Source organism: Megascapheus bottae, unplaced genomic scaffold (genome assembly GCF_031878675.1).
Source record: "Megascapheus bottae isolate mThoBot1 unplaced genomic scaffold, mThoBot2.hap1 HAP1_SCAFFOLD_103, whole genome shotgun sequence".
NCBI classification, from domain to species: Eukaryota; Metazoa; Chordata; class Mammalia; order Rodentia; family Geomyidae; genus Megascapheus; species Megascapheus bottae.
The window spans coordinates 221,245-337,496 of NW_028327323.1; the positions used below are offsets into that span (position 1 = coordinate 221,245).

Genomic DNA, 116,252 nt, shown 5'->3' on the forward strand with positions numbered 1-116,252 from the left:
AAGTGATGTTAGGGAGGAGGGCTGATGACCAATTCTGGCTACTTTCTGCCGAGAGGAGGAAGAATACCAGCCTAACTTTTTTCTAGCTATTTTGGAACTATAATCTCAAAGATATTTCAGTCTAGGATGGTCTTGACCCTCTGGATCTAAGTCTCCTGAGTAGCTCCTCCTGATTAGCTTGGGTTACTGATGTGAACTGCAGATGCTTGATTGGTGATTGTGTTTTCCGAGTTTCTGGTAAGGAAACAGTGTTTCTAGTCAAAAAGGCAAGGTCTCTCCTCCTCCTCCTCCTCCTCCTCCTCCTCCTCCTCCTCTTTCTTTGCCAGTACAGGGACGTGAATTTGGGGCTGAGCACTTTCCCTGGACTCCTCTATCACTTCAGCATAGCTCCACTTCTGGCTTTCTCTGTGATTAACTGGAGTTAAGAGACTCAGAGACTTTCCTGTCTGGGCTAGCTTCAGAACCTCAATCCTCAGATCTCAGCCTCTTGTATAGCCAGGATTATAGGCGTGATCCACCAGTGTCCAGCTTCACTTCTACTTCTAAGCACTTTATTCAAGCACAGACATTTAATGTGTGTGTGTGTGTATGTGTGTGTGTGTGTGTGTGTGTGTGTGTGTGTGTGTACACACTTTTCTTCTCAATGACCACTTTGGAGTGTCTGGGTTTCTTTTCTACTTTATTATTTCAGCTTCATATCCCTTGTTTGAACACTAGGAGGAGAAGGGGTGTTGTATTTGATAGACAATAACCAATGCTTCCTGGCTAAATTCCCCTCTGTCTTTCTGAATGAATGAATATGAATGATAACTATGACCATGGATTATAACCTGTGCAAGGTTGAATCAGTAACACCCCTACCCCACACAATATGCCTGTTGTATGGCTTGTATGCTTTTTCCAAGAAATAGTCATTCTCTGCTTTGCAGAGTGTAGAAAAGCATAGCTTGGCTACATCTTACCAATCCTAAAGGAAAAACAAATACATACATGAGCCAGAAAGTGTTTGGGTATCTACTCTTGGGAGACAGTGTGTGGCCCACACATTTTCCACCAGCTGCCTCTCTCAGGATCCTCAGAGAAGAGTTCAAAATGAAGCTCAGAGAGTCTGAAATAGTATATGACAATGAAGAGGACACAGGAAGCTTAGAATTGAGTCACCAACAAGGTGACCTCTACACATTTTTCTGGGCCCTTGAAACAAAATGTGAATGTGAGTGAAGGTATATCATCACTGAAAACGTCATGGGGAAATCCGTTTATCTCCCCTATTTCCAGTTTTCTAAAGGAAACCCTTAGGATATTATTCTGCAAGATGTAGATAATGGGTTTCAAGTAATTTAAAGAATCAAGGAACTAAAGCCTTTTGTTAAGTTGCACACCTGTATTCCAGCGTTCAGGAGTTGGAGGCAGAGGGACTTTCAATTCAAAATCAATCTAAGCTATACAATGAGACTCTGCCTCAAAAATATTATAAAGAAACAAAAATAATTAAGCAATTAAGAAATTATAGTAGGGGTCAGGAATTTGGCCTAGTGGTAGAGTGCTTGCCTAGCATGTATGATGACCTGGGTTTGATTTCTCAGTACCACATACGAAATAAAAAAAAAGAAAAGCCAGAAGTGGTGCTGAGGTTCAAGCAGTAGAGCTCTAGCCTTGAGAAAGTCCAAGGACAGTGCTCATGCCCTGAGCTCAAGCCCAGGACTGGAAAACACACACACACACACACACACACACACACACACACACACACACACACACACACATTCCAGTGTGAGCTCCTAGAGTTTTCTTGGTCCCAATCCTTTATTTTCCCACTTTTATCATTTACTAAGTTTAATTTCACTGGTCTTACTTATGGCATGTCAAGGGTCACTTGGATCCAGCACCATTATCTGTTCTACAGAGAGCCATTGTGTCTCAGTAAGCAGTGCTCCTTTTCTTAGAACTGAGGTCTATCATACAACTTCTCTACAAAGTAGGTACTTCATACATCCGATGTAGAATCATGTGGAATCTTTTCTTTGGAAGAAACATCAAATACCAAAGGCTTGAGTTGTAGACTTTTCCAGGTTCCTATCTTTCAATTGCCTGGATCATTTTTTTTTCTTTTGCTGGGGGGGTGGGAGGGGAAGCAATCATAAGACTTGAAAACACTTAAAGATTGATTTTTCCACCACTTTGAAGCAGGTTCTTGCTATGTAGCTCGGGCTGGCCTGGGACCCAGGGTTGTCCATTTCAACTTCCTGAGTGTATTTCTGGGATTACAGATGTGTGTAGCTACATTTGGCTTTGGAATATTGGCTTTAAAACTTACATAGAACATTAGCAACCTGTTATGGAAGATAAAGACCAAGAATATAAACTGCTAGCAATGACTCTAGATTAGAGACTAATTCTACTGACTAGCCACCAAAAAATACAGCACTAATACTCAGATATTCAAAAAAAAAGATTCAGAGGAAATAGTAAGCGTGTTTAGAGACTTTAGAAAGCTTTAGTGAAGTGAACAAGACCCAAAGAAATATAGATTCCATGGTTTCCTTCCAAGATATGGAAAAATGGGGTTTTTCTTAGTCTTTGTATTTTTCAGTGTACTATGTGAAGTTCTTTCTTTTTTTCAGTTTGTTTTTTTTTGGTTTATCCCCTGTTATCACTATATTTCATTTTGGTACCTTGTGTTATCTGAATTGGGGAAGGTTAGGGGAAACAACAAAATGGTGAGACAAAGGATAAAGGGCAAACAATGGGACAGAGATAATCACAAGACAATGTGTTTCAAATTAACTTTACTGCTTGGGAGGGTTTGGGGGGTAGAGAAAGTAGGGGAAAACACAGGAGGGGGTAACAATGTTACCGAAGAAATGTGTTCCAGAAGAAATGTTTTCATTATTTTACGTATGTAACTGAAACCCTTCTGTACATCACTTTGACAATAAAATTAAAAAAGAGAAAGTATTAGCCAAATAGACTATAGAAGTACAGACAGAAAAATGATTTACTCTTAAAATATGAATTGTATCCTTTGACTGTATGCCAGAAGAAATTGTCCAAGTTACTTGGAAACAGACTTGGAATTCAATCAACATTCAAAACTAATGGCAAACCAGTTTAGCTTCAGATAGAATAATGCACCAAGTGTGTTGAACATAAACAGGAAGAAATTTGCTCAGGAATTAGGAAAGCTTTCCTAAATGGCTGTGTAGTTCCAATCACATGATATGAACATTATGAGAGACCCATGTGGTTGTGAGAAAAGTAGACACAATGACACAGAGCACTTTTATTCACAAATCATGAGGGTGTTAGTTTGCATTTATTGACTTTGAGGTGGATACAGTTGAATGCTTATGGAAACAATGCTTGCATTTAGAATAAAGAAAGGTAAGAACTGATTTTTTTTACTTGATTGGGCAAGTATAGGATGACAAAAGAAACACTGATATATAATGAAATCACAAGGAGCAAGATCTGAGCCAAATTAGCTCTACTTGTTTAGAAATCTTTCTATGTATGTGCTTATGTATCTGTGTATGTGTGTGTATCTGTCTTTCTTTTTGTTTGTCATTCTAGTAGATGTCATCTATCAGTCATCTATCTACCAGTACCTTCTTTTGTCTGTCTCTGTGTACATATACACAATATATATATATATACACACATATTTTACACATATGTGTGTATCTGCATATGCACGATATGCATATATATGTATGCATATATACCTATGTGTATATACATATATATACACTATATTTGTAATGTTTAAATTTATATGTACACATGGCCAAAAGAAATAGTTCTTTCTTTTCTCAAATAGCACTAATCTCATTGAAGTTATCATGACCAGTGGATACAGATATGTTTAGCCAGTTGTGGTACAATGACATTTTGGTTCTAAGTGGCACAGATAGAAACTTCATTTTCCACCTCCTTCCTTTTTGTCATTTCTCCTTTTTGTATACACTTTTCTCCTTTAATGATAAACAGTTCATATTCTGCCACTGTAATGCTGGAAAAAAATCACTGATATTCAACACTCAGTTTACATTTTTTTTTACAAGCAAGTCTACTCAGTAGATTCTCCTGAAGTTCCTTGCAAGTCATGACTCAGGAGATATAAGCTGAAGATGGATCCGTACAGTGCAGTGGGTGACACCTCAACCAGATTTCAAAGGAATTTGTTTGTTCAGTTACCTCCTGTTGGAAGAATAGTAACTGTCATTCATTTTCATGGTCATCATTGATGTGAGTGGGCTGCTGACCCCAAGCATAGCCTCAGCTTGGTATATCCAACTGGTGAGGAGGGAAATAGGAACAGACACCCGCAGGGTCAAGTTGGCATTCAGGCATATGGTGTAGAACAGCAGTGAGGAGAGGCTTAGCTACAGGAGCCAGAGGTGTGCTGCCTTTTGGTGTCTGGAAAGGTAGAGCTTTCCTCTGTGGGATGAATGAAAATGTACCAGTGTTTGCTAAGGAGTGGTTAGGGACTGAGGAATCTTTTTTTGCAGAGACTATCATGGGGTTAGGAACCTGACAATCCTTTTAGTCGAAGGGGTCTCTTAACCTTAAGAGAGTAGAGTTTAGTGTTCCTAAAATATGGAAGTTACTTATCTCTGAGTCAAAACAGGGTCCTGTATATTTGTAACCCAGGCCAGCACGTGGTACTTATCTTCCATGTATGACAGTACCAATTTTAAAAAAAAAGTGATTTTGTTTACTAATCACAGTGAAACCTCTCTTGAAAAATTCCTTGTTTTTAATAATTACTTCCTTGAGTTCCTTTAAATTCCTGCCCTCCTGGACTGAACTCTAAATTGTGTTGAGAGACCAGGAGGAAGTGATCTTCATCTGTTGTGTGTTCTGTTATCAGTTCGGGGCTTGTGTGGCATGCTAAATAGAAGCTAAGAGACATTTTTCTGTGTTAATAGAAGAGACATCTCTGTAGAACTCATGAGACATGGAGGAGTTGTTATGGCATCACCAAATTACAGAAGGGTCACAAGGACAGTGAAGCTGGACAATCAAGTTGTATGTTCCATCAAGTTGGCCTCATTAAAATATCTTGCAGCATTGGGTCCCACTGAAGGACCTTTCCAAATGGTTGGTTATAGGGAGATTTTAAGCACAATTAGGAATAGTAGAGGATGCTAATCTCTACTTGTTTTCATTTAGTAGCTACTAGTAAATATCCAGTAGTTGTTTTATCTGAAGCAGTACTTGTCTAGGTGAGGCTGAAGACACATCTCTTTTACAGGTACCTTGAATTTTTATCCATTGAGGGTTCTGGCTCCAGGTGAGATCATGGGAATCACCTGTAGTTTCTCTAGTCTAATTCCTTGATCTCCAATCTGCACCTAAATTTTCAAGCCATGGACTACAGGTGAAGCAGCCGGGAGGGGAGGGACGGGGGAGGGTGGGGGGAAGAGAGGGAGAGAGAGAGAGAGAGAGAGAGAGAGAGAGAGAGAGAGAGAGAGAGAGAGAGAGAGAGAGAGAGAGAGAGAGAGAGAGAAAGTAACTCACCCATACTGCCCATACTTTAGCATTAAAGACTGAAAGAACATAGGGAAGGATGCTTCTAAAGCAACCCAAATCTGTGAGGCCAGAAGCAAGATAATCTATATCTTCCTTCCAAGTGGAAGCTAGGGTACTTGGCACCTGGTGACAAGGCAGTTTCCAGGGAACAGCAGATAACACACACACACACACACACACACACACACACACACACACACACACGCACGCACCTCAGTTTTGCTAGTTGTGCCTGGATAAGAGGCTATTCTTAGAGGGAGGGATCTTGTTCCTGAAATCCCAAGTCCAGCGGTTCATTTCCATCTCTTAGTGAATCTCCACCAGTACAGGTTAGACTCACTTCACACTTGCTTTTGTGTTAGTTTTTGTGTTCATTTCCTCTTAGTTTTTGACTAGAGGTGAGATTTGGGGATAAGAGAGAGTCATTTTAGAAGTCAATCACCAGATTTGGGGGATTGTTGCAGAAATGGTGGGACAAAGAGTGAGTCAAGCCAACAGTGATACTCACTAGACACTATGTTTGAAATAAACTTTACAGTTTGGGGGTTTGTTGTGGGGGGGGGGGAGTGGGAGAAAATGAGGGAGAGGGTAACATTGTTCAAAGAGAAATATAATCATTACTTTACTTACATAACTGTAACCTTCTGTATGTCAACTTTAAAATAAAGATTAAATTTAAAAAAAAAATCATGAACCTTGCACTGTGTGTGTATGTGTGTGTATTACCTGTGCATGTATGCACATGTAATACTTACTTTGGGCTTCCTTCCAGGAATCATCAGATATAAAAGCCATGTTTGGGTTTGTATTCTCACGCCAAGCACAGATGAGATGTTGGGAGTCAGGCTCCTTTGAGGAAGATGAAGACTACCTCAGAGTGCTCTGTTTTCATCAGAGCACCCTCCACAGAAACTTCCTCCCACCCCATAAATTCTATGATCCCTTCCCTGCTCTCAGATGATCAAACCACAGACAGATATCCCTCCACTTCCCCCCCCCACCTCCCCCATCACGCACCCTGCAGAATGAGTAGCACAGCAGGTGAAGAGGGATATGGAACACTTTTTAATGTCAAGTCAGAGAACAACCCCTCCCTCCCCTACCCCAATCCCACTTTCCCTCATCACATCCAGGGCCCCTCCCCGAGGCCTCTCTGCTCCCCAGACTTGGAGAGGACAAAAGAAAAAAAAAGAGATTTACCTAAAAACTGCATTTTTCTTCTCTTTCATACACACTCACACAAAGGTGGGAAATTAAATAAAATCAACTGAGAGGATTCAATTCTTCAGTGGTCACAAAGGCATCAGGGATTCCCGTGGTGGGCTAAAGTAAGTGGTTACTGGCGGTTTAGTTGGTTTGATTGCTTGCTGTCTGTGAATGCCCCAGGCCAGATGGAGAAGGGAAGCCAGAAGGCTTTGGCTTCAGAGAGCCACACCTGGAAAGATGCTGCCCCTGATTATTCATTGTTGATGGGTTTTTTTTGTTGTTGTTTTTTTTTCTCTTCACTTTGTATAAATGTCTCTGACATGTAAAGAACCCAGGAAAATAAAATTTTTAAAAAGGCAGGAGCTGATTACACAATTACCAGTGAACTCTATCATCTTGTAGAAGATCAACACACAGCTAACGCCATATACAGCATGCAGTAATGTCTGAGAAAGGACCCTGCTGAGAAACAAAATGGCTAGAACTCTAACAAAAAAATATATGTATATATATATATATATATACTGTATAATATATGCCCTCAAAAGAAGCATAGCCAACAAACCCAAGACACAGTGCAGATCAATTTCCCTTTTCTAAAGAGTATGGGGATAGCATAGAACTGCCTGTGTGAAAATGATGTCAGAATTAGGGGGAATTGGTCACACTGATGCAATGATATCTAAACTGGGCGTGTAATGGATTCTTTGTTTGTTGTCTGTTTTCTGGTTGTTTTTCTTGTTGTTGTTGTTGTTTGGTGAGTCTGCCAAGTCCTCACCAGGATCTGCCAGTTTTTAACCTCGTTGAGAAGTACATTGTTCTTTTTCTGTTCTTAATGTTTTCGTTCCTATGTATATATATATAATTTTTTGCTTTCGTTTTTGTCTTATTTTTTTGCACTAAGTTCTTGACTCACACGAGAAAATACAATTGATAAAATTAATAATGAATCAGAATCCCTTATCATTGTGATGTCCATGTCATAAAATGAAAAAAAAAATAAAAGATAAAAGTTTAACCATATCTTTTTGTGACTCTTATTTATGGGATTGTTGTGGCTGCCAGGCTGTCTTTTTTGTATTTGTTTTGTTTTTCCTTTTTTAAATTTTTTTGTATTTCATGACACTTGCCCTGGTGACCGTCTATACCAAAGGACCCTCCTCAGTGCATAAGGGACCACATGTTTCACTCTGTATTGGTTTGTGTCCTAAGGAAGGATGGAATTTGAGATGATGACTTCTGAGTGGTCCACGGGGTTGGGGGTGGGGGCACTTAGTGGGCAGGATGGCTGAGCCCTTGCCCACCCTCGTGACAGAGAAGTCACTTACTGCTGCTTGTGGGTGGGTCCAAGCCGGGTGCATACTCTTCCCATTTGGGAAAAGAAAGAAAACTCAGTGGTACCTAAAATATCTGCAAGGCGATTTTCAATTTCCATTTGCTGTTTGTTTGTTTGTTTTTTAACTTTTGTGGTTTTGTTTTGTTTTGTTTTCTTCCCCCAAAGTATTCTTTGTTCCCCTCCCTCAAATTTCTCTCCCATGAGCGGTGATCCTCCAGAATTTCATTTGATTCTGACTCGTTGCTGTCGTGTGGCCGTGCTGCTGCGATGTTGGAGGTGCGGTGGTGGCAGCTCTACCCAGAGGGGAAGGGGCGGTCACATCAAAATTTGAGAAGCAGGTGTAAGAGCAGAAGCGGGAGGAGCCAAACACCGCTTGCCCTCCGAGATGTCCCATTGCTAACCTCGCTGACTGCACCCGGGCCTGTGGAGAGAACACATGGATGATGAGCTGCTGCCTGTGGAATGGTTCAAGCATTTTCTAATGGCCTGGTCTGGTGACATCAGGCTTGCCTCTGACAAGACATCCCTTACACAGAGCATGTGGTGCTGCAGTTCTCCTGCTCCATGCATATGCACTGTGCCCATGGAGAGACCTCAGTTGCAAACAGAGAACAGGAGGCTTGGGTTCAAATGTCCTGGTGACCTTTATGTAACATGCTTGGGCTCTGGTTCAGGGTCAAAGTTCAAGAAAGGACTTATTCAATAAAGTTCAACAGAGTTCAATAAAGCATGCCCCTTGCGTTGTGTGCCTCAACCTCTGCCCCTCTGAGCTCTCTCTGCCTTGGATATTCTCTGAACTCTCCAACTGCTCAGCCTGCTATTCAGGGAAGGAGTTGTTGGGGGCGTTATGATCTATTTGCAAGCTGATGCTGTTACTCTGTCAAACACAGAGGCCATCCTGTCAATTACTCTATCCCAGGGCAGGCCCTTGGTTCTACCTGAAACACTTGGCCTCTTCCCTGTCTGGACAAGGTAATAGCAGATGCTCAGAACTAGCCCATATCAGGTACACAGGGGATCAAGTAAGGGGACAGAGCCTGTCTGCTCAGGGATGTGATTATATCTAGGAATGGACATGGGCTGAGTACAGATCCTGCCTCACTGTGAGTCTGTAGGGGAGAGAACACAGAGGAAAAATGGTCCTACAGAGTACAAACCCATGTGACCTGTGTAAATACTCTTTGACATTGAGCTAAATACAGGAAGTGAGAGAACTGCATGATTATAGAAGCTTCCCTATTCTTAAACCCCATAGGTTCTATTAGCCCTTATGGTTATTAAAATGTATTGGTAAATGCTGAACCAAACCTAGGTATGACTGTCTAGATGGATTTGATACCAAAACAACAGGGCGCTTTCTCCATTGAACCTATTCTGTTGGCGATTGCTGCACTGAATTTAGTGAAGCTGATGATTCCATTCTAAGTCCTCGTGGGGAGGGAAACAAGGAACAGAGTCAGAGCCTGTTTTCCTGTTTGGGAGGCTCATTCATGGAGTCACTTCTGGTTAAATCAGATCAAAAAATAAAACCATGTTTCTTCATTCCCCATAGGATGACACTGTGGATTCCTGGGACTTAGCCCTTGGGGGTAAATCTTTAAGTATTGGGGCAGTGGCTAAATATGATTCCCCAAATCTTAGGCCTGCATGATGTCTGTCTCACAGAATTCTCAAGGTCGAACTGCTTGGCAGAATGAGTTCCATGTAAGACCCCAGGGAATGTTGTCCTGCTCAGTGCCCTGCAGGAAAACGTGCTACACTAGATAATACAAAGCTGTTAGCATCCATAGGGACACAGGTAACAAAGGAGTATGCTTAAAAGTCCTGAGGATTTACATTTCAACTGCCTTTCACTTGAGATTAGTCACTAATGGGTTGTATCACCTACAATTTAATCTTTACACTTCTATACAAATCACCATTCAGAACTCCACTCACCCAGAATTTGGCTTGACCTCAAAGAGGCATGCTAATTCCTTGCACCCTCCAGAGCGACAGATTGCTTCTGTCCCCTGTGTGCTGCTCCAAGGTCTTCCCAGCAAGTCTCTTCCAGTGCCAAGGCAGAGGACTGAAGACACAAGACTCCTATCTGAGTGCCTGTGTCCCAACAAGTCTTTGTGAGAGCCAGGTTCCGCAACTTCCCCACACAAAGCTAGAGATCATAGTCTATTCTCTCAATCTCTCTCTCTCTCTCTCTCTCTCTCTCTCTCTCTCTCTCTCTCTCTCTCTCTCTCTCTCTCTCTCTCTCTCTCTCTCTCTCTCTCTTTGCCAGTTCTGAGCCTCAGCACCACTTCTGGCTTTTTTTCTATGTATGTGGGACCGAGAAATTGAACCCCAGTCTTTGTTCATGAGGGGCAAGCACTACCCCTAGGCCAAACTCCTGGCTCATAATCTATTGTATCTTGTACACACTGCTCAGAACTGTTCTCAATGTATCCTTCACAAGTGGTGCTTGTGCTCCTAGCAGGGCAAATATCTGAGGACACACAGATCCTTCCCTCACCACCCCTACTCCCTGCCTCCCTCCTCTTCTGAACACTGGCCCAGTAAGGGTTTGCTGAGTTCCTATCTAAAGAAAGGGATGAATGCCTTGTTTCTAGACTGAGACTCTCCATCCCAGGTGGTAGCTATGCATTGGCAAATGGCCCTCCCTAGCATGTCATAATGGAGAAGAACTAAGCTGGCAAAGCACTCCCAATGGAACATCACAATGGCCTTGTGGCTGTCAGCTCATACTTGTTCACATAGCTAAACCCCTCTGAGGCTTTTGTAGGTCTACTCCCTGTTGGAAAGGATCACAGGGAGTCTGCAGGCACAGACGCTAACTGTCGTGGGAGAAAACTCTCCTTCCAGAACATGAAAAGAAATCCACAATTGTCTGGGAATATGGACTTCCTTATTGATACACTGTCTAGGAAAAGCTCCTGAAATTTCCATTGCTTCTGCTGAGACCTAGGAGAAGCTAGCATTCACTGGGTATAGAATAATGCTCTCTTGTCTTCACCTCCATCCACCTATGGACCCCCCTCACCTCCCCACTGTCCATTCTGCACATCTAGAAAACCTGGCCTGGGCAGAGCTGGACAGATGAAGCAAGATCAGAGACAATTTTGAGGTAGAGACCCCAGCTTCTTCAGTCCTGCATACACACCCAGAGAAGACAAATAAGCAATGTCATGTCTTCCCATTTACAGAGCTTACCTATTCACAAGATGAGTTGTCACCCGGTGCCTTATTCAACATATTGCCACACATATTCCAGGGTGATAAGTCTATAATACCACATTCTTAACACTGCAAACATGAGCCCTGTAGCAGGACGAGAAGTACCTTCCGGTACTAGAAGTCCTTGGTGGCAGAGCATGCATCCCATCATGCTGTCTGGCTGCTATTGCGATCCTTCATGCCCTCCTTTTGCCATGTCCCCTGGGTGTCCCTTGTCCTGTGCAGAGAGCCCCCAAATCAGCACCCTCTATCTGTATTCACTTTTTTTCTCACCCTCCCATTTTCATCTGATTAATTCTCATTGCCTGTTCCAGTTTCTTTTCAAGTCTTCAATAACTTCTTCCAGGTAGAGTTTCTTGGTTTTCTCAGGCTGGGTCTTTGGATACCTTATGTAATCCTATTGTTAATATGCTCACCACCATGAATTCTAATTCTGTGTGTGTGTGTGTGTGTGTGTGTGTGTGTGTGTGTGTGTGTTATGTATTTTCTTCTTGGAGCTATCATCTTCTTAAGGTTTCATTAGCCATGACAGGTATCCAATCAATATTTATTGATGTTTGTTGATAAGGAGAAACCACTGATTCATAAAATCATGTGTATTACACTTGACGAAATAAAAAAGTCAAAGCAAGTAAGAAATAAAAGAGCCAGGAGCAGTGGCACACACCTGTAACCCTAGCTACTAAGGAGGCTGAGATCTGAGGAGCTCAGTTTAAAGCCAGCCCAAGAACTAAAGACTATGAAACTCTTATCTCCAGCTATCCACTAGAAAACCAGAAGTGCACTGTGGCTCTAGGGGTAGCATGGTAGCCTTGAGCTGAAGAGCTCAGAGGTAGGGCAGCAGCCTTGGACAGTGTCAAGGCCCAGTGTTCAAGCTCCATGACCACCACCAACAACAATAAAAGAAATAAAGGAAAAAATTGACTTCCTCTTAACTCTGTTCAATGGAAGTCATAAAATGGCTGGCGCTAAGTAAATATCTGCACAGAATCCAATCCATGAGAACTAGGAAGTCAGGCATAATGTCACAGTTGGGGAAATGAACCTATCACAGTGCCCAAGGGCACTGTGAAAACAAGGGTGGCCAGCTCCTACTCAATAAATGGAAACTAAATACCAAAGTGCTCAAGAAGCTTGCCCAGGATCCCTTGGCTTCTTTCTCCAAAGCGTTTCTCCCTAGCATAGAGGTGCTTCTTTATGAGCTCGTGCATCACTATGAGAGAGAAAAGGCTCAACCAATGGATCATGCAGCTGCCCTTCCTTACAGTCTATGAGACACAGGATACACTATGAGATCCAGGCAGGCTAAGAGGAAGGCCCCCGTGGAGCCAGAGTGACAGCATGGCTCATCTTCCTGGGAACACAGCCGCACAGATGAAGCCACGGTTCTTCACCCAGCTTCCTCTCTACACTGGATGCCTTTATTTTCTCTGTCTCATTAGAGAGCTGTGAAGGCTCAAAGAGACTAATTACCAGGACAGTTAGGGTCCCAGAGAACTGTGATGAGTGTCAATTATCCATTGGAAACATCTGGCAGGAATGAAAGCCTCAAATAAGACACATTTTATTCCTGGTCAAGTGACTCACCCAAGAACCTCCCCCTTCCTCCAACCTCCCATCCCATCCATTGCTTTCCTTCCAGCTCCCAGTTCTATATATAGAGAAAGGTGGTGGGGGGAGAAGGGGCAAGCAAAGGGCACATGCAAGGCCAGTGTCTACAATGATCATCGCATTAGAGCATCTCTATATGCAAGAAGAGAGACAGCCCTGGTGAGGAGAAGCCCAGAGCCCAAGCAATTCTAGGCACTGGCAGGTGCTCATTAGTGCCACTAGCAGAGATGAGTTAGACGTGGCACAAGTAGAAGCTCTCCAGGGAGGATTTGATGTCCTCAGAAGAAGGGTTAATCTAAATAATCCTTGAGATGCTCAAAGTCCAGTAGAGAGAGGTCCCTTTAGGTTGCTTCTTAGAAACAGCTTAGGAAAGGGAGGCTTCTTATGCCCATAACCCCATGGCAGCAACTACCTGAAAAAAACAAATGTACCAACCTTTCCAAGGAGTCATGGCTGTAGTTTTCACTTCTAAAAGAAATTAAGAACAAGCCACTGTTAAAGTAGAAAACAGTCAGGATTGCACACTTTGCAATCAGATGGGTTGAGGAAATGAATGAGCTCCAGCCCTAAGACCTCCTCCAGGCCTCTTATGCCTACTTCTGGTCGTCCTGACCAAAGCATACAACTTATAGTGAATGTCTTCAGTCTTCTGTGGCAGCTATAATAAACTGGAGGCCAAGCCATGGTGTGAACAATAAAGATTACCACAAACTGAAGCAGAGCTAAAATATCCACCTAGCATCAGTAGGCGTTGTTCTAGACCTTTGGAGCTCAAGGTATTGAGAAAAATGTCTATTTGTAAACCAAGCTTTCTTTCTGTGGTCACCAGAGTATCCTTGAATTCATTGAAGTCTGAAGACTTCAAGTATTAAGTTGGCTGCTAGAGCTGGACTTGGATGCCAATGCCCATGTAAGGCCAAAATGGCAAGTGTGACTTACCATTTTAGAAACACTGGTGAGTTCATTCTGCCTTTTCCCATTTCCTACTGGCACACCCCATCCATATGCCCAGATGTTAGCTCTTCTTTTTACTAGAGTGTGAAAAAAATGTCTATTTCAACAGCTTTAAACACTAAGGAAAAAAAAACCCAGAGCCTCTATCTTTTCTGTGGATGACAGGGGTCTTGTCTGGCCTGAGGTTGTGATATCTACCTTGCATTGCCCTCTTTTGACAAAGGCCACTGGAGTTGCTCTCTGAGAAGTGGTATTCAAATATTTTTTTCATTGAAGTAGTATCATGGGGAATCCATGATCTCTGTATATATAAATTCCTTGAATATAGGAAGTTAATTTAGATAAAAATGTTCTATATCTAGAATCAGAGAAATACAAATGTTCCTGTACGTCCAAACACTACATCTGTACTTTAAAGCCTTTCACAATGTGATATCCTCTTGATTTAGGTGGACACAAACAATGTTGAGAGATCAGTGTAAGGTTATTAAGATATAGGCAATGGTCAAGCCAAGATGTAAAACCAATATGGTAGACAATAGCCCATGGTAATGGTACCATGTAATTAATGTGTTTTGGTGAGCAAGGACAGCCAAGAAGTTAAGAAGGAGTAGATTTATGAATCTTCCTGTGTCCACATGTAGGGCTAATGGAAAGAGAAAGACAGAGACTTGAAGCAATGAGGCATTCATACAATGTTTGTCCCCAAACACGAAGTCCAAGTGTAAAGCATTTGAAGGGAAGGTCCTATGGCAATAAGGGTGTTAATTCATAAAGACAGAAGGAAGGTTCCAATTGCACTAGGGACTCAGAAAAAAAGGTAGAAGTTTATGGCACAAGTCGCTGCTTCTAGGTATTAGAAGAACTTTCTATATAGCAAAAAATCTGAAAACAGCTGCATCTTGATTGTTCCCATTTAGCTTTTCCTCATCTCCAATGCATACTACTTGAAAACATCCACAAAAGCAAAGAACAATTTGACACTGTCTTTGTGACTTTTCCTAGAACCTATCCTTGAGCTTTTCCAAGTAACAGTGTTTCAGCTTTTCTAAGGAACAAAGAGTTTTATTGGCCTTCACTTATCACATGAGAGAGACAAATGAAGGCAAGATGTTCCTCCTATACATTCTAAACCTTCAAGTTGCATGCCAGTCCTTTCTCTTTGCTCTGGTATAGAAGAGATGTAAGCATGCTGACATCATCCTGTCATTGGCTATTGTATCCAGAAGAACAAAACTTCTGTGAGCACCCAAAGCCAGTAGTAGCCAGAAGCTCAAATCTTTAAGTGACATCTTGGTGGACAAGAAAGGAAAATCCTAAAAAAATTAACTATTTTTTCTTTGCTAATAAGGACCTTGACTGAAATTTAACTGATCTGGTAGTGATATATTAACAATAAGCCAGAGTAGAGAAACAAAGGTCAGGAGAAACAAAAAAATAATGAGAGGATCATAAAAAAGAAAGGGGGAAGGGGGAAAGGAAATAAGAGGAATGGGGAAAAAAGAAGGAAAAGAAGGCCAGGCATGGTGGCTCATGCCTGTAATCCTAGCTACACAGGAGGCTGAGATCTGAAGATCATGGTTCAAAGCCAGCCTGGGCACTACAAAGCTGTGAATCTCTTGTCTCAAATTAATCACTAGAAAACCAGAAGTGGGGCTGTGGCCCAAGGGTAGGGCAGTTGCCTTGAGCTGAAGAGGTCAGGGACAGTGCCCAGGCCCAGAGTTTATGACCACCACCATACATACAAAAAAAAAAGAGGAGGAAAAAAGGGAAGGAGAAATGATGTATGGAAGGAAGGAAAGAAGGAAGGAAGGATGGAAGGAGGGAAGGATATAGAGAAGAAAGAATAAAGGAAGAGGAGAGAAAGGAAGGAAGGAAAAAAAGAAAAAGGGAGGAAGGAGAAATGACGGAAGGAAGAAGAGAGGAAGAAAGGAAAGAAGGAAAATAAGGAAAGCGAATGGGAAGGAGAAAGGATAGGGTGGGATAAAAAAAAATAAAAAGCAATGGGAAAAAAAGGTAAAAGAATCCTACATACAACATCCTAAGTCTAAACTCAGCCAGTCTTTGTCAGGCAAGACAGAAGCCATCATGCTTTAAGCAAAAACAATACTCCTAGCTAAATCCAGGCAATCCAGTCAGCTGGGGCTGCTATTAAATTATAATAGGCAAAGGAGCACTGAGTAAGGAATACTATTCTACTCTCATAGAAAGAGAGTAGAGATATTTCTTTGCATCTTCTCTTAGTTTGGCACATATGTACTTGCTGTAGAAATGCAAACTCTGGATGACTTGATGACTGGCCTAATGAACTATTTTTAATCCTCTGTCGGAAAGAATGGATCATCTTTTCAGCTGCAGTTGTTTCAGTCTGATGTGCAGAGTCTACTTTAGCTCTCTAGTCTTTAATAAACTGGTTTGATGGTCACTGTGAAGCTCACAGGCATTAATCAGCCAACAGTCCCTCGGTTGCTGCTGATAGCATCAAACCTAACTTAATGCCTAGAAGATAAAAGACAAAGGATCACTGAATGGGAAATAAGCAGTTTTGGAGCTATAAAGCTGGCAGTGTGGGCAATACACACACTTGTCGGTGTGGAAGTTTCTTGAGAGATGGTGGCACAGCATTGAGTTCTCATTTATCACTGCATGTGTCCAGTGTTTCCAAATATTAATATGGGAAGGTGGCATGCAATCTGTTGTGTTTGCAATAGAGAAGCAGAGAAATACTACTTCAAGGATGGCAACAAATGCTGAGAATGAACAAAATGCTCTTATCAAAATCCTTCTACTCCATCTCGATATTATGGAGAAAATAGCTTTGAACTTCTCTTAAAGCCAAAGGTTTCCTGTCAGTACAAAGGAAGCCACACATTCATATGAATCTTCCTTGTGTTTCTGAGCTGAAGATGAACTTTCTATGGAAGTACTGCCTAAGAAAATAGGTAGCTAGGAAAGTACGGGGGGCGGGGAAACATAGGTGAAGAAAGTGCTCAATCTGTCGCCTCTAAACTCTCAGTTGTAAGGACAAGTCCAGCAGACTATCCTGCAGACTGTATGCACCCAACTACAGAGCCTTCCAGGTGTCTACAACTTCTGTTCTGACCCATATTCTACACACAAAAGGGTGAAGGGTTGGATATACCCAGAAGATCAGAATGGAAAGTTGAAGGAGAAGTCCTTTCACCAAAGTTCCCAAATCACATAAAGGGCAGTAAGGTATTCCCAGCTCTTTCTGAGCAGGTGGAGCCTTGTAGTTCCATCTCAGGCTCACTATTCTATGTTTGCTTTTATTCATACTTGATTTTGCTGCTCACAGCTTTGATGTGGGATGACACTCCTTCAGGTGAGCATGCCTGTTTCAAACCACTAACTGAACTGAGTATAGTTTTGTATGACTGTAATCACAACACTCAGAAGGCTGAGATCGGAAGTTGTCAAGTTCCAGTTTGGCCTGGGCTATATATATAGTAAGACTGCTCAAAAGATCTAAACAAGCAAACAGATGGACAAACAAAAACATAAAATCTACTGCCTGTGTTTCAAATATTCCCTTTTTTGTTTTTGAGAATAAAGTCCTAAGTGGTGAGAATTGGCTTAATCTCTACTGAAAGTCCCTTCATACCAAAACATGTGTCCTAACTTCAGTTGCTAACATCTCTCTAGTCATTTGTGTTAATATTTTCCTGGCATCATTATTTTAGCTCTGTGAACATGTCTGACAGTGGGGGGGGGATCAGAAAACCTAAGTTAAGTCATTAGTTGAACCTCTAATGCACATTAGGAAAAGGGTGGGAGGGGTACATCAGGGAGTTAATCGTGGAATTGAGGGGAGGGGAAACAAAACATAAAGCAAGGGGGGATACTGACCTTGCAACAAAGTTGAGCTTGTAGGCTCATTTAGTTCTAAATCAGGTGAGGGACATACAGGAGAGAAAAATGAAAACAAACACATATATTATATACAGTTGCTATATATTTGTCATATATAGTTTGTATACCGTCACTTACAAGTATTTCTGGAGGCATGGATAAATAAAGGAAGACAAACACACACAAAAAAAACCCAACATGGCAGGACGAAGTGAAATGAGAGTAACAGGGAAATGATTTACTCTACACAGTTAAGTGAGATGGCTGGGAAGGGAGGGAGCAAGCCACTACTCTGTATGTCTTCCATTGTGGATGGATTCACTATGAGTTTTCCTTGTGCTGGATGGAGTCACTGGTGTGGCATAAAAGGAACATTTCACCCTTTCCAGGGGAGATTTGGCCCCCATATCCTCATCCTCCTTATAGCAATTTGGGAAACGAAGTGTAGAAATGTCTGATTTCATGGTAATCATGATCATTGATGATGATACTCATGACTTAATGATCAGAAGGAAAGAGCAATATCTCTCTGGAATCACTCTGATTCAGGAATATGAGAGCTGAGGTCTCAAGTTCTGTGGTCCCAGAGTCCTATTTGTTTGTGATTAGAAGGACCATCCCACCACTCCTTAGTTTATGTCTTCCAAACGTTTCTGACCATGGAAAATCACTATGCTGAATTCTTCACTTTTCAATGCCTCACGGGAAGAAAATGCAATACATGTACAAGTTGTTGACAAGATGATAATTTAGTTGGCTTTCTAGAATGTTATTGGAGACTAAACTTCACCATGAATGTCTATTAATGTGTAGTCATATAAAGTAAATCCTGTTGTTCAACCTACCCAAGACTCTTTGGTGGCTCTTAATGGAAAATAACATGAAATTCCCCACCCCCCAAAAAAATCCCACTATATTTGGAAAAAGACCTCAAAAATGATGGTGAGATTCAATAATAAGCTTAGGAGGGGCAATACTGTCTAGAACTAGACTTTGTCTAGCTAAAAGGCTAGGAATATTGGCCTTAAAAATTAATGGGGTTTCAATAGTTCCATGGAAGGATCGAAGTACACTTTTGAGCTCCCCATAACAGAGGCCACAAAAAGGAACTGGTTTCTGTTTTCAAACCACATTTGAAAAATGCTTTGAGCTTGCATCTCCTTAGAGACAAACAAGTTACAGCTCTGAGACTTCCTGCACTATAGGACATCCATGCTATCTTTGACCCAGTCTTGCTTATCTCATCTGCAAAGGTACCCAATGTTTTACAATGCACTTGGTAGAGTCTTGGACTCCATAAAACAGGCATGTGCCAAAGCACATGCACAGGGTGAATATTTTCCAACCAAGAAACATGGGGGCATGGAAGGGGAATCAGTTATAATTGCCACGTGTTGTTCTGTTAAAAAGAGGATATTTATGACACACGCTCCGTTGCTTTTCTTGTCATAAAGGCCAGTTATTTCACTCTTAAAATATCTGCTGCCTCACCCCATTCTCATCTTGAGATGACTTAAAGAGAAGAAGCTAGGGAATTAGACAAGTAGTGATAAAGTCGATGGCAAAACCATTTCACGCCTCCAAATCAGAGAAGAGAGCTCAAAGCAGGAGGAAGACTTTACAAAACTATGGCCCCTATTGTCCCTGTAGATTGTATGTGGTTTGAAGCTGAAGGGAAAGTGCTGTGAGTGCCTTGCCTTGCAAGGAAAGCAAGGATGGGCCCATTCTTTGCAAATATGGATCCTCTGTACTTACAGACAGGCACCTGCAAAAAACCCAAAACTGTCTGACAAATGAGAGGAGCACTTGTAACTATTCTTGTGTGTGAAATGCCAGAGAGATCAATCACTCTCATCACAGCTCTGCCCATTTTGAGCTACAGACTCGAGGGTCAAGGGCACCTTCTCCTTCCCAGCTTTCAGATAAAGCTGGGCTTTATTTCATGTGCTGAATAGAAGAAAGCCGGGAGGATGTGATTTGGAAGAAGAGATGGAATGATGGAGTATAAACTATTACCTGGAGTATTTGGCAGGAGAGAAGGAGAGGGCGCATTTATGGCTACAGGATTATCTGGGTGTTCTCTTACAATAACAAGAATTTAGGTTCATTTCTGTTATCTGCTAAATTTCTTGCCTTTCTTTCCCCATTGCATTCTATCGGCTTTCTTACCAGGGGCCTTTGGGGGAAAAGGATCTGAAAAATTCCAAGCTCACTGAACTTGGTATGCTAAGCAGAAATTTGCTCAAAAGGTAACCCGGAATGGGGCCTGTGGGGAGAATTTGCATCCATTAAGGATTAAAGCCACTGCCAGACACAAGGAGTCTTGCCTGGCTGCAGACAGACAGAAGTCTGTCTGGTCACATGCTGTGGTCTAGGGAAAGATTGTTGCTTTCTTCCGACACCAGAGTTGTTGCCATATATGAAAGGAAGACAATATTCCTTGTACGTGCTAGTAGTACATCAATAATGCGTTTAAGGAAGCAATCCATGAATGACTATGTGGCCTCTTTCAAGATGGTAGTGTGGATGGACAAATGTCTTAACCAGCAAGATAACATCCAGTGACACAAATGGGAAACTGGGAAAATGCTTATTTGCTAGATTGTGTTTCTTTATCCCACTGAAATAAAGAATTTTAAGGAGCCTCCAGATTTATAACTCTGCTTTTACGACTATAACCCTATTTCTCTTGTATCCCAAAGGCTGGAAGAAGTTTCAGAAAGGGGACAAGTTACACTAAGCCAGAGAACAAAGTACTAAATTGTTAGTGCTTTCCTCTGGACTCTTTGTAATTTCACCCAATTATAATTCCTAAGTCAGTTTAGGAGATATCACCAACGAGGGGGGGAAAAGGTCAATTTTAGCATCCCTAAGTTATCCTTGTCTCTTGTGTCAGATTATTTTTTTATTATGTAATGAAATTAATATTTACTTATCTTTTCAGGTCCTAATGTCTACTTTCATATATTCACAAAATTTCCTTTTGTCTGTGAATGTGTGTGTGTATCTCTCTTTGGCTCCTTTACTCACTTATGATACTTTCTCCTCCTTCCAGCCTCTCCTCTTAGCTCCTCCCTTCTGGCCACCCTTCTTTATTACACAGCCTCTCAGAGCCCAGCTCAGGGCACATTCTCACCAAATAGTGTGATGCTGGCATTGGTGTGTCCCAATTTGTTGGAAGCCACACATGTATAGTTCCCGTAGTCATGTTCAGAGACATTGAAAAAGATGAGTTTTGAGAGGAAAGGTCTGTTTTCCACTTTGACGCCTTTCTTTCCTTCAATCAGTCTGAGAAAAACAAGAAACAAAGCAAAAGGAGAAAAAAGGAGATGGTCAATTTTTCTAATTCATCAGGCCTCATCAGGTTCATTTATTGCTACCATATATTTATACTGGATAACATGTCACTGTATTTCTCTCTCACTCTCCCTCTCTTCCCCCTTCTCTTCTCTCTGTCTCTCTGTCTCTGTCTCTCTATCTCTGTCTCTCTGTCTCTCTGTCTCTCTGTCTCTCTCTCTCTCTCTCTCTCTCTCTCTCTCTCTCTCACACACACACACACACACACACACACACACACACACAGTCCTGTCAAAGATCCCTTACCTTCCTAAACTAACATTTAAATTCTTAGAAGGGAGGTATGTCATTGTATCCTTGCATTGTAAAGCTGACAGGCATATCACAACAAATATAGCATGCCAGTTGTGTGACATTCAGAATAATACCATTCATGCAAGAAGAGCTGCTCAAAAGTGTTGACTTATGAGGCTCCTGACAGTGGTAATGAAGATGGTGATATGATGATGATGACGACAACGATGATGGTGATGATGATGATGATGATGATGATGATGATGTCTAGTGAACATTTTGTCATGAAAGAAAAAAGAGACCTGATTTTTTTTGTGTGTGTGTGTGTCTGTGTGCAAGTACTGGAGGTTAATTCAAGGCCTTAGCGCTGTCATTTAGCTGTTTTGCTCAAGGCTGGTACTCTATCATTTGAGCCAAACTACCTCACTTCTGGCCTTTTGGTGATTAATTGGAGTTAAGAAGCTTATGGACTTTTCTGCTCTGGTTGGTTTTGAACTTTCTTTCTCAACTATCAGCCTCCTGAGTAGCTAGGATTAGATATATGAGCCATTATTACATATAATGATAATGAATATGACATGCAAGCGTACATCTAATGTGCCAGTGTATGGAGGTGTGATTGTATAAAATGTGTCTGGACAATGGACATGGGTTAAAGCAAATGTGACCGGGAGGTGCCTGCAGTGCTTGTAAATCAGCAATGTTACTATCTGTCCCTGGATCATAGTATACAGAGAAGACAGCTATTTTGCATTGTTGGGAGGTTTACATTTAAGAGATTACAGAAAGATGTTATCCACATTTCCTGCTAAGACTCATGCCTACATCAGAAAAAGAAAGGCAGGTTCTGGCTAGAGTTTCCATCTAACATTTGTCTCTCTAAGGAAATCATCAGGTTGATTAGAAGGATTTGACTTGCTTCTCATGATACAGCTTTTCTTCTCCCCTGAAGCTCAGGGCAATGAACTGGTCTGAGTCTACCATCATCAGTGCAATGTTTCCCTTGTGCAAGTCTTGTGGACACTTCTGTGGATCCAGTGGTACCACATATCCCCCACCCCTTCCCAAATGGTTAGTAGCTACTGATTCTCTAGGGGGCACTGTACAAGGCAGGGTCCCAGTGACTGCACCAAGAGGCCTCTGGGATCTAGTTATGGGGATTGAGGTGATTTACCCTTTGGACAGCATTCCTGGGGTGGGGTGGAAGGCTTCACATCAGAATGAAGCTGTGAATTAGATTTTGGCTCCATAGTGGGAAGTCTTACTTGAAGCAGGTCCATACTTGACAGCTCTGAAATATCCTTAGCTAAACATAGTGTAAGGTGGTCAGCCACACTTTGCCGCATTTTGCAGCTCCTGGGGCGATTCATGATCCCCTTCTCACACATTCACATAACCTCCATCCTGTATTGCCACCCAGCTTCACTTTCTTAATGAAGCTGTAGACTTTTCAATGGCTACTGTCCCTGTTGGGTGGGTGTCCATTACTGTTACTCTGCACAGAATTTTACTTCCTCTCTCTTTGACTGATAATAAACCACAGGACTAGGCAGTTGAGTGCTTGTAGTATAAAGTCAAATGTGTCTATCCACCCTTTAAGAGAACCTCTGGCCCCCATCACTATGACTGATTCTGGAAGTTTGCCCCATCTCACAACAAGCAGGATAGGGGTGAGAGCTGTCATTCTAGGGTAGCGCCAGATGTGATATACCTCACTGGGAATTACCCAGTGAAGCTTGCCTGGCAGGCAGCCCAGGTGGTAGAGATATGACTGGCTGTGACAAGAGCACCACTGTGGTCACAGAGGCAGTGGTGTTCTTGTCATGGTGGGAGGAGAAAATATTCCATTCACTGAAGAACACTAAAACAAAACAGTATGAGTAGTCAATGGTAAGTGGAGTGAAATCAATGGAAAGGGAGCCAGGCCCCAGTAGCTCACACCTATAAGACTAGCTACTCAGAGATCTGAGGATTGAAGTTCGAAGCCAGCCTGGGTACTTTTGTCTCCAATTAAGAGCACCCCCCCACACACACACACATCACATCACATACATACACTGCTACAAGTGGAACTGTGGCTCAAGCTGTGGAACTAGCCTTGAATGAAAAAACTAAGGGACATGGACCAGGCCCTGACTATAAGCTTCCAGGGCTAGCAAGTGCATGTGCACTGGTACACATATACACATCAATGGCAACGGAGGAACAATCAGAGAAAATCAAAGATGAGGAAAGGAAGAGGCCAGATCCAGGGTCATACCCAAGGCCAGACTACCAAGCCCTGTCTTCCTGGAGAAATAAGGGTGAAAATCACAGCTCTTCCTAGCCTTGGGGCTTCTGTGGCAAGAGGACATCTCTCTGTTTGTTATAACAATGAGAATTTTTGTTCAACTTACTTTCCTGTGTTTTGAGATCTTGCCTTTGGTCTCTATGTTTGTTCCTACTTTTCCCTCCGTTAAATGTCTCGATAATGGGAACACAGTTGGTTAATTTTCATTTAGCACTAGATCATTGTAGCTCTGTAATTTTTTCTGCTGTGGAAACTTGAAGCTTCAGTCTTTCTTTAGTATAATAATGAAAGTGGAGTGAGATAATACATTTCTGTGTTGTTGAAAGATGGACAAAAGCCAACTCTACTTCTCCTTTGTTTTTCTCCATTTCTGCCTCTGCTCTTCCTTCCATACAATGGGCAAGGAAAGTATACCATCATTTTTGCTAGAGGCTAAATATAAGTCCTTAGAAATGAAAATTCTGCTGGTTGCCAGTGGCATGTCTATAATTCTAGCTATTTGAAGATCACATTTTAAAGCTAGTGCAGGCAGACCAATCCTCAAGACTCTTACCTCCAATTAACCAGAAAAATGCTCAAGTGATAGGGTGCTAGTCAAGAACAAAAATAGATCCTAGCCAGAGCTAAAAAGCCCTGCATCTGAGTCCTAGTACCAGCACAATTCTTTTCACTGTAAAGGGTTATAAGAATGCAGCAGATTTTAGGATTAAGTGATTTACTTCTAAACAAAATTTAACTATTGACTCAAAACATGTCATTGCTTTTGATGTTTAAGTGGCCAGTTAGCACAAGAAAAGCAAGATGCACTGAAGCTTGTCCATAAAGAATGGGGAACAGTTTCTCAAACTGGACTAGAATTTCCCCTACTGGTCATGTCAGATTATTTTCTGTTGTCTTCTCTCCTCAGTTTCCAAGTCTCTAACTCCAGCAACACTAGTTCCATTTCTATTAAAGTATTCTGAACATAGACTGCACTTGCACATTTATTTGTTGTTCATACACCTTAAAATAGCTTTTTGATAACAGTAATTGCCAAGTTGTCTGGCTGTACAGAGCCACTGACCCTTAAACTGACATGCCATTTGATAACTTCTCTAAATGACCATCTGTAGTGACTCACAACAAATGTTCCCATGATGACTGCAACAATGGAAAGGAAAGGGACGGTCCTGAGTCTTTTTTTTTTTCTTACAGAGAAAGAACAACATGAACACAAGGAGAGGGCTCACAGGGTCATACAAAGCTACTCATAGAGCCTGGAATGGAAATGGGAGAACATTCTAGGAGCAGCTAATGTGGGAGCCACTTCTTAGACCTAGGAATGTGTTAAAAAAATAAATAAAAAACAGCGTCAGCTAAAATGCATTATTTTTGTTGGCTTAGAAAAAAATTTTTTTTACAGATCTTACAGCACTGCTTTTGGTTCTGAATTTGTCAGTTTGGATTTCCTGGAAAATATGTTCCTGATTGTTGAGTGATGGTTCTGCATAGTAACATTAAAAATGGAGCTGAATTTTAAAACAATGAAGACATTTGCACACTCATGGTCAGTACTGCACTATTCACTATAGCCAAATTATACAAACAACCCAGATGCCCTATAATGGATAAGGGTGAATAATACATACACACGTATATCAGGGGAAGAGAATCCAGTCACAATATTTAGTGAACATATATGAAAATAAAATCAGGTCACTTGAAAGAATGGATAAGGTTAGTGGAGTTGGGAACGAAAAATACAAGTTATAATATTGGTCAAGATGCATTGTACTCATAAACTAATGAGATGAAATTAAACCCCTAGTAGAAATAATTAATGAGAATATAAAAATATATATCTATCTACCTATCTACCTACCTACCTACTTATTTACCTATCTAATAGATATATGAGGAAACAGAAATCTAGATGAAGTTTATTGTTTAAAAATATTTATATACGGGGTGGGAGTTTGGCCTAGTGGTTAAAGTGCTTGCCTAGCATGCATGAAGACCCAGGTTCGATTACTCGGTACCACATACATACAAAAAAAGCCGGAAGTGGTGCTGAGGCTCAAGTGGTAGAGCTCTAGCCTTGAGAGAGTCCAAGGACAATGCTCAGGCCCTGAGCTCAAGCCCAGGACTGGCAAAAATATATATATATATATATATATTTATATACGATTTCCTATCAGACTGAACTTCAGAAGAGGGCTTCATTTTCAACATTGTGGCCTGCAATCAGCACCCTGGGAAAAGTTTCTACTTCTGGAATGGAGTATAGAGAGCAAAGGAGAATAAAGAACTTTACCTTTTGTCATCCTTGAACCACTGAAATTCTGCTGAGGGAACAGCCGAGGCTTCACACTGCAGTGTTCCCTTCTGTCCCACTGGGACACCAGTGCCCTTAGCTTCTGAAATGTAGGGTGGATCTGCAGAGAGAAGATGATCTGAGGCTGACACCCATGAGTCTTAAAAGAAGAATATTCATTTGTGGATTTCATTTCTTTCTCTCTGCTTCTGCTTATTTGCCCTGTCAAATGGCCATAGGTATTGTGCTAGAGAGTAAAAACATTTTCAGTGTTGCTCTAAAGAAAAGCATTTATTGCTTCTATTTGCTGTACTGAGATGTAATGACCAACTATTTGGGCATATTTTCTATTTGAGGTCTTCTCTCTCTCTCTCTTTCTGTGTGTGTGTGTGTGTGTGTGTGTGTGTGTGTGTGTGTGTGTGTGTGTGTCTGTGTCTGTGTCTGTGTCTGTGTCTGTGTGTACCAATAGTAGGACTTGAACTCAGGGTCATACATTCTTGTTCAGCTACTTCTGCTTCAGTTGTAATGGTACTCTAATAATTGAACCACACCTTCACCTCTGGACTTTTGTTGGTGAGCTGGTAATAATCTCATAGACATTTTCTGCCTGGGTTAACATCGAACCATGATCCTCAGATCTCAGCCTTCTAAGAAGCTAGGATTACAGGCATTGGCCATTAGTGCCTGGCTCTGTTTAAATTTTTTAGACTTGCATAACTGGATGCCAATTTATCTAGCTTACATCCCATGGTTTGACAGTCATCACCTTTAAATCAGCCTTGTAGAGTTTTGCACATGAGGGTTTCGGGGGTTTTTTGCCAGTGTATTATCCAAAACTAAGCTACAGAAATATAATTTATAGGCATTACCTAAAGAATATACAGACCAGTCATTCTTGTAAGTATGCTAAACATATCCTTCCATCAAACAAACCAAAGTTGGCCTACATAGTTGGTGTGGTTTCATGTAACATCTTCACCAAAACAGTGTTGGCATTCCAACAGTTTGCACTAAGATGTATTTAAAAATAGCCACAGTAGGCTCACACCTGTAATCCTAGCTACTCCAGAGGCTGAATATGATAATTTTGGTTTAAGGCTCGCTTGGACAGTCTGTGAAACTATCAGAAACTGGAGGTGGAACTGTGGCTCGAAGTGGTAACGGGCTGGACTTGCGTGAAAGAGCTCAGGAACAGCACCCAGGTCCTGAGTTCAAGCCCCATGACTGACAAAACAACAACAACAAAAAGAAATAGCCAGGCTGGGAGTCTGGCCTAGTGGTAGAGTGCTTATCTAGCATGCAGGAAATCCTAGGTTTGATTCCTAATACCACACACAGAGAAAATAAAAGCCGGAAATGGTGTTGTGGCTCAAGTGGTACAGCAGTAGCCTTGAGCTTTCTGAAGGCAAGTGCTCAGGCCCTGAGTTCAAACCCCAGGACTGGCAGAAAAAAAAAAACAACGATAACAACTATAACCACCAAACCAATAGCCATAATAACCTCTTACTGTCCTGCTAATTTCAGGAATTCATACCACAATGTCTTGACTGTCTCTTAAAAAGCTCCTTTTGTGGCTACTCCAAAGATAATTTTCTATATAGTTTCAGCACCAGGAAGAGCAATATTTCTCAAGAATTAAATTTGGTTTTATTTTATGGACAACATAAATCTCAAAACAAATGATATTTCCTCTCCTTGATTTAGCAGTCAAAACTAAATTCTGGATGTGACCTCAACATCTTTGTGATATATATTTCATGTACTGATTTTCCCAAGCTCTTGCTCTCTTTGCTTAGTTTATTTTTCCTTTGCTTACTTTTTTCTATGTATTATGATTATTATGATTTTCTTTATACAGTTGTGTGAAGAGGTTTCAATTTAACATGCCTGTTTATGAGTATAATCCATTTTGATCACAGTCACCTGTTCTAGTACATTTTTTTAACTTTCAAAGTTTGTTGGGGGGGGCAGTTACAGGAGTTTAAAATTAGGACCTCATGTTTGCTATGTAGGTATTTTACCACTTGAGCCAGAACTCCAACCCTTTGGATAAAACCTTTTACATTTCTGTACACATTGTGAGAAGTATACAAGTTTAATAAATTAAAAACATGGCGGCATTGTTATACCTATTTCCTTATTCTTTCAAGTGTTTCATATTACCTAGTTTCAAATTGGAACAGAAGGCAAAATTCTAATCCATGAGTCTTTATCTATTTAAAACACATTCCCCTGTTCCTGTTTTGCCCAAGTTTTGAAAAGGATGTGCTTTTGATTGCTGGCCAAATATTTAAGGGCCTAGTCTATCCTAAGCAGAAGAAATCCCCAGACATCAGTAGGTTAGCTATCTATATGTATATAAAAGTTATGTATGTATAGCATATCTCTAGAAAACCTACAACTATGAAAGGACGAGAGGAAATGACAATATCATATATCCACATGTCTAGTCTTTCTTTCAACACTCTAGCACATGGTTTTGTCCCACTATGGAGATATCTGACGGTGGAATTAGAAGTTTCTTCATGCATTATATGAGTAAGTATGGGAAAAGTTTGTATTTGATGCTGTATTTACATAAATTTAATGTTGAAGACCATTTACCATCCTTTGGTGATATTAATATTAAACTAGTCACATTTGGTATTGACTTGTGTTCAGCTACTTTATTTGTTTGAGGCAAGGACCTTGTTATATAATCCAAATTGACCCTTGAACTAACAATCCTTCTGACCTGGCCTCCCAAGTATTGGCATGCACCAACATATACAAGTTTCAAGTCCTTAAAAATGTAATGCTGGGACACCTTACAGTATCAAAAATTTGACTCTAGACTTCCTGCTCTTAAAAGCAGAGTACAGGCTGGGCCCCAGTGACTCTCTCCTGTCATGCTTGCTATTCTGGAGGCTAAGATCTGAAGACCTCAGTTTGAAGGCAGTCTGGGTGGTAAAATCCATGAGACTCTTATCTCCAGTTAACCACCAGGAAACCAGAAGTGGAGCTGTGGTTCAGATTGGTAGAGGGCTCACTTAAGAGCAAAAAAGCTCAAAGACAGTGCCCAGGCCCTAAATTCAAGCTCCAAGATAGACAGACAGAAAACCAAACCAAACCAAATAGTAGAGTACCGAAGAATGACTTTACATTATGTTTTCTCCAAGTCAGCCCTTCCTAAACAGCTTCTTCCTAATGACATCGGGCCAGCCGCATAGGCATGCAGGATGGGGACTGGAGAGACCACTTACAGTTTACGGTGACCTTTACTCTCCGTACCACTGGGGCAGCCACATCATTGGAGGCACTGCACTCGTAGTCCCCTGACTGCTCCCGGATGATGCCCTGAATTTCCAAGTATTCATCTTCACTCACAAAGCCAACAGCTGCAAGAGAAAACCAACGGTGTAAATTCAGAAAGCAAAATATACAATGCTTGCCTCTGCAGAGAACTGCACCCATGGTCAATTCGTTCTTAGGAACTTAATGAATTCTCTGTCCCCATTTCCCTCACTCCTTCTCCTTTTTCCTTGGGCACACAATGGACCTGATGCACTGTCTGTGCTCTTCAATGAATTCAGAGAAGTGCTCGGATGATTCCCTCATTGTCAATAAGCAATTTGGGCATTTACATTTGAACTTACCTAAGCAGTCCAGACTTGAGACCTCAGTTAAGCCCTTTAAATCTGATTTTCAAGTTCCATTTACAGTGAGTTGTGAATAGAGAACACATACACACATACACACTATATATACATATATATACATATATATATATATATATATATATATGGCATGCTGACTGCATCCCTGAGCAGGAATCAGTTGGAAATGCCACACTAGCAGACACACACACACACACACACACACACACACACACACACACACACACATGCACCTCAATGTCATTGGAGACACTAAACAAATACAGTTTTGCTTTAAGATTAGATAGACAATTGGATAAGCACAAATCAATTTTTTTAACTGTAATCTGATAATGTTCTTGGCTACAGGATCCTAAAGACAAACCAACATTGGGATTCCACAATTGAAGCTTCATCACCAGCATCAGAAGTCAGAGACCAGCTGCAAGTCTTATATCATCACTTAACAATAACAATACTCAATTTCTCCAGCATGTACAATCGATCATGAGATACTTCTGCAGACCGGATTCTACACCTAAGGTATGGAGTATAACCATAAGCCACAGTGATAGAAAAAATATTTAAGCCTAGAAGGCAGGTTTCAAATTTCTCTCTCCTGGACATAGATTCCTTGCCAACATAACACAATGTAACATAACATAGTATAAGGATGAAAATAACCTCTTACTTTCTGGAATTATCTCCTCTTCTTTGTCAAATAAGGATAGCTAGAACAAGATCTTAAACAGAAATGTATTTGAAGAAAAAGAAAAGAATTGTTCCTGGGGTAACAAATCTAAGCTGAGACTACCTCCAGCAACTGAAAATATTTCTCAGGCATAATGTATTTAATAATTTCAATTCCTCACATAAAAATTGAGAATAACACAAAAAGATATTCAATATACATCACACCTGTTGGTGTAGTTCTTCATCCTATAATTTTATTGGAGGTAAAGTTTAGAGTAGATCAAAACCACATTCGAATGGACAGTCCCAGATGAAGAACCAAAGAATAACTCTTTTCAAGTCACCAAACACCCCTGAACTCCCGCAATCCTTCTGACCAAGAGTATGAAACTGATGACTATAAAAAACTGATATAATAAAAAACATGAAATATGTTGTATATGTTATTAGGTATCATTTCCATGACATTGTGAATATCACTTTTGTGAAATAATAATAGTAACAACAAAAAGCTAGAACAGCAATAAGAAAGAACTGTTTTATAGAGAAGGATCACTTCCCATCTACTCTGTTACCACAGGTTTATGGTATTGTCCACCAACAAGCCACCCAATAAGCATTTACTCTATCTCTACAACATATAGAACCTGTGTCAGGTCAGTACAGAAAATCTCCTTCCTCTATTGCCTCCAGAGAATTAAAGAAAACAGTCGTTATCTATTATAACAATCAAATAGATTAAATGCACAGGGAGAAGTAGGTATACTCTAATAGCTAGAATACCGAATCAAAATATCTAATCCCTTGGAAAGAAGACCATCAGAAAGATCCCATGAGATGTATAGCTCTAACTTGTAAGAAGCTTCTATTTCAAAGGATTTTTGTTAATATTGTTTCATATGCACTTCCAGAGAAAAATATCATTCTAGGTTGGAGAAAGGGTGAAAGAAGCTAACAGAGGTTTACGTGAGACTTTGTAATTCCTTTTACATGGCCGTTGTTTATTTGCTATAAACCCAAGCCTACATTTGTCAGATCTTGCTATGCTAGAATGGTATAATTACTGTGCAAAGCATCTCAGAGACCAGTGTCACACTTAATATTCCCATTAATTTTAAATGGTAGTCCTTGGTACATATGTGAGGCAATTGGTGTCATATTTTAATTAGGCTTGCCCAACACCATCTGAAATTAATAATAGCTTGAATTACCAGTGTAATTTATAAATTAACAGTGCTGCAGCATTAGGAAATAAATTAGTTCTGGACAGCTGTTTCTGGATGGAGCATCAGTGTCATAGCAGTGATTGGTAAGACCGTAGGTCTCCATAGGCTCTGTGGCACATCACCAAAGTAGAGAAATGAAAAGACATAGGGTTCTATTGGTCTCTCTTTCTTCTCCAGAACAAGTTCATGCATTTCGTCATTCTACCATCCAAGGATGCACTGTGGTCATCAGTGGTGAGCTCGCTCTGTAGATATTCAAAAGGAGAAGCAACTTGGGAGCTAGAGTCACCAGCTAAAATGCAAGCACATAGGTGTGCTCATAATTCACCAAATGGAAAACTCACCCAAGTTTCCTTCAGGGACACCAGTGAATGAATTCACTGGTAATGTAACCGAATTTTTGCCAAGGAATCTGTGAGGAAAGGAATATGAGTTTCTGTTGAACTAGATTTCTACTACCAGAAGGAGGGGATTTACATTCATGACCCTATGCAAAACATCAATGTGGCTGGATTCTCTACTACATCCCTTTAGGGCAAATGTACAATTATAAAGAAACCACAGTGACTTCATCACGCACCACATTCTGGTTACAATGGTTACTGAAGGGAAGAGTAATATGTGTAAATGACTAAATTGCTCTGTGATTTTTCAGTTGTAAATGTTGTTATTCTTGCCTATCTCTTAGCACACAGCTTTCTTCTACTAAAAGCATACATAAAGAAAGCAGAAATTAATAGGATACACAAGGAAATGTAAACTTTGAACCATCAGAATGAACTTCCTCTCAGTACCACTTACAATAAACATCTTGCCAACATCATTAATCTCAAATCTGAAGGGCTTGTGGTGTGTGTGTGTGTGTGTGTGTGTGTGTGTGTGTGTGTGTGTGTGTGTGTGTGTTGTTACTAAGGCTTGAAATCAGGTCCTGGACACTGAGCTTTCAGCTTTTTCACTCAAGGCTTGCTCTGTAACGCTTGAGCCACAGCTCCACTTCCAGCTTTTGGATGATTACTTGGAGAGAAGTGTCAGACTTTCCTTTTCTAGTTGGCCTCAAACTGCAATTCATAGATCTCAGCTTCTTTAGTTGCAAGAAATACAGTCATGAGTCACTGGATCCCAGCTAGAAATAGGGAAGTTTTAGAGTTAACAAATCAAGGACAGGTTTCATCTTACCACATCTGTGCTCTTCCTATGAAACGATCGACAGTTTATCATCAGGATGAAGAACTTACAAAGAGTATTGGGAGGGGAGGAAACAGCTGACCTGATTATACTTTAGAAATTGCTCCAGGATTCTTATTAAGAGACACAAGTAGAGAAAAGGCATAGCACTTGATAAAGCTCAATGAAAAGAAACTCTTCACGGTCAATGGCTCCTCATTTATAAGTCTGCTTTTTCTTCTTAAAAGGAAACACGTCTTTGGGTGAAAATGACACTCATCTTCCTAAAATATCACCTCCTCTTTCTTCATGTTACACCTCTTCATTCACCATAAGCAGCTCTTCTTTTTTCTTTTTTTTTGTAACATCAAGCACAGAATCCATCCCCTTATTATCAAAATCCTCTATAAATGATCCCCAATATGCATCCCAAGTTCATTTAACACCAGTGCTGTGAAGAAAGCAACAGGTCATTACTTTAAAGAGCCAAAATTTGAGACCCTATAATCTTGTCTCATGAAAGAGGAGTTACCTTAACTCTTCACACCATGCATTTCTTTATCTGCAGAACTCAGATTAATATCCTGTGATTGTAGTGTTGTCACTGACAAGAGACAGATAGGGAGAGGCAGTTGGTAGGTTTTCAGATGGTGTCGGTCAATTCAATTACAGTGATGGTAGCCACAGATACTGTAAAGTGGCTCATAAGCTCTGCTGTTTTAATGATGTTCCTCATAATGATTTTGATTCCATTTCACAAGTTGTTCTTATCTACCACAGTATCTTTCTCTAAGAAAATTAGAATTATGTTTCACTATTTTTCCCCTATTGTTGAGGGGGAGGGTTAGTGGGGCTTGAACTCAGGACCTGAGTGCTGTAGCTAAGTCTTTTTGTCAGACTGCTTCTCAGTCACAGTGCCACCTATAGCTTTTTTTTTTTTCTGTGAGTCATGGGGCTTGAACTCAACCTGGGCACTGTCCCTGAGCTCTTCAACTATAGGCTAATGCCCCATTAATTGGAGATAAGAGTCTTTTATTCTTTTGTGAACCTTGATTCTCAGATCTCAGCCTCCTGAGTAGCTAGGATTACAGGCCTGAAGCACCACCCTTAGCTCCACTTATAGTTTTTAGATGATTAATGACAGATAAGAGTTTCATGGATTTTCCTGTCTGAGCTGGCTTTGAACCTTGATTCTCTAATCTGACTCCTGAATATCTAAAATTATAAATGTGAACCAGAGGTGCCTGGCTACATATTATCTTTAAAATCACAAAAGTACTAAAGTGAAGAGCATAATATTAAGAAACATTAATGGTTATAATTCTGACTTCATAGTTGGTACATTAAGCTATGTAAACACACAACATCAGTGCTTGTTTAAGGTTTTCATTACTGGAGGAATGATACGCTGGTATCTACTCACTCAGAATCTCTAGTGATGAGGAATTTTTGTGATCTTACCAGGAAATTCTTGTGTGTAGTCAAGTTTAGGGTCTAGTGATTTAGCTCAATCTTATTTTACTTGTGGGAATTAAAGCTTAGGAGAGCAGACTCTGGTCATAGATTTCTTAAAAGATTGACTCTGAATAGGTTACATTCACTTTTACAAAGTAAAGAGGCAGTGTTGCTCACTAGCTGTCATATGGCTCTACATTTCAGTTAATGTCACTTCTGATGACCATCTTGAGCATGTTATTCATTTCTGGCTGAAACAATATCCTTTTTGGCATGTGTTGATGGTTAATGACTGTAATCCTAGCTACTCAGGAGGCTGACATGAGAGGGTCATGGTTCAAAGCCAGAGCCAGGGCAGGAAAGTCCATAAGGCTCATATCTCCAAGAAACTTCCAGAACAAGCCAAGTAGAGCTGTGAATCCTGTGGTAGAGCACACTAGCTTTGAGTGAGAAAGCTCAGGGACAACACCCAGGCCCCGAGTTCAAACCCAGGACTGTCCTTGGGCTTCATCCAGGCTAGATCTCTACCACTTGAGCCTCAGAACCATTTCCAGCTTTTTCTATGTATGTGGAACCAAGGACTCAAACCTGGGTCTTAGTGCATGATAGGCAAGCACTTTACTACTAGGCCAAACTCCAGGCCCCCCTATTATTTTAACAGGCAATATCTGTATTTTTTGTGATGGTAAGAATTGAGCCCAGGATCTTGTACATGCTAGGCCAGCACTCTATCCTTGATCTATATCCCCAGAAAGACTTTCTTTAAATGTGTGATTAAAATCAAAGATTTACTGAATATCACAGTTTGTTTTTAATCTTGGGGACAATTATTTCCTCAGGGGAATGAAATTTTCATTTAAAAATGTAGATCAATGAGAATGTATGATTTATCTAACAGACATTGATTTTATGGCCAACTTTTCAAGAGCATGGGACTATTTTGTGAATGGAAGATGACGAACAAAACAATGAAATGAAACAAGCTGTTCATGTGATCACATCTGCCCCCCGAGCCTTATAGGAGTCCCTTATTGTCCATAGTGTTTAGCTCAGTGGCTTATGAGCAAAGGATGAAATAAACCAAGTTTCTGAGCTCATAGATGGGACATTGAAAATTTTTATCACTGAAAATAATAATAGCCCCAATGATCATTTTTATCATACCCAAGAATAAACTTGTCAGTAAAACAGCTGTAGCTATTAAAGAGGTTGCAGATGTCTCTTTGCTTAATATTTTTCTGGCATATATACCAGCTGACATAAAAATCGATGGACCTCAGAAATTGAAAAATAAAATATGCAACATAGAATCCCAGAATCTGAAAGTTGGTAGAATATTGTGTGTGCGCACGCACGCAGTGTGTGATGTATGTGTATGACCTTTTATATTGCTTAGGCCTAGCACTCTAGCACTTCAACCACAGCTCCAGTTCTGGCTTTTTCTTGGGGTGGATGGTAATTAATTGGAAATTAGATTTTTATGGGTTTTCTTGGACTCTCCTGCCCAGGTTGTTTCTGATCCATATCCCCAAATCTCAGCCTCCTGAGTAGCTAGGGTTACTGGTATGAGCCACTGGCATCCAGGGGCTTTCATAAAAAATATGCTTTCATTGTAAAGGTAAAGCACAGAGTTAAATAAATGAGGTAACAAGTACATTTCTTTCAGAACAGCTACCTCTTCCCTCATATTCTCCCAGTTCCTTCCCTCGTGATTCCCTTGTCCTCAAGTTATATAGTTCATTTTCAACATAATGTCTAGCAAGTATCACTGTTGCATTAGTTCACTCTTTTTTTGCATTTGTATTTTATTTTATTATCGGGATAATGTGTAGAGGGACAACAGTTACATTCGTCAGGTAATAGATACATTGCTTCTCGAACCTTGATACCTCTTCTCATGTTTTTGTCCCACTTTCTCTCTCCCTACCCCCCATCATCTTTTTTTCTCCCCTCCCTTCCCTATTTCAAATAAACATATATACAATATACCAGGTAATAAAGTCAGATACAATAACCACACAAGATTAACAATAAAGGGAAAATGAGAAAAAATAACTTCACATAGTACATTAAGAACATTAATCACAAACATAAACCTCTTGTTTCCATAACGTAGGGTTCATTTCATTTAGTCTCATCCTGTTGGTCATAGGGCTTGAACTCTGGAACTGAGCACTTGTCCTTGAGCTCTACAGCTCAAGGCTAGTGCTCTACCTCTTGAAGCCACAGCACCATTTCTGGTTTTCTGGTAGTTAATTAGAGATAAAAAGTCTCCTAGATTTCCATGCCTGGGCCTAACTTTGAACTGTGATCCTCAGATCTCAGTCTATGGAGTAGCTAGGATTGCAGGCTAGTTTACTGTTTGTCACACCATTTCTGTGCTTCCCCTTACCCTCCTCAAAACAGATAAACTTTAATAAGACAAAACATACAGAAATCAATGGTGACAAAAAGTAAAATAATAGCAACAAATAAAAGCCTGTCTTCCTTTTTTAAGATTTAATTCAACTACTGTGTTAAGCAGTAACAGTCTATAACTAGACCAACACTGAAGCCATTGAGTCAGTCTCTGTATCTGCCTCTGATTTCCAGTCAGTTTGTATCCAGAAGAGTTTCAGGCACATGGTTTTCCAGATCAGATCAGATGGTTGCCCTTTTGCCTAGGGGATAACTGATGAGCATGTATCCTTCGGTATTTAAAATGGAGGAAGCATATGCTGGGATATGAGTGATAGAACAATGAGTAGAGGCATAATTATGGATTGCCTCAGGAGCCTGAGGTACTGTTTTGTGCTATAATGAAGAAAGAAATTAGAGTAAGAAACTAGAGACATTTGTACAAAAGGCTTTAGGGATGAAGAATATTGTAGGGATTTAGAATGAATGTCTGTCTGTGCACAGGGGAAGCCGTACTGCCAAGGGCTGGCACAGTGCTATAAGAAGATGACACAGATTTTGCCTGGTGCGGTTAAAGATGGGTCATGTCAGTCATGTGACCCACAGAACAATCACAAAACTTTTCCAACCCAAGAGTTAACAGACCCTAGAAAGAAAGAGTGCACATTTTCTCTCACATGTGACTGTTAGATGGAAATTCTGAACATAGCACACCATCTATAGGGTCATATGCACATCTACAAATACATAACTAAAGTACGGCATTTTCAGGAGAGGCTTGTAATAGTGTAACCCTTTCAATCAATTAACTTGTCCTTTAACAAAAGGAATGCCAGGAGATTCACACATGTGTTGCCAGATGGGGAACTATTCAAGGGCAGGAATGGGGGAGGCAGAAACATGGAACTCCTTTGAATAACTTATGATTTAATAAAATGACACCAGGAATCTGGAATATGTATTACCAGGAGGGCGAAGAGGGGGGGCAAATGAATGGAGAGAAGAAGGGAGCTCAAATGTAGTCATAATAGTCAATGCATATGTGAAAATGGAACTAAGACCTTAGGGGATGGGTGGGAGAACAATGAGAGTGATAACAGCAATTGAGATGCATGGTACTCATAACTTAATGCACTGAATTTGAACCTCTTTGTACAGCTATGGAGAGATGATTTTAACAATTTCTAGATAACTATCAATGGTAACATGTGTTTCTGCAACCTTCTACTGATGTTGAATTATCTACACATAACAGCTTCAGACGGTCTGACATGAGTCTGGAACAAAATGACTGAAGAGACTCTAAGTCCATATTCCTTGGCTGTATGTGATATTGTCACGCGTTCTCAATCTTACCCCTTTAGCCCGTGAAGTGAACTAGCTGACAGCTCACTTCTCCATGTGCCTGATTCTGTGCGAATTGACCACAGCATCACATCATCTCACACAGTTGCTGTGAGTCTCAAATGAGCAAACACATGTACACTTCTTCAGACACAACACCCCTCAAGAAATGCCAGCTATCGGGACTATCCATTTTACAGCACTGATCTAAGTTTAAGCACATTTCACTATTCATAAGATTTCGAGCAAGGAAATCTCAACCCAGAAATGAAAAGATAATGAGATCTTCACTTTGCTGGTAGCAAAGAATGTAATAATAATAAACTTTACAGAAGGATTCATCATATATCCTTTAATTACAAATTTCTACTGCTTTCCCTTAAAATGGCATTTGAGTTACAAGAATTATAATTTCTCCGGATCATTTCTTCTTAAAAGAGTAAATATAGTTGTGTAACATAAGAACTGCTTAGGATTCAAGAAACGGTCCTAACTTCACAAATAAGAATATAAGGTTACAGGGCCTGGAGTTTGGCCTAGTGGTAGAGTGCTAGCCTAGCATGTATGAAGACCCTGGTTCGATTCCTCAGCACTACATACATAGAAAAAAGCCAGAAGTGGTGTTGTGGATAAAGTGGTAGAGCTCTAACCTTGAGAAAACCCAAGGACAGTGCTCAGGCCCAGAGCCTAAGCCCAGGACTGACAAAAAAAAGAATATAAGGTTATACATGTTAAACATGCAAACTCATGGTTGCACACACATGCATATCCATCTGTCTATTTGTGTATGTGTGTACACAAATTTACTTTAAATACAAATAGCTGGGCTGGTAGAAAAAGAGAACTTCTGTCCTAATTTTAAAAAGATTTTTCATAGAAAATGTTCTGCAAAACCCAAACCTACTTTCCCCTATCGTAAACTGAAGTATCAGCTGATGAGATGATTACATTTCCCATCAATCACAGGGGTCATCTTTGAGAAATGAGGCAGGCTGAATTGTACTAAGTGATGGGCTTCCATTCTTCACATGGAGTCTTTCTGAAACAGGTTATTGTTGGTTATCTGTGAGCCAGGATGTAATATAATAGAATGTGCATGTAGAAATGTCTCTGAATGATTTCCCTCATGCCACTCTGAGTTTTCTATTTCCTTTGGAGTTCTCTTATGCCCAGGATTTCTCTTATCTCTCATTATTTACACAATACCCTTTCTTATTGGCTGTGTAGAAATTGGTGTCCATGCATCTTTTCCCAGCATTCTGGAAACTGAAGCAGGAAGATTACAAATTCAAGACTACCATGGACTACAAAGTGAGACCCTGTCTCCAAAGAATAAAAGAATTAGTGGTGAATGAATTCTCCATATTTTCAGAACTTGTTGTGTTTTTTTTATCACATCCTGCAACAGGATCACACTGTCAAAAATTGATCAGAATTCACTAGAACCTATGTCTAAGATACAAACGCAAACAAGTAATCTCCAAATGAACCAAATCAGCATGACTTTATCATAAAGCAAGAAACATAATTAGATAAAAAATAAACTGATGATAATAAAAATAAGATTATATAAACTGATGATATATCTCTATATATTTGTATAGATATAGATATTACACACTTAGAATATTCCTTGGTGTACATTAAACAAAACTTACATGGTAGGAACTGAATATATGCATTTTATGTTTGAATAAGCATACATATATAAATATAATGTTTTATAGCTAAAAAGAAAAAAGGAAAGAATGCTCCCTTAATTATTTTTGATCAGGAAATATTCTGGCAATATTTACTACCTTCATAAAGAAAAGCTACTACAGTCATGAGATACTGTACTCCCTGTGAATTTCCTGGGCCAATGTCTTTTCTAATGGCAAGGCTCTGGTTTTTATTGGCCACTTGGGTCTGGGGGCTTGGTGCTTTACTGCTGGGGGCCTTTACAGGAGTGCCAGGGGCTCAGTTATGCACGAGGGCCTTCTATTATGAGTGATGATCTGAAAGTCAGAGAGCTCACAGCTGGATATTTGGAGTTCACAGCTTGATGTCTGGAACTCGGATATTTGCAGTTGTGCAGCTGATGGCTGCTAAAATAAAATAAATAAATAAAATCATCCTTTGATTTGTAAACTCAGCTAATTTGCTCTGAAAGACATTGATAGGGGATAAATATAGAAGCCCATGGTGTCACATTACCTCAGACTCCTGGCATTTACTTCCTCTTCTTTGGATGATCTAGAGATATAAGCCAATTTTGAGTGACAAGGGATGTGAAGAATTGAATTGTGTGCTCATATTAATTTAAGGAAGATGCTCTGTTTACTTAAGATGCTCCTCAAGGGTGAGTACTCCCCTGTCCAGGTGGTGAATGTGCTCAGGTGAACTCCACATCCAGTACCTACCCTGACTCCCAGACCACAGGGAATTACATGACTTAGGAAGACAATGTGTAGAGCACCTATTCCTTATCTGATCATTGTAGAGTTGTAACTTGAGGGGCATGTGGGGGGGCGGGTATTCCCTCAGAGTCAATTCTACAGCTTATCACAAAGAGATACAAGATTCATACACACCTTGTTAGGGTCCTTTAGATCGTGCCCCAGTGGTGATCCAGGACCAAACCACACCACTTCAGGACAAAGAAAGTCCTCAAGGATGTGGGCCACAGAGGGAGAAGAATGTAACCTCAGTGTTAAGTCACAGCCATATGTATGCTTTGTGAAGTCTCAGCCTTATGCATAATTCCTTGAATAGTTTGTGGAGGGTGGCAAGACATTTATAAACCATCCTTTAGATAGATAGACTTGTATACCTGGGGAATGTTCATTCATATCAAGAGAGAAAGACATGGATTATGTAAAACTCTCTCCATGCCCAAGGAGTCCCATGCCAATGATCCAGGGCCATTTTATACATGGAGAGGAGGGAAATGTGTCTGGTCTCCTTTCCTACTCTCAGAAGTAGAATTGAATACAAACTGTACTGAAGAGTCCCATTTATTGATTACCATTCCAAGCAGAATCTCCATGACATTGGACCTCTTGGGAAGGCAGAAAGAGCAAAGCTGGGATTAGGTCAAATGTACATTTAAGAAGGTCAAATGGATACAGTGCAGTAAAATTCTGAGAGAAGCGGGACCCTATAATGTCTTATCTATATTTGAGATAGAAATACCACCCATCGGGGCCAGGAGTTTGGCCTAGTGGTAGAGTGCTTGCCTAGCATGCACAAAGACCCGGGTTCGATTCCTCGGTACCACATACATAGAAAAAAGCTGGAAGTGGTGCTGAGGCTCAAGTGGTAGAGCTCTAGCCTTGAGAAAGTCCAAGGACAGTGCTCAGGCCCTGAGCTCAAGCCCAGGACTTGCAAAAAAAAAATACCACCCATGCATTTCTGGATGAGGACAATACATACCAGCCTATGTGCATCCAAGAAAAGATGGAGAAAGCATACAGAAGTATACATAGACAAGCAGGAGGGGTATAGAAGTATGGGCATCTAAATCCAGAAAGAAACACATACATGACAATTGATCAAAACATCTTGTATTTGTAAACTGCTGTGTTAAATGGACTCCATTGTACATCTACCTAAAGATAAAATTAATAGTACTTCAGGCCAAATTGTACCATTTTAAACCTGTGCATGACACAGTTCACCAGCTGCCAATCCCTTACTTCTCTGTTCTTAGTTCCATTGGACACAGGTGGAATTCTAACCACATGAGCACATGAGATATACTTTTTTTTTAAAGGAAGCGTGTATGGAAAAGAAACTCTGATTTACTTTTATGAGATATACTATTAATGTCCCACTTGTATATCTCTTTATTCACAAAAATTCTATATGGATGCATACACATCTGGGTCACAGATAGAAAGCAACACATTCAAAACAAAAAAAGCACAATGGGGAATGATGGTATACACCTATAATCCTAGCTCTTCACAAGACTAAGATCTTGAAGATTAAAGTTCTAATGTATTCCATGCACAAGACCACAAGACCCCATCTCCAATTATTCATCAAACAGAGTTATGGATTTAAGTGGTAGAATGCAGATGAGTAAGCTCAAGGGCCCGAGTTCAAACCATAGTAACTGTAAAACCAAGCCACATCAAAACAAAGCAAAACAACAGAACAAAAAACAATGAGACTTATAGTTAAAACAACAACAACAACAAAACCAAGGTAACCATGATGATCTTTCTGAACACTGATTGTGGCTATTTGGCTATTTTTCTTAAAAAATTAAGTACCCTTTAGTACATTGCTATCTCTCCATTCCCTCACTGTGAAACACTGCTATTCTTCTAATACTCATAGTCTGGGTTTAAGAATTATGCAAGACAGTTTCTGAAATGTGCAAATTATACAAAAAGATATGTGCAAATATTTGGCTCATGGAAGATAACTAATGCTAGGGGAAAAACACCTGTGGAGGTTTTAATTAAGACATTTCATGAGATCCACTATTCTCCTTCCTCCATCTCCAATCCTCCCTTGGAAATTCTGTCGTTGCATTGCAAGTTAGAAGCCTACATTTCTTAATTTCCACTGTCTTATCTCAGTAAGGGCTGCTATAATCTGGGTCTATAACAGCTTGAAAAACTCTTATGTATGGTCTTTAAATACTACAGGCCAGATCCATTCTCCTGCTGACAAATTTGCTTTTTTTTTCCACCTCCCAGTTTCTGCTGATCTCTGCTGGTGGTGGCTGTCAATATTCTCCTAACATGAAATGAAGCATCACCTCTGATGTCTGTCTTCTCCTTACTCTTCACCTTCAAATAACATATTCTTTATCCTGACCACCCCCCCTTAACCTTCCCATTGCACTTTTTTCCTTACCACTGTTAACTGTCTGGATTCAAGCTCTTATGATCTACTGTGGACTACTACAATAGCCTCTTCTTTGTGCTCCATTTCTCTGCTTTAGTTATTTCTTTTTATTGACCAAACAATTGCCAAATATAAAAACCAGTCTCCCCATGGCATAAATCCTCCCTCCATTTTATATTCCTCTTGGGTGGATATGCTGCATCAAAGATCCAGATCCACTCGTGGGGAATAGGCTTCCTTCAATACCAAATCCAGCCTTCCCATAAACCCCAGGTGCACAAGCAACAATCTTAAAATACTGGGTTGATTATTTATCTGTGACCCCGAAGCTTTTCCTCATTTGTCTGAAATTTGATATCAACATTTTCCCATTAAAATATATACACAGTCTTCAGAATTATGTGCAGTTAGGTGCTAGTGGTCATGCCTATAATCCTAGTTACTTAGGAGGCTCACATCTGAGGAATGAGGTTTAAAGATAGCTGAGATAGACAAATCTAAGAGACATTGATCTTCATTTAAGCAGCAAAAAGCCATATGTGGAGGCATGTGTCAACCCATGTGAGTGTTTGAAGCACTGAGACAATCTGAAAACTGGGACACCTGTCTTGATCATCAAGCTCACCTAACTGTTCTTTGCACATTTGTTTTCTTGGTTTTTAATGTGTTAGTCACACAAAATTGCTGTGGACTACATTCAAAAATGGAAGTGATGATTCATGTAATTGTAATCACTCTGTATATCACTTTTACAATAACAATAAATTTAAAAAATAAAAATTTAAAAGTCGCTACTGGTCATTCTCACCTATAATCCTAGCTACTCAAGAGGCCGAGTTCTAAAGATCACATCTCAAAGCCAGCCTAAGAGGGATAGACTTTGAGACACTGTTCTCTACTCAGAAAAAATGGGAATTGGCACTATAGCTCATGACACTAGTCTTGAGCAGAAAGGAAGCTCAGGGACAGAGCACAGGACCAGAAAACAAAAACAAATGGCAAGGACGACAGAAAAAGAAGTGAATCTTTTTTATCCTATATATACAATGTTTACATCTGTGGTTAGCCCAGAGATGGCATCAAATGATTTTAAAGGGACAAACTGAATGGGTGAACAATGAATGAGCCAACTATGATTTTAAGAGCTAATGAAATTGCGATAATTGAGTATTTAGAACCTTCTTTGCTCACTCTTAATAAAACAGCAGGCATCTACTTTTTAAGATTTTTTTCATTCCTTGTATGTGCTTATGTACGTGTGTGTGCGTCTGTGTCTGTGTGTAATTAAGGTCTGGACACATGAAAAGAACTCTCAAAGTCTCCTGAGGTTAAATACTTTTACTCCGCATTTCCCAATGGTGTTTAAATAAAGCCTTCATCAAGCTAGGCCTGGAGTGATTAAGAAATTAAAAAAAAAATAGCAGGTTTGGCTAGCTCCACAAATATCCTTAGCTGAAAGCTCTTGTGGCTCATGTCCCTGCTTCCCCCGGATGAGTTAGAATGCCATGTGTCCTAATCAGAAATGTCTCAGAGAGTTTCCATATGTCATCAACTGCCCTCCATCCAATTGAATGTTTCCTGACCAGGATCATCTTGGTGATTCAGCTCTGTCTACACGTAATTAGTAAGGGAACGATTACAGGGGGGAGGGGAATGTGATTAGGCTCATCACCTTCCTGAGACAAAAGTTTTTCTAACATGAAATAGACCGCTACAGAAGGGATAGCCTCAGCCAGGAATGCACACATTACACATGCTGTGAAATGTAGCACTGTGCAAGAAATTATGGCTGGAGGGGGGAGGCGTTCATAAGAGAATGGGGAAATACCTAACTGGGTCAAATAAGGCAATGTCATCCTGGAAGATCATTTTCACGCTGAGCACATCCAACACTTACCAAAATATGTTTGTACCTGACTTGTGCAGAGACCAAGGACATCTGAGCTTCCAGGTATGTATTCCCATGACTTTCCTGTCCTTCCTTGCTTCTTAGGATCCAGGAGCTGAGTCTGTGCTGTGTTTTCCATTTTCTTCATTCTTAATCACTCTATTTAATTTTCATTAATGTCCATTTCTCATATATATATATATATATTCAAACTCAGTAACTCTGCCTTTCCCACAATTCTAAGAGATGATATTAAGGACACATTTATTTGATTAGCACCCAAGGAGTGAACAAACAATTTTTACTAATGGATTTGAAGTTATTTTTTTTAATTTCAGTTAGCTTAGTTTAGCTTTGTTTTCTTTATTTACTCTGTCCTAACTTTCAGCCTCAGGAGACCAATTGTTACATCTAAGATTTGACTGTCACTCACTGTGGTGCAATGGAGGAGTGGACAAAAGTGGATAAGAGCTCATGAGTCAGCCAAAGGAGATGGGAGGTCATAAGAGTGGAGAAGAAAAGAGAGGCGAGGAGAGAAGAGAGAATGATAAGCCAGAAATCAGAAAAGGCTTCAAAACCTACATGTCAGATAAAAGTAAAAGTCAAGGAGTGAGTGAAGTCAAATGGTGACTGAATGCAATGTTCAAGTTGCTTAAGTGAATCAGAAGCTTGCTCCCACGACTGTTCTCATGAAAGCTCAAAGTCATTGACAAGCCTCTGGACTCAATCAGCCATAATCACTCTTGAATAACACCTAAGAGGGCCTGCCTCAACATCACTGTAGCATCTTATAATGCCCTGAAGATTCTGGCACTGGATTGAATATTCTTCTCCAAGGGAGTGAATCTTTTGAATAGAGTCAGAAAACTATTTTAGGTTATATAGATCCATGTAGTTCAGTAGCAGCTACTAAATATTTTCAATACCCTACCTAAACAGACACAGAAAATAAAGAAGAGAAAGAATGTGTCTATATTTCAGTAAAGTTATGTGCACACTGAAATTTCATTTGCCTGTAACTCTAATATGTAATGTCTCAACAGACACTTATTACTGTTGAAGATTCAGTTCCAGGACCTCCTGAGGATAAAATTATGTATAGATTTCCAAGTATCTTACGGAAATGGCATGTTATTTACATAAAATCTATGCAGGTTCTCTTGTATATTTTGTTTCTGATTAGCTGTATTAGTAGAACAATGAGTTTTCGTTGTTACATAACCACGTAAGTATAAAATGTGCTTTGATTCAAGTCATCCACTTTATTACTGTTCTTTATCCTCTATATTTTCTTAAATGATTTGTAGATTACTTATAATGGTTATACTTATTGTTTAGAGAATGATAAAACAATCTATGTGATGATTTATACAGGTAGTTTTATAAATGCTTTACATCATGGATGGTTGAATCTGGAGATAATGAACCTAAAGACACAGAAGGCTGACTACACTCTTTTTCTGACTGATATTTACCTATCCCAAAAAGTCAAAACTAATGCCTAGCTTACAAGTCATTGCACAAGCTGTAGTTCTCTAACTTTTGTTTCTTTATCTTCTCCAGTTCCTGGAAGATCTCTGACCCCCACAGTCAAGCTGGATATGAGTGTATAGTAAAAACAGCTTATGATCATGCTTTTTAAAGACTACATACCATTTATTTTTATTTTTTAGCACTTTTTCATATATTTATTATTGTAATTAATAGAAGGGTTACATGATATTTGCCAGATAGATGGTGCATTAATTCCCATACATTGATACTTGGTTTTGAATCAAACTTGTATATGCCATCTGTTTTAAATGCTACTATGTTTAGTCCATACCTTTCTAATTTGAAACAGTTTTTCATCTTTACATTTTTGTTCTTTGCTATCCAGCTGCCTATTCTTCCCCATTCCAAGACAGGCCTGGTTCCTGGCTTACCATTATTCTCAGTGAACTCATTGTCTGGAAGCATCAAACATCTGATTCCTATATCCTTGAACTCCTTATCTCCATGACTTTTCCTACTGCTTTCTTCACTGACTTTGTTCACATGTAGGGCCAGGCCCTGCTACAAACTGTGCTACCTCTACAGTCAAGAATCTGAGCATCTCATTCTACCCATGGTATTCTGTTTTTCCAGCATATTTGCTCTGATTGAATGACCTCAAATTCATAGACCCAACAATTTTTTATTGTATTTTTACCGTCAATCCTTCTGTTGTTGTTGTTGTTGTTGCTTTGTGGTGGTGGTGGTGGTAGTGGACCTGGTGGTGGTCTGCGTGTGTGTGTGTATATGTGTGTGTGTGTGTACGTGTATACACATGTATGTATGCCAGTACTACTAGAGCTTGAACTAAGAGCTTGACTTTTTGGTGATTAACTCGAGGTGCGCTGGTTACACCCTTTCCTAAGGCTGGAATCCAATTGTGATCCTCTATTCTCAGCCTTCCAAGTAGCTAGGTTACAGATGTGAGGTACTACCTTACCTCTCTTTTGGTAAATGCTACCTATTTTATCATTTCAATGTATAACAAGGAAACACCTTCAATCCTACTTCTGTTTCTTTGTTACTCTATGTAAAGAATTCTTGATCCTTCCTTCTGTTAAAAAGACAGGTTTTTGTGTTTTTTTTTCCAATTCAGTAATTCCTTTCCTTCTCATCTTTCTTAATGTCTCACTTTTTCAAACTTGGCATCCTACCAACCTCCTTGTTTCTCCTATCTGGACACCAGGATTTCTGGATTGGATCATCTCTGTGAATGTCCTTTTCTCCTCTGTCTGTCTCAACACTACTCTGTTTCACGATTCCAGTATTTCACAGCTGCTTCTCACCACCAAGCTTCTTGAAATGACTGTCAAAAATGTGCTATTTCAAATGATTAAGCCCATGTTCATAGTTCAACCACTACAACCTAGTACTATCTGTTCACACCTTTCCATTGGATCCATCCACATCAAGTTCAACAAATGACTTCTGAGTTGCCAAATGGATTGCATACACCTTAGTATTTTCTTTTCTTTTCTTTTCTTTTTTTTTGGTGAGTTATGGGGCTTGAACTTGGCCCGGGCACTGTCCTGAGCTCTTCAGCTCAAGGCTACCCTTGAGCCAAGCCCCACTTCCTATTTTCTAGAGGTTAATTGGAGATAAGGGTCTCAGGTCCTTTTGTGCTAGAGCTGGCTTTGAACCTTGATCCTCAGATCTCAGCCTCCTGAGTAGCTAGGATTACAGGCGTGAGCCACCACTCTAGGATATATCTTAGTATTTTCTTAAAAGAGTTCTCTGTAGCAATTTACAAAGTTGGCAACTAATTCCCTTAAGTGACCTTCTCTTAGCTTTGAATTTCAAAAATGTCCTAATTGTCATCTGCCTCTGTGGTTATTTCTTCAAAATTTTCCTATTTTGTCCAAGTTCTATATGTTGAGATTCTTCAGAGCTAAGTGCTAGATAGTCCTTTTTTTCAATGTTCAGTCATTTCCTAGGCATTATCATTTATTTTTTAGCTTTGAACATCCAGATATATGGCAGCAACTTTTACTTTTATTTCTCTACTACCATTAAACTCACATTCATATATGTAATGGCTGACACATCTTGTCAGTTGGATGCTTCAAAGTATCCTGATTTTGATTTGTTTAACACAGACATCTTGGTATTCCTCTTCAAACATTCTCCTTTGGTCATCTTCTTCTTTTTCTCTCTTCCTATCAATTCCATTGGTCAAGCAAAATCTGTGGGAATGACTCTTAATAACCCTTACCTTGCAATATCAAGTCCATTTTCCAAGAATAAGAAATTATACCTTTAAAGTAGATCTTGAATCTGTCCCACTTTTGCCTCCAGTTAAACTTATCTAGTCTTAATGGACTGCTGGAATATAACCTATTGAATTTCTAAATTAGAAACCTTGTTTATGGATACCTCTTTGGTTTATGCCATACCTACATTAAGTAGATATTGGCAAGAATGTTGTATGCAGCATGATTTAAGTTGGTATTGTTTCTGTATCATTTTGTTCTGTATCCTATTCCTTCATATATTTTCCATATTTTGATTTTTGACCTGATGGAAATACCTTACAAATCCTCATAAAGGTTATATTATCTTTGGTTCCCGATTTTGCTCCTACTATCACCCTGGACACACACACCTTTTGCTGTTGGTTGTGCCCTGGAAGTCACAGGTTAGATTTGATCTCTTAGGTGATCCCTCCACAGCATTCCTAGTCTTCCAGGAACAACAGTCAACACCTACTCACTGTAAGTCTGAATTACTTGTGCTTTATTCTCTGCTAGCACTTACTGCATTGTATTGCAATGCTGTGGTCATTTATCTCCCTCTTCCAACTGAACAGCATTAAAAGCAGATCATATTTCTGCATTTGTGATATATGGTCCTCGCAGTATATAGTTGCTAAATGAATAAATTAATAATGAATAAAAGTAAAGTTGATAAAGTTTCCTGCTCTCCATAAATTTAGTTTCCTAAGTCAATATTAATTATTTGTCTATGCTTTTATAGGCAAGGATGATTAAAGCAATTAATTCAGTATTCAAATACATATTCAGAGCCCACAAAATAGAGAATAATATCTTCATTAAATCCTTGGTAACATATACACATACATATATAATATGTTTACATACACACACACACACACACACACACACACACACACACACACACGAATCTGGAGTGGGCTCTTCTGTTACTTCTAAGTCCCAGCTGTGATACCTGTGATTTAGCAATAGCAGGGAGTTGGGGGGCATCTGCTTACGGACACTACCCAGAGTTGCATGTGTATGGTGATATTAATAATTAAAAACCTAACTCGGTTCATTTGATTGTACTTATTGAAAATTCTCTGCAGGACTACTTGCAGTATCAGTTACAATGGAGCAAATACAACACTTTCCATTTTCTTACTCATTAAGACTGGGAAAAATACAAGAAGAAATTATCCCAAGGTTGTGAAAAACAGATGATAGCAGGCAGGTCAAATAAGAAGTGAGATGAAAATGTGAAGAACAGGCCATATGACAGGAAGTTCATTAGTTATTTTTGAATATTTCTTCCTATCTTTTTGGGCTTAGGCATGGAGTAGCCAGAACCTTGAAACCCTTAAAATGCCCAAAGAAACATACTCCAAGATTCATTTTCTGATTAACCTGATACTGAGAAAAGGGAAACTTTCCAGGCTAGATGCCAATGGCTTATGACTGTAATCCTAGCTACTCAGCAAGCTGAGATCTGAGGATCACAGTTTGAAAACAGCCCCAGCTGTAAAGCCCATGAGACTCTTTATCTTCAATAAACTACCCAGAAAAAAAGCTGGTAGTAGCTCTGTGGTTCAATTGGTAGAGTGCTAGTCTTGAGCAAAAGAAGATCATGTACAGTAATCAAACCCCAGGACCAGGTAAATAAAAAGGGGGAAGGGGCTTTTCAAGATGGTAAATGTTGGGAATGCTGTGTGTTTATATTTATTTTTTCCTTAGTTGAAGCCAAAAAGATGCCTCAAGCTTGAAAAGAAAATCCTTCTATATGAAGGCCTCCTTACTGTCAAAACTGTGCAGTTTACTACCTACCTTTTTTTTTTGACCGCAGTTCCTTAGAATTAGAGTCAATCATGAGAAATTAATGTCTTCAAAGTAGCAGGGGTTAGGGTGAGGGGATTAATAGAGTTCTTTGCTAAGCACAGAGAAGGTACAATTTAAAGTTCCATGTCATCTGAGGAGTGGGAGGAACCATAGACATAAATAAAGGTGTCCTAGAAAGGCATTTCCTATAGCTCATAGAAAGCCCAGAATTCACCTTTGAACATGTATGGAACTAACTCAAACATCTGGGCACACACTTGGAACACCGAACTCCAGTGCCAACCTGATCTGCTCCCACCCCCTACCCTCAGTATGCCCACTTGGAAACCACATGAAAGCTTGGAAGGTAGAGCCCTTAATTTTTTGACTGAGATGAGGGTCTCAATCTTTCCTAGGCAGACCTTGATTCTCTTGAATTCTGCCTCCTGAGTAGTTTGGATTATAGGTGAAAGCCACCACTCCAGGCCCCATTTGACTTTCTCTAAGGACTAATGAATCTTCACTGGATTTCTTCTGAGCCAGTCAGATGTTGTACTCAGAGCTGTGGACAGGACAAGAGACACACCTCTGCCTTCTTAGCATTCCCAGTCTCAGGGGAGAGAGAAATCATAGCAAGTCCACACCTAAGCACAGTGGTTTAGGATAGTTGTGAAAGCTGAGTAGGAAGAAGGGTTCTGATGGAGTTGATGGGGGACAGATAATGCACATAAATAGCCAGGGGAATCCCGTTCCAGGCAGAAGGAAAGGACAAGGCAAAGCATGCAGGTGTGACTACAACTGGGAAATTCCAGGGACTGATGAGATCCCCGTGGCCTCCACAATGTCTCTGTTTCCACAGTTCCCAGGGCTCTAGGGAATCTCTGCACAAGAACCTGACTGATTGGTCTAGAGGAGAGAAGGATTCTGGATTCTGCTCTTCAATCAGAGGGAGTCTAGTTGCCTATGAGAGGGGTGCACTGATGGAGAGGGAGACTTCCTCTTCTTTTGGTCAGGATTGGTTTCTTCTGATGAGAGTGGGGGTAAGGTGGGGAGGAGCCAGCCAGACCTTAGAGAGCCCTTGAGGAAGTGGCACATGTGAATGGATAAGAAAACCAAGGGTGGAAGGTGCCTTCAATCCACAGGGACAAGCCACTTCCTCCAGAAAGGACCATGGCTAGTAGGTTTTACTCAGACTCTGATGGTTTCTTAGTAAGTAACTGTACACAAGGATCTCCAGGCATTGGTCAATTTTCCCATTAATGGGAACACAAGGCCCCCAAGACTGAGGACAGCTGTCCAAATCCAATGATGCCTTCAGTACATAAAGGAATCAAAGATGGCTCCATTTTTTTCTAGTGTGTACGTGGTAGAGATGATAAGACAGCAACAAGAGCCAAGCTGGGCAAACTCCATGTCAAACCGTGAAATTTCTGCTACCAGGCAAGGAGATGAGTCAAATGGAGCTAAAGATCTGCTGGTTGACATCTATGAATGAAGACTGTATAGCCAGGAAATACAGCATGTTCACTATTCACTCACTCTGGAATGTTTCCTTTTTAGCTCAGATACCTCCCCAGGAAGACAAAGGGCCAGCATTACAATCTGACACACCTCCTTCCTTGCTGGTGTCCTGGGCTCCACTCTGCCTTGTCCTCTCAGTCCCATCCTGAAGGGAGCTTTTGTCTCCAGACAGGTTCCATGCATCCCCTCTCCCAACCTTTTAGAAGGATTGTTTCCCCCACAGAGAAGGAGCAAATTCAGAAAGCAAAAAGGCTAGTAGGCTTCTGGACAGTCAATAACACTGGTTAGTTTTTTTTTACATTCATTCATCAGCTCTTAATTGGTGTCTGCTGAGTGTCAGACACCCAGCTAAAGGGTAATTAAAAGGCAAAATCACTTATTTTGTTTTTTACAAAGTTGATCATCTCTGGGGGGTGACTGATGAGTAAGAAGATACTGAGGATGTAATAAACACTTCCCAGAACCAATCAGATGGGGTGGGTGGGGGGCAGGGAACATTAGCAGGCCACCTGCTAATGGATATGGATTTGGGCTCGGTTCTAGGAGCCACATTGGACCTTCTCAAACCCTGGAATAGAAAAAACTTCCGAAGTGAAAGGCGAGGAACCGTGACAGCAGGACAGAACAATAAAGAGAGGCTGAGGGCAAGTTCTGGCAGCCCACCATTCCTTTAGGTTAACTGGAGACCAGTCTGCTCCAGGAAGAGAGGTAGAGGTCCAGCCAGGGGGCAGTGTTCAGGGCTTGGCATAGCCTGGCTCCATCCTGGTTCATACTAATAGGCAAGCCCAGAAATGGTGCGTGTCCCAAAAGTAGAAACAGGGCTGACTAAGCAAGAGATATCCATGGCATTAGTTCTAGTTATGGAGCCCGGGATTCCAAATATGGGCTCTGGTTCTTGCAGGAGGGATGAGATCTACATCTTGGAACCCAGCACAAGATGAGGATCCACACTGCAGCAAAGAAAGCCTATGGCACTTGCTCAGAATGGGCTTTGGGGACAGCAGACACAGCATGCCATGCAGATGAGCCAGGCAAAGTAGCATAGGGTCAGCACTTTCACCCAAGGTCTAACTGCGCAGATCTGTGGGTTATGGGAGCCTCAGAAGGACTGGCTAGAAACCTGGAGTGGTCAGGGAAGAGGCAGTAGCAGACACATTGTTTCTTGCTCCTCTCCAGTGTGGTCTGTCCCAGATCCTCTGTCTGATCTCATTACAACAGCGCATGAATGGAAATGGCCTCTCATCCACCAACAACTTTCTCAATGTCCTTGGCATATGTGATGCAGGGTAGCATGCAAGATAGCCACAGCAGGCATCTGCCCAGGGCAGAGATAAAGAGCCCTTCCCAGGCCCCATCTTCATCAGGCCATGAGGGCCAGCTTAGCCACAGCCCTACCCCTCTCTCAAAGCTGTGATTCCCCAGGGCAGCATGTGAGAGGCCCTGTACCCCCAATAACTGGTTTATTTCAGGTCAAAAGCCTTTCCCTCCCAGTATCTCTGGTGTTCTCTTCGCAGCCTGGACCCTGGAAGGCCGTGGAAGGCCCTGGTTACATCCAACGCTCTCAGCACGTCCATTACTTTCGGCTCAGATCACCTTCCTATAAGCTGGTCTTGGATGGGTTGCTGGGTGTGTTCATCTAATCGGCCCTTTCCCCACCTCTGTAATTACTGTAATCTATAACAATAATTATAGTTCATTTTAGCTTAGTGCCACTTATCTAAATGGGGATTTGCAGTAGGAGATTGCCAATAGAAATAAGCCCTTGGGCCAGGCAGTGGGGCGGGGGTGATGAGGGGGTGAATGGGCACACCTCCGAGGCCTTTGCTCCTCCATTGGCATGTTCTCTTCTGCCCTGGCATGTAGCATGCCTAAAGGTGGATGCGCCCTGAGCCACTGGGAAAGAGGAAAAGATGTCATATCCACTGGAAGGTTCAGTGACTCGCGTGGCAGCATCAGTTTGAACCCCAAACCCAAAGCAGAGGAGGCAAAAGCCCCTCCCCCTCATGCCTCCCTCCCCTCACCATAGCTATCTCCACTCCAGCAGTTGGGTGGTAACACTCTTTGAGAGCAGGTTGGACATCCTCTCAACATAGTTTTCAATGCCAAATGCAATCGCTGGCATATGGTAGGTGTCTAATGGGTGTTTGGGGAACACTATAAAATTGACCTACAAAGAGATCATGTCATTTTGTGTGGACATTGATTTAGGTACCTTGGTACACATGAATCAAGATTCTCTGCCTCTATAATTTAGGAACAGTATTTGCTTAGAAGAATGATCTATGTAAAAATCACGAGTCTTATACAGTATAATGTAGTTATATGTGTGCCAAGGTTATATGTGTGCATGACATCTATGTGTGTGTGCTTGCATGCACGTGCCCACATGTGCGTGTGCAGTATTTGGTACTGTGTATGTGCTCGTGTGTGTGTATACATGTGCCTTGTATCACATACGCTATGTGTGCATTGTATACTAGTTTGCAAGTTTGATTTTCTCAGTCATTTTGGGACCAGCCTTAAGGTAGTAGCTTATCTACAATGTAGAGAGCATCATGGTCTCTTGGAGATTGTTTGACTGAGGTTTACAGGCAGCACTGATGTGGAAGGAGAGCTAGAACTGCAATACAAGGAGGTGCTCCATTGATAATCACCTGGAACATTATCATGATTGCCCCAGATAACGTTTCACTTTTCTTCTCTCACAGGTTTGATTTTCCTGAAAGGCCAGATCCATGATCCTTCCCCTGGGACTCAGAGAAGACATTTAATTATTTGCGAACCTCAAGTTTCCTCTATAAAACGAAGCTAATCATATGTCATACATTATAGAGATGATCTGAGAGATGAGATGAAATCAAACATTCTAAACATGTAGCTAGGTCCTAGATCTTGTATGCTCTGCCTCCCAAGTGCTGGTATAACAGACCTGTACAATCACACTTGCAACTAAGTTTTTCCTTTGCTTTCTTCACCTTCCAGGTACTGAACTCAGGACCTTGGGCATGTTCTTCTACCAATCCTCAGTACTGGGGTATTTTAGGAGGAAGGGAGGAAATTAGGTCACTGTGAGCATGCCCTTAAATGGCATAGTGGGGATGATAGTCTCTGTGTGCCCTCTCTCCCTCTCCCCCCCCTCTCTCTGTCTCTCTCTGTCTCTCTCCCCACCCCCCAGCCACTGAGTTACACAGGCCTCCTCTTCTATCACATGTTCCAGTTGATATACATTCCTCAAAACAATATAGCCAAGAGATATGTTTGGATGAGGCAATGTAAACCTTTTCTTCTTTTCAGTGGATTGTCTCAACTATTTTGTAACAGACAGCTGACTCTCCAGGTGAAGTGAGATTTTCTTTGTATTGTGTAACCCAGGTACACAGTGATGAGGAACCCAAAGGAAAAACTCTGACTATAAATCTGTCACATTTTCTGTTGATGCCATAGTTTTAGATGTTTAAATATTCATGTGTTTGGCAAATACATTAGAACCCGAGTGATAAATGGAACTGTATAGAAGGTTACCTGTGATGGCATGTATCTGTGATGTCTGCATCACTTCTTGCGCAAGGCAGATGAAGGTGACTCTAGGTAGAAGTGACAAACAGAAATGGAACTCTAAGACAGATATAAGGTATCCATATGAATCCATTCACTGGTACACTCATAGACACACACACACACACACACACACACACACACACACACACACACAAGCACGCACGCACACACACAGAACTTTGGTAAGGATAGAAGAATAATGAAAATGATGAGAAGGTAATGTTCCCTTCAAAGAGCGACACCTTTGCAATCCCTTCACCCAGAAGAAATGGCAATACAACTGGATGGACAGAATTAGTTGGATCTGTAATGAAAAAAATGCCATCACCCCTCCCTGTATCTTAGCAATTTATATAAAAACCACTTCCTTATTCCACAAAATACAGATGACAAGAGCATCTTGGTCTCCTTTTTATATATGGTAGCAAATGCAAACAAAATTTGGTGGATTGTGTAGTGCTTCATTGTATCTGTTACCTTGGGATTCAGCCCTGAGTGGAAAAGCCCTGTTAAGGAAAGAAATAAGGCTATATAGTAGGAAGCTAATTGAAAAGACCTCCAGGATATTGAAACAAAAGCCATACAATGAATGACTGTTGTCCTTAATGTACTATGTTATCTCTCATCTCCTTTGCTGTCCCTTGGATATCTCATATTGTTACAGTATCTCACTTTGTTATCTGATATATTGGATTTATTTGTATTGGGTTATTTGAAATTGGATAGGGAAGGGGGGAAAACCAAGACGGGGGGTGGGCGGTGGAGGGGAGGGTCATGGTGACCAAGACATGTGAAAGGGTATCAATATATGTGAATTAATCCAACTTCTATCTGGCAAACATCATGTAACCCTTTTATTAATTACAATAAAAAATAAATATAAAGTAGGGAACGGGGGAAAACAAGATGAGGGGTGGGAGAGGGGGAGGGGGGAAGGGAAATGGGGACCACGACATGTGAAAGGGTATCAATGTGTGGGAAATAAGGCACCATTTATCTGGCAAATACCATGTAACCCTTCTATTAATTACAATAAAAAATACAAATAAATAAATAAATATAATAAAAGAAAAGAAAAAGCAAATAGTAAGATGGTTGATATTTGTGAGGAACTTCAATCTGTAGGTAAATTTGTGGATGCTCTGCAGTTGTGAGAATACATATATGGCTTATGCCAATAGAAGATCTTGGGAGGGTCTTATACCACATTCGAATATTTCAGGAAAAAAATAGAGTCATTTCATTATGTTTACAAATTTCTTTTTCTGAAGACACCTGTCTTTGTCAAGGGGCAAAGTGGGATGGGCAATGAGGGGCACAGGAGAGCCTTCCATACCCAACAGAGACAAGAAAGGAGGAGGGTGCCTCCATTCTGGGAGGTCAGGGAAGTCCAGAAGAGGGAGAATCGTCCAGGAGATTAGGTAAGGATGAAGTGAGAAACTGAGGAGCAGGCAGAAAAAAACATCAGAAATAAACAGACTTGAGGTGGAATGATGACCCCAATGATCAACAGTGTTCCAGGAACTAAAGTGCCATATCTGTAATGCTTTTTACCCTCCAAGTCCATCCAGAGCAACACACACAATAGAGTGATACAAATCTCCTGACTGGTGAACTCAGGGAAATAGTAGGAATGTCAGCATTTGGTAAGTTCCTGTTGGGGAGAGGTCCCTGAGAAGCCCACTTGGCACTGGTGACACACTGAGACCAGCTTGTGCTGTCATAAGATGTGGGACCCTATGGAAACACTGGGTGAGGGCAGGCAACCAGCTGCTGGCTCTGGGTGGAAAGACCTGCTCCAACACAATCACTCAGGACTTCTTTAAACACATAGCCCAGAAGGATAAGGGTTCAATGGATGAGTGCATAGGTTGAGGGTAGGCCAAGAAGTTTTTTATGGAAATGAAGACTTAAGTACAGGGAGACAAGGAGTCTAAGAGAGAGCTAAAGGAGGGAGCAGGACACAGAACCAGCCCTGATGCACAGAGCACCAGTGCACACACAAGAGGCATGTGGTCATTGTTGTTCATTGGCAGCATTCCAGCACTACAGCAAGTAGCTGAGAGAAGCCAGGCCTATGGAAGAAAGGCTTGCAGGGCCTCACTGTTGTGGGACTTCTCCCCCAGGGTCAGTTGGGCCTTGTTTCCTGAGCCACCCTCAGCTCTGGAAGGTTCTTTCAGAATTAGCTGTCATGGAAAAGTCTGAGTCCACATGAAGCTGAATGGACACAGAGAAGAACCCAGAGGGTCCTCATTCTTCCTCCACTGCTCAGAGACATTGTTCACCGGTAGATGACGCACGTTTGGACCTTGTTCTGCAGGGGGAAGGGAATCCCCGTCGTTAGGTAGAGAATTGATTGGCCTGGACCCTGGAGGACCCACCCCGGAAGTCCACTCTGCTCCTCCCGGATCTCCCCGCCCCTTCCGCTGAGGACCCAGAAATAACGGCTCCGCAGGTCCAGTGACTCAATGGCTGACAGAGCGGGTCCTCACCGCCCTGGACTCCCCTTCCTCCCTCTGGAGCCGTCAACGCGGGTCCTCCTGGGCTAGGATGGGGAATAGACTGGAGGGGAGGTGAGCCCTGTCCCGTCCTCCCCAACCCTCCTGCCTGTCCCCTCCATCCTCCTCCGCTGACCTAGTCACCTAACCTCCCACTGGGTTTCCCCTCTGAAAAGTCCCACGACCTCTTCGTGGCACCAGGACCGGCCCCGAACCTCCACTTTGCACGTGGATGTGTGGAACATTAACTGAAACCACACCCTTGATAACTATGTCCATGGTTGAATAGGATGTAAAGCTCAGAATCATGTTGGCCTCCCACATCTAAGACATTGTGCTCTTTTACCACGTGTATTTATTTTTCTTTAAGAGATGAATACTTACAATGTATTCATAAGCAGGAGCTATTACAGTATGTATGGTTTTTCATCCCTCAGAAAATCAAATTCCAAAAATATATATTGCAATTATTCCTTACAAATAATCTCATGGAGTTTTAAAATTTTACACACTATTCAGTCTGCCAAGTTATACAGCAGTTATCTCCAACACAGAGGCAGATTAAGTCATCATATACAGTATACTATAGATATAGACATTTCAAATATACTATATTAGCCAACGTGAACATTTGCTAGTTAAGTAAGAATCCCTTTCTTTAAGTTACTTGTGGCATGGCTCTGCACTGGATACAAAACAATGAGGATTTAAAATTCAGCACTTGCAGCACTCGGAGTCTTCAAGTCGGTTAAACTGTAGGTTTGTTCATGGATTCTTCCATTGTCATTTGAGCTTCTCTTCTCAACCAGCTGCTGTCCCTAGTGGAGACACTAGGAATTGCATCTTCTACACTGTCTTCCCTCTCTCTCCTCTTTCTCTCTCTCTCTCCTCCTGTAACACGTCAGACTCTTCAATGGCTTTGACAGCTATTTTCTTGGATGTTTCCTGAATTTCTCCACCTATTATAAACTCATCAAGGATAAAATATGCCTTTTCAAAATTAAAGATGATACCCAGCTCGCAGACCTTTTATAAACAAGTTTGAGCTCCTTCCAGTCAATGAAACTGCTTCTTCGATGACCTCGAGAGAGAATAATCTGAACAATTTCCCGGGTTATTTTTTTCCTCTCTTTGTCAGGGAGAGTGGTGTACCACTTCTGTAGCCGTAATTTCCCTTGTCGACTGAACAGCAAGATGAAATGTATCATGGTGACCCAGACCCGCCGCCACCTGCACCCCGAGATCCGCGAGCGCCCAAGCCCGCTCGGGTACCAGGTGAGGCGCCCGCCTCACCTGTAATATCTCCTGTTTGAGTATAAAGTAAACCTGATGCCTTTAATGCCTTTCCTAAATGTTTGGTTTGTAAAACTTGAAATATTATTAGCAGTTAAGAGTTCCTGTATATTGCTGAACTTTTAAAAATATTTACAGAGATCAGAGACAATGTATCTCGTATGAATGTCCTAAATTCATTTGTATGTTTGGAATTGGAAGAAAGAAGAATAACCAAAGATGGTAGAGGAGATAGATATTCAGTAGTTTTGATGTCTTAAAAGCTGCTAGCTAGGCTGGGATGGAAAAATTTTAAACCTTTGAATATAAAGACATTCTTATGGGGTTATATTTTCTATAAATTATTTACCCAGGTTTTCAGACATCAGAAATGATGTCTGTGACATCTCTTACTATAATACAATTCAGTGGTAGGGATTCATAACAATGGCAGCGATTATTATTGCTACCACTATTTAAAGACAATCTCTTCTATTCCAAGCAATCTTAGTTATAGTTACTTGAGAAAGTTTCACATGCTTTTGAATGTAAATCTAATATGTTTTGTTTCTTACTTTGGGCATTGATTACTTTGGCAGGAAGTACATGTTTCTTTTATCTTCCTGCCCTTCCTACCCCCAAAGACATTATTATTGCTGCTAGACATTATCATTGTGAATCTGTGTCACCTTTATACTGCAGATTATGCATTACCAGGTATTAATGTAATCAGAGATATTATGAGGAATTAGTCATGGTAGTTGTCCTGGTGCTTCATCATGTCTTTCCATGATTCTTGCACATGAGTTTCGAGGTATTGTGTCACTCGAGTGGCCTGGTCAGGGACGGGACCTTCTAGGGTTTCCTAGGACAAGTGCATGCGTGGCTTGGGGGCTCTGGGGAGAACTCATGTGGCAGACTCTTAGAGGATACAATGGAAAATGATAGCGTTGCTCCTACTCAGAAGATATTTAGGAGGAAAATGCTAAGCCAAGAGGAGAAATTGACCAATTCCAATTGATTTGAAGGAAATAATTCAGATAGTATATGAAGTAATCACTAGGCTTTGAATTTCTAATAGTTACTCAAATGAATGATTTAGAAGTATAATTATGGCCCCAGATTGAAATGTAATCAAATTTGTTTAGATGTTCTTCAGTTGCATATTTAACTTGTGTGGGTGTGTATGTGTGAGTGAGTGTATGAGAGTGAGTGTGTGTGTGTGTGTGTGTGTGTGTGTGATCTGAGGTTCGAACTGGAGGCCTCATACTTCCCAGGCAGATGTTCTACCACTAAGCCATGGCTCCAGTTCCTTTAACTTAAAAGACTTGGTAAAACTTACTTTTCATAACAATTCATGTTGTGTAAGTTTTTATGATTCTATTTTTGGATAAAAGTATTTTCATACCTCATTAAATGCTTTACAAATATTCTTGATAATTCCTATTTGACACTTGGCTATGCACAGGGGTTCTCAGATGTGCTGGGAGTCACCTACAGAAGATGATCATCTTCACGTGGCACACTGGGGTAAATTCTGAGGGGCTTAGGGATACACTTTATATGGGCTGTGGTGAAAGTAATCATCATGTTTCTTTATATTATATAATTATAAGAAGATTGCCAAGTGAAAAGATAATATTCAATTTGCATAAAATTTTCAAATAAAATATTTTTAAAATTCCAAAAAAAAGAGATGAATACTTCCTTGAAACAAAATTTCTAAGGACAGTTTCATTTTCTTCATGTGTGTGTTTATTTGATTTACATTTCTCTTTCACAGCATAATGAAATTCTACTCTTGTACCCATTTGGAGAGGATGGTGGGGGATGAAATTAAGCAACTATTGGTAAGTATCTACAACGACGACTAGAGTTTACTTCACTGCAGTGTTCATTATAATTGAATGATGATAATTAATATCAATTTCATACAGACTAGTGAAGGAATGATTTCCTAACTCCTCATCATTGGGAATGCATTCTGTGTAACTTATCTTTAGGTGATAGGTGGGTGATGTAAAAGGGCTGCCCTGAGTATTGAGAATGACATAGATGCACGCACTCTCTATGATTTGGAAGGCAGGTGGCTTGCAGGTTTGCAAGTGTTGTGGTTAAAAATGTCCTGTGCTCTTCCCCTTCCACCGTCGGGTTTCTTGGGAGCATCGAGGGATACCCCTGGGTGGCTGGGTGGGTGAGGGCACTGACAGATACTATTTGTATTTCTAAAAGAGACTCACACTTCTTGCTTATTCTGATTATAGGCTTCACCTTGTTCTTCTTAGCCCTACAAAAAAAAGGAAATCAAATTAGGTTAAAGATAATGAAGCAGACTTTAAGGGACACATTTTGTACTTGCTTTTCCTAGGCTTGATAGGTATATTTATACTTTTATTTCTCATTAAATGAAAAATTTTGCTCTTGAGATAAAGAATTAATGTGTACAATCTGAATTTGACTTCAAATTGTGATAACTATAACTCGAATTACAAAAAAATGAAACATTTCTCTACTTTGTTTAATTGTTTGATCTTTATAAAATAAGTAGTGGCATGAACAAGTATACTTTTCATCCTTTATCATCTTGCTTTGATAAAACTTTGGAATAACATGATTTTATATAATCATTTATGTTTACATTTTACATTAGAGGTGAGTTTTTTAAAAAACCATATTTTCCTTCATGTTGCCCTAGATTTTCTGTACATGGTTAGAGAATATGTTCAAAATACAGTTGCAATATCTACCTATTATCTACTATGTATACAATATATGTATGTATATGGATTCGAGTATGTAATTGTCGTGTGTGTGTGTAGTTCAAATTTAGGATCTTGGGAGCTATCCCTAAGCTTTTTGCTCAAAGCTAGCCCTCTCCCACAGCTCTATTTCTGGATTTTTGGTGGTTAATTGGAGATAAGAGACTCAAGGGCTTTCTTGTCCAGGCTAGCTTTGAATGGTGATACTCAGATCTCAGCCTCCTGGATAGCTAGATTAGGCTTGAGACACCAGTGCCCAGCTGAAATTGTCTTTTTCTGTTCATCAGCTGGTTAGAACTGACCCTCCCCCCTCTACTTTCTAAAAAGGCATAATTGTGCCAACGGATTTTGAAAATAAACTGCCCGGTACATTATGTGATTCATGTAAGTATACCACCAGATGGATCCAAAAGATTGAGTCATATTGCCTAGCCTTCTGAATAGGCATATTGATCACATTATCTGCCAGCATTTTTGTATCCTTGCAAATGTTCTGCATTGAATTACCTGGTTATGCTTCATGAGATTTAAAAGTGTGTTTACTAATTTTCATGCTTCTTAAAAGCTGTTCAAATTCTTGCCTCTCATCTCCAGTTGAATAGTCAGATCAACCAAAAAGGTGACCTTTTAATTACAATATACCTTTTAAATAAAGGTATATTTACCTTTGTTAAAAAGTAAATTGTTATTGTAAAGGTGGTATCCAGCTATATAAGCCAGGTAAAGAGTACATTTCTTCCTGGACAGAGTCACCCTGTCTCTTACAGTTTTTCCTTCCCATTCCCATCCATAAGGTGTATATTTTGCTTTCAACATAGTTGTAAAGTATTTTTTCCAGTTCTGGGCTTTGAACTCAGGGCTGTAATGTATTTTTTGCCAGTTCTGGGCCTTGAACTCAGGGCCTGAGCACTGTCCTTGGGTTTTCTCAAGGATAACGCTCTACCACTTGAGCCATAGCACCACTTCTGGCTTTTTTCTATGTATGTGATACTGAGGAATCAAACATTAGTCTTTGTCCATGCTAGGCAAGCACTCTACCACTACGTCAAACTCCCAGCTGCAATATATATATATATATATATATTTTTTTAATCAAAGAAACAATTCAAGTTGGGTGCCAGTGGCTCATGCCTGTAATCCTGGCTACTCATAAGGCTGAGATCAGAGAATAACCATTGAAATCCAGCCTGGGAATGAAAGTCCATAACACTATTATCTCTAACCCACAAAAAAGCTGGAAATGGCTCAAATAATAGAATGTCAACCTTGAGCCTAAACCTCAAACTCCCAGCTGTAATATATATATATATATATGTATATATATATGCATAAATTAACACTATAATAGAATGCCAACCTTGTGCCTAAAATTCAGGGATAGCATCCAGGCTCCCCTGAGTTCAAGTCCCAGGACTGGCAAAAGAGTAATAATAATAATAATTCAGATCATATGTAGAGGAGAAACACTTCATATAGGGGAATTTCTAATAGGAGGTATTTCTGGCGTCAATGCCTTTAGCTTTACAACAAAGTAGAATTTGAATAGTTCCCATTTGATTGACTTCTGTTGATCCACAGATTACTGTATTTAGTAGAGTTCCATTTCCATTTAAAACCAAAACCCAAATGTGTCTTATATTGTGTGTGAATTACAATTAAATAGGACAACCCAGGAAATGATATTGAATTTCCTGGCTTGAGATCTGTGGAAGTTGTTGATGAAAGCGACAGACAAGACTCATAATTTTGAAAATAATGGCTTCAACCTTCTATAAAAATGAATTATTGATAAGCAATTCCTCAGTCCAGATTTGACAGTTCGTTGACTGTGTGAACACACAAAAAATCAACCTTGAGCTTTGTGACTTTGGAATCACTGGCTTGATTTTATCCAGGGGTGACATTTTTTCAGCTATAGTCTTTTCATAAATGTTTTTGTTCAATGGCAACTACTTTGTACAACTACTTAAAGATGATGATGATGATGATGATGATGATGATGATGATGATGATAATGATAATAATAAAACAAAAGCATCCTGTACTTTCCAGCAGCATCTTCATGACCACAACCTGTGGCTGGGGCAGGCCTCACATGCGGTCTGGCCTGCGGTGGATGCTGGGTAAATGCTCCAGTAACTCTGTGAAGTCTTTCCTCAGCAGTAGCTGAGGTTCAGTATTGCAGGGCAAAGGCAGAGAGAAAGAAGGACCCGCCGCCTACAATTCTTACACTAGGAGAGTCAGATTCATGATTCTTAGCTCTGGATTCCTGATTTTGATAGTTTCTTCCCAAGAGAAGATATCAACAAGTAGCCAGCTGGCCTAGTGTGACCAAAAACCATTCCATGTGCTATTTTCACTAACCTTGATATGAGTGCCTGTGGTTTCCTTCAGATACATTGTCTTTCCTGCCTTCTAATACATAGCTCCTCTATCAGTTATAGCTTCATTTTTAAAGTCTGTATAAAAACCTTCTGCTCTGCCTCTGTAGACCTGGCAAACTCCTGTGTTCTGTCCTTGGTCCCTTTGTTTGTGTGTGAATACCCTTTTTGTCTGCTCTTCACTAGGCAGTGGAGTTCTGTAGCCAGGGCAACAAATGTTGGGTCATTGTGGTTAAGAGAGGAGTGCTGTGGTCCAGTGTTTTGTGAGATTTTTATTGGGTTTTTGCCTGTGATCTGTCTCGTAGGTAAACAATATTCACTGGTTAACAGGTTCTACTGGAGTTTTTGTTTCTCTGTCTAAGAAGTCTGGCTCCTTTTTCAAGTTACACTTGAACTGCAGAGTCTGGTTTTAAGTTTATTGGGGATGCTTTCTTTTACCCTTCTTCCTATCACCCTGATCTGATTAGTGTGTCCACTGTGACACTCCGAGTATGCTTCCTAGTAACTTTTTTATTTTTGTTTTTTTTGGCCAGTGCTCTGGGTCTAAGCACTGTCCTTGGACTTTCTCAAGGCTCGAGCCACTTGAGCCTCAGCACCACTTCTGGCTTTATTCTATGTATGTGGTAGCAAGGAATTGAACCTGTGTCTTCCTGCATTCTAGGCAAGCACTCTACCACTAGGCCACACTCCGGCCCCTTCCTAGTAACTTTTTTTTTCATATCCTCTTATCCTGGTTTATTTTCTTAACTTGAGAATGGGCATCTAATTTTTAATCATCAAGGTACATTTTAAAAACATTTATTGTTGGGGTAATGTATAGAGGGGTTACAGTTACATTCGTCAGGTCGTGGGTGCATTTCTTCTCACACATTGATACTCCTTCTTATGTTTTTGTCCCTGTTTCCCACTCCCCTCTCATCAAGGTACATATTAAAAGAGAAAAACTTTAGATCATTGGTGAAGATAATTCTCTAGCAAAGGATTTTTTTTCCCTCTCATATGAGACAATGGACTTGTCAGAGTGGTTTGGTTTCTTGTAACAGTTTTCAACTTCATTCCCTTTTGCTCAAAGTTTTATGCAATGGCAGTCTGGTAATTTTATATTTCATTGTGTATTATTGGATTTACTTTTAGCCTCCCTCAACATATACAATAACTTGAGAGTAAACTTCTGGGCTGAGTTGCATGTTGGGATGAATGTCAATCAATATGCCATTCTGGAATGAGCATGTGGATTTAATCATGTAATTCTGAAAATTAGGACGGGGAAGAGCGAGCCCGGACCTTGCTTCTCGGCCGAGCATAGGCGCAACCAGGATGACGACGTCGGGCACCCTGTTCCCGAGCCTGGTGCCAGGCTCTCGCGGGTCCTCCAGCAAGTACCTCGTGGAGTTCTGGGCAGGGAAGATGACCCTGAAGGGGACCACGGTGACCCCGGACAAGCGGACAGGGCTCCTGTCCATCCAGCAGACAGACGACTCGCTCCTCCACTTCTGCTGGAAGGACAGGACGCCGGGGACCGTGGAGGACGACCTGATCATCTTCCCTGACGACTGCGAGTTCAAGTGGGTGGCCCAGTGCCCCAGTGGGAGGGTCTACGTGCTCAGGATCAAAGCTGGGTCCAAAAGGCTCTTCTTCTGGATGCAGGAGCCCAAGACTGACCAGGACGAGGAGCACTGCCGGAAAGTCAATGAGTATCTGAATAACCCCCGATCCTGGGGCACTGGGGGCCAGCGGGAGCGGTGGCCACGAGCTCTCGGCCCTGGGTGGTGAGGGTGGCCTGCAGAGCCTGCTGGAAACATGAGTCACCGCCAACTCCTGCAGCGCATCCGACCGGCTAGCCTTGGAGGACTGGGTGGGCTCAGGGCCCTCACAGGGCCGGGCCTGGCCAGTCTTGTAGGTAGCGGCGGGCCTCCAGCGAGCAGTTCTTCCTCCAGCTCCGGAGCCAGTCGGCAGCTGTCACCCCATCCTCCACCACCTCCTCTGCCCGTGCCCCCCCAGCCCCTTCTGCCCCAGCTGCTGCCTCGGCCACCCGCCGGAGCCCCGCGCCCAGTTCAAGTAATGGAACGGGTAAGGCAGCCAGTCCGACCCAGCCCATCCAGCTGAGCGACCTGCAGAGCGTTTTGGCTACCACGAACGTGCCAGCCGGGCCAGCTGGCGGCCAGCAAGTGGACCTGGCCAGCGTGCTGACCCCAGAGATCATGGCCCCCATTCTGGCCAACGCCGATGTCCAGGAGCGCCTCCTGCCCTACTTATCCTCAGGTGAGTCGCTGCCCCAGACCGCGGACGAGATCCAGAACACCTGACCTCGCCCCAGTTCCAGCAGGCCCTGGGAACGTTCAGTGCAGCCTTGGCCTTGGGGCAGCTGGGCCCCCTCATGGGCCAGTTTGGCCTGCCCGCGGAGGCCTTGAAGGCCGCCAACAAGGGCTATGTGGAAGCATTTGCCAAAGCTATGCAGAACAATGCCAAATCTGAGCAGAAGGAGGGCGACGCAAAAGACAAGAAAGATGAAGAGGAAGACATGAGTCTAGATTAAGTTATTTACTGTCTTTTAAGGAATTTGAATTCTTAGTCACGTGACTCTTGTAGTGGCATTTGTGATGTATTGCATACCTTTTCCTGTTCCAACTCACCAATAAAAGTCCTTTCTTTTACCTGAAAAAAAAAGAAATAAAATTAGGACAAATACAAGAATGTAAATTGTTATATCTTAACTGAATAGAAATAGAACTAGCAAAAATCAGGATGTGGACAAGAGAAATGATATAATGCTAATAACCTCCTATGTTAAAGTAAAAGAGAGACTTTATATGATACCAGGTTGAATGATCTAGTTAATAAACTCCAAGAGTACCAACTTTTATTAGATTTTAGAATTCCTTTCATTAACCTTATAGGAATGTATTAAAAATCCTACCTTGTAAAATGCTTTAGGTAATGATTAGCAATCTCTTTCATTCTGCTTGATGTTTTAATGAAAAATAAACACAGAATCACGTGTATTTGTTTATTTATTTGTATTTATGTATTTGTGTATTTATTTATTTATTGCTTATTTTCTCATCAGTCATGGGTCTTGAATTCAAGGTCTGGGTACCGTCCCTGGGCTTCCTTTGCTCAAGGCTCCTAGTCTACCACTTGAGCCACAGTGCCATTTTTGGCCTTTTCTGAGTATTTGATTGGAGGTCAGAGTCCCCTGAACTTTCCTGCCTGGGATGGCTGTAAACCGAATCCTCAGAGTGGACTAGCTGGTGTTACAGGCATGAGACACCAGCACCAGGCTGTGTCTTTTTTTTTCTTTTTTTGGCCAGTCCAGGGATTGAACTCATGACCTGATCATTGTCCTTGGACTTTCTCAAGGCTAGGGCTCTACCACATGAGCCTCAGCACCAATTCTGGCTTTTTTCTACGTATGTGGTACTGAGGTCTTCGTGCATGCTAGGCAAGCACTCTACCACTAGGCCAAACTCTTGGCCCCTTTACTGTGTCTTTTAATCTGTGATCATCAGGCATACCACATTCTTCTTTCATTTTTTGTTCACTGAACATGACCAGGAAGATGCTTAATGAATGTGAAGAACCAATGCAATATTTCCACTGAGAAAAAGAAGTCTTTTCATTATTAACTTGGCCATAAGTGGTTCATAGATACGTAGTAAACAATGTAAAAAAGGACTTAAGGCTATAGTGCTTTGTGAAGTCATTTATTGATTTATCTTTGTGTGAGTGTTGGGGCTTAAATTCAGGGCCTGGGTGCTGTCCTTGGGCTTTCCTCAAGGCCAGCACTCTACCACTTGAATCATAGTACCACTTTGGTCTTTTCTATGCATGTGGTAGTGAGGAATCAAACCCAGAGATTCGTACATGCTAGGCATGCACTCTACCACAAGGCCATGCTCCTGGCCCAGTTTTTAAAGCAAGGTGCAACTGAATGGTAGATTGTCTTTCAATACATATGTACACCACATATGTACACCACATATGTACACACACATACATGTATATATAAATAAGTTGGCTGTACTAGACTTTGAACTTCAAGTTTAATTGCCTACCAGGCATGCTTTCTATTACTGAGCCACTTCCCCAGGCATTTGTTTCACTAGTCATTTTTTTTTAATCTGGGTCAGACCATGACTACCTGTTTTAGTTTTTCCATTGTAACTGGGATAAGAATCTCAGGCCAGTGGCCTACCTGACCTTTCTGTTGATTTTAGGGAATTTTTGTGGCTAGAGTGTCCTAGAATCACAAATCTCTCCATCTTAGCCTCGTGTGCTAAGATGATAGGCAGAAGTCTCCATAGTCAGCTATGTATTAAATAAGAGGTCTCATAAACCTACATACTCAGAATAGCTGCAAGCTACCATTCTCCCAAAGTCCACCTCCCAGGTAGCTAGCAATACAGTCATTATAATGCCTCAATTCAGCTGATTTTAACTTAACTGAGTAACTAGTGCTTCACTCCACACATGACCCTTGCATGGAGAGTCACTGCTCTTGCACCCTCTTACAGGAATGCTCTAATTGAGTCATTTGTGAATCAACACGGTTGCCATCCCTCCACATGTCTTCATCATGTCATTTCCCTATGCACAGATGGCTTCTTTCTGCAAATTACTGTCACTTTTTGCCTGTGGACATTTTTTTTACCTATAGTAGCATGCTCAGCCTATGTAAGGGGCAATCTGGAAGTCCCTTAGGCATTAATGCTCCAGGACAGCCCTTAAATAATAATGAATATGAGCTAGTGCATAAAATATCCCAGCTTCCTTACTCCTCTAATGGATCAACTCTGAGATATGTCCCAGAACCTTCTAGCACTGGTCCCTGGAGGAAGAGCATTTCTCTCTCTCTCTCTCTCTCTCTCTCTCTCTCTCTCTCTCTCTCTCTCTCTCTCTCTCTCTCTCTCTCTCTTCCCTCCCTCTCTTCCTCTCTCTCTCTCTCTCTCTCTCTCTCTCTCTCTCTCTCTCTCTCTCTCTCTCTCTCTCATTTCCTTCATTTACCTCCCATTCTTGGAAGGACCTATTTTAGTCCAGTTCTTACATCTGAATCTATTTCTCCATGGATAAAACTGAAGGCAGGGCTAGGAGTTTGGCCTACTGGTAGAGTGCTTGCCTTGCCTAAGCATGCAGGAAGACCAGGGCTCGATTCCTTAGTACCTCATACATACAGAAAAGCGGGAAGTGGTGCTGTGTCTCAAGTGGTAGAGCTGTAGCCTTGAGAAAGCCCAAGGACAGTGCCCAGGCCTGCCGCACAACCCAGAGAAGTGAAGGCAGTAGCTTGTCACATTTTGTGTCAAGGAAAACTGATATGACTGCATCTGTTTCAGGGAAATTGGATAAGCTTTTGTTCAGAGTCCATCTGCCTGAGTTAAATACTGAGCAGGAGCTGGTGTTTTTCAGAGTAAACCCAAAGTGATAGATGGAAAATTGTTTAAGCAGTCTTATGTGTATTTAAAGTTTGTTATAAATATCTTTAATAACTTGAGATTATTTTATTTTGGTTCTGTTGTTCTAAGCTGTCTAATTTATAGCCACTGGTTTCACATAAACATCAAATAGACACTGGAGGCTGTTATAGTAAAAGAAAAAGGCAGGGAGACTGCCACTGGGCCTTATAACATAGGAATCTAAAGAACTGCAGTTTTAATGTATAGGAAACAACGTGTGTGTGTGTGTGTGTGTGTGTGTGTGTGTGTGTGTGTGTGTGTGTGTGTGTGTCTTGGTCCTGGGTTGACCTCAAGGTCTAGGTGCCTTCTTGAGCTTTTAATTTTCTTCTCAAGGCTAATGCTTTAGAACTAGCCACACCTTGAGCCATATCTGGCTCCACTTCTGGCTTTTTGGTGTTTAATTGCAGATAAGCGTTTCATGGACTGCCAGGTGCTACTGGCTCATGGCCTGTCATTCTAGCTACTCAGGATGCTGAGATCTGAGGCTCACAGTTCAAAGCCAGTTAGGGCAGAAAAGTCTATGCCACTCTTCTCTCCAATACAATATTCAAAAGAAGCCAGAAGTGGTGCTGTAGTTCAAATGTTAGAGTGTTAGCTTTGAGCAAAAGAAGCTCAGATACAGAGAGTAGGCCATGAGTTCAAGCCCCTGGACTAGCACAAAAACTAAAAACAAGTCTCATTTACTTGCTTGCAGAGACTAATTTCAAACTGCAATCCTCAGATCTCAGTTCAAGCCCCAGGCCTGGCAAAAAAAAAATAAAAAGAAAATAAAAAATCTTCTAAATGATAGAAAAAAGAATTCAAGTCAGCTGTAGATTTTCAGGTGTCTAGTACAGTAGGCCATGTGACTAAGTTCACTTTTCAGTACCATAAGCTTCAGTAAAAATCGACCAGAAAAGGCATACAATTCAAGCAGAGTATGTGGCTCAAAGTTTAAAAAATTAAGGTTTTGCAAAAGCCATATAATGAATGATTGTTGTCCTTAATGTGCTATGTTGTCTCTCATCTCCTTTGCTGTCCCTTGGTTATCTCATATTGGTATAGTATCTCACTTTGTTATCTGATATATTGAATTTATTTGTATTTGGATATTTGAAATTTGATAGGGAAGGGGGGAAAACCAAGACGGGTGGGGGGTGTGGGGGGGAGGGAAATGGGTACCAAGACATGTGAAAGGGTATCAATGTATGTGAATTAATGCACCTTCTATCTGGCAAATATCATGTAACCCTTTTACTAATTACAATAAAAAAAAAGAAATTAAGGTTTTGGGTTCCCAAATGAAAGCTTCATTTCACCAACAATCTACTTCTCATCATCCAAGCTCCCACTTTGCTACTTGTCCAAATATGCCACCCAAACCATCCACAGACAGACGGCCCCCGCCACCTCAAGTAATGCCACCACTATTACCTATGGGTACGAGCACCTGGGCCTGATTTCCTGTCACAATGCATCACAACCCAGCTTGTAGAGAACAAGGGGCCTCTGCTGGATCTTAGCCCCATCTGCTTCATGCTTCCTAGTTAGCCCATCTGCAGTTTCTACATCCACACACTACAGTATTTCTTCTCAACCGAAGATAGCAATCTAATGACGTGGAAAGACTCTTCCCTGATCTGGTAGAGGAAGATCTGTTTTGAAGGATAAAATATCACTGGGTAGCTTCAATGATTAGAACAGAAGTGTTGCAACTGTCTTTCTCATCCCACCTTTCCAGATGAACAGAGCACAATTAAGACAATTACTGAGCTTATAGGACACCCAGTCCCTTCCAAATGTGGTACAAGTATACAAGGAATTCGATTGGGGGGATTCAGGGAGGCTTTGAATCATTAAGGACAGGTCAGTGAGCCCTTCCTGTGGGCAGAGTCCATGCTCCTTCAGCTGCATGTGGTATACAGTTTAGACCTCTACCTTACAGGTAGAGCCTCCCTCAACCTACCCTACAAGCAAGTTTTCCTGTGTGTGTGCGTGTCTGTGTGTGTGTCTGTGTCTGTGTTTTGGGTCTCGTTGTGGGGCTTGAACTCAGGGTCTGGGCACTGTCCTGAGCTCTTTTGCTCAAGGCTTGTGCTCTATCACTTTGAACCACAGTTCCAACTCCAGTTTTCTAGTGGTTAATTGGAGATAAGGGTCTTATGGACTTTCTCATGTGGGTTGGCTTTGAACCATGATCCTCAGATGTCAGCCTCAGGAGAAATTGATGGCTGGTGACGTATTCCCTATATTAATTTCAATATGATGATAGATTTGCTTCTCCTTCAAACTTAAGATTCAGAGAGAGAGAGAAAGTTTATCCAGAACTTTCTTATAAAGAAGAGCAACACTTTAGAAGAAGAAAAAATGGTGGTATTACAGATCGTGTTTTAAATTGTGACAATGAATTTGCCTATTCTCATAAAATTCCCCTGTAGTTATACAAGAGAGAGTGATTTTTAATAGTCTAGTTCTGAGCGGGGTATGGTGGTACATTTTAATTGTCCCAGAAACCTTGGAAACCTGAGATGGGAATATCAGTTGAGCCTAGCTGTTTCAAACAGTCTGGACAACACAGCCAGAGTGTAAAATACATGCACATACACACAACTGAGCCAGCAAGTGAGATATAGAGAGAGAGGGAGGAGATGGGGGAGACAAAATATCATAATTCTTACTGTATTTGTGGGCTGTCTTTTTGAGTTGTTCAAAGTCAACTATAGTCTTAAAATAGTAATAAAAACTCCAGAAAATTCATAAATTTTATTTCTTTATTTCTTTTTGTATGGTGCTGAGGATCAATTGTGGAGCCTGTAGATGCAAGGTGAATGCTCTCATGCTGAGTTATACATAATTGAAAGCTCCCATAATTTTTTTTCTATTTTTTGGCAGTCCTGGAGGTTAGGACTTGAGCCCTGACCTTGGACTTTTCTCAAGGCTAGAGCTCTACCATTTGAGCCTCAGCACCTCTTCCAGCTTTTTCCTATGTGTGTGGTACTGAGGAATCAAACACCGGTCTTCCTTCATGCTAGGCAAGCACTCTACCACTAGGCCCAATTCCCAGCCAAGTCATTTCATGTCTTGTTCGATGAATGAATATTCACTGAATGACTGTCCTACATAAAATATTGGAAAGAAGAAAAATGATGCAAGGCAGTGACTTCAGCATTACATATGCTTATGTTCTTGGTTTTGACTTTTTTTCATTTATTGAAACATTTGGATTGTATTGTTTGCTCTCTATGCGAACATAATAACTTTTAGTTAACCACAGTTTTAACTTTCCCATAAGCTGATTTTTATCGACTTAAGCACAACCTGTTGATAGGGAAAGTAAACCTTGGGTTCTAAGCATATGCCTGAGGAAAATGAAGCTACTTTATGCTTTCTGACTGTTTTATGTCTGTATCCAGCAAGGAAAGCCTTGACAGATCAATGTCAGTTCTGTTGCAGGCAGAGCACTTGTTTTAAGAGATGTGATAGCGATGGAGGAACATAAGACTTCAGTGAAATATTGACTTAGTTCAGCTTGTAGATGGAGTCTGGCTCTAGCAGTAAGTTGTTTACTGTGTACAGAATCTTAACACACAAACCTGTTCAGTAAGAAGTATTTAATGCTGCCAGCTTGGGATTTTTAAATAGTCTGGATCACAGCTTCTGAAGTACACGTGTTTGAAACCTGGGCTACTGCCTCAGAGGAGTATCCTGCCTTGGTTAGATATTCCTAAGTAGCCATGAATGTCTCATTCTGTGCCTGCTTATTTAGAATGCACATTGGTGACTTGATGGGTACATCACTGTAGCTGTTTGCATCTGCAGCATTTGCAGGTTAGAAATAACGTGAAGGGCCCCAGTAGGGGGGAAAAATCAGTGGCATAAGGCCAATTATCTTACTGACAGTCAGCAGATAAAACTCTAGACATGTGATTGCTTACAATCTAGTTGTAACTGAAGATAAAGACAATCTCAGTTCAGTCCTTCTCTGCAGTTCAAACTGCCCCAAAAGGCTTCAAAAAGACTCTTGTTATTTCTACCTGGACTCGTCCTTTAGAAAAATTCATGTTAAAAATCTGATCATTAATGTACATGTAATCAGGTTCAGATGAAGTTTTTATAGTTGTAACCAAGAAAAACACATTTCTCCTGGTGGTTTGAACGTAATAATAGTGTTACAAGTCAGATGATTCTAGTTTCTCCTATTTGTTTTAAAGACTCTTTGTGGGGGGCGGGGGTGGTTAACCCTAAGCAAGAGACATCAACTTTGGCAAGTGTGGCTTGTGGAAGAGCAGGTGGTGGTACAATCTGAGAGCACCGTCACTTGATGCCTGAACTCCAGCCAACTGTCGCTCTGACCCCCAGCAATAGCATAGGTGACCCATCACCAGCATTGGTGCAGAGCAGGGATTTCTGGCTTTGGTCAGCACCAAGGACAGCTGCGTGGCTGTCTTCCTTGACCACTTCCATCACACAGTGGTAGCAGCATTCGCTCTTTCAGAGTTCTAATCTGTCTTTTTACAGCTCCATTTCAGTAAGATGCCCTGTGATTTTAACACTAGTTTTTCCTTAAATGACCTGTTTAAAAGACTCGTTTTCTTTAGCAAATTAGCCATACTATTTTGTATCCCCCTTCCCTTGATTGTGGTTTGTGGGTGCAGCTTAATTGTTAGACTTTCATGGTCTGCTCAGTCCCTACACTGATACGCGCATGTCTTCATGTAGGAAGGTGCTCAGCTGTCAAGAATCTCCACAGATGCCACTGTCCTGTCAGAGTGTTTCTATAAAAGTACCAGGCATCTTCACTTTTGCTACCTTGATAGTAGCATTGGGCTATCATGTTATTTCAGAGAAATACATCAATTTATTAAAAAATACTTTTGTAAGAAAAAAAGTGCGTTTGATGATTCTGCTTATTTTTGTGCAGTGCCTCTTAAACATAGTGTGGTCAAATGTGGCAGTTTTGCAGCCGAATTTCCTTTTGAGGGTCTTTTCTTTTCCTTAACAAATGAAGGTCTTATTTAGTCTGCCTTTTATGCATGTTTACCTATGATTTCAACCAAGGGTCTTTTTATGAAGCATTGAGTACATTTCTGTGTCTTTTATGAATAATAAGGAAATATTAAAAGATACTAAGCATGAGGCATGCTGGAAAGATTTAATTCCTTTCCAATAACTGAATTAAAGGCTTCTGTGAAAAGCATTCAGGTTCAAGATCAAATTTAGCAAAGGCACGTTGTCAAACCCAGTGACTCAGGATCATATTTATATTTAAAAAAAAGAGAGGAGTTTATGTTTTGTATGAACTCTGTACATCTCAGTTCTCTGAATTGTTTCACAGTTGATGTGGGCTTTCTGTGCAGAAATTAACTGGGGATTTATAAGTTTCTTTTCTCATTTCAAGGTTAAAGACAAGTGAGTCAATATGTATGATTTATGACTATTGACATTTAGTGGCTTAATAGAGAACAGCTAGATTTGTGAACCCCTAGACGGCTGCCCCAACTGGTGGTCCTTACCCTTGGGTTTGGTTATAAAGGGCAGAGCTTTTGGAAGGAACTCTGGGGCCTTATAGAAGCTATGTCATCGTCTGGCTATACATTTGTATTAGCATCATATGAATAGAAATGTCTTTTCTCCTTGTTCCAATTAGACTTTTTTTGTGAAAAGCATAGGGGTCAGAAATGAGGAACCAAATGGGAAAATCACTTCTTTTAACTCTTTGTAGCATGAAAATTATGTGGGAAGAATAAGGTGCCAGAGTTGTGAAGGAATCTATAGAGATATGTGCATAGGTGTGTGAGTGGGGGCGATTTCCTGCTCCATCCTCTGGGTTCAGTGCACACCTTTCTGGAGTCTAAGAGAGTTTCAGTTGTTTTTGTGCTTCACAAAAGTTACTGAGTTGGAGCTCCTGGGGACAGAGGAAGAATTTGACTATCGTTAAAAACCTTCAGGCTTTGGAATATCAAATGTATGTATTTGTTAGTTGTTTCTTTTAAAAATCAAAACATTAGCATATAAATGGGAGTAAAGTTGAGATACACGTCAGAATCCAATGTATTGCACTTTTCATAACGTGTGTTTTGGGTGACAGTGGATGGATTATGAATAACTATTCTGTTAGACAATGTTTCACAATGTGTTGGTGCAATAAATTAATTCAAGGTCAATATTGTTTGTCTATACATATCTTTTATCAGAACTCATACGAATTGAAGAATGAACTTAAGTTGATCTAAAGTCGTGTGATTGACATAATTGCACTTAAAAACAATTTAAATATCCCTGGGGATTAATGATTTATTAAATATAAGGTTGAAAACTTATCAGGTTATTTACAGACCAAAACTCAGCTTTGAACATTGACTATTTGGAAAAAAAAAAAAAGATTAACCAAGAAAGCAGGAAGCCAGTGGCTCACGCCTTCTAATCTTAGCTACTCAAAAGGCTGAGATCTGGGGCTCATGATTAGAAGGAAAGTCCATGAGACTCTTATCTCCAATTTACCACCAAACAGCCAAAAATGGACCTGTGGCTCAAATGCAAGAGGGCTACCTAGAGCAAAAATAGCTCAAGGATGGCGCCCAAGTCCTGATTTCAAGTCCTATGGATGGTGTGTGTCTCTTCAAGGCCCTGAAGAGAGCTCAAGGCCTTAGCAACTGCACACCCTCCTCACCCAAACCACAGAGAGAACAAACACAAAGTTGGAATTATTTTATTACGAGAATTTAGGAAAATAAAAATATTTCGGTTTTACTCAGAAGTTCAGTAACTTAAACTCAAGGACTTCAAAATTTTAGAACCCAAGATAGTCATGGCAACATAAAGCTCATGAGCTCATTCTGTGTCACGTGCACTTTTTTTAAACCATCGATGCCTATAGAGGCCTTCGAGTTGGTTTAGTCAACGGAAGAAACATTTTTCCCCTAAACCTTCTATGTATTTTTCTCAAATTCCTAGAACACCAGAATACTGACTGACGATTGTGTCACAGCTTGTTCGTGGAAGATGACTCTGAATGTCACTCAACACCCTCCCCCCGTGGCCGGCCTGGACCGTCCCCAGGGCGCTCTGTGAATGCCCGGTGCCAGGGCAAGTCGAAGCCCCCGTTCAGGGAGGGCTGCCCACAGAACTGCGCGTCCGCTCCCCTCCCGGCGAGGCTGGTGCGACCCACAGTCCACGGGAAGCTCCAGGGCAGGGACAGGATCCCGGCCTCGGAAGGAGGCCAGACTCCAGCGCTTCTGGACGGAGGCCAGGGAGTGCGGGGCCTGGAGCTCACAATCACCCCGCGGCCAAGGGGCGCGGGAGCCGGGCGCCCCGAGAGCCCCTGTGCTTCACAGGAGCCCTCGATTGCGGAGGGGCGGCGGAGTCCGCGCGGCCCGCTCCATCGCCACGGCAGCCCGGCCGGAAGGGCCCTCGCGGGCGCGCCCGGGCTCCGCGGGCCGAGAGGCGCCTCCCCCACCACACCCGCTCCCACGCCCCCTCAGTGACACCGCCTCGGGAGTCCGTCCCGGACCCTGCCGCCATGTTGGGTCGGCGAGTGACACCGCCTCGCAGTCGACGCCCGCGCTCAGCGGAGCAGGAGGCGGAAGGAAGAGCTGGAAGCGCGAGGGGGCCGAGGCCTGAAGGCGCTGGAGGCGGGCGGCACCGCAGGAGTCCTGGTGAGCAGACGTCTGGCGCAGGAAGCCGCAGACCCCGCCCCGTCCCTGCGGAGGACCCAAGGGGCGTGGCCCGGGAAGGGGCGTGGTCTGGGAGTCGCGGGGTGGGGGAGCCCCGGAATTCCCTCCTCCTGAAGTCAGGCGTCCCGGGCCGGCTCCGCAGTCGTTGCTGCAGCCTGCCGCCCCGCGCCTCGCGCCCCACGCCTAGGAGGTGGTCTGGGTGGAGGAGGGAGAGCGGGAGGGCTTCGGCGGGCATCTGCTCCGCCCGCTGCCCCCTCTCCGTCCGGACCGGAGCCGCGGCCACAGCGACCCCTGCGAGCGCGGCCAGAGGGCAGGTAAGGACCCCGGCGTGGCCCGAGAGCCCCTGTGCTCCACACACGAGCCCTCGATTGCGGAGGGGCGGCGGAGTCCGCGCGGCCCGCTCCATCACCATGGAGGCCCGGTCGGCGGGGCCTTCGCGGGCGCGCCCGGGCTCCGCGGGCCGAGAGGCGCCTCCCCCACCACACCCGCTCCCACGCCCCCTCAGTGACACCGCCTCGCAGTCGACGCCCCGCGGAGCGGGAGGCCCAAGGAAGAGCTGGAAGCCCAGGGGGCCAAGGCCAGAAGGCGCTGGAGGCTTGCGGCACTGCAGGAGTCCCGGTGAGCCGGCTCCCAGAGCAGGTAGCCACAGACCCCGCCCCGCCCCCGCGGAGGGCGCAAGGGGCGTGGCCCGGGGAAGGGGCGTGGTCTGGGAGTCGCGGGGTGGGGGAGCCCGGGAATTCCCTCCTCCTGAAATCAGGCGTCCCGGGCCGGCTCCGCAGTCCTCCATGCAGTCTGCCGCCCCGCGCCCCACGCCTCGCGCCCCCAGGCCTAGGAGGCGGTCCGGGTGGAGGAGGGAGAGCGGGAGGGCCTCGGCGGGCGTCTGCTCCGCCCGCTGCCCCCTCTCCGTCAGGGCCGGAGCCGCGGCCACAGCGACCCGTGCCAGCCCGGCCAGAGGGCAGGTAAGGACCCCGGCGCGGCCCCGCCGGAGGGGACGGCCGACCCCGCTCCCGGAGGCGCTGGGCCCGGGCGCCCTGCTCCGGGAAGGCAACTCCGCCCCCGCTCTCCACCGGCCCGGAGTCGGGAAGTTGGGGAGAGACTTCTCCCCTCCCCGGCCCGGCGGGCGCGTGTCTTCTGCCCGCGCTCCCAGCTCGCCGTGGCCGCGGTCCCACCCCACCCCGGGCTTCCTGGTCCGTGCCGCGTCCTCCGTGTGCCCACCCCGCCCCCGACGAAGTGTGCCTGTGGGTGGGGGAGGGAGGTTGGGTGGGCAATGTGTGGTGTGAGTGTGGGCGTTGAACCTTCATTCGGATCCCTGAGCCCGATCAGGGGTCGCGGGGAGCGGCTCCTTTCTGCCCTGGAGCGTGGACGGAGGTCCGCGGGCCGCCGGGCTCAGGGGGCCGCGGAGCCGGGCTGGGAGGACCTGGGCGCGGGGACGAGCGGGGGTGGGGGGAGCTCCGGGCGGCCCGGGTTGGATAGAAAACCGCCACCTGTGTCAAGTGTTCCTTTGTTTTGCCTGGGGGTGGGGAGATCCACCCTTCCGCGTCCACTCGAGGCACCGGGCCGCCCCGCCGCCTCCCCTTGCGTTCGGTGTCGGTCCACATGGGCTCCAGGAAATTTTGTGTTAAAAGTGTGTGTGTGTGTGTTTTCTTCTTGGTAATCGCTTCCAGCTTTTGCTTTATTGGGCAGAGGTGTTGTAAGGAGCTCCTGGAAAATCGTGTCTGGTGTGGAGGGATTGCTTTAGTGTGTGTGTTGTGAGTGGAGTGGACGCGGTGCAGTTCAGCCTGGGTTATTATCTCAAAAGCCATGGAACCAGTCATGGAATGACATGCAGGCTGGTCACCTTGTAAGTGGCTCAGTGAAAAGTCTTCTGGTAGCACTGAAGCTAGCACATGCATGCTGTTTTAGTTCGTCTGCTGATGGGGAGGTTGTCATAGGTAATTTCAAGAATGTAGGCGGTGGTCATATAGACGTGCATGGTGGTGCTCCAAGTGTTTATACCATTCACTTCCTAAGAGTTAAATTACACACTTAGGAAAATACTGCTCAATGTGGGCACGTGACTGCATTTGCGAGAAAATACGTATTAAATCTAGGATATCAACCAACACAGTGCCTTGGCACACAGCAGACAGGAACCATTTTGATTGGAATAGATAATAAAGGAATGTCTTGAACTAGAAGCCAGGGTTCTTCTGTTCTTCACATACATTCGTACATTATACTTTGAGACAAAGTTACATTTCACCAAGGCCAAGTTTTTAAAAAAAATTATGTGCGAACCCTGCCATATCAACATTTAGTTTTATCAGAATTTTTAGACACTAGCTGAACCTCAGTGAAAAATTGATATGCTTGTTGAGGACACAGAGGGTCCTAAATTTAGAAAAAAAATAAAACCCCAACCAATTGGTTTTGGTCGCAATCTTAAACACAAGACTGTTCATATACATGTTTCCAGGATAAAAGATGAAAGGGCTCCTAAAATATGTACTTAGTTATAACTACCGTAATGTTATAATAGCTTTAATTTTCCAGTTAGTTTTGCTGCCTTCATAAACCACAAAATGGACTCCTTTCTGTTTGCCCGAAAGTGAATTTACAGCTTTTATCTGTCTTCCTGGGATAGGTGGAATTTGTCTTATGGTTAGAGTATATATAATATTAATACATTGTTGGGGGAAAATGTCTAGTTCAGGAATCCTGAAACTGAAAGAAAAATCAGTGTTTATATAAATGAATTTGTATCTTATTATATGTAGTAGTAAAAGAATAAATATACTAAAAGAAAAGCAGTGACTGAATAAGAAACTTATTACCAATCCAACTTGTTTATTCATAGTTCATTTTCGTGGATCTTAAGTTATACATACTTTTTGTATGAGTAATTTTTTTCCTTAAAAATATAATTAGCTCTTACGTTGGGCACTGGTGGTGTAAGCCTTTGGTCCTAGCTAGTCAGAAGGATGAGACCTGAGGATCAGAGTTCAAAGCCAGCCAAGGCAGGAAATTCTGAGCAGACTCTTAACTCCAGTTAACCAGTAAAAGCAAGAAGTGGAGGTATGGTTCAAAAGGTAGAACACTAGTCTTGAGTGAAAAAGCCAAGTGAGACCTTGCCCTGAATTCAAGCCCTAGCAAAAAAAAAAAAAAAAACCACACAAATATATTTAGGTCTTAATCTAGTCAATCAGTTCCGTGGTCATCCCTTATTAGTCCAGTTAAGAAAGAAGCCGGGGCCGGGAGTTTGGCCTAGTGGTTAAAGTGCTTACCTAGCACGCATGAAGACCCAGGTTCAATTCCTTGGTACCACATACATAGAAAAAAGCCGGAAGTGGTGCTGAGGCTCAAGGGGTAGAGCTCTAGCCTTGAGGAAGTCCAAGGACAGTGCTCAGGCCTTGAGCTCAAGCCCAGGACTGGCAAAAAAAAAAAGAAGCCTAGTAAAACATTTTGAAAAGCATTGTTAAGATTTGCTGTCTAGGAATATACATCTGTCTGTTAAGAGATACAATTTCAATGAAATTATGCCTTTATAAGTTAAATATTTGCTGTCTTGGAATGCAAACTTGGGTGGCAAGACTACATTAAGAAAAAAAATCTGCAGGAAACTTATTTCATTAAAAGATAGGTTAGGAAGGAGAAGGCTGTGATTGCTATCTTGTTTCTGAAGTGGCAGGGTGTTTTTTGTTTTTCCACCGTTTGTTTTTTAACCTAGTTGTGGTGCAGTGGAGTTGGCCTTTGTGTAATGCATTAAGCGGAATACCTCTTATGTGTGCTTTTGTGTATCTGGGCTTTATTTTAGGTGGAAGTTTTCTTTAAAGAATGTGTGTAATGTATATAAGATACTTGGATTAAGAACTAAGTGTTTGGTGATTGGATTTAGAACTTTGGTGGGGCTTTACTTTGCCTTAGGGGTAGACTTAAAAAAAATGGTTGGGGTGGGGTAATGTATTGAGGGGTTACAGTTACGCCCGGCAGGTAGTGGGTATATTACTTTTTGAATTTTGATACCTCTTCTCATACTTTTCTCCCTCTTTTGCTCCCCAACCCCCTCCAAGTCATCCTGTTTTTCCCCCTTTCTTTCCTATTTCAAATAAATGCATACAGTAACAACAGGTAGGGTTAGGTTTATTTAATCTTAATTTTTATATATCATTTAGTGTGTATAATTGCCTTGAAAATGCTATGTACTCACTTCCAAATGTATAATAATTAGAGAATTTCAGACAAGATATTTGCAATAAAGTTCTGGGTTCTTTTAGGATGATAATTCTTTGACTATTTTGAGAGTAGACACTAGGTTTACTTATTTTAAATGTATGTGAAAAATAAAATAAATACTGTTGTGTTGTCAAATACCCTGTTTTTCAGAAAACTGGTCAATATATCAACGAGGCATTTTGGCATCACGGGAGAAATTTTTTTTTACTTTGGTCCACTTTTAGTTTTCTAGAGCAGAATGCTTTTAGACCAATAAATCCAGCCTTACATTTGACATTTGACATTGATTGTTAGGAAATTCTGTGAAAAATAAGTTGTCATTACTTAAATTTTATGAAAGTGTATATCAGCGCAAGGAAGATATACATCTTCCTTCAAGGGATATGTTTCAGAAGGAAGCAAGTTAAGTCATCATATACAGTATACTATAGACATAGACATTTCAAATATACTATATTAGCCAACGTGAACATTTGCTAGTTAACTAAGAATCCGTTTCTTTAAGTTACTTGTGGCATGGCTCTGCACTGGATACAAAACAATGAGGATTTAAAATTCAGCACTTGCAGCACTCGGGGTCTTCAAGTCGGTTAAACTGTAGGTTGTCGGTTAAACTGTAGGTTGTCGGTTAAACTGTAGGTTTGTTCATGGATTCTTCCATTGTCATTTGAGCTTCTCTTCTCAACCAGCTGCTGTCCCTAGTGGAGACACTAGGAATTGCATCCTCTACACTGTCTTCCCTCTCTCTCCTCTTTCTCTCTCTCTCTCCTCCTGTAACACGTCAGACTCTTCAATGGCTTTGACAGCTATTTTCTTGGATGTTTCCTGAATTTCTCCACCTATTATAAACTCATCAAGGATAAAATATGCCTTTTCAAAATTAAAGATGATACCCAGCTCGCAGACCTTTTATAAACAAGTTTGAGCTCCTTCCAGTCAATGAAACTGCTTCTTCGATGACCTCGAGAGAGAATAATCTGAACAATTTCCCGGGTTATTTTTTTCCTCTCTTTGTCAGGGAGAGTGGTGTACCACTTCTGTAGCCGTAATTTCCCTTGTCGACTGAACAGCAAGATGAAATGTATCATGGTGTCCCAGACCCGCCGCCACCTGCACCCCGAGATCCGCGAGCGCCCAAGCCCGCTTGGGTACCAGGTGAGGCGCCCGCCTCACCTGTAATATCTCCTGTTTGAGTATAAAGTAAACCTGATGCCTTTAATGCCTTTCCTAAATGTTTGGTTTGTAAAACTTGAAATATTATTAGCAGTTAAGAGTTCCTGTATATTGCTGAACTTTTAAAAATATTTACAGAGATCAGAGACAATGTATCTCGTATGAATGTCCTAAATTCATTTGTATGTTTGGAATTGGAAGAAAGAAGAATAACCAAAGATGGTAGAGGAGATAGATATTCAGTAGTTTTGATGTCTTAAAAGCTGCTAGCTAGGCTGGGATGGAAAAATTTTAAACCTTTGAATATAAAGACATTCTTATGGGGTTATATTTTCTATAAATTATTTACCCAGGTTTTCAGACATCAGAAATGATGTCTGTGACATCTCTTACTATAATACAATTCAGTGGTAGGGATTCATAACAATGGCAGCGATTATTATTGCTACCACTATTTAAAGACAATCTCTTCTATTCCAAGCAATCTTAGTTATAGTTACTTGAGAAAGTTTCACATGCTTTTGAATGTAAATCTAATATGTTTTGTTTCTTACTTTGGGCATTGATTACTTTGGCAGGAAGTACATGTTTCTTTTATCTTCCTGCCCTTCCTACCCCCAAAGACATTATTATTGCTGCTAGACATTATCATTGTGAATCTGTGTCACCTTTATACTGCAGATTATGCATTACCAGGTATTAATGTAATCAGAGATATTATGAGGAATTAGTCATGGTAGTTGTCCTGGTGCTTCATCATGTCTTTCCATGATTCTTGCACATGAGTTTCGAGGTATTGTGTCACTCGAGTGGCCTGGTCAGGGACGGGACCTTCTAGGGATTCCTAGGACAAGTGCATGCGTGGCTTGGGGGCTCTGGGGAGAACTCATGTGGCAGACTCTTAGAGGATACAATGGAAAATGATAGCGTTGCTCCTACTCAGAAGATATTTAGGAGGAAAATGCTAAGCCAAGAGGAGAAATTGACCAATTCCAATTGATTTGAAGGAAATAATTCAGATAGTATATGAAGTAATCACTAGGCTTTGAATTTCTAATAGTTACTCAAATGAATGATTTAGAAGTATAATTATGGCCCCGGATAGAAATTTAATCAAATTTGTTTAGATGTTCTTCAGTTGTATATTTAACTTGTGTGGGTGTGTATGTGTGAGTGAGTGTATGAGAGTGAGTGTGTGTGTGTGATCTGAGGTTCGAACTTCAGGCCTCATACTTCCCAGGCAGATGTTCTACCACTAAGCCATGGCTCCAGTTCCTTTAACTTAAAAGACTTGGTAAAACTTACTTTTCATAACAATTCATGTTGTGTAAGTTTTTATGATTCTATTTTTGGATGAAAGTATTTTCATACCTCATTAAATGCTTTACAAATATTCTTGATAATTCCTATTTGACACTTGGCTATGCACAGGGGTTCTCAGATGTGCTGGGAGTCACCTACAGAAGATGATCATCTTCACGTGGCACACTGGGGTAAATTCTGAGGGGCTTAGGGATACACTTTATATGGGCTGTGGTGAAAGTAATCATCATGTTTCTTTATATTATATAATTATAAGAAGATTGCCAAGTGAAAAGATAATATTCAATTTGCATAAAATTTTCAAATAAAATATTTTTAAAATTCCAAAAAAAGAGATGAATACTTCCTTGAAACAAAATTTCTAAGGACAGTTTCATTTTCTTCATGTGTGTGTTTATTTGATTTACATTTCTCTTTCACAGCATAATGAAATTCTACTCTTGTACCCATTTGGAGAAGATGGTGGTGGATGAAATTAAGCAACTATTGGTAAGTATCTACAGTGACGACTAGAGTTTACTTCACTGCAGTGTTTATTATAATTGAATGATGATAATTAATATCAATTTCATACAGACTAGTGAAGGAATGATTTCCTAACTCCTCATCATTGGGAATGCATTCTGTGTAACTTATCTTTAGGTGATAGGTGGGTGATGTAAAAGGGCTGCCCTGAGTATTGAGAATGACATAGATGCACGCACTCTCTATGATTTGGAAGGCAGGTGGCTTGCAGGTTTGCAAGTGTTGTGGTTAAAAATGTCCTGTGCTCTTCCCCTTCCACCGTCGGGTTTCTTGGGAGCATCGAGGGATACCCCTGGGTGGCTGGGTGGGTGAGGGCACTGACAGATACTATTTGTATTTCTAAAAGAGACTCAGACTTCTTGCTTATTCTGATTATAGGCTTCACCTTGTTCTTCTTAGCCCTACAAAAAAAAGGAAATCAAATTAGGTTAAAGATAATGAAGCAGACTTTAAGGGACACATTTTGTACTTGCTTTTCCTAGGCTTGATAGGTATATTTATACTTTTATTTCTCATTAAATGAAAAATTTTGCTCTTGAGATAAAGAATTAATGTGTACAATCTGAATTTGACTTCAAATTGTGATAACTATAACTCGAATTACAAAAAAATGAAACATTTCTCTACTTTGTTTAATTGTTTGATCTTTATAAAATAAGTAGTGGCATGAACAAGTATACTTTTCATCCTTTATCATCTTGCTTTGATAAAACTTTGGAATAACATGATTTTATATAATCATTTATGTTTACATTTTACATTAGAGGTGAGTTTTTTAAAAAACCATATTTTCCTTCATGTTGCCCTAGATTTTCTGTACATGGTTAGAGAATATGTTCAAAATACAGTTGCAATATCTACCTATTATCTACTATGTATACAATATATGTATGTATATGGATTCGAGTATGTAATTGTCGTGTGTGTGTGTAGTTCAAATTTAGGATCTTGGGAGCTATCCCTAAGCTTTTTGCTCAAAGCTAGCCCTCTCCCACAGCTCTATTTCTGGATTTTTGGTGGTTAATTGGAGATAAGAGACTCAAGGGCTTTCTTGTCCAGGCTAGCTTTGAATGGTGATACTCAGATCTCAGCCTCCTGGATAGCTAGATTAGGCTTGAGACACCAGTGCCCAGCTGAAATTGTCTTTTTCTGTTCATCAGCTGGTTAGAACTGACCCACCCCCCTCTACTTTCTAAAAAGGCATAATTGTGCCAACGGATTTTGAAAATAAACTGCCCGGTACATTATGTGATTCATGTAAGTATACCACCAGATGGATCCAAAAGATTGAGTCATATTGCCTAGCCTTCTGAATAGGCATATTGATCACATTATCTGCCAGCATTTTTGTATCCTTGCAAATGTTCTGCATTGAATTACCTGGTTATGCTTCATGAGATTTAAAAGTGTGTTTACTAATTTTCATGCTTCTTAAAAGCTGTTCAAATTCTTGCCTCTCATCTCCAGTTGAATAGTCAGATCAACCAAAAAGGTGACCTTTTAATTACAATATACCTTTTAAATAAAGGTATATTTACCTTTGTTAAAAAGTAAATTGTTATTGTAAAGGTGGTATCCAGCTATATAAGCCAGGTAAAGAGTACATTTCTTCCTGGACAGAGTCACCCTGTCTCTTACAGTTTTTCCTTCCCATTCCCATCCATAAGGTGTATATTTTGCTTTCAACATAGTTGTAAAGTATTTTTTCCAGTTCTGGGCTTTGAACTCAGGGCTGTAATGTATTTTTTGCCAGTTCTGGGCCTTGAACTCAGGGCCTGAGCACTGTCCTTGGGTTTTCTCAAGGATAACGCTCTACCACTTGAGCCATAGCACCACTTCTGGCTTTTTTCTATGTATGTGATACTGAGGAATCAAACATTAGTCTTTGTCCATGCTAGGCAAGCACTCTACCACTACGTCAAACTCCCAGCTGCAATATATATATATATATTTTTTTTTTTTAATCAAAGAAACAATTCAAGTTGGGTGCCAGTGGCTCATGCCTGTAATCCTGGCTACTCATAAGGCTGAGATCAGAGAATAACCATTGAAATCCAGCCTGGGAATGAAAGTCCATAACACTATTATCTCTAACCCACAAAAAAGCTGGAAATGGCTCAAATAATAGAATGTCAACCTTGAGCCTAAACCTCAAACTCCCAGCTGTAATATATATATATATATGTATATATATATGCATAAATTAACACTATAATAGAATGCCAACCTTGTGCCTAAAATTCAGGGATAGCATCCAGGCTCCCCTGAGTTCAAGTCCCAGGACTGGCAAAAGAGTAATAATAATAATAATTCAGATCATATGTAGAGGAGAAACACTTCATATAGGGGAATTTCTAATAGGAGGTATTTCTGGCGTCAATGCCTTTAGCTTTACAACAAAGTAGAATTTGAATAGTTCCCATTTGATTGACTTCTGTTGATCCACAGATTACTGTATTTAGTAGAGTTCCATTTCCATTTAAAACCAAAACCCAAATGTGTCTTATATTGTGTGTGAATTACAATTAAATAGGACAACCCAGGAAATGATATTGAATTTCCTGGCTTGAGATCTGTGGAAGTTGTTGATGAAAGCGACAGACAAGACTCATAATTTTGAAAATAATGGCTTCAACCTTCTATAAAAATGAATTATTGATAAGCAATTCCTCAGTCCAGATTTGACAGTTCGTTGACTGTGTGAACACACAAAAAATCAACCTTGAGCTTTGTGACTTTGGAATCACTGGCTTGATTTTATCCAGGGGTGACATTTTTTCAGCTATAGTCTTTTCATAAATGTTTTTGTTCAATGGCAACTACTTTGTACAACTACTTAAAGATGATGATGATGATGATGATGATGATGATGATGATGATAATAATGATAATAATAAAACAAAAGCATCCTGTACTTTCCAGCAGCATCTTCATGACCACAACCTGTGGCTGGGGCAGGCCTCACATGCGGTCTGGCCTGCGGTGGATGCTGGGTAAATGCTCCAGTAACTCTGTGAAGTCTTTCCTCAGCAGTAGCTGAGGTTCAGTATTGCAGGGCAAAGGCAGAGAGAAAGAAGGACCCGCCGCCTACAATTCTTACACTAGGAGAGTCAGATTCATGATTCTTAGCTCTGGATTCCTGATTTTGATAGTTTCTTCCCAAGAGAAGATATCAACAAGTAGCCAGCTGGCCTAGTGTGACCAAAAACCATTCCATGTGTTATTTTCAATAACCTTGATATGAGTCCCTGTGGTTTCCTTCAGATACATTGTCTTTCCTGCCTTCTAATACATAGCTCCTCTATCAGTTATAGCTTCATTTTTAAAGTCTGTATAAAAACCTTCTGCTCTGCCTCTGTAGACCTGGCAAACTCCTGTGTTCTGTCCTTGGTCCCTTTGTTTCTGTGTGAATACCCTGTTTGTCTGCTCCTCACTAGGCAGTGGAGTTCTGTAGCCAGGGCAACAAATGTTGGGTCATTGTGGTTAAGAGAGGAGTGCTGTGGTCCAGTGTTTTGTGAGATTCTTGTTGGGTTTTTGCCTGTGATCTATCTCGTAGGTAAACAATATTCACTGGTTAACAGGTTCTACTGGAGTTTTTGTTTCTCTGTCCAAGAAGTCTGGCTCCCTTTTCAAGTTACACTTGAACTGCAGAGTCTGGTTTTAAGTTTATTGGGGATGCTTTCTTTTACCCTTCTTCCTATCACCCTGATCTGGTTAGTGTGTCCACTGTGACACTCCGAGTTGCTTCCTAGTCATTTTTTTGATAATTAACTGACATATTAATTTTTATTTTAAAAAGCTAGTATTTCCTGAAAGATCTAAATGCAGCTGGATTTCTTTGATTACTAGAGTTGACTTTGGTCCAACATTAGGAAGGATTTTCCTGAATACAGAAACAAGACTGGACAGGAAAGACTGTTTCTGAGCCTGGGCCCTGGCCCTCTCATGCTTGCCACTTAGTGCTCAAAAGTGAACAGATGTGCAAGATTGCCTCAGCTCCTGGCCTTTCCTCCCTCCTGTTAGAAACTCTGGGCAGGAGGGGAGCATGGTCTAGTGCTAGAGTGCTTGCCTAGCACGCACAAAGTTTGATTCCTTAGTACCACATACAAAGCCAAGGAGGTGGTGCTGTGTCTCAAATGGTAGAGTGCTAGCCTTGAGAAAGTCCAAGTACAGTGCCCAAACCTGGGAGTTCAAGCCCCAGGACTGGCAAAAACAACAACAAAAAAAGCACACATCTCCAGTGTCAGGAATGAATAGACACACAAGAGATACAAATTTTGTCAAGCAATTTGCAATGCCTCACTCTACCCAGAGCTAAGCAGGCACACTGGGCAGAGCAGTTTAGTAGGTTTTTATCCCAGTCCAAACTGTCCCTTGTCAAGGAGTTAGGCTCACATTCTAAATATAACTGATTACCAACGTTAGATTGTTTTTTTAAAAGGTTTACATTTTTTTTTTCATCACAGCTGGCTGAAAGCAGAACTGGGAACAGAGTGGCTGGCAGATACAGTGAGAGAGGTTGATGAAGTCAGCAGAAAGCTCCCATTTAAAAGGGGTAGGTCTGGGGCACATGGCTGACACCTGTAATCCTAGCTACTCTGGAGGCTGAGATCTGAGGATCAAGGTTCAAAGCCACCCCAGGCACAAAAGGAGCTGAGACTCTTATTTCCAACTAACCTCTAGAAAACAAGTGGTGCTTGGCTCAAGGGTAGGATGGTAGCCTTGAGCTAAAGAGCTCAGGGACACCTCCGACCCAGACCCAGGGGGAGGGTGGTAGCCTTGAGCTGAAAAGAGCTCAGGGAGAGTTCCCAGGCACAGTTCAAGCCACGTGACCCACAGAAAAAAAAGGGGGGGCACGTGAGTTTGGCCTAGTGATAGAGTGCTTGCCTAGCATGCACAAAGACCAGGGTTCAATTCCTCGGTACCACATACGTAGAAAAAAGCTAGACGTGGTGCTGTGGCTCAAGTGGTAGAGCTCTAGCCTTGAGAAAGTCCAAAAACAGGTTCAGGCCCTGAGCTCAAGCCCAGGACTGGCCAAAAAAAGATGTGTGTGGGGGGGGACTTAATTCCATTGATAAAGATTATTCTAACAAGCAACACACTTGGCAGTTGCAGTTTTATTCTTTGAATTCCTTCGATAAATATTTATCTCCCTAATTTGGCGAGTGGGTCACAGCAGCACAGCTGATAATTGCAATTTCACTCTTTTAACTCCTTCGACACAAGATTTGCATTCCTCACATGGCTGCTGGTCATAAACAGCACAGAAATAAGTCTTTAAAAAGCAAATAATAGAGGGGGGAAGGGAAATGGGGACCATGACATGTGAAAGGGTTTCAATGTGTGGGAATTAATGCACCATTTATCTGGCAAATATCATGTAACCCTTCTATTAATTACAATAAAAATATATTTTAAAAAAGCAAATAATACCAAAAAATATCAATATACAATACAAAAGCATTTCAGTTTGACAGAAAAGACTACTTTTTCCTCACACTCCTCTCCCTCACCCTCAGAAAAGGCTGGTGTAGGTGCGGTGGCTCATGCCTGTAATCCTAACTACTCAGGAGGCTGAGATCTGAGGATTAAGGTTCAAAGCCAGCCTGGGCACAAAAGAACCTGAGACACTTATCTCCAATTAACATCTAGAAAAATGGAAGTGAGGCTTGGCTCAAGGGTAGGGTGGTAGCTTTGAGCTGAAGAGCTCAGGGACAGTGCCCAGGCCAGATCAAGCCCCATGACCCACCAAAAAAAAAAAAAAAAAAAAAGAGCTGGAATCTTATCTCTCACCACCAGGTGGCAGTGCTGATCTCACCTCAGCTCCTGCAGCCCCTAAATAACCTGACCTATGGAAATCAGCTCTGAAAACAGGGATGCGGGCACTGCCTTCATAAAAGTAGACAGTCAGTAGACTTCCTAGAGAGAAACAAGCAGACGTTTGGAAGGGAAGAAAACCCTGAATCATGGTTATGCAGTTGGGGAGTGGCGGGGGGAGACAGCAACACTTAACTACCTTGTGAAAATACAGTGAAGCATATGAAAAGTGAGGGTGAATTTTTTTCTCTATTTAATAAAGATGAGGAGAAAAGGCATGTAGCTGAAGCTAGATGGTGGTCAGGTATCTTTTTTGGTCCAAGAAGACAACTTAGCCAGGGTTATTAGAAAGGTAAGAGAGCAAATAAAACTATGGGAAATAGACATGGGCTCTACAGCTCACCTTCCCCTCCTCCTCCTTGCTCTCAATTCTACATCTCTAGTACAGAAGAATCTTCTGTATCCAGACACAAATTCAAGGAGATCCTGTTCCTCCACAGCCAGGCAACAAAAAAAGGACTAATTTCTGAGAAGCCAAGGAATTGAACATGTGTCTTCCTGCATGCTAGGCAAGCACTCTACCACTAGGCCACACTCCGGCCCCTTCCTAGTAACTTTTTTTTCCATATCCTTTTATCCTGGTTTATTTTCTTAATTTGAGAATGGGCATCTAATTTTTAATCATCAAGGTACATTTTAAAAACATTTATTGTTGGGGTAATGTATAGAGGGGTTACAGTTACATTCGTCAGGTGGTGGGTGCATTTCTTCTCACACATTGATACTCCTTCTTATGTTTTTGTCCCTGTTTCCAACCCTCCTCTCATCAAGGTACATGTTAAAAGAGAAAAACTTTAGATCATTGCTGAAGATAATTCTCTAGCAAGGGATTTTTTTCCCCTCTCATATGAGACAATGGACTTGTCAGGGTGGTTCGGTTTCTTGTAACACTTTTCAACTTCATTCCCTTTTGCTCAAAGTTTTATGCAATGGCAGTCTGGTAATTTTATATTTCATTGTGTATTATTGGATTTACTTTTAGCCTCTCTCAACATATACAATAACTTGATAGTAAACTTCTGGGCTGAGTTGCATGTTGGGATGAATGTCAATCAATACCATGGTTTGTCTATCTAAATTGGTCAATGACAGGTCAACTAAAGTTCATGGCATCGTCTTTTGAAAATAAGTTGGTAGGCCAACTTTCCTCCAAAGTCCAGTCAAGAGCTGGTTAATGTTATTTCCAGGCTGTGTAAAATGACTGATTGAATTTCTTATTTCAGTAAGCAGATGCTTTCTAGAGCACTACATGTGCTGAGACAGGTATGCTTACTCTGCTCCAGGAAGAAAAAGTCCTCCCAACTTCCCTCATGTACTTCTTCGTATGGTTCTAATAACTTTGAAGGTGAGACCTGTCATTGCAATTTAATTTTGTTTGGGGTAGCTCATTAGCATCATTTTTTATTGTAATTAGTAAAAGGGTTACATGATATTTGCCAGATAGAAGGTGCATTAATTCACATACCTTGATACCCTTTCACATGTCTTGGTACCCGTTTCCCTCCCCCCCACACCCCCCACCCGTCTTGGTTTTCCCCCCTTCCCTATCAAATTTCAAATATCCAAATACAAATAAATTCAATATATCAGATAACAAAGTGAGATACTATACCAATATGAGATAACCAAGGGACAGCAAAGGGGATGAGAGACAACATAGTACATTAAGGACAACAATCATTCATTATATGGCTTTTGTTTCACTATCCTGGAGGTCCTTTCAATTAGCTTCACATTATATGTCCTTATGTATCGAGATTTTGCTCTATTGCAAATCTCTTCTAGTAGAGCCCAAGGTTTCTACTGATTATGATGAATGAGGGAAACCATTGAGCCTAAGTTCCTTTGAGTCTGGCTTACTTCACTTAATAGGATTTTTTCTAAGTCTTTCCATTTCCTAACAAATGGGGCAATGTCATTCTGACAGCAGCATAGAATTCCATTGTGTACAAATACCACAACGTGTTGTTCCACTCATCAACTGAGGGACATCTAGGTTGGTTCCATATCTTTGCTATGGTGAATAGTGCTGCAATGAACATTGTTGTGCTGGTGGGTTTAGTATGTCCTTGTTTCTGGGTGGTTGGGTAAATGCCAAGTAGTGGAATTGCTGGGTCATAGGGGAGTTCTATGTTTAGCCTTTTGAGGCACTGCCACACTGCTTTCCATAGTGGTTGAACGAGTTTGCACTCCCATCAACAGTGTAGTAGTGATCCCTCCTGGCCACATCCCCTCCAGCATCTGTTGTCATTCGTTTTCCTGATCCTGGCCATTCTAGCTGGAGTGAGGTGGAATCTTAGAGTTGTTTTGATTTGCATTTCTTTTATGACCAGAGATGTTGAGCATTTCTTCATGTGTCTATAGGCCATTTTTGTTTCTTCTTCAGAGAAGATTCTCTTTAAGTCTTTGGCCCATTTTTTAATGGGATGGTTGTTACTTTGGAGGTTAGTTTTGGAGTGATTCAATTTTTTGAGTTGTTGATATATTTTAGATATGAGGCCTTTGTCCATTGTTTGGACGGTGAAGATCTTCTCCCACTCTGTAGGCTTCCTGATTAGTTTACTAGCTATGTCCTTTGCCATACAAAAGCTCTGCAGTTTAATGCAGTCCCACTTATCCAGCCTTTCTCTGATTTGTTGTGATTCTTGGTCCTTATTAAGAAAGTTTCGACCTGTGCCAAGGAGGCCTAGTGTATCTCCTATTCCTTCCTGTAGAGTTTTCAGTGTGTCAGCTTTTACCTCCAGGTCTTTGATCCATTTGGAGTTAATTCTAGTGCAAGGTGACAAAGAAGGATCCAGCTTTAGTTTTCTGCAGGTGCTTAATCAGTTCTGCCAGCACAACTTGTTGAAGAGGCTGTCTTTCTTCCATTCTATTTTTTTGGCTCCCTTGTCAAAGATTAGGTGGCCATAGGTCTGTGGTTTAATATCTGGGTCGTCAGTTCTATTCCATTGGTCTTCAGGCCTGTTCCTGTGCCAGTACCAAGCTGTTTTGATAATTATAGCTCTGTAATAGAGTCTAAAGTTTGGAACTGAAATTCCTCCAGCGCTGTTCTTTCTGCTAAGAAGTGTTTTTGCTATACGGGGTCTTTTATTATTCCATATGAAATTTTGGATTGCCTCTTCTATTTCTTTAAAGAATGACATTGGGATGTTGATGGGTATTGCATTGAATTTGTAGATAGCTCTTGGCAAGATTGTCATTTTCACAATGTTGATTCTTCCAATCCAGGAGCATGGAAGGTTTTTCCATTTCCTTAGTTCTGCTTTAATTTCCTTTTTTAGGGTTTTAAAGTTTTCATCTAAACGGTCCTTTACATTCTTAGTTAAGCTAATTCCTAGGTACTTTATTTTCTTTGAGGCTATTGTGAAAGGAGTTTCTTTCCTGATTATTGCCTCGTTCCTCTCACTGTTGGCATAAAGGAAGCCAGTCGATTTTTGAGGGTTGATTTTATAGCCTGCTACTCTTCCAAAGCTTTGAATCAGCTCAAGGAGCTTGGGAGTAGAGTCTATAGGATTCTTTAAATACAGAATCATGTCATCTGCAAAGAGGGATAGTTTTATTTCCTCTTTCCCTACTTGGATCCCCTTTATGCTTGCTTCTTGCCTTATTGCACTGGCTAGGAATTCTAGTACTATGTTAAAGAGTAGTGGAGAGAGTGGGCATCCTTGTCTCGTTCCTGATTTTAGAGGGAATGGCTTTAGATTTTCTCCATTAAGTGTAATACTAGCAGTAGGTTTCTCATACACAAAGGCTTTACTTTTTACTCATGGTTTTAATTCGTGGTCATTTAGCTCTGTTGATTCTGGGCCATAATGAGGCTCATTGGAAGTAATGATACAGAGAAACTTACAACTCACCTCATGGTGCACTGGGGTGAGGAAGAAAGGGGGAAAGGAGAATGGAGGAGGGGGGAGAGAGGAGAGGAAGGGGAGAGAAAAGAGGAGAGAGAAAAAAGAAATATGAGGGAGAGAGAGAAGGTGAAGAGAAGACAGAGAGGAGAGAGGAAAGAAAGGAGAAAGGGGTGAGAGAGAGGAGACAGTAAAGAAAGAGAGGGAGGAGAGAGAATGATGAGATAGAGAGAGAGAAGAGAGATGAGAGAGAAGGGAGAGACAAAGAAGAGGAGAGAGAGAGACAGAGGAGAGAGAGAGAGAGAGAGAGAGAGAGAGAGAGAGAGAGAGAGAGAGAGAGAAAGAAAAGAGAAAGGGAAAGAGAGAAGAGAGAACACAAGACACACTTTTCTTCAAAGGCAGTCTCCCAGCAGGCGCTGGTGGTTCACACCTGTAATCCTAGCTACTCAGGAGGCGGAGATCTGAGGATTAAGGTTCAAAGCCAGCCTCAGCAACAAAGTCCATGAGACTCTTACATCCAATTAACCACCAGGAAACCGGAAGTGGAGCTGTGGCTTAACATGGTAGAACCCTAACCTTGAGCTCAAGGGCTCAGGGACAGAGCCTAGGCCCAGAGTTCAAGCCCCAGAATCCACTAAAAAAAAGAAAAGGCAGTTTCTCAGTCACCTATATCTTTTGATTGGAGAATCCTACTATTTATATTTATGGTAGTTTTGGTTAGGTAAGGTTTTCTTTTTTTTTTTTTTTGCCAGTCCTGGGCTTGAGCTCAGGGCCTGAGCACTGTCCTTGGACTTTCTCAAGGCTAGAGCTCTAGCACTTGAGCCTCAGCACCATTTCCGGCTTTTTTGTACTTATGTGGTACCAAGGAATTGAACCTGGGTGTTTGTGCATGCTAGGCAAGCACTTTAACCACTAGGCCAAACTCCCAGCCCAGGTAAGGTTTTTTTTGATGATTATTTATGGCTCTTATATGACTTACATTCAAATTTTCACTTTATTTTTTCATTTTTGTGTTCTCAGTGTTATTATTATATCTTCACGTAGTTGTGCAAAGGACTCACCATTTAGCAAAGATTTATGATTACAATATATCTTGATCATTTATTTTTCTTCCTTTCTTTATGCTCATCTTCGATAGTTCAGTGAATTAGTCTCACAGTGTACTTTGATTCCTACTTTCTATTTTTGGTTGGTCTATTGTAGGTTTTGGCTTTGTGGCTACCCAAAAGCTTATTAAAAATCTTTGGATCATATCAGTTTATTTTAAAATGATAGTAACAGAAATAAACAATGAACAAAAGAACAAGAAAAAGATGTATTCATAAAAACTCTCTCCAGCTGCTTTCCAGTCATCCCACAGGCTGGATATTTGGTGCCTCGTTTTATTTTCGTCTTTATTTCCTTTCACTTGAAATATTGATGTAGTTATTATTTCATTTAGTTTTTGGTTTTTCTACTAAAATATTAATTGCTTACATACCATGTTAAGAAATTAGATAACTCTGAGATTGTACAACCAGTCTCATCAGTAATTTTCAGACTTTCATGTTTTCTTTTTAATATTTTTTAAAAGGTATTAATGACTCAAGAACTTCCTTTAGCATATTATGTTGAACTGATACAATGGAAATACTTTTTGTTGTTGTTGTTGGTCATGGGGTTTGAACTCTGGGCCTGGACTCTGTCCCTAAGCTCTTCAGCTCAAGGTTAACCATGTTGAGCCACAGCGCCATTTCCCATTTTCTAGTGATTAATTGGAGCTAAGAGTCTCATGGACTTTAGTGTCCAGGCTGGCTTTGAACTGAGATCCTCAGATCTCAGCCTCCTGAGTAGCTAGGATGACAGGTGTAGCCACCAGGTCCCAATTGAGATACATTGTTTATGTTTGACTTGTGTAGGAAAATCTTTGTTTCATTTCTTAAGAATGATTTTTCAGAGCAAGGCATTTTCCTTTGACAAGAGTTATTTTTCTTCTCCCCCCTCCTTTCAGCTTGCTTGCTTGCTCTCTCTCTCTCTCTCTCTCTCTCTCTCTCTCTCTCTCTCTCTCTCTCTCTCTCTCTCTCTTTCTTCTCCTCCTCCTCCTGTTCCTCCTTCTCCTCCTCCTCCTCCTCTTCATTTTTGTCCTTCTGGTCCTGGGGCTTGACCTCAGGGCCTGGGTACTGTCCTTGAGCTTTCTCAAGGCTAAAACTCTACCACTTGGGCCATAGCACCTCTTCTGTCCTTTTATATGTAGGTGGTATTTAGGAATCGAACCTAGGTTTTCATGCATGCTAGGCAAGCACCACTAGGCCACGTTCCTGCCTCTCCTACTTTAAAAAAAAATTAACTCTTGATAGAAAGGCAATATGTTGCAATGTGATTGATAAATGATGAAGCAATTTAAGCATAACGAAAATTGCACATCTGCTTATTTAATTTAGCTCATCAAGAAACACTAGATAAATACAGGAAGTGGCTTTGCACTGTGGAGTTTGGTTGAGTGCATAGGGATACATCAAATGCAAATGTAGCTGGGTGCCGTGGCTCAGGCCTATAATCGTAGCTACTCAGGAGGCTAAGATCTAAGGATCATGGTTCAAAGCCAGCCCAGGCAGGAAAGTCTGTGAGATTCTTATCTTCAATGAACCACTAGAAAACTGGAAGTGGCATTGTGGTTCAAAGTGGTAGAGCACTAGTCTTGAGCAGAAGAGCTCAGGGATACTGCTTGGGCCCCACAACCAACAAAAAAAGAAAAAAGAAATGAATAAAAGCAAAGATACAGTTTAGGTTGACAGTGGTGCATAAAGGGAAACCATGAGAATAATATTTCAAGAATTTGGGGTCACATGATGTTCCATTTTTGGCTGTTGGCAGTGAGATTTGGGCAAAGGGGACATATCGAAACAGAGAAAGTAGCAAGAAGTCTTGGCTGGAGACCAGAAGGAGGATACAGATGGCTTCTATATGGTAGGCATGATTTCCAGTTGTTTCCAGTCTCGGGAGGAATGTTAAGGAAGACAACTTGAAGCAGTAATGTGCTCAGTAGAAGTAAATGTTCAGGTTATCCTGGGGAGAGACATTCAAAAATAAAAGTAAGAAAAGAAAAGAAAAACAAGCACATCTCTGTGTGGACTAGAAAGTCATTTCCATCTCCTTGGGTAAGCCAAAGCCCCAACCGTGTGATTTCTTAGTTAATTATAGCAAATTGCACAGCAAATGTGGTATATTTCCTGCAAGACACACGAATCGAAGATTTTTGTATTTCATCTATAATTTCCTTTCATTGATTGTCACCTATAGGGTTGCACTAAGGACAGTGAGGAAGACTTTAAGTATCTTTTGCTCACAATTTTTCTGCCTCTGTTTGGTTTTCTAGGCCCTGCAGCTGGGGAGAAAGTATAGATTGCCCGTAGTGATTGTTTTTTTTGGGGGGGGGGGAGGGTTTATGCCAGTCCTGGAGCTTGAATTCAGGACCTGAGTGCTGTCTCTGAGCTTCATTTTGCTTTACCATTAGAGCCACAGCACCACTTCTCTTTTTTTCTTTTTTCTTTTCTTTTGGTAGTTTGTTGGAGGTTAAGAGTCTCATGAATTTTCCTGGCTAGGCTGGCTTTGAATCACGATCCTCAGATTTTGGCTTCCTGAATGGTTAAGATTGGCATGAGTCACTGGCACCCAGGTATCTTGATGTCCATTTGTCTGTGAGGGAAAGAGTCTGTCCTGAAATCAGAGTCCTTTAAAAGGAAGAGAAGGTGACTGGGAGAGACTAATAAAAACTTACTGAAATTCTCTGAAAGAACTTGTCTCTAAAGGATTTAACTATTCTATTTCCGTTTCTGTGACTATCTGGCCAGAAAGAATAATGGCTTATGCCTCTACTTCTGTGCTTTGTTTTTAACCTGTAATAAATAACCCTTATTTCACCTGTAATTTATTCAGCCTAATTCATCTCCTCACCCTCTTTCTAACTTCTAATGGCCCAGCGCAGCTAACATATCTCCTCCTCTTCCTCCTCTTCCTCTCCCTCTCTCCTCTTCCACCCTTCTTTTCTTCCTCTCCCTTCCTCTTCCTCCTCTCCCTTCCCTCACCCCTCCCCATTTTTTTCATTTCCTTTCCCTCACTCACCCTATTTATTTTTTCATATATTTTTATTGTAATTAATAGAAGGGTTACATTATATTCACCAGATAGAAGGTGCATTAATTCACATACATTGATACCCTTTCTCATGTCTTGGTCCCCATTTCCCTCCCCCCACCCCCACCCCTCACCTTGTTTTCCCCCCTTCCCTATCCAATTTCAAATAACCAAATACAAATATATCCAATATATCAGATAACAAAGTGAGATACTGTAACAATATGAGATAACAAATGGACAGCAAAAGAGATGAGAGATAACATAGTTCATTAAGGACAACAATCACTCATTATAGGGCTTTTGTTTCTATATCCTGGAGGTCCTTTCAATTAGCTTCACATTATATGGCCTTATATATGGCCTTTTGCTCTATTGCAAATCTCTGCTAGTAGAGAATGAGGGAAACCATTGAGCCTAAGTTCCTTTGAGTCTGGCTTACTTCACTTAATATGATTTTTTCTAAGTCTTTCCATTTCCTAACAAATGGGGCGATGTCATTCTTTCTGACAGCAGCGTAGAATTCCATTGTGTACAAATACCACAACCTGTTGATCCACTCATCAACTGAGGGACATCTTTTATGCTAGTTGCTAATCCTTTAATTTGACAAACCTTTGTCTTGTTTTTCCCTCTGGGAATATTTTGCTTTCCCTTGTCTGTCTCCTTTGCTTTATTCAAGGCTCTGCTAATGACTTTTTTTGTTGGTATTATAATGATAGAATGAGCCATTCAGTGTGAACATTAGCTTCTGTCTCTTCAGGCTGCCTCATTTTTCTGCACAGGATTTATTGGTACCTGATGTCATTTGCTAATTATCGCCTAGCTTTTGTCTTGCCCAATTCTTTACCTGGTAATTTTTGCCTTATTCACCCCAAGCCCAAGTGTTGTGCAGCACATCAGAGGCACACAATAGGCCTGTTCCTAAAAGAAAAAATAGCCACTTAAAATGTAAACAATATAGATTAAATTACAAGTGTTGGTTGGATGCTCCCAGTTATAGGCTCACATCTGTAATTCTAGTCATTCATGAGGCTGAGATCTAGAGAAATCTCTGTTTGAAACCAGGCCAGGCAGAAAATCCCACCAAATACCATCTGCAAAATTACCAGCAAAAACCTAGACTGGAGACATGGGTCAGGTGGTAGAGCACCAGAGGAGAAAGCAAACCAAGCCCAAGTACAAGATGCTAAGTTCAAACCACAGGAAAACAAATAAATAAAGAAAACCAACCAACCAAACAAGGCAACAGCAAAACAAAACAATCCTGCTTATTGAAGAAGTTTGAGGGTGATATCAGCGGTTATATTACTGTCCTACACTGCTATAGTAAAGACCACACGTAGGTTGGCTTGAATAACAGAACATTATTTTTTCACTTTGGGAGATTGGAAGTTCAAGATTGACATGGCAACAAGTTTGGTTTCCTGTGAGGTATCTCTCATAGTAAGGTGAAGAAGACATTTTATTTTTTGGCCAGTCTTGGGTTTGAACTCAGGGCCTGGGCACTGTCCTTGGGCTTTCTCAAGGCTAGTGCTCTACCTCTTGAGCCACAGCACTCTTCCAGCCTTTTCTATGTATGTAGCATTGGGCCTTCGTTCATGTTAGGCAAGCACTCTACCACTGGCCCAGATGACACGTGGCTCTGTCGTTGCTTTTTCTTGTCAGGGTAATATATAGAGGGGTTACAGTTACATTCATCAGGTAGTAGGTACATTACTTCTCTCACATTGACACCCCTTCTCATGTTTTTGTCCCCCTCTCCTTCCCCCCACCATCTTGCTATCTCTTTGTGTGACTTCTCCCACCCTTCATACGCCTGTCTCTCTGTCTCTTACTCCTACATATACACATAGTTGTAAGAGCTCATGCCTGACAGTAAATAAATTCTGATGTCTCTTTCTCTTCTTAAAGAAGTTTGATTTCCTTCCTTCCTTCCTTCCTTCCTTCCTTCCTTCCTTCCTTCCTTCCTTCCTTCCTGCCCTGTGCTAGACTCAGTTTCAAACTGTACCTGTTATTTCTGCTCATTGGCTAGCACTCTGTCAATGGAGCCCTATCTCCAACCCCTGGATTATCTTTATTTAGCATTTATTTATGGAGAAATATTGCTTCAGAAAAAAAAATGTGAGTTTTTCAGTTTTGGGGATTCAGAGATTAAGAGTAGATTAGTTAGGATAAACTAAGCTATATTGAAGCAACAATTAAAAAAATGAGTATTCATTTACTATAAGCCTTGTCACTCATTCATCAGCATGGGTCATTTTTCTATCACCATGGTTTAGTTTTTGCCTGTTCCAGAATTTTCTATGAATGGAGCCGTATAATTCACGTTCTTGAGTTTGACTTCTTTTGCTCACATAATGATTTTGAGATCTATCTATCCATCCATCTACCTAGCTATGTATCTCTATCTACCTACCTACCTATCTATCTATCTATCTATCCATTCTTCTGTCCACATCCATCTATCTATCATCTCTATTATTGATATATGTATATATCATTTATCTATTATCTGTCTGGCTGTCTCTATCTCAATCATATAATCTACCTATCTATCCTTTTTCTCTATCATCTATCTCTATGATCTATAGTTCGTTCTTTTCAATTGTTCACGCATAGCATGCATTAATTGCAGAAGAATTAACCCTATGCTTATCATTATAGAGTATGAGTATGATATTAACCTTTGGCTAAAGCTAATGTATGCATGTAATAATTGGGGGATAAACATTCTACAACTGTGTGTGTGTGTGTGTGTGTGTGTGTGTGTGTGTGTGGTTATGAAGCAGGAAATGTGAGTCTGCCTGCCTTGTGTAGTAATACTAAGCAGATTTATAGTTTGTACCCAATTTTGGAATCTGGAGCATATTGAATCGACAGTATGAGTCAGAGTTGCCACTGTAATTTGCCTACCTAGCCATCTCACTATAAGAGATTCCTGTTCTAAACTAGCCTTTGGTGCCCTGGTTGCATACACACAAGAGGTGGTTCAAAAACTGGAGACAAAACTGGACAGCTCAGCTCTTCTGGGGACATGAGGTCTGCTCTTACAGTTTTATGTCATTTGCCTATAGCAATGTTGTTGCCTGATTATAAACCAAATTTTGTGCACACTTTTAGCAATCAAAACACTTAAGATAATTAACATGTTGTTAGCATAACGGAATAGCATTCCATTGCATGAATATAGTATAATTTGTTTATCTGTTCTCTTTTAGATCAACATTCCAATTTTTGGCTCTCACAGATAATTGTGTGGTGGAAATTCTGGTACAGATCGTTTGTTGTGGATTTAATGCTTTGGGGTTTTGTTTTCCCATCAGAAAATACAGGGAGAGGGAAATGAGGACAAAAACATGAGACGGGGTATCAGTGTGTGAGAAGTAATGCACCTACTACCTGACGAATATAACTGTAACCCCTCTAAACATTACAATTAAAAAAAAAGAAAGAACAAATACAATAATCCTAATTCTTAAAAAAAGAAAATACCTATGAATTTATGTGAGTCATCTATAATGCTATAACAAGAGTCAGTGGCTTAAGATAATGTGCATTTATTACCCTACTCTTCTGTGGATAAGAAACCTGAGTGTTCCCAAGTGGGTATTCTGCTGGAGAGTTTCTGACATAGCTTTGATATGTCCCCTGCGCATGGGGTCTTATCTGAAAGTTAAATGGAGAAAGATCTACTTCTAAGCTTACACAATTGTTAGCAGGATTGAGTTCCTTGAACGCTATTGACCTAAAGGCCTCTCTGGCAGCTGGCTGGAGGCCAACCTCAGTTCTTGGTCAAATGCACTTCCGTAAGAGGTCAATTTGATTTATGAAGGCATAATGCCAGGAGAGAAGGCCCTAGGGAGAGCCTGTTAGCAGGACGAAAGTGACAATCTCATGCTAATCTTAGAGGCAATGACTTGTCAATACTGCTGTAGCCTTTTGTTAGAAGCTAGTGACTCAAGTGGGGAGGGAATAGTCTCTGAAGATAAGGGGATCTTTTTAATGGCTCCCCTGCTATAAGTGTTGATCTTGTAAGTCACAGAGTAGTGTCCCGTAAGGAACTCCATAGAAAAGATTACAAGTCCGAAAACAATAAAGATGCCTACACACTCATGTTCATTGCCACACCATTTACCAGAGCCATGTTAGGGCAAATAGCCCATATGTCCTTTGTTTGCAGGAAAATAGATGAACCTAGAGACAATTATGTTGAGTAAAATAATTCAGGCTCAGAGACAGCATGTTTCTCTCACTTGTAGAAGTTAGATTTAAAAATATGAATGTATATGAAAACACATACGTGGCTACATGCATGTATACTGGGTCAAACTGATTACGGTATGGTATACTTGGGGTGGATTTTTTTTTATGGTGCATGTGTAAAGACACAATGAAGAGACAGGTAAACAGAAGGAATACCAGGAAGCTGATACTCATTTTGTGTGGAAGGACAGCGGGTTAATGAGAAGGGCCCGATGAATGAAGAAACGAATGATGAGTAAATTTGGTCATAACATTCACCATATATATATGTAAAAAGCCTGCTGAGTTTTTCCTCTAAAGTATTTTTTTTCTCATTCTCACCAGCAGTGTATGAGAGATCCAGTTGTTCTGTTCTTTCCAATATTTTATATATTTTTTCTTTCTGTTTTTGGTTGGTCATGGGGCTTGAACTCTGGGCCCAGGTGTTTTCCCTAAGCTCTTTTGCTCAAGGCTACCACTTTGAGACACAGCTTTACTTCTGGTTTTCTGGTGGTTCACTGGAGATAAGAGTATCTCAGAACTTCCTTCCTGGGTTGGCTTTGAACTGCTATCCTCTGCTCTCAGCCTCCTAAATAGCTATGATTACAGATAGGTGTGAGCCCACCCGTGCCTGGCAATTTTCTGAAGTTTTAGAATTTCTTTTCTAATGTTGATGAATTCATCACTTCACAATAACTTATTTATCTTCATTTACCTCAACTCATGAAAATAAGTGTTCTAGAAACTTTGCAGTTTGTTTTCTGTTGAGTTGATGTTGAAGTATGATATGAAGAAGAGAGAGAAGGTTTGTTTTTTTTAAAAAAAAGTCTCTTAGGTATCTGGTTATTTGAACACCCTTTATTGGAAAAATTACATGGTATCAAATTCCCTTCACTCTTTGTCAAAAATCAGTCAGTTCAACTGAGCACAGATGGTGGCTCACACCTCTAATCCTAGCTACTCAGGAGGCTGAGATCTGAGGATCATGGTTCAAAGCCAACCCAGGAAAAGTCCATAAGAATCTTATCTCCAAATAACTACCAGAAAACTGGAAGTGGCACTGAGGAAGTGGTAGAGCTCTAGCCTTGAGCTAAAGAGCTCAGGGACAGTGCCCAGGCCCAGAGTTTAAGCCCCACAACAGACAAAAAAAGGAAAGAAAAAACATGTTGAATTAATATTGTAAAAACAAACATCCTTTTCTTTTTCCTTTTTTCCCCCCCTCTGTCTTAGGTTAGAAGTGCAGCATTCTTTGGGGGCTTTTTGAGGACATTGGTTTATGGCATCTCTACCACAAATACTAATGTGTTAGTGCTCAAGTCTGTCATATAAAATGGCTTAATATTTACCTATAATTACGCATTCTCCTGGAATCTGGATATAGAGATATAATTCTGTTCAGCTCCTTCAGTACTGCTACATATCTTTCAAGTGTATGAATACCATGGTATTAATTAGATTTTTATAGGTATTCTCAACCAGACTGAGGAAATATTCTAATCTTATAAAGACGTGTGTGTGTGTGTGTGTGTGTGTGTGTGTGTGTGTGTGTGTGTGTGTTGGTCTTGGGACTTGAACTCAGGGCTTAGGCGCTGTCTCTGAGCTCTTTTTGCTCAAGGCTAGGGTTTTCACGCCTGGGCTGGCTTTAACCGATGATCCTCAGATCTCAGCTCCTTGAGTAGTTAGGATTCTAGGTGTGAGCCACTAGTGCCTGCCTATTGTGGTTTTTTTTTTTTAGTATCTGCACAATATGAGGAGATGAGTTCTGTGTACTTTTTTAAAAATATAAATCATTGTGTTCTGTTTCTCTCTGTATTATTATGATAAGTGTTTGGTAGTTTCACTTTTCATAAAAAATAGCTTTGGCTCTGTTTAGTTCTCTAGTCTCTGTATTTTAACAAAGTACATTGCCTTCTGTTCTTATCTGTGTAATTGCATCCTGGTAATTTTCAATTTAAATGGTAAGTTTTGATTATAACTGTACACCTTTCTTCTCTTCTAACATAAGCATTTGAAACCACAAATTTATCTTGGTAGGAATTGCACAAAGTTCAGTTATGTTGTATTTTTCATGACTTGTTCTTCCATAAAATTCTAAAATTCTATTTTTCCAACTTTTAAAGAATAACTTTTTTTATTTGTCTTTAGTTGTATAGAGGAGTTGCTACTCAACAAAGCAGGTGATGAATTAGTGCATCTTAATCAATGTTATTCCTTTCAACATTCTCACCCACCAGTCTTACCCCACCCCTTCTCTTACTTTTCTCAATTTTGTAGGATATCCATTGATTTTTTTTCTTTTTTGCCACGTAACACAGGTATTTATATTTATGTTTCTTTTATTCCTTTTCCTGGTCTGGGGGCTTGCACTCAGGACCTGGGCCCTATAAGGTTTTATTGTGCTCAAGACAAGCGCTCTATCACATGACCTATAGCACCACTTCTGGCTCTTTCTGAGTAGTGTACTGAAGATAAAAGTCTCACAGACTTTCCTACCCTAGCTGACTTTGAACCACAATCCTCACATCTCAGCTTCCTGAGTAGCTAGGATTACAGGCGTGAGCTGTGAGCATTGACTTATTTATGCTTCTATGTTATGAGCTGTGTTGCTCATTCAACATTTCACACTCACTGGACACACCCCTTCCCTTATTTTTCCTTATTTTTCTTCAATTTTGTGGTATATGCAATGAATTCTCTCCCCTTGCTCTTCCCCCCGTTTTCTCCCACTTACCCTCTTCATAAGTTAAATTTTATTTCTTTTTACATTGTATTCTTCTCGATCTCAGAAGTCACTTAGAAGAGTGATGTTTACTTTCAGAATATTCAAGCGTTTTCTAGGTAATACATGTTCACACTTTCCAAATTAATACCGACGCAGTCAGAGAATGTATCATATATGATCTTATTTGTGTCTGAATTTGTTTGCACTTGCCTTATGACCCAGATTGTGGTCTATCTCTGAGATTTTTTTTTTCAATGTTAATTGAGATTTTTTTTAACTGCACTGCAAATGCCTTGCGTGTTCTGTAGCCATTGTGTGAAGAGCTTTCAACATAATTAATGTGGTTGGCTGTGTTGTTAGAATAAGTTATGTGTGAACTAATGCTCTGGTCTAGATGCTCTATTAATTACCAAGAGGTGGAGTTAATATCCTTTGATGTGACACCCAATTCACCCAATTCTATCTATCTATCTATCTATCTATCTATCTATCTATCTATCTATTTAAAGTCTTTTTGGTAAGTTAGCCATTTTTTCCATCTGAATTATTCCTATTTTTCCCCCCGTTCATTCTTTTTTTTCTTTTGATTGGTCAGGGGCTTGAACTCTGGGCCTGTGTGCTGTCCCTGAACTCTTCAGCTCAAGGTTAGCATTCTACTACTTGAGCCACCTCCAGTTCTTTTGGTGGTTCATTGGAAATAAGAGTCTCTCAGACTTTCCTGCCCAGGCTGGTTTCGAACCACCATCCTCAGATCTTAGCCTCTTGAGTATCTAGGATTATAGGTGTAAACCACCAGTGCCTGGCTTATTCCGGGCCTTTTGTCATACTAAACAAGGAACAGATGGTGGCTGGGTGTCCCTCCTCTGGAATCTGGAAGTCTATCCTCATGGCTCATTTACAGAAATTGATATCATTGTTGAGTCAGGACATCAAAGCAGTTACCTATCACCAAATCTCCTTCTGGGTGGTAGAAAGACCTTCGCTTGCCACTGGGGCCTTTTAGCCGCTTCTTGTGGTGACACAGATGAAACTCATTTTCCCAACAAATAAGAATCTAATAGATTGGATCTTACCTAATTATGTATTCTGCATTAAGCTGCACCTCTCCCTCCCTGCCCGATGCTGCTGGCATAATTAAACTTAATGCACTTTTAATGGTGTCTTCTTAATTCAAGGAGTCACATGCAATTAGCATCAAGCAGGGAAGAGTGGTAGCAGGGCCGAAAGCCATTCTACCTCAGGTGCCCTAGAAGATTCAAGTTCAGCTAGGAATGAATAACAGAGCTCTGGGTTCAGAAATGTTGGCTTGCCAGGGGCAAAGATGGCTTGTAATGCTTACATATCCTAATCTGAGTCAATAACATAACATTTTTTTTCCTAGTGGGGCTTAACTTTAAGGCCTCTGGTCATTGAAACTGGGATGTGTTGTTGGCTTGGAGTGATTAGTTGGTTAATATAGGAATGGTCAGAGAGAAAGAGACACAACTAAATAAGGACTTAGATACTTCCTTTTCAACTAATAACCCCTCCCTACCTCTCAGAAGCTGCCAGTCTTGGGGCTTGAACTCAGGGCCTAGGTACTGTCCCTGAGCTTCTTTTTACTCAAGGCTAACACTTTACTACTTGAGCCACAGCTCCACTTTCTGCTTTTTCCACTTATGTGGTACTGAGGAATTGAACCCGGTGCTTCATGCATGTTAAGGAAGTACTCTACCACTAAGCCACCTTCCCAGCTCCCAATTTAATAGTTTTTATTTAACATGGTCTCCCTATCCCTTTGTTTTTCTTCTACCTGTGACTCTATTTTCCTCCCAACTAAAAACTTCCAAAACACGGACCCAGGTTGGATGTCCTCAATTTTTTTTTCTCTTCCACTTAATTGCTTTTCCTAATGCTTCCAACACTGCTTTGCGACTGGAGAAATCAGATATCCTTCCCCATTTAGTATAGTATTACTGTTATTGTTGCTGTTTTCTTTTGTGTAGGGTCCTGGGGATTGAACTTGGGCCCTAGGCCTGATTCCTGAGCGTATGTACTGAAGGCTAGCACTCTACCACTGGAGCCATAGCTCCCATTCCTGGGTTTTGGTGGTTAAGTGGAGTCTCATGGACTCCCCTGCATGGGCTGGCTTTGAACTAGGATCCTCGCATCTCAGTCTCCTGGACAGCTAGGATGACAGGCCTCTGGCACTCAATCACCATCAATCACAATGTGTTTATCTTCATCCTATGAATGTATTGGATTAAGCCACTAAGCCAATTATTAAGCCATTTTTAAACCATCTATGTGCATCTCTGGATAGTGCTGTGTGTGTGTGTGTGTGTGTGTGTGTGTGTGTGTGTGTGTGTGTGTGTTGCTCCTGGGGCTTGAGCTGGGGACCTGCATGCTATCCCTGAGCATTTTTATTTTTTTTTTGCTCAAGGCTAGCACTCTACCACTTGAACCACAGCTCAACTTCTGGATTTTTTAGTAGTTTATTGGAGTCTCACAGATGTTCCTGTCTAGGCTGGCTTCGAACCATGATCTTCAGATCTTGTGGGCAGTTAGGATTACAGGTGTGAGCTGAGGATGCGTTTTTTTTTGGGGGGGTGGGTGCACTCGAATTAAGTGTGCTAGTATTTTGTGGAGAAATTTTGCATCTGTGTTCATCAAGTATTGGTCTTTAGTTTTCCTTTTCTTAAAAAAAATAAATTGAATGCTTACCTGCTTTATAAGAATATTAATGGCTTATCAGAATAGAGGCAGAGTTATTTTCGTTTTCTTTTTTTGTGGAATAGAGAATAACTATAATTCTTTTAAAAATGTGTTGTAGAATGTAGCTATAGATCTATCATGATACTATTTTTAAGTGGAAGATTTTTAATTACTGCTGTATCTATTACAGGTTATTAGTATGTCGTCTTCTTCTTCTTCTTCTTCTTCTTCTTCTTCTTCTTCTTCTTTTTTTTCTTCTTCTTCTTCTTCTTCTTTCTCTTCCTCTTCTTTTTTGTCAGTTGTGGGGCTTGAACTCTGGGCCTGGGCACTGTCCCTGAGCTCATCAGTTCAAGGCTACTACCCTAGCCCTCAAGCCATAGTGCCACTTCCATTTTTTGTTGTGGTTAATTGGAGATAAGAGTCTCATGGTCTTTAGTGCCTGGGCTGGCTTTGAACTTCAATCCTCAGATCTCAGCCTCCTTAGTAGGTAGGATTACAACCATGAGCCACCACACCTGGCTCAATTTTCTATTTCTTCTTGATTCATCTTCCCCCCCCTTTTAGATTTTCTGTGCGATTCCATTTTGTCTAGCCTTTTCAGGACTTTTAAAGTCTCATGCACTTTCCAGCACAGGCTGGCTTTGAACTGAGATCCTCCAATCCCAGCCTCCTTAGTAGCTAGGATTATAGGCATGAGCCACCAACACTGGGCTAAAAAGAGCTTTTACTGTTTTCAGTTAGCCACACATTTGTGTATTTTCTACTATTCTTGTTCTTGGATCTTTAGCTTTATTCCATTATGCTCTGAAAAGCATGACTTCAATTTTAAAAACATTTATTGATACTTAACCTTTAATCTGTCCTTTGCTGTTGGATGGCATGTTCTATAAATATTTTGTGAAGTCTACTTGCTCTAGAATGAACTCAAACCTGACGAATCTTGGTGAAATTTCTGTCTCCGTGATATACCCATTGTTACAACATTAGAGAGCAGTATCCCATGATAAGAGTAAGAATAAAAGAGGCCGGGAGTTTAGCCTAGTGGTAGAATGCTTGCCTAGCACGAATTATTGAATCATTAGCTGTTTTAATGCAACAACCCCCTCCTTATAAAAAAACAAAACAACCTGGCTAAGTACTGTGGAATGCATCTTTGTCCCACATACTCAGGCAGAAGGATGACTTGAGTTATGAGTTCAAGATCAGTCTGAGCAGCATAAGGAGATTACTGTTCTTTTTTATTTTTTAATTTTAAAGCCAGGTGGCTCACACCTGAAATCCTAGCTACTCAGGATCACTACTCAAAGCCAGCCTGCCCAGACAGAAAAGTCTGTGAGATTCTTTCCATTTAACCACCAGAAAAAATCAGAAATAATGCAGTGGCTCAACATGGTAGAGCGCTAGACATGGGCGCAAAGAGACTCAGGGACAGTTCTCAGGTTCTAAGTTCAAGCCCCACAACCAACACAGCACCACTTCCAGGTTTTGAATTGTTTATTGGGAATAAGAATCTCATGGACATTTTGCCCTAGCTGGCTTCGAACTGTGATCCCCAGAGCTCAGCCTCCTGAGTAGCTAGGATTCCAGGTGTAAGCTCTCACGCCCTGCACTGTTTTTTTTTTTTTGATGAATCAGATACCCCTTTTTCATCGGCTAAATTCAGCCCCACAGCCACATCTAGGCCATCAGTAGGTGTGGCTAGGAAAGCAAGAAAATGGATTTCGATAAGCAGCTTGTGGTCCCTATCATTTGTTAAAAATATAAAAAGAAAGAAGGTTACCTGAAACGATTTTTCCATTTTCTAAAATGAAAGAGACACTATTATAAAATGTGGACTTTTTTTTTTACATTTTTGTACAACTCACTCTTCTCTTTTTGGTCTTAAATAGACGAATTTCAGAGGCAAAGAGCTCTATAATTCTATTACCCATAATTTATAGATAAGGACCCAAGGAGGTTTTTCTCAGAATAAGTCGATCTCTTGTTGGGCTCTCTTTTAATCTCCTCTTCAAAGGAATATGTAGTCAGAGATGTCTTCCGATGTTTGTATGTTTAAGATTTTAGGCACATTCCACAACTGCTCAGAGCACTGGTGACTGGCGCTGGGAAGGGAACATACATTACTCACAAAGATTCTATTTTATCTTGAACAACTGTCTACTCATAAAAACCTAGTTCTTTTTCAATAAACACTAATTAATGGTGGGTATTGGTGGCTCACACCTATAATCCTAGCTATTTAGAAGGCTGAGATCTGAGGATCCTAGTTCAAAGCCAGCCCTACGTGGGAAAGTTGGTGAGAGTTTTTAATCTCTAATTAATCACCCCACAAAGCTGGAAGTGAAGCAATGGCTCAATTAGTAGAGTCTCAGCCTTGAACAAAAATGCAGAGGGATAGCACCTAGATCCAGAGTTCAAGCTCCAGGACTGTTACACACACACACACACACACACACACACACACACACACACACACACACTCAGAATCAAAAGAGCTGGAGGCGTGACTCATGTGGTAACTGTTTAGCAAGCATAAAGCCTGAATTTAAACCTCAATATTGCCAACCTCTCCGTTCCCTCTACAAAAAATCATTTTATGATTCCTGAAGATATTATGGGTTGTAGTTCTTCGTGCCCAAACAGACAAACTCTTGAGCAGAAGTCACCCACCATTCCTGAGAGATATGCTAAAAATGCCTGCCATGTGTTCAGGATTCAGGAGTGTGTGTGTGTGTGTGTGTGTGTGTGTGTGTGTGTGTGAGAGAGAGAGAGAGAGAGAGAGAGAGAGAGAGAGAGAGAGAGACAGACAGACAGACAGAGAGAGAGACAGAGACAGAGAGACACAGACACAGAGGGAGAATGTTAGTATTTGTTAGTATTTGAACTTAGAACCAGTGCACTGTCCCTTAGCCTTTTTTTGCTCAAGGCTGGAACTCTACCACTTGAGCCACAGCTCCAGTTCTGGCTTTTGTTGATTAATTGGAGGTAAAAGTCTCACAGATTTTTTTTTTCTGCGTGAGCTGGCTTTGAACCATGCTCTTCAGATTTCAGCCTCCTAAATAGCTAGGATTACAGGTGTGAGCCACCAGCTCCTAGCTGGTGCCAGGTTCGAGGGATTATGGAAAGTGCTGAATTCCAGCTTGGTCTTGCTGGTCTATTTGTTAGTATAATTTATCTCTCTCAGCTTTTCTCTTTATAAACTCTGTTGGCCTCTATTGCCACTGTCAAATCTTCATGAAATTTATATATTTAGTTTGTTTCTCTCCATCAAAGACAACATAGATAATGCAAAATTGAGCATTAGCAGCATGTGTGCAGTCTGATAGAGCACAGGAATAAATGTGAATAAGAAAAAAATCCCTCTCTTCCTAGAAATGTGTATTCTTTACCTGACTTATGGGCCCGCTAACCTGCTTAACCTCTCTGCCTATCACCTTTTATAATCACAATAAAGAGAGAGAGAGAGAGAGAGAGAGAGAGAGAGAGAGAGAGAGAGAGAGAGAGAGAGTATATATAGTGAGAGATCCTTTGCTAGTATTCTTTATTCCAAAGGATGTAGAAGATAAAATTTTATGGACAGAGAGCAGCTCCTTGGAGAACTTTATTTATTAACTTCCTTAACATCAAATCATTTTTCAAGAGCTTTCAGTTATTTCTGACTTAACACTCACAGCACATCAAGAAAACCAGGGACCTGGTTGGTAGGAAGGCATTTTTTTCCCCCTCCAACAGTGCAGAAGATAGAGGCTAACCGAAGTCCTTCCTCTACGAAGTGGATTTCAACAGAAAAAGCTTCGACTTAGTCAATCACCTTGAAACCAGTTGCTAGGCCACCAAAATGACTACTTAGAGTTCAAATACTGACTTCTTTTTGTTGTTGTTGTTGTTGTTGCTTTAAGTCAAATTTAATTAATTAATTTTTTGCAGTACTGGGGTTTTAACTCAGGAATTCAGAATAGGAAACTCTGCCATTTGAACCATGTCATTAGCCTTGTTTTTGGGCCAGGCCTAGGGCTTGAACTAGGGTTTGGTGCATGCCAAGCGAGCACTCTACCACTAGGCTACCCTCCTAGCCAGACATTATTTCCCTTATGACTCATTGCTAGTTTCTGATTCATATATTAGGTGTCCTTTGATTGTTCTAGTAGGAAATAGGATTCAAAGTAGCTTAGGCAAGGGATGATTAGTGAGTGAGCTAGCTCACATCCTTGGGAGGTATGGATCTGGCTTGTTTGAATAATGGGTTCCAGAGACTTAAATGTGTTTTAGCGTCAGTGACGTCTCTCTTCTCTCCAGGTGATTCAGAAGATAACCTTGACTAGATTCTAAAGTAAGGATCCTTTCTGAATCACAACTCCAGATTTAAAACACCCTCAGAAGCCCCGTGCTGGTGGCTCACGCCTGTCATTCTAGCCACTCAGGAGACTGAGATCTGAGGATCATGTGTCAAAGCCAATCAGGGCAGGAAAGTGCATAAGACTCTTATCTCCAATAAATCACACACACACACACACACACACACACACACACACACACACACACACACACACATGCACGAACAAAGTTGGAAGTAGAGCTATGGCTCAAGTGGTAGAGGGCTAAGCCTTGAGAAAAAAGCTCAGGGATAGCACCTAAGCCCTGAGTTCAAAGCCCTAGAACTGACACAAAAACCAATTCTCCTTTTCCTCCTCCTCCTCCTCCTCCTCCTCCTCCCCCCCTCCTCCCCCTCCTCCCCCTCCTCTTCCTCCTTCTCCCCCTTCTCTTCCTCCCCCTCTTCAGAAAGTATTTTTTTGCCAGTTCTGGGCCTTGAACTCAGGGCCTGAGCACTGTCCTTGGGCTTTCTTAAGGCTAGAGCTCTACCACTTGAGCCACAGCACCATTTCTGACTTCTTCTATGTATATGTGGTACTGAGGGATTGAACTTTAGCCTTCCTATATGCTAGGCAAACAAGCTGCCACTAGGCCAAACACCCGGCTCTCAGAAAGTATTTTAATGACCCTGCTTGGCTTCTATGCTGTGGCATGGCCAGGGGGGGGAAAAAAAGAATGTTCCTTTTCCAGGCTGGGCACTGGATCACATTATCTTAGCCAAGGTCATGTGATTACAGAATGAGCAGAAAAACACCTGAAAGAAAGCAGGTCTGATGAAAGAAGGCAGGGCACCGGTGGTTCACACTGGTAATCCTCACTGCTCAGGAAGCTGAGATCTGAGGATCGTGGTTCAAAGCCAGCCCAGGCACTAAAGTCCCACTAAAGTCTCCAATTAATCACTAGAAAACCAGAAGTGGTGGTGTGACTCAAAATGGTAGAGTGCTAGCCCTGAGCTGAAGAGCTCAGAGTTCAAGCCCCCAAACTGACAAAAAAAAAATCCCCCCAAACCTGCCAATATCTTCCTAGTAGTATGGCATTGTTTTAATTCTCTAATATTTTTACAAAGCCTGAGAAAAGTCATTTCTCTATCATTCCTACATGTTTTTTTTAACTAGTTCATTAAAGCTGATTACTTAATCAAATTAAGTTAGTGGCTCTTTTTGAAAGAAAAACAGGAAAGAAAAGAAAAGGAATTCCTCTCCAATTGAGTTTCTATTGTGAACATAAAGACCTTTAGAATATTTTTCTGGAAGGAAAATGGAAATGCTTTTCTTTGTGATTATGTTACAAAGCAACAGAGAGAAAAAAATAGAACGAGTTATTTTTCTAACATATCCATGTAATTAAGGTTTGCTGAATTACGTTTTTCCCCCCTTCCCTGGAATTGTTTAGAGACATTCTTAATTATCCACTTTAAATTCCATGTACATTCAGCTCTGGGCTTCTCTTTCTTTTTCTTCTTTCTTTTTGTCAGTCATGGGGCTTGAACTCTGGGCCGGGGCACTTCCACAGGTCCCCTTCCAGTTTTCTGGTGATTGATTGGAGATAAGAGTCTCATTGACTTTAGTGCTGGGCTCGCTTTGAACTGTACTTCTCAGATCTCAGCCTCTTGAGTAGCTAGGATTACAGGCATGAGCCATCACATCCAGCCTATATACTTTCTGTGGCTTTACTTTTTATTTATATATTATTTAATTTATATGTTATTATTACTATTATCGTATGTGTGTGTGAGAAAGAGTAAGAGAGGGAGGGGAAGGAGTGAGAGAGAGAGACAGAGAGAAGAGAGAGAGGGAGGGAAGGGGAGAGGGGGGAAGAGAGGCAGGCTACTGTGGTTTGAATCAGGGCCTCGTACTTTTTTCCATATTTTTTTATTGTAATTAATAGAAGGGTTACATTGTATTTGCCAGATAGAAGGTGCATTACTTCATATACATTGATACTCTTTCTCATGTCTTGGTCCCCATTTCCCTCCCCCCACCCCCAGAGGGCCTTTAGGCTTTTTTCTTTTGGCAGTCCTGGGGCATAAACTCATGGCCTGGCCACTGTCCTTGGACACTTTTTGCAGGCTAGCATTCTACTACTTGAACCACAGCACCATTTCTGGCCTTTTCTGTGCATGTGGTACCACTAGGCCCCTTTGGGCTTTGAGGAGAATGTTTTATTGTAACAAGGATGGCCTGTACTTTGCAAAGGAACTGCCCTCCTTTATATGGTTCTCATGGTGTAATTTATCAAGCCATTGCACTTCCTCTCTAATTGCACATAGACTGGACTGGTGCTTCCTCTCATTAGAGAGGCTTTGGTGGGGTCTGGAGCCATTGGCTCCTCTTTTGGTGACTTACTCAAACAGCTATGCAGTGCAGCTGTGACATCTAGTTAACTAAAGTCTACATCTGCCCTGCCTCCCCACCAGGCTCAAGTTTGCTCCTGTATGAGATTAGGTTTGTGGCCACGCCTCCTAGAATGATTGACATGAGGTTGGAATGAGAGCAGTGGTCAGAGCCACGCCTCCTAGAGTGACTGACACGAGAATGGAGAAGGGGAGCAGTGATCAGAACCTGGAGAGATGCCTGAAGTGTGTTAGTATTTCTTGTCTGATTATTTGCTTTTGTCTGAGTATTGGGGCTTGAACTCCGGACCTTGCATTCTCAGGCAGAAATGATCTCCACTTCCTCCTCACCCTCTCAGTGTTTCAACTCTACCTATTCCATCATCCATTCAGTCATTGCACAAATATTAAGGATTTATTGCATGCCAGGCATTGTCCTGGGTGGAGGGGAGGGATAAGGTCATGAGTCTTGTGAATGCATATTCTAGACTGGGGAGAGGTGCATAAAATTGAATCTAAAATATATTAATAGCTGGTAGTGGGGAGACTTCCGAACTGGATCAGGTAAGTGGTGATCTTAATAGATAGATGCTAAGTTAAGGTGTGGACGCCAAGGAGGCAGCCTTGTAGAGATCTGAGTGAAATGGTTTCAAGTGGAGGGAACAGAAGGTTCTAAGGGTGTCGAAATCAACTTAAACTTGGCAGATTTGGTATGACTCAGAAAAAAAAAATCAGTGAGTGGAGAGGAGAGACATATAGAGCATCTTGTGGCTCGAGTCTCACTTCCTAGAGACTGCACACAAAAATGTTGAGAGGCATGTGAAGATGACCCAGGTACATTTCTCTCCCCTTATTTGACATGGATCACCTTTCAACTTGTTCTGTCCACTCTCTGAGAAGCAGGCGATTGTTCACTGTTTCTGACTCTCTGTGATCTCTACCTGTGGATCCCAATGTACGCTGGGTAGGTTTGTTCAAAGGATGAAGGTATTTCAATCTGAGATAAAGATGAAGCCTATCTGGTCTCTTGGTTAGGGGGAGAAGAGAAGAGAGAGGCCTCAACTGAAGGTCTTGTTGAATTGGTTCTTGGCGTGCATTATTACGTGTCCAAAAGAGATAAGGAAATAGAGCAGAACACAAGCTGAATCTGTAGACCATGCATTCTGATATCTCCCGAGTCTCGTCATTAGCTCTGTTTTATCACTTGACTGTCACAGCGTTGTCTTTTCTGTTAAATCTAATTAATGCCATGGGACCATCTCCTCTTAATTCACTAAACCCAACTTCTTCCTGACCTCAGTTCAAATAACTGTCATCTTCTCTGTTTGTTCAACTTGGGACCCAATCCCTTTCCTTTTCTTTTTTATTTTAATTCAATTTTATTGTCAAGACATGTACAGAGGGTTACAGTTACATAGTAAGGTAGTGAGTATATTTCTTCTTGAATATTGTTACCTCCTTCCTTGTTTTTCTCCCACTTTCCCACCCCCCATTCTCCCAAGTTGTAAAGTTCATTTCCAATATATTGTCCTGTTTCGTATCCTTGTTGCATTACTTACTCTTTGTCCTTTGTCTCGTTGTTTTGTTATTCCCTTCCCTTCCCCAGTCTAGAT

At 41.2% G+C, this 116,252-nt stretch overlaps 1 protein-coding gene and 3 pseudogenes across 1 annotated transcript; 1 reads left to right on the plus strand and 3 right to left on the minus strand.

Annotated features, from left to right (window-relative positions):
• Nucleotides 1-6,880: 6,880 nt before the first annotated feature.
• On the minus strand, nt 6,881-57,972 carry LOC150040051 (neurotrimin-like). The gene is made up of 8 exons (XM_090327426.1): nt 57,843-57,972; nt 31,671-31,757; nt 29,154-29,288; nt 25,912-26,032; nt 20,874-21,025; nt 17,735-17,770; nt 13,349-13,381; nt 6,881-8,498 (listed from the first exon to the last, which is right to left on the minus strand). The coding sequence occupies exons 1-8, from the start codon at nt 57,970-57,972 to the stop codon at nt 8,398-8,400; spliced, it is 795 nt and encodes a 264-aa protein (XP_090183552.1). The 3' UTR covers nt 6,881-8,397.
• A 360-nt stretch (nt 57,973-58,332) lies between these two features.
• LOC150040052 (AP-1 complex subunit sigma-3-like) lies at nt 58,333-58,938 on the minus strand (annotated as a pseudogene).
• LOC150040053 (proteasomal ubiquitin receptor ADRM1 pseudogene) lies at nt 58,548-66,781 on the plus strand (annotated as a pseudogene).
• A 15,274-nt stretch (nt 66,782-82,055) lies between these two features.
• LOC150040054 (AP-1 complex subunit sigma-3 pseudogene) lies at nt 82,056-82,504 on the minus strand (annotated as a pseudogene).
• Between the last annotated feature and the right edge of the window lie 33,748 nt (nt 82,505-116,252).

Excerpts from the sequence above, each read along its gene's own strand:
- LOC150040051 (XM_090327426.1), bottom strand. The coding sequence starts at position 57,972 with ATGGACATAGTTATCAAGGGTGTGGTTTCAGTTAATGTTCCACACATC. Across the intron at positions 29,289-31,670 it reads CCACAGTGCATCCTTGGATG|CTGTTGGCTTTGTGAGTGAA; the intron begins GTAGAATGACGA and ends TTTCTCTTGCAG. Across the intron at positions 17,771-20,873 it reads TGCCAGCATCACACTATTTG|AACTAAATGAGCCTACAAGC; the intron begins GTGAGAATGTGC and ends CACCTGATTTAG.